General features: G+C 40.8%; 9 protein-coding genes across 10 annotated transcripts in view; all 9 read right to left on the bottom strand.

Annotated features, from left to right (window-relative positions):
• ncapd3 (non-SMC condensin II complex, subunit D3) overlaps window positions 1-14,073 on the bottom strand; it is a 24,975-nt gene extending 10,902 nt beyond the window's left edge. The window contains exons 1-19 of the mRNA XM_022204432.2: window positions 13,966-14,073; window positions 12,452-12,624; window positions 11,326-11,488; window positions 10,131-10,297; window positions 8,845-9,015; window positions 8,692-8,753; window positions 8,520-8,607; window positions 7,348-7,481; window positions 5,886-5,958; window positions 5,539-5,664; window positions 3,512-3,761; window positions 3,202-3,240; window positions 2,469-2,561; window positions 2,253-2,326; window positions 1,947-2,081; window positions 1,538-1,758; window positions 1,115-1,306; window positions 896-993; window positions 702-811 (exon numbers count right to left, since the gene is read on the bottom strand). Coding sequence (XP_022060124.2) covers window positions 702-811; window positions 896-993; window positions 1,115-1,306; window positions 1,538-1,758; window positions 1,947-2,081; window positions 2,253-2,326; window positions 2,469-2,561; window positions 3,202-3,240; window positions 3,512-3,761; window positions 5,539-5,664; window positions 5,886-5,958; window positions 7,348-7,481; window positions 8,520-8,607; window positions 8,692-8,753; window positions 8,845-9,015; window positions 10,131-10,297; window positions 11,326-11,488; window positions 12,452-12,624; window positions 13,966-14,065 — 2,469 coding nt within the window. The 5' untranslated portion in view covers window positions 14,066-14,073. The remainder of the gene's footprint in view (window positions 1-701; window positions 812-895; window positions 994-1,114; window positions 1,307-1,537; window positions 1,759-1,946; window positions 2,082-2,252; window positions 2,327-2,468; window positions 2,562-3,201; window positions 3,241-3,511; window positions 3,762-5,538; window positions 5,665-5,885; window positions 5,959-7,347; window positions 7,482-8,519; window positions 8,608-8,691; window positions 8,754-8,844; window positions 9,016-10,130; window positions 10,298-11,325; window positions 11,489-12,451; window positions 12,625-13,965) is intronic.
• Window positions 14,074-18,279: 4,206 nt separating this feature from the next.
• On the bottom strand, window positions 18,280-21,451 carry LOC110958108 (calcium homeostasis modulator protein 2). The gene is made up of 2 exons (XM_051960123.1): window positions 20,900-21,451; window positions 18,280-20,228 (listed from the first exon to the last, which is right to left on the bottom strand). Exons 1-2 carry the CDS (start codon window positions 21,449-21,451, stop codon window positions 19,812-19,814), a joined length of 969 nt encoding a protein of 322 aa, XP_051816083.1. The 3' UTR covers window positions 18,280-19,811.
• A 12,775-nt stretch (window positions 21,452-34,226) lies between these two features.
• On the bottom strand, window positions 34,227-38,108 carry calhm3 (calcium homeostasis modulator 3). The gene is made up of 4 exons (XM_022207716.2): window positions 37,822-38,108; window positions 36,247-36,374; window positions 36,009-36,136; window positions 34,227-34,716 (listed from the first exon to the last, which is right to left on the bottom strand). The coding sequence occupies exons 1-4, from the start codon at window positions 38,106-38,108 to the stop codon at window positions 34,267-34,269; spliced, it is 993 nt and encodes a 330-aa protein (XP_022063408.1). The 3' UTR covers window positions 34,227-34,266.
• A 2,212-nt stretch (window positions 38,109-40,320) lies between these two features.
• Window positions 40,321-57,639, bottom strand: hells (helicase, lymphoid specific). The gene is given in 30 exon segments (XM_051959730.1): window positions 40,321-41,000; window positions 42,276-42,352; window positions 42,471-42,567; window positions 42,746-42,905; window positions 42,997-43,113; window positions 43,262-43,323; window positions 43,326-43,380; window positions 44,492-44,575; window positions 44,787-44,931; window positions 45,669-45,811; window positions 46,058-46,233; window positions 47,285-47,379; window positions 48,374-48,570; window positions 49,192-49,335; window positions 49,577-49,632; window positions 49,635-49,688; window positions 49,691-49,757; window positions 49,999-50,015; window positions 50,018-50,225; window positions 51,754-51,795; window positions 51,884-51,942; window positions 52,060-52,093; window positions 52,173-52,205; window positions 52,295-52,320; window positions 52,323-52,412; window positions 53,312-53,356; window positions 53,359-53,383; window positions 53,385-53,431; window positions 55,201-55,295; window positions 57,317-57,639. Coding segments are annotated over 30 exon segments (2,547 nt in total). The 5' UTR covers window positions 57,325-57,639; the 3' UTR covers window positions 40,321-40,911.
• Window positions 57,640-59,531: 1,892 nt separating this feature from the next.
• Window positions 59,532-72,371, bottom strand: LOC110960467 (ras-related protein ORAB-1-like). The gene is made up of 6 exons (XM_022207712.2): window positions 71,934-72,371; window positions 68,209-68,281; window positions 67,812-67,907; window positions 66,340-66,435; window positions 65,168-65,299; window positions 59,532-60,740 (listed from the first exon to the last, which is right to left on the bottom strand). Exons 1-6 carry the CDS (start codon window positions 71,945-71,947, stop codon window positions 60,540-60,542), a joined length of 612 nt encoding a protein of 203 aa, XP_022063404.1. The 5' UTR covers window positions 71,948-72,371; the 3' UTR covers window positions 59,532-60,539.
• A 2,093-nt stretch (window positions 72,372-74,464) lies between these two features.
• Window positions 74,465-87,221, bottom strand: cep68 (centrosomal protein 68). 2 transcript variants are annotated; one of them, XM_022207710.2, is made up of 9 exons: window positions 86,357-87,221; window positions 83,538-83,620; window positions 83,151-83,448; window positions 81,230-82,282; window positions 79,969-80,164; window positions 79,511-79,707; window positions 78,043-78,165; window positions 77,039-77,135; window positions 74,465-76,931 (listed from the first exon to the last, which is right to left on the bottom strand). In XM_022207710.2, exons 3-9 carry the CDS (start codon window positions 83,415-83,417, stop codon window positions 76,777-76,779), a joined length of 2,088 nt encoding a protein of 695 aa, XP_022063402.2. In that variant the 5' UTR covers window positions 83,418-83,448; window positions 83,538-83,620; window positions 86,357-87,221; the 3' UTR covers window positions 74,465-76,776. The 2 variants fall into 2 exon arrangements, with proteins under 2 accessions (XP_022063402.2, XP_051815685.1); XM_051959725.1 differs by having other exon boundaries at window positions 83,151-83,410.
• Window positions 87,222-87,369: 148 nt separating this feature from the next.
• sdhaf4 (succinate dehydrogenase complex assembly factor 4) lies at window positions 87,370-90,287 on the bottom strand. The gene is made up of 3 exons (XM_022207711.2): window positions 90,107-90,287; window positions 89,056-89,169; window positions 87,370-88,003 (listed from the first exon to the last, which is right to left on the bottom strand). The coding sequence occupies exons 1-3, from the start codon at window positions 90,183-90,185 to the stop codon at window positions 87,894-87,896; spliced, it is 303 nt and encodes a 100-aa protein (XP_022063403.1). The 5' UTR covers window positions 90,186-90,287; the 3' UTR covers window positions 87,370-87,893.
• A 7,335-nt stretch (window positions 90,288-97,622) lies between these two features.
• On the bottom strand, window positions 97,623-103,041 carry tlx1 (T cell leukemia homeobox 1). Its single transcript, XM_051959728.1, is given in 4 exon segments — window positions 97,623-98,928; window positions 100,123-100,324; window positions 102,538-102,747; window positions 102,750-103,041. Coding segments are annotated over 4 exon segments (861 nt in total). The 5' UTR covers window positions 102,988-103,041; the 3' UTR covers window positions 97,623-98,717.
• Window positions 103,042-142,391: 39,350 nt separating this feature from the next.
• The window catches only part of lbx1a (ladybird homeobox 1a), a 3,609-nt gene continuing 1,821 nt past the window's right edge, over window positions 142,392-144,179 (bottom strand). Inside the window, exon 2 of the mRNA XM_022207719.2 lies at window positions 142,392-144,179. This exon is cut by the window's right edge and continues 140 nt beyond it. Within this exon, the coding sequence (XP_022063411.2) occupies window positions 143,793-144,179 (387 nt within the window). The 3' untranslated portion in view covers window positions 142,392-143,792.

The following is a 144,179-nucleotide window of genomic DNA, read 5'->3' as shown; positions in this document are numbered from 1 at the left end:
CATATTTTGATGCTGCTGTAAAAAATCTGAACTTCAAAGATTAAGTCAATTAAACGTTGAATGGGAGCATGGGAAAGATTTGTGTGGGGTTCACATAATAGACATTTATCACCTGTGATAAAAATGAGGCACATACCCACTGTTTGACAGTCATGCGGTCAAAAGTCTGAATGTCTAATGAAAAATCAGTAGCAATCGTGAGTAGACTTATTTATTGTATCCCTTGTTTTAGTGCTGTCTTAATGAATCAAATTAAAACAACTTATGTCAAGATAATAGGCAGGTAATGAAAATATCAGGCAAAAAGTAACTGAATGATTCATGTTTCTGCTGACTTCACTTGTCCATATCAGACAGTGTGCCTCCTGACTTCTTTAACATCAGTTATAACAAGGTCTGCTCCAGGTCAAAAAAGGAGTCTCCTGCACCACAATCCAATATCACATCAGTCTCATTTTTATTTTACTCATGCGTCTAAAGCCTTCCAACTGCCCACAATCACATAGAAAAAACAACTGGGCTATTGTTGCTGTTGTAAAAACTATTTAAAAAAAAAAGATTTTTAATAATTTAGCACATTTTACGTTCTTTTGTAAGTAAATTGAACGCCTTCAAAAAAATCTGAAATCTGCAGATACTCCGATGAAAACCATTCATGTTTAAATCAAACATTTTAAAAAATGTAAATGCAAATTCTCAACCTGAGTCTGTTTGATGTCTTCATTTTTGCCAAGTTGATAAAGAGTCTCCACAGCAGCACTAATCACCTCCAGGGACAAAGTGAACGTCTTGAGCCAAGACATGAGATCAGCTACAATGAAAGATGGAGGGACAAATGGAGAGATTACAGTTCCAGATTCGTCCTGTGAATTTATCCCGTTCCACACCCACTTACCAACTATCCTGTCTTTGGTATCTTCATTCAGATGTGCGGCAATGTCTCCTATCACACACAGGATGTGACAGCAGGTTGTCACATTTACATCCTTTGAGCTAAGACAATAGGAAAGAAAGAAATTCAGTAAAATCACGTAGACAATATTTGGATTCTCAAAAAAATAAAATAAAATTAACTCAGTGTAAATGTTGCAAATTAATGTGGTGTCCCACTCACCTGACCATGGTGTCCCAGGTATCCAGGATCTTGCCATAGGGCACTTTGTGGGATGAAGTGACAACCTTGGAGAGCAGCAGCCACGCCCCGGCAGCGTGATCAGCCTCAGTGTGCGATACCAGGTTGGTGACGAACGCTGAAGTGAACTTGTTCTGTTTGGACCACATGGTGAAGGCCCGACTGAAGTACTGGCTGGAAACCCAGAGCAAAATACAACAGCAAGAGCAGTGGTGACATATTTGATATTTTAAAGGAAACTGTACAAATCTTGTTTAATACTCAATTCTGTGCCAAATTCAGTTTCCATTATGTTCCCACTACTTTCAGTCCAAATACAAAAAATAAAGCCTTCTGTCTTTCACACAATTTCTGCTATTTCATTTGTCTTTATCTTGTATGAAACAAAAACTTGCTTGGCCCAACCTCAGGTTCTGGCACTCGTTACACAGCAGGTCCAGCAGGTCCCAGGTCAGCCTCTGACTAACACTCATGTGGGAGCTGGCAGAGTACGGTTTGATCTGACTGAGCAGCACCTGGTCCAGAGCCTCCAGGGCCTTGTCTTGGACAGAGTTCTCAGAGTCCACCACAGCTGGAACCACACCCTGCAGCCACACCTTCTGCACCTCTCTGCACTCTGGTTTAGCCTGGTGGTGAGTGGGAAATGTGTCACACTTTGCCAGTATCCAGATTTTGACTGTAGGCACCAGGAATAAAATGTACTAATAGAATTTTACTTTTATTCTACACAGTCACTGAACAGAAAGTCTTATTAGTGTTTTCTATGTTCTGCTGTCAGTTCTTGTGTTGCTCCAAGCTGCTGGATCAGACTCACAGCGAGTAGCTCTCCCACACACTGCAGGGCCTTCTTCTTTACAGATACAGCTGGGTCTCTGCAGCGCTCTGACAGAGTTCCCAGGTTCTCACAGCTCATGGGGATCACACCATGTTTCAGGAGGCCCAGCAAAGCCTGTAGAGGGTTGATCAAGCACAGAAGGCAAAGGTCATATGGGCATATCTCTGTTCTATCACAAAAAAAACGGCATTGAAAGTGACTACAGGGTGAAACACACATACTGATGAGTTATTGTATTCACTACTATTTCAATTTAAAATAGAAGACTGTTTAAATTCCATGTACCTGCAGTGCCGATTTCCTCACGTTGGTCTTTGAGTTTTTTGCACGTCGCAGAAGAAGAGCCAGGTTCTCCTTTGCTGCTTTCAAAATATATATGCAGTGTAATAATAACATCTCTAAAAAGTACGAACATGCAACCAGTTCCTGTACATGTGTGCAAAATGCTGCCCAACATCTATGACAGAAATCCTTTAAATGACATTCTGACGTTTCTCTTACCGTCACAGCTGGAGCTCTCAGCACTGCTGATCTCCACAGTCCTAAATGGCAGGGTGCGGTAAGTTTTCTGAGTGTGCTGGGAACCCAGAGTTCCTGAAACAGTCATACCAACACTTTAATGAAACTGCGCTACTGTGAACCTGGTCTGGGTAATACAATGCAAAAAAGCTAAGATAAAATTGAGCACAGAAGAATAGACATTCTTTTGGAAAGCCAAAGCAAGCAGAGAAGCTACATCAAAAGCGTAAAATGCAGACAAGTAGAAAGAGCAAAAACAGATTATTCATCAGGTGTAATCAGGCTCAGCAAATTCATATAATACAATCTGTTTGAGATATACTGAAGCAGTCTTTTACGAACATCTCAAGATATTCTTTAAAGTTATCGACCCCTTTAAAGTGGAAAGGAATAGTTAAAAGACCCATGAGCACTAACAGTGTAGTTCAGAAGTGATTACAGCAGTATCACTTAATTGTCAAATGACTGAAAATTGAAGTTATTGCATAACTTTAAATAGAGCAGGAGGGTATTTGCTCTGATGCAAAATTAAAAATAACTGTTTAGCATCACTATATCACAAGAGATGTTCTTCCATTCTTCAGAGACGACTGTTTTCAGCTGCTCTTTGCTCCAAACGGTTTTACATTCTGAGAAACACTTGGTTTGTTTTGTCACCTAAAGCCTCCATGGGCAGGCAAACAACAAATTCTGTACTAAAGACAAAAGACTGTACCTTCTGTGATTTCACCATCCAAGACTGTCTGGGTTCCAGCTGAACAGAGAGGGTGGACATGTTACTTCAGCAAACGTGTTCACAAATACGATTTAAGTTCCAAATACAGCATTTTTAAAATAAATTAAAAAACATTTTAATTCAAAGGTTTATGTGATTTACGCTCACATTTGTTTCTATATTGCAGATCTACAAAGTGCATTGTGCACTAAAACTGGCCCTCATTTCAGACAAAACTTTTCAGTACATGAACCTCATAGTAAAACGGTCTGTTTTCACACGCTGTTTTAGTGTCTGCATGTTTTCTCACTGGCAGAGAAGAGGGTGTGAACAGCCCGTGTGATGTTCAGTGAAGGCAGCTCCAGACACTGGGCCAGGCAAGCAAGAGCGTGGCCTTGGACGGTGGGGGATTCATCCACCCGCCGAGCAAATAGCAGATTCTGGATCAGGAACTTGTGTGGCAGGAAGCAGGAAAGCTCTGGATCTTGGCATTCCTCCGTCCTTTCTTGCTGCTCGAGCAAAACCATCACCACGTCGATGGAGAACAATCGGTGGACCATCTGTAGAAGCAAACAACAGACTGAACACACTGGGATCCGACTTAGACAGGAGATAATGAAGCCTGGCTGATGTGTAGACTGATGCTGCTAATGGCTTATATTCAATGGGAGATGTACACTGGCCAGTCAGAAAAAAAAGTCACACACTCTAATATTTTGTTGGACTGCCTTTAGCTTTGAGTATGGCCCCATGAATCCTGGCATCATCTCAAAACATGTCCGTGCCATCAAGGAAGAAAAACTCCACTGATGTAAAGACCTGGTCATTCAGTATATTCAGGTAGTCAGCTGACCTTTGTTGAACCTGAGCAACCCCAGATCATAACCCTAACCCCCACAGGCTTGTAGGTACTAAACATGATGGCTGCATCACTTCATCCACATCTCTTCTTACCCTAATGCCCCATCACTTTGGAACAGGGTAAATCTGGACTCATCAGACCACATTTGTTCCTCAAAGATGATGGTTCACCACTATCTTCAGATGGTTCTTAACCTGATTTTAGTAGTTCTAACAATCTCCTTAGTTGTTTTCTCTGCTTGATGCAGGCCAATAATTTAACCCTTCTGAGACAGATTAACATCCTTCCTATGACCACAATATGTGTCTTCCAACACGGTTGTTTAAGAAATGAGAAGCTCCTCACTGCATCAGCTAGGGTTAAATAAGTTGCTGCAGCTGAAACAAATTCATCACTGCAGCAATTATCCAATGGAAGGCTCTTAACTGTTTGTTTCTTTAAATCCAAGTGGTGACATTTTTTGGCCAGGCAGTATATTTAGTCCTTCTACAGGCTTTAAATTGTTAAATGTTATTTTTTTAAAACCTGCAATGAGGAGGAAAAAGGACACTGCCTGTTAGTATTCATGTTATTTTTTACCTGCTTCATTTCTTATTTACTATTTTAATGGCTTAAATATGCATGATTTGTTTACAGCAATAACCTTTTGAAACACAGCACTATGCTTGTGGTCATGAACTACACCACCACAACAATGTGTGTGTTTTTGTGTTCCTGTCAGCCACAGGACACCAGGATTTAATCAAGATCGTCCAGTTGTGTTATTGTTTCTGCATACTCTGCTTAGCTCTGAGTACTGGAGCCCTGATATAATGTAACCTCCCTGCAGACAGCTCACACATAATGAAAGCCCTCATGATGAAATAAACATAAAAGAAGCTGTCTCTCATATGAATACTCACGTCATTTTGACTTGATACTTTTTCGCTTTAGGAATGACGTGAAATGAGCCACTTCATGATTATTAGATACTCACAGTCTGATGCTGTGTGTCAGCAAGGAGGAAACATTAGTTTGTCTGACAGAGGCAGGTGAACTGAAACGCTGATAACATTGGGATGTTTAACTGTCATTTCCTCACATTATGCCATCCTGTTTCAAAAACAGTTTACAACTGCAGCTCCAGAAGTATCTTATTTTCCACTGCATTCCAACAAAATGTGTCTTCAACAGCCAAGAATTAGATACGAGCAGGAAATGAAATGACTCGTGCTCATTTATTTAAGGACAACTGATAAAAAAGCAACATGCTGTGATATCCAAACGAGTATCTTAAAACAAGAGACAGATGTAATTTACTCTTGATTGAGCTATAAAGGTTGCATTCTGCTGCTAATCAATTTGAACTTATACAAGCTTGTCATATGCTAGCTTTTGAGTCATGACACAAATATAAAACAAAGAATGCCACAAGCCAACATGTAGCGTTGGAAACATACATTGCTCACACAGACAAACACTACCATGTTTGTTACCTTTGAGTTTCTGGAGAATTTAAACAGCCACTTGATGAAGCAGGCGTAGTCTGTATTTGCCATCCGAGATGTCAGCATACCCACAGCCTGGGCTCCATGGGTTCGATACTCGTTTTTCTCCACCATCTACACATTAACACAACAGAAATATTACATCACAGCTACTATTGCTTTGTAATGTAACAGCAGATCTCTTCCATCAATACAATCATCACCTTGGATGTGACACCCTGCATAACCTTTAGACATAAACAGGTCACACTGGCTGTCTCAACTTTACACAAACTGTAGTTAGTTTAATCCTTATAGGATGTGCATCACAGCTCTGTGTTAGCTGGGGGATTCACCTGGAAGCAGATGTGCTGCAGGAGGATTTGTAGGACAGGGAGTGCTAGCTCCTTCAGCTCACCCACAAGATAACTGTAATGACATACACAGAAATAATGTGCAGAGTATGGTTGAAAACATGTCTGCAGTTAAAGATCAGGAAATATCCCCAAGTGATCAACAACCAAGAGAGCCTGATGTGAAACATTAGACAGAAGTAATGAAATGATTACAAGTTGATGTCACCATTTTACACTATTTAGACAATTGTACTGTATGACGTATTATCCTAATTACAAAGTACTGCAATTAAGTAAAGCTGTGGTGGTTTTTACAATGTAAGCAATAACACATTTCAAGAAAAGAGATATTTTTAGGACGCATGCAAAATCTAACTGCACTTCTCTTCAAGGCCAGCAGATGTCAGTCTCCAGCCAGTGCAACCAAAACATTTTGTGCTAAACAGGGGTCCGACAAACATTTTAGTCAACTATGACAAACATAGTTGGCAAAGATCAAAGCCCACATTAAGTGGCAACAAATTTAAATTTTTGTCCGTTAATTTGTTGCATCATCATGTATGTGATAAGATAAGCCTTTCTTAATCTCACACTGGGGAAATATGCAGTGTTAGAGGACAGTGCAAACATTGAAGGAATACAGTACAAAACTAAAAAAAATAACCAAAATGCACATAGGTACTAGTTCTAGAAATAACAGTCCTGCACATATCAGTGGTACTGTACAGATTCTGCTCCTGGTCTTATTGGCTACCAGGTGTGTGTGTGTGTGTGTGTGTGTGTGTGTCTGGTGCTGTACAAGATTGTTAAATTGCCTTTATCGTTTTTCTTTAAAACCAGCTTTAAGTTGACTTTAGTTTGGCTTTGATTGTAAATAAATATTTGTTCCGTAATCAGTCTCTCCCACCACCAACCTGGTTTAATAACATCACTTGTTACTCCCCTCATCCCGTCATTTCATGGGTTCGTAACATCATCCTACTGTAATATAAAAATAAATGACTTATTAATAACTGTTCTGAATTGTAATGAACTGCTGACCATTTTTCCTCATTTTGATCATATCTGTTTTTGAGACTGTGTGATTTTGCTGCGACCATTGTCCCAATGTCGTCTCTTTAACCACTGATCCCAAGTCATCAGATATCAGGTTGCGGGGGAAATAAATCTCTTGTAAATATAAATAATAGATACATAGGTGTAGAAATCCTGGTTCGATATATTAAAAAAAGGATGATTTTTTTTCTACCTGCCAAGACAGAGATTTTTTTGTTCATTCCTGTCTTTCAGCAAAATTAATTAAAAAACAGCAAGTCAGATGGTAATCACATGTTAAGTATCACGCTTAAATTTGCATGCCCAAGAGAGAAGCTTTCATCATCGTAGCATACACACATTTCAAAAACTGTTAACTTTTTGACAAGTAATTCTACACTTTGAATTAAAAAACACAGTTGTTTACCAAACAAACTGGATAGCCTGGTCACGTGTGGCGAGGTTAGCCTGGTTGGGTACGAGGAGGGAAGGCTTTCCGCTGTTGCCTTTGTTCATCATCAGGATTACGTAGAGAAGCCGGTGGAACAAAGCCTGGAGAGACTAGAAAACAGACACGCATCAGTTAAATTATCATTAAATGATAAATTGCATCCTCGGTAGGGATCGACCGATTTGGGATTTTTAGGGCCCATTATTGTTATTATTAAATAACTGAATGATTGTTGTTAATTGAGAAAAGCCGACATCCGATATTTGGAACCAATACACAATAATTCTAATTTACTAATGGCATGTGATAGCAAAAAACCTGACTTTCACAGCTTGGTTTGTTCATTAATGAGGATTACTGTTACAGAATACACACATAGATTACATGTTATATATACTAACAGCAAGTGAGAGCAGAGAACCTGCCATTTATAGCTGGGTTTCTTCATTTTTAAGGATTACTATTACCGGTACTAAATATGTACAGTAGAAATAGGAGCTATCACATTTGAGCATCAAATGAAGCTTCAACATTCTTCTGCTCACTGTGACATCAATAACAGTTTGTCTCCTGTTGTTCTTTATCTGCTGTTCTTCTCTGTTTTGTTAACCTTTTTCTATTCCATCACTTGCTGCTCCAGATAGCGATAGCCACAGGCTAAGTGGCACAGGTAACCTCTTTGTTATAGTTGTAGCCTAGTGCCGTCTGCAGAATGCATTCCAGCTGCACCACTTTTTTACCACCTAAACGAGAATTAATGGAGTCTCTCTGAGCAGGATTAGGAATGCTTGTGGAAAATCATGGTCTTTAATACACCTTCCAAACACAGTTTAACTAAATCACAGAGGCAAATACGCTCAGATGCACTCTTGCTCTCTTTCGCTGTGTAGACAATAGTTGTGACTGTCTGTTACTCGTGACAGGTAACAGCCAATCAGATTGGATAGGATATTGCTGAGACCACAGAATAACTGTAGAGAAGCAAAGGAGCACATTTCTATATTTTGCAATAATCATCCACTAAAAATAGCGATACATATTATCTAAAAAAATGTATCGGTGTCACTAATCGGCCACTAATCGATCCCTAATCCCCAGATTAACTGTGAGAAACAGAGGTAATCCCAGCCATGATTGTTGGATCTTACTTCTTTCTGGTCTCCATGTTTTGGTGAGCAAAGCAGCTGTAGGCCATAGAAAGCCATCTCAGGAACAGTCCTCAGCTTGGCGACATCTCTGTGCAGGAATGACACAAACTTTCAGCTTTCATGTCTTGGACACATTCTTCAAGATGACAGAGAGAACAGGAAGAAAACTCACCGTTCGGCAGCAAAAGTTAGCTCGCCAATGACGGGTTCAAAGTAAAGCAGCTTACTGAAGATCTGCAGAGGAAAAAGGAAAAGTTTACCTGCTCATATACTACGACACCACAGTGTGAGATGAGGTGGGTATGAAGATGAATTCTTAAGTTACCCGAATGCAGTTGCTGGCGCTATGTGGTCTGTCTTTAAGTGGAAATGTCTGCAGGAGTCTGAGGAGGCTTTGGACCAGGAAAGTCACAGCATCTCTCATCTTCATCAAGTCCTGGCCAGAGAAATGATACTCCTCTTCCTCCTCTTCTTCCTCTGCATCATCCATTTTCATCTAAGGGCAACACAGACAAGCACTAACATCTCTAGACATTGTCTGCACTGCACTTCCACAAAACATCACTGGTATTTTTATTTTTTTTTAACTTCAATTGGTCGCCCTGGTGCATCTTTTTCCCTTTAAGTTGCTTTAGAACCACAAAATTTAGGTACACCCTAATTTTTCACCTCAAATGACACTTTTTAACTGCTACCTTTTTGCGAGTTCCCATATGCATTGGTCTTTTTTTTTAAACATAATGCAAATTATTGTAAATAATAAAACTGAAGATAAACATTTTGGACATTAGATTTTTGTTATTTCAAATAAGGAAGACCTGAGACTCACAGTTAGCCAGAGGTAGCTGCCTTTTTGGCTGTTTGTAGTAAATTTTACGATCATTTCTCACTCCTTACTGCTTTGGTTTGTCACTGAAGCACTGCAGGGAGGAGGACTGCTCTGCCAGCCACACATCTGCATCAGTAGCTACTAACATTTACAGCCACCTGACAGTCTTCCCTGTCTCATGGTCAGTGGTACACACTGTTAGATGGACACTGAGAAGCCTCTAGTCTTCACACGGCTACTGCAGTGCAGCCATTCAGGGTGTGAACAAACATTAGTTTGAAAACAGTGAAATAAAGTGCTCTGATGTAAAACCGACCAGTTAAAACCAAGTGATTTTGTCGACAAGAGCAGACTGCTGAGAGACATACACAGGAAATATCAGACGCACCAGGATAAGCAATAAAAATGTTCAGTAATACTTGATGGATGTTTGGTTTTATATGCAATCAAAATGGTTGCACCCTAGAGAGCTGAAGGCCATTTTAACGTGGCTTTGTACAGCTTTGTCTAGGTTAGATACACTGTAATTAAGGTAACTAGAAGTAGAGTGAAACATTTCAGTATTCATTGAAACTATAGTTGCAGACAAACCTTCAAAAACATGCATTATCTATCAAAGTGGAAATTTTATGGTCTCTTAGCTCTTGTTTTATGGCAATCTATCTAGAAAGTTTTCAATCAACATATATTACAATCCCCCCTCCCAAAACAATAAATAAACAAACAAAACATACATCACAGGTGGCACTAGATGTAAAATCTCCTACAGATTTGTCATGTACCTCTCGAGCGTCTTTCCGCTGTGGTTTGGAGCGTTTGCCGTCTGCCTGAGAACTCTTCAGGCTGTCTTTCTTGCGCTTCTTTCCAGAGTCTTGAGGCCAGCAGTGAGAGGTCAAGTCTGAACATGTGTCCAATAAAACTTCATGGAAAACCTTGTTGGCGATGCTTCCTGGAAGCAACAGAGTCATCTCAAGAAACTGTACACACAAGCATAGAACACTACTGGAGACACACAACACTATCACAGCATAATAAAAACAATCAGACTGTGCTACAGCATCCAGCAAGTAACTCACACTTTAGATACCACAAACAAAAGAGCCAAAGATGACAGACAAAATGTGCTTAGACACAACTCAACTCATTTGGATATAGCTGTTTAGATTGCTGGAAAATGGAAAAGAGCCTGTATGTATGTTCTCTGTTCTATCAGGTATGCGTGAATGCGTGATGGGATGGGCTAAAAATGCTGAAAGCAACTGAAATAATTCTGTTTTTTTGCAACCTGTTCTGTCTTGCTAGCAATGTCCATCATTCCAGCTAATGGTAACACTTGCCGTAGTAATCTTGTTATTTCATAGGTTAAAAAGAGGCGAGCAGTAAAATGATCACCCAAACTGGCTATTTCAAATCACTATTGTTTGAAAAGTCAATTCAAACTTCAATTTTGACGACTTTTGGGGAACATCACAGGCACTAACGATAAACGAGATACTCCTTAAAAACACGTTTAAATGAAAGATTTTTCATTAATGGTGGCACCTGTGACTCTGGAGAATTACTGTTCATATTTATCAAGTTAGCATATTTAGATACTTTTTGCCCTTACCTCCCCTTCAACTCCCTTCCCACATCCTAATACACACCGTGCAGCCACTCTGATGTTTCTTCAGGGCGCGCACAGAATGAACATTTAGCTAAATGTGTTGTTGAGATATTAATTGAATTTGTCAAAAACTGTATTTGATTTGCCGGCTCCATCTTTAATCAACTATAAATATCCACTACAGTGGAAAATGATTTACACACAGGCAGCTGAATGATTATACAAGCTATACAGTTTCTACTCATGGTTCAGTAGTTTAAAGAACCATAAAATGTGAAATGTTTATGCCAAAGTTTTAACAATATTAATTTGTGGTTGAACATAAACTATATGAAGATGTTCTTAAGTGTATTTTTCTCAGATTTCCACACCTGGGATTCCCAGCAGTAGTAGGTAGAGTGAAGCAGCGTACAGGCCGTTCACCCTTTGTTGGACGTTGGCCCCTTTGGCTTTCCCCGCCTGGACAAAGACAGACAGCACAGCCACCAGAGACCTGATCGACACCCCGTTGTCTCCCAGAATTGTCCAGATACTCTGCAATGCAACACAGGAGACAGTCAGTGCTTACTACTACAACCACACAGCTAAAAACATACTCAACAAACTGATGTTTTGCTTCAGCATGAGGGCTGCAACAAACCATTATTTCTATTTTTGGTTACTTTATTAATTAATGGATTAGTTGCATGGTCTATGGAATGACATAAATTGGTGTAAAACTGCGATCAGTGTTTCCCAAACGCATGGATGTCAAACTTAGAATGCTTTGTTTTGCCCATACCCCAAAGATATCCCACAGGGGAGGCAAGAAATCAGAATTCTTTCAAATTGAAAAAGCCGTAATCATAGAATTTAGACTTTTTTTGGTTAAAATTTCTTAAGTGATTAAAAAAAAAAAAAGTTCAGGATCCTTTAAATAGTTGAAACTGACTAATCATTGTACCTCTAAGCAGCATGCAAACCAAACAGGCAGCTTTTAGACTGACTGTTTCCTTTTCACTAGATCCAGTAAATATAATTATTCTGTAAAAATATTTCTTTCATTTTATTTGTTTCCAACTACTATGAATTATGTAAAGAAAAAAAGTTTACAGACACTCTTAGGCAGAGCCAGAACAGGAATTCTATGAATCTGTCCCGTCACTCACTCCATCCCCACCACCAAGTTATCAGCTTCGCCTTTCTCTCGGATTTTCTTCATGCTGAAAGGGGGGGACCTGGTGCCTGAGCAACAATTTCTGCCCCAAAAATACTGGCCAGGCCTCAGCAGTGTGTCATGACCATCGCCAGTGGTTTATCTGCCTCACTGGGTGACTGGGGCAATACAATCTATCTATCATATCTGTAGGCATCGTTAGGTGGACTGTTTGTTAAAAGGGCTTAAGATCCATGTCCACATTCAAACATGAATATATTAGGAAATCATATCTCTGTGGTGGATCGTTCCTTTTAAAGAGACTGGTGTGATCAAAAACAAATGAAACAAATCAGCTGTACCTGTGAAGCTTCATTGCTGCTTGTAGACTGTTGCTGGTCGGGAACATGGGTCAGGAAACAGTGGTACAGAGTTCTGAAGGCTTTGTCTCCACTGGCTGCAAGTTCTTCCTCTATGGTGTCATCCAGTGGTTTCCCTTCTGTGAACTCTAAGTCCCACACTGCCTCCACCCATGCTGGAAAACAAAACAGGAATAACATTGCCTTAAGACATGCAACACCAAAGACAGTACTTTGAAACTCTCGTACACCGTTTTCTACTGGAAATCAAAAGTTCGTGAATGTTTAAGGGAGAAATTTGGATTCCTAATTGCTTGGAAATTGCAAAGGGTATGCCTACTAACACTTAAAAACAAAAATGCTGCGCAGTCTGCTGATGTTGTTTGTGGAAGTTTTTCAATACATTTAGCAATTTTCTCCTGGGATGGGCTCATTATTCTTCACTGATGATGTAACACATGGTGGCAGCAGAAAAATGAATTATGAAACATTTTGTCTACCAATTTAAAGAAAGATACAACCAAACTGATTGGGAGATATTCATCCTGTAGCAACACAATGATCCAAAACAACAAAGGAGTTCATCATGGGGAAGAAGCGGAAGGTTTTAGAAGAGCCAAATCAATCTCAAGACTAAAACCCTATAGAGCTGCATTTTACCTGCTAAAGAGGAGACTGAAGGGAGTAACCAACCAAAACAAACAACTGAAAGAGGTTGCAATGAAAGCCTGAAAAGCATCATGAAAGAAGAATGCAAAAGTTTGATAATGTCAGTGGGTCACAGGCGTGATGCAGTTATTGAAACTAAACATTAAGTCTTACTCATTTTCATCTTTTTTTTAAGTACATCTGTTCCAATAATTTTGCTCACCTAAAAATTTGGTGTTCATTTATAAATAATGCTATGTGCTAAGTTGTGTAGATCGAGATCCAGATGTAAATACTTGGAAATAAAAGCTGAAATGTTGATCTCGTCTCATATTCATCATTTGATGTCAAACCCAAATGTTTTTAGTCTACAGCAAAAATAAAGGAACTGGCCTCACTGTTCCAGTACGTTTGAAGGGGAGTGTATCTGTGAACAGCTGTAGTAAATCAGGACCAAAGCCAAAACATATTTGTGCAATGTCTCCATCATAAGCTGAATACATGATCCCGTGGCAATCAGACACATACTGCTGATGCGAAACTGTAGTTGCACACCTTCATTTACGTCTCATGATGTCTGTAGATAAAACAGCCAATTTAAAATCGAAACTCTTAACAAAACCTGCTGGTTCAATGTAGGTTAAAAGAGAGAAACCTTTGTGACACTGAAAACTCCGACTGTAGGCTCGAAATACATCGCTAAACCACTAATGTCGCATCGTAGCGCAGCAATCAGGACGGATAACCCGGGAAACGTTAGCAGATGCTACAAACAGACAGGGCAGCGGAGAATGTCTGACTTTTTTCTGTCCCTGGTTTTCAATATATTAGAAGACGGTGGTGTAAAACATAAAAGTATTCGGTCTTACCTTCTGGAATTTCGTCTAACCTAAGAAACTGTAGCGCAGATATCAAATCCATTTCCACTGTTTTGAATCTGCCCGCCCGAAACTTAAGATTTTGACGCATGCGCAATGTACATTTCTTCTTCGCTATTTTCTTGTTCCGTTTAAGTATTCAAGGGCTCATTAGCGCCATCTATATTCTGGATGTATGACCTGTTAGGTAGGAAGGCAGTTCGAATCTATATGATTGATTGATTGATTTACATAAATGAATAAATAAATAAACAAGATTAGCATTGATAGCATTTTTCAAAGATTCGAAAAGAAAGCGAGTTTGATATTAAATATTTCAAAAAAGAAGAGGAGATTTTCTCAAAAATCTAGACTTATGTAAATAATTTAAAATATATTAATAGCATATTAATTTGCTTACAAATGTCTGTGTTATGATTTTTTGTATTTAGATATGAATCTTTTTTCTCTTTTTTCTCTTTTTTTCTTTTTCTTTTTTCTTTTCTCTTTTTCTTCTTTTTTCCTTTTTTTCCTTTTTTCTTCTTGTTTTCTTTTTTTTCTCTTTTTTTTCTTTTCTTTGAATCTTAAAAAACATAGGAACATTACATAGTATATTTAACAGTTTTAAAATGAACTTTGGCTTTTGGAGAAAACATAATGATTTCCATCTGATTTTTCTTTTTCATTCTGAGAACTCGGTGACTCATAACCTGTCACTTCCCAAAACTTGTAGGAGAACTTGTGGGGCAGTAAGATGGTCAAGTCTGCTATGCTTTTGAACTGTATCTTACAAATAGTAGACTGGACCCGAAACAACAGCTACAGTTCATTAGGTTTACTTGATGAGTTCAAATAGTGACACAAACGTCTGTTCGGGTGCTCCTGTGATAGATTTTTTTCTTTTTGCTCATGGGGAAACTCAGGGAGGACGCTCTAATTCCTAATTATCACATATGGATACATGGAAGTGTCAAGAGAGTCGCCATCAAGAGGGTACAACTGCAGAATTGGGCTCTGGGAAGCCTATTCTGTACTAAATATTATCTTTTTTTATACATACCACAAATAACTACAAGAAAAAGAAAAGAAAAATAGAGTACACCAATAAAAAAAAAACTGCTCCTTTCCAACTAACAGATAGCAATTCCAGTCCATTGTTGGTTTGTGAGCCTTTGTCCAAAACAAGGCTTTTACCTTCTTAGCAGTTAGAATACTGAGGTCCATCAATATTTGTTTGTTTTTCTGGTAATGATGTCCTTTTGGATACACATCAAGTAGAAGTAGTTTAGGATTCATTGGAATTCTTTTTGAAACAATCCTTTCACAGGTAGCTCTTACCTCTTCCCAAAATGTTTTCGCATTTCTGCGCTGCCTCTGATCATAGTGCATATGTTTGGTGTGTTTTTATTGAACTGATTTAGCTTTCCAGAAGTATCATATGTTCACATGAGCGAGTTATAATGAATTAGTCTGATTCATGAGTTTAATATCTGAGTATGAGATGGAGCACAGGTTGATTTCAGTTCCCCTGCTGAAATTTCAGTTTCCAGATCCTCATTCCAAGCACGCAACTTATGCTGTGAGCTCTCAAATGAGCAAGATGTGAGCATGTTATAGAATTCAGATATGATGCTCTTTTTAAATCTTTCCTTTGTTATCAATGTTTCAGTGAGTGATTGTTGGGGTTTAATAAATATATTGTTCTGATTTACTTCTACAAAGCTTCTAAGTTGTAGGAATTTTAAAAAGTGCGTAGATTAATCTTATTCTTTTTTTAGTTTTTCAAATGACATCATAATATCAGAATTTGCTTGTCGAGTTCTTTGGAGGCCCAGGTTTTAAATGTAGCATCAGCTCTCCCTGGCATGAAGAACTGGTTATCCCATATTGGGCTGTATTGTGACAGGGAATGTGGTTCTTTTAGCTATTTTCTTAGCTCACACCAGATTTGAATCATATGTCTAACTACTGGGTTGCTGGTCTGTCTTTGTAGATATTTCAGAGTGCGGGTAGATAAGAAGAGGGAGTCTTGGACTCAGAGCTTCCATTTCTGTCAAATAAGGAGCATCCTTGGTTGTAGCAGGGTTTTCTGCTTTATCACCTCTTAAAATGGTTGTTTGAGTCTTAACCCTCGTGTCGTCCTGCGGGCCAATTTGACCCGTTTTAAAGTTTGAAAATGTGGAAAAAAATAAATTTTCACAGTGAAAAATTATGAAAATAATCAACCAAAATCCTGCAAATTTCGCTGGATTTTGGTTGATTTTTTTCTGAATGTTCTTAAAGAAAATATTAGAACTTTTACTAATATATGTAATCACTTTACATATTTTTAGGATTTTTTTGGAAGATTTTTATTCATTTTTTGAATATAATTACAATTTTTTCTTCAATTGTTATTTCTCTCCAAATTTAGGGATTTTTTTAAAATAAAACTTTTAAGGAATTTTTGGAATTTTCTTCCTGAAGATTTTGCAAATTTTTATAAATTTCAGGATTTTTTTTTGGCTGACTTTTCGGATTGTTTTTTAGACAAGAGAACAATATTTTTTGGTTCCATAAATGAGGACAACAGGAGGGTTAAGAGACTTGCGGCTGCTCTGGAGGCTGTTAGCTTGTCGTACTGCACTCTCAAAACTAATAGTTCTTTTCCTGTTCTTGGGTCAAGTTTCTGATCAACTTTTTCTTGCAGGATTCTACTTTTATCTTCCAAATGTTGCCTTTTCTGTTGTGCTTTTTTAGAGATAGTGTAGTTTATTATATGTCCCCTAAGAAAAGCCTTAAATGCTTCCCACCTTGTACTGGTAGAGGCTTGTATTGTATTAATTTTAAAAAGAAACTAATCTATGTGTTGTCCCGAACACTCTATAATGTCCTGTTTCTGTAGCCACTTGTGCTGAAAGTGCCATCTAGCCGGGTCTTTCACCACCTTCATGTCCTCATACACTACACATGGTGCATGGTCTGAAATCACAAGCCTGTCATAGAAACACTTTTGTATACTGGAGTGCAATCCCGCAGAAATGAAGAAGTAATCGATAATCAAGTATGCATTTTATGTACTTGGACAGCATGAATAAGCCTTGTCATCTGCTTTCAGTTCCTTACGTATGTTCATCAGATCCAGTTCTTTACTAAAACACTGGAGAGTTGCTCTGTATTGGTGACTGATCATAGCCTGTAGACCTGTCATCCAGCATGCATTTCAATCTCCTGCTACTGTATGTGGCCCTGGATGTGTTAGGAGAATAAGAAACAGTTTTGTAAAAAAGCCTGGATCATTTATTTTAGGGCCAAATACATTTATAAAGTTCAGATTTTCTGACAGGAGTGAACCTTGGATAATGAGGTATCTGCCCATCGCATTCTTGACTACATTTTCTACCTGAAATTGAACTATGAGATTTATGAATAAATATCATAACCCCTCTGGCCTGATGTAAAAGAAACTGTGAATACATTCCCCTGCCTACTCCTCCTAATCATAACGCTTTCCTCTTTCAGATTGTGTGTTTCTTGTAGCAATTCGACTCTAGAATCCAAATCTTAAAGTATATTCATAACTTTCTTAATTTTCTAAACTTTTTGTAACCCTCTGCAGTTCCATAACATTAAATTAAGCTTTGCTCTTTGAGACATCACTAATAAAGTACTTTAGATCACCATCTGACAGAATGTTCACTCTTTTACTGTTCCTGTTATTTTCGTTTCTCAGGAACAGCAATGATGTTCATGTTTAGTCATCCAAAAGTGTCAGAAACCAAAATATCCCCAAAAACATTGTTTATATCTCATGATCAACTCCATTACCAACCATTTCAATTAATATTAAATGCAATGTGCTGCTTAGCACTCAGGGATCATGCATGTAAAACTTTTTTTAATATATATGGAAAGGCCTTCATATTAAATACAATAGTCTTATATGACACTGACTTTTTAAAAAAATCTTATTTCAAAAGTTTATGGAGTTGATAAGGCTGCGCAGTGGCTTGGTGGTTAGAGCTTTCCTTGCAGCTAGAAGATCCCTGGTTTGCGTTCTTTCTGTATGAAGCTTGCATGTTCTCCCTGTGTATGTGTGGGTTTTCTCCTGGTACTTCAGCTTCCTCCCTCAGTCCAAAAACAGACCTTAAGTCATCTGGGATAGACCCTCCGCGACCCTACTGAGGATTAAGCGGTCTAGATAGTGGATGGACGGATGGAGTTGACAGATTACCACCATCACCTCATCTGTTCAGGGTCAAATTTAAGTGCTGACTTAAAATCAAGACAAATGAGTTATGAGGATTTGTATTGAAAGTGAACTTTATTTAAGCACTGTTTCTGAACCAGAAATGAACAAAACAACAAAACAACAAAATAAGACATGAGCAATTTGTGCGTAAGTATGTGTGTATCTGTGAGTCTCCACAGCACACTAGTGACATGTCATAATAAACACTGTGCGATGGTTGCATTTCTTTTTTTTAGAATTTTTTACTTTAAAATGGGTCAGTTTGACCTGCAGCATAACAGGAGGGAGCCTAACAAAACTGGATGCAACAACTCACATCCACCAAACTGAACTTGTGTGAAAACAATCCCATTTTTTCCCCACTTAAATAAGATTACCCCCATACAAATTGTACTTCCAGTTACGATTGACTGCTCTACACACTCTGTGAGGATCCGTCTATCAACCATCCTATAAAATAAACACAACAAAAAATGCACTGTTGTGTTTCATATTTCAAAAAGAAACACTTCAATGTCAAAGACATGATAATATGATTAGTTTAACAATTCTTAAATCTAAAGGAAAGAATTCTGGGTTCAAGTTGTTCCAGGTTTTATAACAGTCAGTATCCATAGTTGGTATTTTCTTCTTGGCTATTTTACATGTAACTGTCTATTAAATACACTTACCCTTTCACCTTTATGTTTCATATTAAAGTCCCTCTTTTTACCCATACCTGCTGTAGTTTACTAGTCATCTCCTGCTATTCATCTTTAGTTATCTCCTGCCGTTGCCTTATTAATGAAGTCTTGTGCTTCCGTCAGAGTGCTGAAGGTGCTGGTTCACTCTTTATATTTCACAAGGAGTCTCAATAGCTGAATTAGTCCATAACGGCTCTGAAATCCCCGCAGCTCCCCAAGCACTGGGTCGTATTTTTCCTGTTGTTTGTGAATCCACACTGTCAGATCAGACTAGCATCTCGTTTGCTGGTTCTTGTATTCAATATTGCTTGTTGCCCGGGCAGCAAAGATTACCTCCAGTTTGTTCCCGTGGTTGAGAGAGTGATTCTTTTTCTTCACCCACATCCTCCATGCCCCAGCTGGACCAAAGTTCTCTGTTGTCTGACTTCCCCTCAGTGCTAAACAGTTGATAATGATGATTAAGGTGGGGGTAGGCAAAATTATTTTGGTATTGTAGACCATAAACATCATACTAATCTTTCAGTATATTGCTAATCAGGTCCTTAATCTTGGCTTCATTTTCATGTTTTAGAAAATCTAGCCCATAACAGGATGTTTTAGTCAATCACTAATCACATGGCAGAGTATAAACTGCAGCAAAGTCCACAAGAGAGCAGGATGGATCAAGGGGGGGCGCAAATTAATGTCAACGCTTACCTTGGCTGTCATGTTCATGTTGTGGGAAGGTCTTAGAACAGGGAAGGAGCGATAGAGGTTTCGCGGTATAATTTCATATTTTGACAGGTTTTTTGCTTTTTCTTGCCTTTTCTAGATTTCTGCCTTCTGGCTCTGAAAGAGAAAGCCTCACGCAGATGAGTTTTTATAGGGCATTGTTCAGTAACTTCCAAAGACAATGTGCTCATCATTATCAGTTTTACAATCCAATCAACATTATTAAACAAAGTTTAATAAGTGAGTACGTCCATCTCTTTTTCCATGTCCTCCATGTTATTCTCCAGGGTGTATGTGGCCCATTTGTTGAGCCTGCTGTACAGAGGAAGCCCATTCTTCTCCCTGTAGAGGTAGACCCCTGTAACTCTGTTCCAGTTGGTGCTGCAGATTGGACTAGCAGTCTGGTAGTCCACCAGCTGCTCCTTGTCTTCCTTCTCCAGTGCCACAAAACCAAAGAAGCTCTTAACGTTCTCTGCAGCCAGGAGGCGGGCGTGGACTGAAGCAGTGCGTTCAAACAGCGACTTCTCATTAGAGCGGTACTGGGACCAGTAGTCCTCCTGCCGGTAGCCAAGTGGAGAGGAGCAGCCTTTCATACAGAGCATTAGGAACACAGTCAGAGACAGCCCTGCCACCAGCAGCCAGCCTATAATCTGAAAACAAAAGACAGTCATGTTAACAAGTTGTGCCAGTGGAAAGACACAGGATCAATCACACTTGGGTTTGGTGTTAACAAATTAATATCTTTGTCTGTTCCACCTGATATTTATGGCAATAAATAGTCTTTCAGCCATTACTAGTGATGCGTGATTGGTTACCACTTATTTCCTTCTTGGTCCATTACCAAACAAATTCAGGTCAGTATTCCTAGTACCAGAAACAATACTTACACTTGTGTGAAAAAAAGCTCAATGTGTTGAGAAAAGGGAAACAAAACTTAGGCTAAACCAGTTTAATTTTTTTCATATTTTTGGACTGGGGACAGAAGCTGGAGTACCCGGAGAAAACCCACGCATGCACAGAGAGAACATGCAACTCCATGCAGAAAGATCCCAGGCCTGGACACAAACCGGGGATCATTTAGCTCCAAGGCAAAAATGCTGACCACCAGGTCACTGTACAGCCCTGTAACCAGCTGTGTACTTCAAAAACATATGTAAAACAGAAATGAAGCTTGTTTAGTCTCATATAAATCATTCAGTTAAACAAACAAACCCAGTGTGATTTATCCAGTTAAGTCCTGACCTCAGGGATTTCAAAGAAGCCAGTGACGGGAGAAAAACAACAAAATAAAAAGTAAAATAAAAAAAAAATTAAGTATTACCTGAGATTCATATTTCAACCGTCGCTCAATTTCAGGCCAGAAGCGTTGCAGCTCTGGTGGAACACTTCCGTCACATGGGAGTTTTGCCATGACCTCTGACCCCTGACCTGAGGGGAAACCCTGCAGGGAACTGGCATTAACAAACTCACTGAGAGCACAAGTGTATGCTTGACCCTGCAGAAAAGAGATAACCACCCACGTTAGAGGAGCCACCACAGCTCGACCAATGATGGTTCCCACCAGCGCAAAGCCGGCAGCTGTAGACAACTTCCGGCACCTTCTAAGCCGACACTCGGACACCAGGTCCCAGGTGCTCTTGTTCATCATTATCCCTACAAGGAAAAATGCCAGTGCTGGAACACCAATGGCAGCCAGGCCGTAGAAATAGTTCCTACCAGAGGAACATGGACAGTGAAAGGCAAAAACGTTGTATGCAGTCTGGCCGGCCACAGTGCCCAGAGCAATCAGACCATTGAAGATCATAACATCTTTACTCTTGAAGAAGAGGGACACAAACTTGAAGTTTTCTGTGACGAGTGCAGCAGCAGCCATGTTCAGATAATGGGTCTTTATTGAGATTACACTGAAGAGCTGTGAGTTTTCAAGTGATGTCAGGCTGCAGAGAGACAGAGAGAGAGAGAGAGAGAGAGAGATGTAATCAGTCTGTTCGGTATGTTAGGTTTCACGCTTAAGGCAAGTTCATGGTGTCAAACAAAGACAAAGAATCCAGACACAAAAAGAGGTCCAAAGCACTGAAATTAACACTTAAAAACAAGCTAAAAAAAACAAAACAAACAGTCATATCGAATACAGTCATGAAAACTCACGCTTTGGCAGGATCCTGAGGCAGAGCATGTGACTTAGCTTCTATAATCCAATAAAAGCATCCAGTGCAGAGACATCTCAGAAAAACATAAAGTTAACTTCTTCACAAACTTGGTAAAATCTCAACATGTAAGATTGAAAATTGAAGATCGTCTTTTTTGCGTGCAGCGTTGAGTCTGTGCTCGCAGTCAGAGTGCCAGCGATGACTCACAGTCAGGAAGTGCCCTCAGCAGTGGAAAAAAAATCTCTGAGGTCTCTAAGAGAAACCATGTGTTGCTCACAAAAAACCATGGGGACAAAACAGAGGAAGCCCAGAGACTGAGAGCATGAATCATTGTTAAAGACAACACCTACAACCCTTAGCGGGCCTAAGATTGAGGACAGTGACTGATTGAGATAACTTTTCATGCAGAATTCAGGTGAAAGTTTTGGAAATGTTGCAAGATGTATGAAGATGGATGAAATGAGTGCAGAAACACTAAGAAATGACAGAGTAACGGACTAGGCATGCTATTTTTAACCATGTCTGACGTACATCAGCGGGGTTACTGCATTCACTTCGGTATCTGGCTGTCTGGCTGGCTGGGTAAGTACCGGGCTTTGCAAAAGTTCTGTTACACGGTTTCATGATCTTTAAAGACGTTTACATGTCGGAGTGAAAAATTCCATTAAATAAACTGAAAGTTCTACCTTATAGGCAGGTGTCCTTAATACAATTTTTTTCTCCGGTGAAGTTGTATCAAGATGGAAGTCAAAAGAGTTGAGATATCTGCTCTCCTTCATGCTGGCCACAACAAGTCTGACAGAGCCAAGCAGCTGAACATCAGCCGGGTGACCGGCCACAGAGTCACGGAGAGGCTGAAGAATGGTGAAGATCTTTCAGTGATCTTTCAAGAATGGTGAAGACCTGAAAGATCTTCACCATTCTTTAGCCTCTCCGCAACTCTGTGGACGGTCATCCGGCTGATGTTCAGCATGAAGGAGAGCAGATATCTCAACTCTTTTGACTTCCATCTTGATACAACTTCACCGGAGAAAAAAAATTGTATTAAGGACACCTGCCTATAAGGTAGAACTTTCAGTTTATTCAATGGAATTTTTCACTCCGACATGTAAACATCTCTAAAGATCATGAAATCGATTGTAACAGAACTTTTGCAAAGCCCGGTATGTGTGTGTGTGGGTATGTCCGATCAGATATCTCTGCAAGTGCTGAAGTCAGGATAATCAAACTTGGCACTGAAGATCAGTCTAAGTTCCCCTGCTCAGTTGTGGAGTTACAGGTCAGCAGATCAAGTAGGAAGGTATATACGTAGGATGATCAAAATTGATACAGAGTATCATGCATGGGCATGGTTCTGCCATCTACTGAGGGCTCGTCTAGTTTACATTTACTATTAATAGGATTTCAAAACACTAAATAAGTGAATATGCTTTGGAATAAAGCATGTTGTCGACAGACTGGTGACCTGTTCAGGGTGTTCCCTGCCTTCGCCGAGTCAGCTGGGATAGGCTCCAGCACCCCCCGCGACCCTAGTGAGGATAAAGCGGTGTATAGAGAATGGATGGATGGATAAAGCATGTTGTCTCTCAGCAGTTCCCCACTAGTGGAGAATTTGTGAAAAGGAGAACTGAAGCTGTTCTGGTTCATGTTCCAGCTTGGCCGAGTACCGTGCTCTCTGAGTGCTTTTCTTGTTCCATATGTGGTTTTTCATAATTTTGATGTCTTCAGTATTAATCTACAATGTAGAAAATAATTCAAATAAATAAATATATACCATTGAATGAGAAGGTGTTCCCAAACTTTGGACTGGCAGTGTACTGGCAATGATTGAGCTCTTTCTATGTTGAGCAGCTCCACCACCAAGATGGTGTATCCTTAGCAATGGACATTCATGTCTGTCCAGCTTCACCCATGTGCCTCATGACACCATTAATTTTTATTATTATTGCAGCAAGAAGATCCCTCGTTCGCGTCCCGGCTTTCCGGGGATCTTTCTGCATGGAGTTTGCATGTTCTCCCTGTGCATGCATGGGTTTTCTCCGGGTACTCCGGCTTCCTCCCACAGTCCAAAAATATGCTGAGGTTAATTGGTTACTCTAAATTGACCGTAGGTGTGAATGTGAGTGTGATTATTTGTCTGTATATGTAAGCCCTGCGACAGACTGGCGACCTGTCCAGGGTGTCCCCTGCCTTCGTCCGAGTCAGCTGAGATAGGCTCCAGCACTCCCTGCGACCCTAGTGAGGATAAAGCGGTGTATAGAGAATGGATGGATGGAACTTTGCTTAATGCAATAGGTCTATTTGCATGTTTTCCTCAGTTTGAGCTCCATGCCAGAAACCTCCATGCAAAACTAGCCAGTCCACACCCTAACACATTCAAATGACTGTCACAACATGCTCTGATTCTCTGTTTTGGTTCTCATGTTTTTCCCTCTTCTCTAACTCTCATCACTTCTACAATGTACATCACCTGCTTTGGAAACACATATATTTAATATAAGCTTGTTGTCTTGAACAAAAACACACATTTATGTAGATTTAGTGGTACAAAACAAGCCATATTGTCTGTTCTTATTCCAGTTTGATGTCTCTTAGGCTTTCAGTAAAAATAAAAGCTAGTAGAGTCCACAGCTATGAATGTACCAGAATGCTGCTGTCCACTGACTTTCTCAGTGCCTTCAGACCCTAAGTTCTGCTTTTCATAGACAGCACTCTGAGCTTAAAGCTGCAAAGAAGGAAAAAATCAGGCTCCATCCACACTATTACATTTTGACTTTTCCCTGTGTTTTAGGAAATGTAAAACAGAAACTTTCTCAGGAGAAACTAGAAAGCTTGTGTGAAAATTCGGGGTTTTATTTTAGTCCAGACAGGCAGAAATGACAATTCAAACAACAACGTTTGCTTTCTGACTGGTCTTAACTGTCATTACCTGTCTTTCCCTGAATTGTCCTGTTGCATGAAGAAGCAAAGACATCCCCCTTTATTAACAGGGATAGTAAATTACATGCATTGCTAAATTGCTGTCTATGGTAGCAGTCTCTGGTCATATTGTTTGCCCTGGTTGTCTCTTCTTTATCGTGTTTACCAAAAGTAAGTGTGGAGAAGCGATGGCCTGAATGAAATTATGGTGGAGCGTTTCTGCTACATAAGCAACAAAAACCCTGCTTCATGTCTAGGCCAGCACCTGATCAATGGACGATCATGTGATTTGTGTTGTCAAGCATGTCAGGATGCACAGAGATTATCTCTGAAACGAAGACACGGTGAAAACATGTTAGTGTGAATGCAGCCTCAAAAAGGAATTTGTTCAGATCCATCATCATTATACATCTATAGTGCAAAATTTGGTGTAAATAGTTTTTTTCTGCTCTCTAGAGTTCACACACATAACACCCTCCTGTTTGTACATCTACACAGATTAAAATGAATCTTGGTAGAAGCCTTGAGACGATGATGGACCTAACATTTAAGCACAAGCATCAGAAGTGTCCCAGACTGATGATGAACCTTCAGATCTCTGATTCTCCCTTGAGTGAAAGGCTCGAGTAGCATATGGCATACAGCAGCTGAGTGGAACTTGTTCAATACCTGTTGATAGTGGATGATATTACGCCCAGTTCTAGCATTTAGCTCCAATGTAGAAAAGTGTGTGTAAGTAAGGGTGAGCAGGTTATGATGGTGAATCAATCAATCAATCCAAGTTTATTTCTATAGCACTTTTCATACAAAAAGTAACACAAAGTGCTTAACAAGTCAAAAACAAACAATAAAAAACAACAAAAAGACAATGCCCCACATCATACTTCCTATGAACACACAGACATACACACACAGACAGTCACATAGCCACGCACACACACACACACACACACACACACACACACACACACACAGAGTTGATCTGACAGCAGAGGAAAACATAACCACATTCTCAATGTATTTTAAATGTTAATTATAAAATTGTTTCATTACTTGATGACTTTAACCTGTCTTTAGTGTGTTAATGTGTTTTTTGTGTGTTTTAATGTGCTTATAGTGTGTGCTAATGTGTTTATAGTGTGTGTTAATGTGTTTTAATGTGTTTATTATTATAATTCATCATTTGTTTGAAGGAGAACGGATGAACAGCGGCCATCTTTGCTTTCTTCTTGTGCTTCTCTTGTTGCATCGGCTGTTGTTCTAGAAGAAGCTCTGCAGCTCCTCAGTTTACAGGAGAATCAGCTATATTTTTGCACAATTTCATTTTTATTTCATATGGAGAATGCTCACATTTATGTGTTAAAAACAACAGTGGCATCAACGTCTAACTAATAGAAATCCTAAGATTAAATGAACATTTAGTTGTTAGGATCAGAACTTTTCAATTCAATTCAGTTTTATTTACTTCTCATAGCTTCACAAAGACAGAAAGGACAAAAAGTGAGAAAATATCACAAGTGGAGCGATAAAAGTACGGAAAAAGAAAGTAAAAGTAAAAGAAAGTAAAAGAAAAGAGAAAGTAAAAGAAAAAAGAAAGTAAAACCCAAGGGAGCTTTGAATCCTTCGGCACGAGGATTGCGTCCATTCATTATGTCAAACAGCCTGTCAATCATCTATAAAGAAATATCGGCATCTAAATCACTATCATTACAGAGTTTCATTAGGTATCAGATAGTTGAAATCAACACTCATCTATTCAAAATATACAGAGAACAGAGCACTTACACACGTGGACAAAATTGTTGGTACCCCTCAGTTAAAGAAGGAAAAACCCACAATTCTCACTGAAATCACTTGAAACTCACAAAAGTAACAATAAATAAAAATTTATTGAAAATTAAATAATCAAAATCAGCCATTACTTTTGAATTGTTGATTAACATAATTATTTAAAAAAAACAAACTAATGAAATAGGGCTGGACAAAAATGATGGTACCCATAACTTAATATTTTGTTGCACAACCTTTTGAGGCAATCACTGCAATTGAACGATTTCTGTATTTGTCAATGAGCGTTCTGCAGCTGTCAACAGGTATTTTGGCCCACTCCTCATGAGCAAACAGCTCCAGTTGTCTCAGGTTTGATGGGTGTCTTCTCCAAATGGCATGTTTCAGCTCCTTCCACATATGTTCAATGGGATTCAGATCTGGGCTCATAGAAGGCCACTTTAGAATAGTCCAACGCTTTTCTCTCAGCCATTCTTGGGTGTTTTTGGCTGTGTGTTTTGGATGGTTGTCCTGTTGGAAGACCCATGACCTGCGACTGAGACCAAGCTTTCTGACACTAGGCAGCACATTTCTCTCCAGAATGCCTTGATAGTCTTCAGATTTCATCGTACCTTGCACACTTTCAAGACACCCTGTGCCAGATGCAGCAAAGCAGCCCCAAAACATTACTGAGCCTCCTCCATGTTTCACCGTAGGGACGGTGTTCTTTTCTTCGTATGCTTGGTTTTTGAGTCTATGAACATAGAGTTGATGTGCCTTACCAAAAAGCTCCAGTTTGGTCTCATCTGTCCAAAGGACATTCTCCCAGAAGCTTTGTGGCTTGTCAACATGCATTTTTGCAAATTCCAGTCTCGCTTTTTTATGAGTTTTTTTCAGCAGTGGTGTCCTCCTTGGTCGTCTCCCATGAAGTCCACTTTGGCTCAAACAACGACGAATGGTGCGATCTGACACTGATGTACCTTGGCCTTGGAGTTCACCTTTAATTTCTTTGGAGGTTGCTCTGGGCTCTTTGGATACAATTCCAACGATCCGTCTCTTCAATTTGTCATCAATTTTCCTCTTGCGGCCACGTCCAGGGAGGTTGGCTACTGTCCCGTGGGTCTTGAACTTCTGAATAATATGAGCCACTGTTGTCACAGGAACTTCAAGCTGTTTAGAGATGGTCTTATAGCCTTTACCTTTAAGATGTTTGTCTATAATTTTTTTTCGGATGTCCTGGGACAATTCTCTCCTTCGCTTTCTGTTGTCCATGTTCAGTGTGGTACACACCTTTTCACCAAACAGCAGGGTGACTACTTGTCTCCCTTTAAATAGGCAGACTGACTGATTATGAGTTTGGAAACACCTGTGATGTCAATTAAATGACACACCTGAGTTAATCATGTCACTCTGGTCAAATAGTTTTCAATCTTTTATAGAGGTACCATCATTTTTGTCCAGGCCTGTTTCATTAGTTTGTTTTTTTAAATAATTATGTTAATCAACAATTCAAAAGTAATGGCTGTTTTTGATTATTTAATTTTCAATAAATTTTTATTTATTGTTACTTTTGTGAGTTTCAAGTGATTTCAGTGAGAATTGTGGGTTTTTCCTTCTTTAACTGAGGGGTACCAACAATTTTGTCCACGTGTGTATTTCTAAACTGTATGTACAATGAGTTAATATGCAAGTATTAGTATTTGCTTGACTTCCTGATTTCCATAGGTCTGCTTTGTACTACAGTAAATTTCAGAGCTTTACCACTCAAACATCTGTGAAGGTATGTGTAAGGTTATGTACAACCTTTTGTGTTTATGATGAACATGCAATATCATTGTCATGATTCCTCCCTCTCCTACTCGGCAATCAGCCTAATCACCAGCGGCTGTGACAGAGCGCGGCTGCTCTCCATCAGTAATCAGGGCAGCATAAAAGCCTGACTCACTTCACCACTCACCGCTGGATTATTGCACTCTGTACGCTGCACACTGGACTCTACAAACCGCATGTCGCCACATACACTTCGCTGTTTGGACTCTGTTTCATGCTTCTCACCATATGCTCGCCACTACCTGGACTCCACTTCACTCAGTTAAATTACCTTGCCGACTCCGCTTTCTCCCCTCCGTCTGCGCCTGGACAATCTGCTCCTCAGCCATCGTTGCGCCCCTCATCTCCGGCTCCCTCTGCTCCGTTCCCCCTGTTTTCCAGATTCTCCAGTCAGTTCCCTTCCTTGGTTAGTTTAGATTTGTGTTTAGTTTTTACCTCGGCCTTCGGGTCCGCCCTTACTTCAATTCAGTTAGTTCTCCATTCTGTTATTTCCCCTTGCTTCCCAGATTAAGAGTTTTCTGTTATACATACATACATATACATATATATATATACATATATATATTGCTTTATTAAATCATCATTAATTCACCCATCTGTCTGATTGCCTGCTGCATGGGTTCACAACCGCCTAGATCATAACAATCATGGTTTATGACAACATTTGGATGTTGAATTTAGAATCAGTCAGAATTGTCAACAAATTGTTCCTGATGCTCAAATCAAATTTTATTTTTTTGTTTTTTTAAAACATGTACTTGGTTCTATAATCATTAATAGTATTACCTCAATGAATTCTGCCGTTGCCTCACAGTCTTTAAACTGAGAGTACCCAAGATCCCTCATTGTGCGGAGAGCCACTGACACAGAGCGACTCAGTGTCTGCGCAGCCAGGGACACCCTCATCTTGTGTTTCTCAAAGTAGACATGTTTGTCTGTAATTTTATTGGCAGCGTGCAGTCCATCCTTTTTTTGCGCATCATTGAGATGATTAACCCTCAAGCGACCAAGCTATTTTAGCGACTAAAATGACCGACTGGCGTCATTTATGACCCCACTATATTTGACACAGGAATATGTCTACTTTATTGCCTCTTTTTGTGCTTTCTTACCTATTCCACGCCACTGCATTTTAAGATGGATATTCTAAAATAACCTTCTTTTATTATTCATGGATTTTAATCATTTTTGACTCAGAGCTAAAGTAAAACCATAAGAACAATATGATGCATTGTAAGAACGCAATAACATTTATTTAGACACGCTTTGTCTGCCGCCACTTCTTTTAAAACTTTATTCCTTTTGTTTCCTCAATAGTAAATCAAAAGTACATAAAAACAAAATCTACACAAACATCTTGTCTGTATGTGTGCAATGTAACATGCAGAGAGGTATTTAGATTAGGGGCGGCTACGGCTCAGGTGGCAGAGCCCTTCGTCCAATGCAAGACACTTTACCCACCTTACCTCCAGTGCTGCCACTTACACTGGTGTATGAATGTGTATGCTGTGTAATGTTGGTGGTGGTCAGAGGGGTTGTAGGAGTGGATTGGCAGCCAGTCAGTCTGGCCCAGGGCAGCTGTGGCTAAAAATGTAGGTCTACCAGCTATAGTGCACTGCAAAACACTGAAATATAGCGATTAGAGGTAAAAATAAATAAATAAAACTAAGGCCTACAATAGTGAAAAACCTATACACGAAACCATAGATTAATTTACGTGACAGTTTCACCAATCCTTGTGAGACCGGGTTGTATATGAATATTTTAGGTAGCTGAAAAGCGGACCGACGTGGCGGATGTGGTAAAAAAATCATTTCGAAGCCTTGTCTGGATTAAAAAAAGAAAAGTGGAAGATCAAATCAATAATAAAAACTGAGGTTTCACATCAGTATTTCACTTGTGCTGTTTTATTTGTATGGTTGTTTGAATATGTTAGAATATTAACATGACTTATCTTCTATAATTTCTGTTTTTTGGACAATACAAAGTGTTTTATTTTTGAAGTAGAAAAAAATTTAAAACATGTTAAAAAGAAGGTGTATTCAGACCATCTGTATTTTTTTATTTTTCTGAAGATTTATTCTTGATTTTTATTCTTTGATATCTTAAAATCGAGAGGTTAATATTTCTAGAATTGCAACAGGTTGGGAGCGGAAGCTCAGTGTGGTTCTCCAGCTGCACTAAGGCTGACCAACAGGCTCTCCAGCGGGTGGTCAATGCTGCGGAGAGAATCATTGGAACTACTCTCCCTGAGATCAACACCATCTTCTCCGCCCGCTGCTTGAGGAGATAGCGCAACATCATGCGAGACCAGCACCATCCTGCTCACCACCTTTTCCACCTGCTGCCTTCAGGGAGGAGGTACAGGTCCATACAGGCCAAAACTGTAAGACTGGCCAACAGTCTGTATCCACAGGCTGTGAGGCTACTCAATTCTGCCCCTTTCCCCTCTCTGCTCCCCCATTCTCACGGTCAATAACCACACCCACCAATTATAAATCTGATCTGGTTTGCATAGTTGCAGAATGTCACTATTCACCACCCCCCTCTCTCGTGATCCTTCTTCCCCAATGGTTATGTCTTTGTTGCACTGGGTGATTTACGGTATTCAGTATTTATTATTGTGAGTACTGGACTATTTATGATATTTATTACTGTGAGGTCTTTTTTTGCACTTATCAACTCTGTTGTATGGATGCTCCGAGCGTAATTTCGTTGTCCTTGTGACAATGACAATAAATATTCTGATTCTGATTCTGATTCTGATTCTGAAGCCTTGTGGTGACACTATATATTGCTCCATGATAAAAAATTATTAGCTCATTCTTACAGCTATTTAAAAAAATACTGAAAACATTGTATTCGATTAAAATGTAATTAAAAAAACTGTTAAATGTCATCAGGGTTTTCAGAATCGCTCTTTGTCTGGTCCCTCACCTAGAGACAATTTACCAGTGGCTATTGCCCCGGAGAACATAGCTCCCAGGATCACAGGGACACTCAAACCCCTCCACCGCGATAAGGTGGCGATTCTTTAGAGGGGAACACAGAACACACAGGACGCAGGACATGACGCAGGACAGGACACAAGACAGGACACAAGAGAGGACACAAGACAGGACACAAGACGTGACACAAGACAGGAGAGCAAAGGAAAGGAAAGGAGGAATAGAAAGAATAAAAAGAATAAAAAGAAAGAGTAGTAGGGAAAGGAAAGGTTGTTCAAAGCCAACACCACAGCTTCATCAAAAGATGGATATTGTACATTCATGGCTGCCTCCAGCAGCTTTTCTGCAGAGCCAAACATATTTTGAAGGTCCTTGAACATGGCCTTCGACATTTTGTCCATCTTCTGGGTCATTTGAATTATTTGTTTCAGTGGTGGTGTTGACACTAAAAAAATTTACACAAATTAAAGGGTGATTTTGGAGAATGCCGACACCAGTGTGCTCATTGCATCAGGAACCTTAGGACTTGATAGCTGGACATTTGTGGTCAGCTGGTGGCCAGTCTGGGGGCCACTACGACTACCTTGGTTGCTGCTGACTCTGTTGTCTCTTGGCTGGAGCAAATTTCCACTGGAACTTAAATGGTTCTGTGGGCGTCTCTGGTGTACATTGTTGAACTTGCCCCTGCGGTTCTGCTGTGGTCTGAACCGTTGCTGGTTGTCCCTTTTTACTTGGCCTTTGCAGTGACGGAATTTGCCACTGTGCTGTCTCTGTGCAAAGCCTGCACGAGAAGCGTTTCTGTAAAAGGGTCTGTGATGATAATCAGCTTGGTACGCTGGTCTGTTGTACCAAGTGGGCCTTGGATTGGTCAGCCTTTGGTAGCTGGGATACCTCTGCCAAGCCCATGCACGACCAGTGTTCCACTGCCTGCGTGCAACTCGATTCCTAGTGTTGCGGCTGGCATGGGGTTGTTGTCTTGCAACGCTCACCCCTTGAGGCCCACATCGTTGCACAGCTGCAGGAGGGCGCTGCCTTCTTTGAAACTGGGCGCGCTGTTCATGTCTGTGATTTGCCTTCCTATCAGAGGAATTTCTGTTGGGTGCCGAGTCAGAGTTTCTACCATGGCTGAGATGTGACAGTTGGTCAGCCATTCTTCTGTTAAACGGAACGGCGCGGTATGGTTTTTTACTTTTAGTCGAACCATTGTCGATGGCTCTTCTGTTGGTTCCGCTCATGTCTTGGTCTCCGGAGGTGCAGCTACCTGGGTTGCTGCTCCGAGTTGTTCCAATGGCAGGTTTTGCCTTGGAAACATCGTCTTCCTCATCCGGTGAGCCTGTGATTTTTCGGAGGCTGGCAAGCAGTTCATGTCTGCGATATTTACGCAGTGCCTGCAAATCCATGGAGGCGATGGCTCTTCTGTTGGTTCCTCTCATGTCTTGGTCTCCGGAGGTGCAGCTACCTGGGTTGCTGCTCCGAGTTGTTCCAATGGTAGGTTTTGCCTTGGAAACATTGTCTTCCTCGTCCAGTGAGCCTGTGATTTTTCGGCGGCTGGCAAGCAGTTCATATCTGCGATGTTTACGCAGTGCCAACAAATCCATGGATGCAATAGCTCTCCTGTGTGACCCATGTGCCGTAGGTTTAACACCCTCATCAATCACTGACTCTGAGATTCTGCGGTAGCGAGCCAACAGCTGGTATCTCTGTTGCGTGCGCAGGACCCACAAATCAGAAGAATTCCTCTTTGGTTCCTTGGTTGTGGTGGCATCTCTTGGTGCCTTGGAAATAGAAAGATTTCCAAGGCACAGGTTGTTGTAGCGGTGCATTTTGTGTAGTGCACACAAACTCCGGTTCTTCTCTGCTAAAGTCCGGCGAGTGTTAAAAATCGCAGCTAATCACGAGAAATCGTGGGTTGAACTGACTCTGTTACTGAGTTACTGAGTTACACTTGTGGACTTTCTGTCAGTTGTGATGACATCACAAAGATCAAAGACATTCAAAAAATGCACATTGAATGTGTATCAATGCACATTCAATGTGCATTTTTTGATGATGATGAATACACACACACACACAGGCACACACACACACACACACACACACACACACACACACACACACACACACACACACACACACACACACACACACACACACACACACACACTTTTATAACAGAAATAATAGTGTTAGTTGGCTGAGAGCAGATGCACCAGATAGAGGAAACACCATCATTTAGAGCCGCCCGCACCCGGGGCAGCAGCACGCCTCAGCAGGCCCAACAGGCCAGCTAGCTCCAGGGCCATTAGGTCTAGGCCCTGCCAAAGCCCCAGATGCAGCCGACTCCCCACTGAGGAAACACTGGAATCTAAAATAGACGTGTTGAAAATAACAGGTAAAACTAAAAATTAAAGAATAAAATAGCCACTAAAAGATAAAGAATAGTAAAATAGTAAATAAATAGTAAAATAAATGGTAAAATAGATCGTAAAATAAATACTAAAATAGTGAAATAATAATATAGTATACAAAATAATAAAATAAATATATAAATAAAAGCAGAACCAGGGAAAAAACAGTATAAATCAAGGCATTAAGATAAAATAAATGAGTCTGAGTCGCCTCTGGTCACAGCTGACACTCCAGACACACTTTTTCTGAACCTAACCATACCACAGATACCATGTGAATATTGCAGAAAGTGAGATTTTTTATTGCTTTAAAAAAAAAAAAATTTTTTAGAATTAAAGCACTTTACTTGAAAAATGACAACATTAGCTGTCCAATTCCACTCCCAGCACACACTGTACGAGGTCAAAGATCACTGAGTTGAAGTCAGTGGATGGTCACAGAAACATCCAGAATGACATTTATATCTGACACCAGAAATCACGATGGAGTGGACGTTATCATCTCCAACTATATTTAACCATCAGTTCACACATAACATCATTACCAAGTGAATGTTTGAAATGATATCCCGCTGACTTGAGCTAAGCTCTATGCTAACCCACATCTAACCCACACATGTTAAAGATTAATGATTCATGGTGCAGTTACACACTGTCGAGGGTGTTTCAGACATCCGAGTATAAAGTGTTCCCCTCACGGTCCTCCCAGGTAACACAAGTCTTGGGTCTGTGGGAAATCCTGGTCACGTCCAGTTCAGGTTTGCTGTAGTACCACTTGTTAAGCAGCTGGTCCACCTGCTCCTGCTTCGTTATTCCATGAAGTCTCTCCTCTTCTTCCTCCTCCCAATCCTCTCTGAAGTTTGTGATGAAGGGTGGGTGGGGCAGATAGAGTACAGTGTCCTCCCTCATGTCCTCAAAGAACTGCACTACGCATTTCCGGGCAAAGTCCCGAGCATGCAGGACGCAGGTTTCATCAAAGAGCTTCTGCTCCACATCGAGGTAGTTGCTCCAGTAGCGAGTCTGCAGGAAGGTCGCGTGGTCGTCGAAGCAGGGCTTGATAAGGCGTCCCATCGCCCCCAGCACAATCAGGAACAGGAGGATGGACCAGCCAACTGCCTACAGGGCAAGAAAAGTGAGCCAACAAAAGCTATCAGTCAGTAGCACTGTCTGTTCTCCTACAGGTGAATGCAGTGTGTGCAAACACATCACAATGGCCTGAGCAGCTGACAACAATTCTGACATGAAACTAACAATAGAGCTGTGGTGTAGCTTGAGAGCCGAGGGCAAGCACTACGAACAGTTTATCGTGTGTGTTTTCTCTTACTTTTATGGTTTTGAAAACAACTTTGAGATTTAAGACCTTCCAGGATAATTATAGGATAATTTTGATGCTTTTGAATGTATTTTCTTTTCATTGCTTTCATTTATATGCCCACATATTGTCCAGAAGAATTGTCCTTAATAACTATGCAGAGATTCCTTCCTAAAGCTATGCCATTGTGAGTGATGGGTGCTAAAATGCAGCCATTGTTTTATGCAAAAACAGTATTCAAACTGTTAAGCTTTATGAGTCTGAATGAACAAAATCAAATGACTATCATCTAAGCCTATCAGAACAGACTTCTCTCTGAGTTTCTACAATGTTGTTGAGTCATGGCAGAGAGATGAAACACAAGGGGGGAATTTTCGTCTTACAAGACTCTAAAATTTTAAATTCTGAAATTACTGTTACACTTCTGCTCAAAGAACGGTGTGTTCCAACAGTACTTTTGTGCAGACAGAGGGGGTTGTAAGTAATCAAACAAAAGTTGGGACACCTGTAGGATTTGGTAGCACCAACTTTCAAGGCTTGATCAGCCTCCATTGTTGCAGAACAGCTTTAAGTTGTTAATCCATTTCTTGTTCCCTGAAAAAGGGCTTTTTGTATAATTCTGAAATGTGCATTATTTTTCAGTTTTGGGGAATCTTACCTTTTTTTAACCTCTGGTCGTTCACCACTTACCTTTGTGCCATTTCAATCCATTTATTGGACTTGAATTACCTGAATTTCAATTAAAAAAATTGAAAAATTCTAAAACTTTGGACCAGTAGCTCCTATGCAGTGCAAGGATATAGGGCCTTGTCACTATAGGTTTTAGGAACTTATTTAAGCTATGGTCTGTGAACACAGTAACATCACTCCAAGAAAGTCTAAAAGGTCAAGAAGTGCAATCAGTTGGAAACAAACCATCAGAAAATCTAAACTACTTCATGTGGAGATGACTGAAACTAAGTTTACCAAAAGTGTGGTACTATATAAAGAAATACATTAATGTGAAGATGTGTTTTACCTCTGCATCAGTGAGTGAAGGCCTTCATGAAATGTACAAAGATGTGTTTGCATGTATGAAGAAATTGAGGTAGCTTACCTGTGAATAGCAGCGAACATACCGAGATACTGCTTTGCGGAAAGAGCTGTTCTTGAAGATAACATCCTCCCTGCAAGGCACTTTGGCCATGATTTTGATCACATCCAGACCTGTGTTGTTGGGCAAGCCTGAGGGAACATACTGTATGATATATTACAGAAGCCAGTCATGCGCCAAAATGTAGATTTTACTAAGAAAACTATGTATTTGTTTAGGTAGTGTGTGTGTTTACACATACCTTGGAAGAGTGCAGGGTCTACACTGACACTGAAGGCACAGATGAAGATCTTTCCGTCCAATAAAGTCACAAGGATCCAAACCATTGGTGCCAGTAATGCCCTCTGGATCATGGCAGAGAACAGGTACCTGCATGAATAACACAGGATCAGCTTTCAGAATCTTGTTTTCTGCAGTCTGAACCTCTCAAATTTCACTCTTATCTGATCATAGTTTCCTGCTACAAGAAAAATGCTGGAGACACTGCAGCATTATGTCAACATTTATAGTGCATTAGAAAGTATTCAGACTCCTTAGCATGTCAATATGTTACGGCCTGACTTTGTTTAATCAGCCTACTGTCATACCAAACAATGACAGAGAAAAAAAAGCTTGGGAAAATTTTTGCCAGTTTATTCAAAGGTAATAACTGAAATATCACAGTATTCTGACCCTTTGCTGTCATTTAGCCATCTTTGAGACATTTTTACACTATGATTGGAGTCCACCTTTGGTAAATTCAAAACCAAGAAACCAGTGGTCACTTTGGTTGAGCTCCAGAGATCTTATGCTGAGAAACTTTTCAAAGGCAGCACTCCACTGATCTGGATTTATGACAGAATACACAGGTTCTCCTGAATGAATGACACATGAAAGCCTAAAAAAACAACAGGATAATGATCAGTGTTCTCTTTGAATGCTGCATTCCTGAGGGACAACTGTGTGAATGTTCTTGAGTCATTCAGAGTGCTAACAAGAACCCGAAACCTCTGGAGATACCTGAAAATGGCTGTTCCCTGCTGGCCATCTCCAATCTGATGAGTTTTTAGAAACACTCTTTCCCTAAAATCACGTGTGCAAAGCTTGTTGTCTCATATTCCAGTGAATTTGCACAATTTTTACATAAAACAAAATGTAAAAAAAGTGAAGGGGTCTGAATATTTTCTGAATGCAGTGCAATAGGCACTTATTAAAGTCATTTTGCTGAATTTTACATTATATAGTGCATAATGAGGAGGGCTTCGATGTCTGAGTATTACAGAGGTGACTTAGCTTAGCTTAGCATCAAGATCAAACACAGGTGGAAACAGCTAACTTGTTTCCATCCAAACTTTAACTGAAACCTCTAAAGGTTATTGATTGACATGTTTGTTTAATCCTACTTTGTTGATTCTTCAGCTGCTGTCACATAAAACTGATGGTGCAGAACTTTGGCTTGACTTTTTAATGTTGTAAATGACTACTTTTACATCTTTATTTTGGTTGTTTCAAGTCAGTAAATTGTTGGACTCCACAGGGTCCCTCTCTTACTTCCTCTTTAACATGATTGAACTAGAAAAAGGAATATCAATACTTTCAATTCCAGATATTTATACAAAGCCAGTTCACAACTAAAGTCACCCCAAGGATCAGACCTTACTATGTTATATTACAGAGAAGAATCAACCAATTCCAAACAATTCCCTTTGAGCTAGGGCTTAGGTGACAATAGAATGACAACAACCTTCCTTTTTATAGTCAGTGTGCACTCAGATATCAAAGCAGGACCTGTCTGTTTGACTTTGTGCTTTTGTTCTACAGTAAATGTTTGACTTACTTAACCACCGCAGGATTTTTGGATCTATTCCCAATGGGCCTCATCCACTCGTCCATCATGACGCCTGTATGTCGGTTGACAAGGACCCCCAGAAAGAACAGTATAATAGGAGGGACAGTCATCACTCCTAGAGAGTACAGTTTGTTGTACTGAGGAAGACACGGGCAGTTAAAGTCGAAGCTGGTGTAGAGTTTGACGCTGACCAGGGCCAGAATGATGCAGATTCCATTGGAGATGGACTCGGAGTTGGACTGGAAGTACTGCAGGACTAACTTGAGACGCTCCATAATTTAAATAAATTGTAGACAATGGTCAGGGTGTAAGATCAAACAGTAAGGTGATCCAGTGGCTCCTGGGTATTTCAGAATCAGAAAATGTTATTGATATTTGTAAGGATTTTTTAAATCAATTAAGGATGCAAACAGAAATAAGTCCAGTATTAATTCATAGTATTACAATGTGTTATAGAGTCTGTAAAATATGCTAAACCTACCTCACAATATGAGCAAATCCTTTGTGAATTAAAGTTAGAAATCCACAATTAACAGTTTGAGTAAACCACTCGCTCTTTGGTGGAGAGATAATCCTTACAGAGTAAGTGAAGCAGCGATCCACTGACAGTCGGAGAGCCTGAATCCACCTGAACAGGTGACAAAGCTGTGTGGACACACCCTGCCTCACTGTTAAAGCAGCACTCACAACAATCAAAAGTTCCCAGACAGAAAATCAGCCACTGCACAGTCCATGAAGCACCAATGCTGTGGTCACCAGGAAAGTTGATATTAAAGCATAATCCACTTTTATTATGAAGTATTATCAGATCAGTTGTAATCAAGCCAGCACTTTGATGGTCAGTGTTCCCAGCTCATGCAGTTATTTTAAGTTGTCTTAGTTTGTGTGTGCTGTGCTCTCAGGTCATGGATATTAACAGTAGAATTAGCACACAGTAATTATTACACATAGCAAATCTGACCAACAGTAAAAATAAATAAATAAAATGATCCTTTAATTATGTCAGTGCCAGGAGTTGACAGTGCCTCGCTCTAGAGTTGTGTTTCTCAGCCAGGTCCCTTCTACTACATTTGTCCATATTCCTGGATAACAGAGGTACACAATCCAAAGTGGGATATACGTCGTCGTTCCTATTAGCTACCAGCATGGTTGTTCTGTGTGCAAATGTGCATAATGACCACTTTTTGGAGACAAATACATAAACAAACTCAGAGACAATAGTTCCAAACAGCTGGAAGAAACAAACTTCAGCTTCTCTTAACATTTTGTGCAGAAAACCCCCTGGCTCACATTAGTTATTAGTAAGTAGCAGTACTGTTTAATGTTCACGTTCCCATAATGTGCTGAGCCCTCTCCTCTCTACATAGACTTGTCAGCCACTACTGAACGTTACTAACTTTACATCTTCTTTTTCCAATATTTTATGTTTCGTCCTTTTAGCAGGTATCTGGCTGTGGAGCTACGTTTGTGTGCTACAGTCTCTGACCTTGTTTGTGTGTTCTCTCTCTCTTCCTTCGAGGCATGGAGTTTGCATGTTCTCCCTGTGCATGTGTGGGTTTTCTCTGGGTACTCCAGCTTCCTCACACAGTCTAAAAACACACTGAGGTTAATTGATTACTCAAACTGTCTGTAGGTGTGAATACAAGTGTGATTGTTTGTCTCTATATGTAGCTCTGTTATAGACTGTTGACCTGTCCAGGGTGTCCACCGCCTTCACCCTTAGTCAGGTGGGATAGGTGTCAGCCCCCCGCAACCCTAATGAGGATTAAGTGGTGTATAGAGGATGGATGGATGGATGTAGTTAGATTTGAATTCTCCTGTGAGTCAGTAATCATCAGTGTGCAACTGGGCATAACTTGGCAGCTCTTACTTGACTGCTGCACTTGTCCTTCTCAAACTACAGGCATTCAGTTTCATTCAACATATGAATCTGATTGTAACATTATAACAGAACTTCCTTAAATTACAGTATAAAATGACAACTGCAACTTCTTTTGTTATATTTTCCACGATACAAGAACACGACTAAGTGCTGTTTAGGATGGAGGCTGTTAGTTTAACTACACCTCAGTGCAACAAGAGGACAACTTTGATTTACACTGACTGGTGATACAACTATAAAACCAGCTGAGTAACACTGTGTACGGCCACCAAAACTGGTCAGACACATTAGGGAATGGACGGGAGGTTTGGAGGTCTTCTGTGGTCCCGTAGGTTGTAGGGCAGACCTTGAATACCCACACATGCTCAATCAGATTTGGTAACTGGAAGATTTAGAGGCTAGGTCAAAGTCTTATGTTCTTTTAAGGCATGCTGATGTCTGGGAGTGTGGTTGCCATTTCATTGTAATATGATAAAGGTTGTAAAGCTAAACTGTATAAAATGAATACAATATGGACACAGTGTGCACAAAGCCTCAAAGTAACTTGTCAGAGTTTTAGTAACTTAGCACAGGTTTAAAAATGAAGCTCAGTTACATGCAGGTTCAAAACAAGAGACATGTGAAATGGCTTTATTTATATAAAAACAGAACTATGCTTCAGATGCACAAAGGAGCTTTGACTACAGCGTCGGCAAAACAATTCCTCTGCTTTAAATGAGCAAATGAAAAACAATTAAGCACACTAACCAGGCTTAATCACATCGCTGCAGCTTCTACATGTTAAAGTGTTCCAGGCAGAGAAGAATTCAGTCTTCAAAATAATATACAGTATGTAAGTGGCCCTCTCAAAGTAAAAGAACCAGGGTGATATGACAGTTGTAATGCCACTGCTAGGAGTATCTTGGCTGTTTGCACTATTTTCTTTCTCTATCTTTTGCCAAGAAACTCAGCAGTCAAAAATTCCACAGTCAGTTTGGTCTTGAAAAGGACACAGTGGTTAAGCTCTATAGACTACATTTAGCAACAAAACAGTACAAAACACTTACACAGAATACTATCAAGGCAGCTAAGAACGGAAAAGACAGAGTACAGTATTCAAAGTCTACCATCAGCAGTTTGAAGATGTTCTCTTAAAGTGACGGCTATCGCGAACCCTCTGGATGGAAGTTTAGTTTGTTGAATTGTTCCAGGTGTCTTCAGGCCAGAGTGATATCTGACAACTCTTTGGCATCAACCACTCTGAAGACTCCCACCTTCTCCTTCTTCTTGCTCCCTTTCCCTTTGTCTAAAAAAATACAAAGAATGTTTTACTTCAGCTACGAAGTTAGCAGTAAAAAGACTACAGCAGATCAGTGGTCAGTACAGATAAATCAGTACAGATCACTGGATTGGTCACATTTATTTTATGGTGATTCCGTTGGACTAAAGCTTCAGACATTAAATGTGGATCTTTCTCTTTTGCCATGGTGTAAACTAAATGCCCCGTTTGACTAGATACATTTAGAGAGAAATGGGAAAAAATGAGCATTCCCATTGAAGATAAAAGAAAATGAGAGGAGACAAGAAAGGTACTGAATATTTTTTCCTTTCAGTGTAGCTTTGCACTTAAAAGAAAACAAAATGTCTTTTACTGTAACCTGTCTCTTTAAGGGCACACGATCCAAATGAATAAACAAACTAAACAAACATGATATTCTGAAGTCACATCCAGTGGTATCACACTTATTGAAGATTTGGGGCCAAACTAGAAAATACTTTATCTGGCAACATCCTTTCTTCTGAGCCCACTGGCTTCTCATCATGTGTTAAACACATATTGTTAGGAGTGAGATACACAACTGTCCACTGCAGTGGATACTGAGCCTCAAATGTAAAACATCACTGTGACACGTCCCCAGCTGTTTAATATTGAGACAATATTTTACTAAGACAATATTTTTTGTATTACAACTTCTCAGAAATGTTCTGATTAAACATGGAAATTAAATATTATGAGTTAAAAGCAAATTTGCATAAATTTCTAGAACAGCAATCTGAACATTGGATGAAATCACCTTTAAATGCCAGGTTTCATTATGCTGACATGTTGGAGTCAAAGCTTTTTACAGAGTAGATTTTGATTTGGTCTCTCCATAAATATGGACAATAGAGTCAACAGCCAGGAAAAAACGACCTATTTTTCCCACTAAATATTCTGTAAATCGGGCTGTCAATAATTTAATGGACTAGTCCCCTCATAGCAACCTTAAAAATATAGACAGAAAAAACAAACAAAAAGTTTGATACAGAAGTGGAAATGTCAAAGCCACTGGAAAAAGAAAAAAACCCTTTAACTAACTAAAAAAACCGCAATTACAAATAAAATTAATTAATAACATTCAAGCCTTTGGGGAGTCACTAAAAGGACATCAGAACACAATGTACTTCTGCAGTAAAACCAAAAGCATGATCAACTTTTGATAATTCAGACTCTGCTTTGAATGTAATAGTGGAGGAGTTTAAGTAACCAGGAAGACAGATGACCTGTGACACAAAGCAAGATTCGATTTCATCTCCTCACCCAGTAAGTCACTACGATCCAGCAGAATCTCCAGGTCCTGGTCACTGATCACCTTCCCCCTTGAAGCTTTCACCTCCCTGAGTTGGACAAAAGTTACAGTCAGATGTGACAATTGATCAACAGGTTAAAGATCCATTAATGTTATTCTTTCCATTCTCCAAACATTTTAACTTTGAGCAGAGAATCATTCCTTACTTCTCAGTGCTTCCAGCTTTAAGCAGCTCCCTCAGCTCATCCAGATCAATGCAGCTTTTGCTTTGGTTCAGCTCTGATTTCCCACCTTTGAACTTATCTATGGAGGAAAGCAACGGAAGATTTAGAACAATCACAAAACGTGGCATTTGGTAAATGTTTCCGAGCCCCTTTGGATCAGTGTTTGCAATTCAAAACAAGTTGTTAAGGTTAAGCCACTGCTGTGGGGAGTGGCAACCTTGTATTTCTCTTTATTCCATTAGGGTGAAACCACTCACTCTTGTGGATGACCATCTGCTCCAGTTTCCTCTTGGCGGAGGCCCTCTCCAGGATCTTCTGGTCAATGGTGTTGGCTGTGACCAGGCGGTACACCACCACTGGTTTGGTTTGCCCGATACGGTGGCAGCGGTCCTGAGCCTGCAGGTCTGCCTGAGGGTTCTGAGACGGCAAGGAAGCAACATTGAACACCAAGTTTACACTCACAATATACAGAAACATGCATTACTAATTATTTTGAATCTGCACCCACCCAGTCACTGTCAAAGATGATGACAGTGTCAGCAGCTGTCAGGTTGATCCCAAGTCCACCTGCTCTGGTGCTCAGCAGGAAGATGAACACCTCTGGATCTTTGGAAAATTTGGTCATCTGGAGGGACAGAAGAACCAGATCAAACCAGAACACAAACATTAAGAGCAGCAGTGTTGATGCCTGGCATTTACAGATCCAAATAAGAACCTCACAGTGTCACACCAAGTTAAGCATTTCTGCACCGGCTTCTCTGTTTAAAACTCACATTTTCATCTCTGTCGGCGTAAGACATGCTGCCATCCAGTCGACTGTACTGAAATTTCCGAGATAGCAGTAATCCATCAGAACATCCAAGATGGACGTCATCTGACTGAAGATCAGCACCTGGAACACAACGAACAACACACACATCAGAACTACATAAAAAACAAACATGGCAGAGGACACATCAGGACCAATACCAGACAGATATACAGACTGGAGCTTTCACAAGTACAGTTAAAACAAGGAAAGCACTCAGTGAGAACAGTACTCCGTCAATCCTGCTCAGCTGTTGTAGGATTTCCGACACATGAAATTTTTAAAAAAAATGTATGGCCCGCAGCAGTCGATTTGTAGTAGAATTGCAATCATGTGATCGTCAACAGGCAGCTGACGAAGTGTTCACAGGTTGTCATGGTTACAGCAACCCCATGCCGCTATCTCGCAATGACAAATCTCTAACAAATCTGTGGATCCAGACTATAAGCTGCCATCAACTGTCAAGATCTAATCACTTGGTCCTTGTGTCATTTCTGACCTTTCCCTGAAAATCTCATCCAAATCTGTTTGGCCCGTTTTTGAGTAATGTTGCGGACGGCACGGACAGACAGAGATTCGTCACATAACTCCAATGCGATCCTTGGTGGAGAAATTATGGGAAATTAGGAAGATCTGAAGATTATAATTTTCTTAAATGAATTTCCAAAACATAAATTAAAAAAAAAAAATGTCAGAAGTGTCCTCAGCTGTACTGAAAACATCCTGAATTGTGTATTTTTTGTACCATTACACCAACATAAATAACTGTACAACTGACTCATGAAACAGACAAACTGAGTCGATCTGTTCTAGATGAAGCTTATGCTTTTATAGATGGATTTTGATTAATACTAGAAATCAGCCTTTTCGCTTATCTGGAGTTTTAAGCTTTGTGTACCTGCAGGATCTAGTAGTGTGTGCCTGTGTTGTCCCCACACTTCACTACCACCGAGTAGAAAAGATACCATTAACTGAATCAAGGAATAAAAATCAGATTCAATGCAGAATCTGTGTCTTTGAGTTCACTGATACTTCAATGGAACTTATTTTCATGTCTCAATAATTAGGTTCTGAGCAGGTTTTCATCGTAGGTGTTCATGAAGCATAACATTTGTTTCCATGACGTCTGAAACTTTTAGAAAACAGCACTATGTGACATGAGGTCGTACTTTTGGCCACTGAGGTCCTGTTTTACCTTATGTCCCCTTTCCTTCAGTGCCGGCAGCAGCCTGTCCAGAATGAGAAACTTTCCAGAGCTCTGCACCAGCTGCTCATCAATCTGTAAGGAGCACAGGATGTAAAGAGCTCTGCTTTTCTACCAGCACTAAGAAGAAACATCATGCTGATCTGCTTAGCTCCTGCTTTTCAACAACTTCATTCTGTTCGAGTATAACTACAAATATTTTCATTTCTGCTTCAAATCACAAAAACTGGAACTATTCCAAAACAGTAACTGTAGTATCAGACAGTACAGGAAAATGGTGAGTTACCTTGAACTCCTGTGTGGTGGGATCAAGGGGGTACTCCACCAGGTAAGGGTGGTTACAGCATCTCTTTAGCAACATGAGAATGTTCTGCAGCTTCAGGTTGATCTGAGCATCCAGCGGGCTCTGGACATCCACGACTGGATGAGAGCTGAAGGACATGAGAGGGAATTAAATGTGAGCAGAGCTGTGACAGAGACTCACAGGGTCAGGAGAAGATCAAACAAGATCACAGGAAATGCTGCAGACTAAAAACTCCACCTACAACCTGGTTCAGAGGCTGTGTCCAAACTGACACGACATTTTCATTTCAAAAGGGCATTTAAAAAAAAAAGCTAGCTATGTAGTCAACTCTCATTCAGCAGTTGTGTGTGCATGGCCCACATTAAATAAGATAATAAATTAAAGGTAGATCATTCTCCAGTGTTGTTAAAAAGTAATTCACTGATATCTTCTATTTTTGCATATTTCTCACCCTTATATGTTCCAGATTCAAACTAATATTCACATTTATTTAATGTTAGACAGAGATAACTCACAAAACACAGTTTTCAAAAAATGATTTATTGAAAACCTAAATCACCCCTGTGTAAAAGTAACTGCCCCCTAAACCTGATAACAGATTGGTTTCTTGGCAGCAACAACTGCATTTAAATGTTTAGAGTTAGTTAAGGCCTGACAAGGTTAATGACACCAGTCTCAACAATCAGAAGGGGTTCTTTGCACAAACCACAGCTTTGGTTTACCCTTTAAAAAGGTTAAGAACCACAGAGTTAGATGAATTCACATTCTCCAATGCAATCAGGGAGACTGATTCCAAAACATGGCAAGGATTGTTAGCGACCTGCACTTTTAAGCGTAGCTGAGATGTGTGTAAGCAGCGCTGACCTTTGCTCCACCTCGTTGCGGACTCTCTCCAAATATTTCTCCAGGTCGTATGGCGTGTCTGCATCCATTTCACTGTAGTTCACCACCTTCTGACTACGACGCTTTGGTCTTCCACTTGATGTTAACAGCACAGGAGCCTCGGTCTAAAAGAATTAGGAGAACAGACCATTTTTAAACACTTGGCTGTCACTGGCACTTTCTAGATAGGGATTAATAAAGTATTTCTATTCGGCTTTAAACTGCCAAACCTTGAACATCTGTGGACCAAGCACATTAACAGTAAAATAGACTACTGAAAAACAGAGGAACAGTCTGGCTCCTGACATATTTTCTGGTGAGGCTGAAAACATTTAGAAGTACTCTTGCATATGCACGCTACACTGTGTTACCTTTTCCTGACCCAGCATCTTGGAGATGGTCTTGTTGACGACAGCGGTGTAAAAGGTCTCCTGTTTGGCAGTCAGAGGAGCATAAACTACAATCTCTTTCTTCGGAGGAATCTCCAGCGTGACGTCTGACTTCAGTCTTCTCAGCAGAAATGGAGTCAGAATCTGAAAAAGAAAACCTGGAATAAATACATGTCTTGCTGTATGCCCAGAAAGAAAATTAATCATACATCTATGGCAATTAAGTCCACAACAAAAGTGAGTTTACCCTGTGTAATATCACTTAAATGTCAAATGATTCAACACTGCATCACATTAAAGTAATCTGATTATTTTCTAAATTCTTATTTACTAAGTACAGGCCAGGTCTAAGTTCTGACTGTATTTTACTTCAAAAGCTCCTGTGTGGTCCTGACAGTGTGCTTTGGGTCAGTATCAGTCACTATTTTGGGTTTATCCACAGGCATTCATGATGCCTTCTATAAATGTGAAGTCCAAAAACATTTTACAAATAATGCACTCCCATATTCTCTCCCACCTCTGAGCTGTACTGTCTGGACTATGTATTCACTGATGTAGTCACAGCTAAGAGGACAAGACACATGCTGGACTTTAGATGAGCCAAAGAATTTTATCTTGGTCTCATGTGGACAAAAATGTGCTTTCAGTGTTCATCTGGCTTCTTTTTATTACTCCGTCAAGGAATGTGGTGGAGTTATGTGATGTCCTACTATTTCCATGTTGCTGAAGTCACACAAATTAGATTTTCAGTTCTTTTTTCTGTGGAACAATGGTGCTGACAAAGTCCAGAGGTCCAAAACTGAGAAGGTTCTGGTGTTCAAAAGCCTTTCAATTAATTTGTTCAGTCAGGCTAATAGGAAATCTAAGGTGTCCTACATTACACATGCATTCACTTTTATGGCACTAAGTGTCTATTTTCAGACATGAATTTTCAATGTAGTCTGAAAGAATTGTTTGAACACTTCATAAAGGAAACACTCTAAACTAGTAATCATACAATTATTGTGGACGGATGCAGTCTGGAATCATTTCTTGTTCAAATCACTGTGCACAGCAGCATATTCACTAATGTTCACTGAACTTAAGAAGCCTCGGTCCTGATAAAAAGGAATCAGAAAGGGTTTGAAATCATGAATGTCACTGACGCTGTAAGAATAATTAAGTATGTCAGAGTGCATCGTAATTGCACGGTGCATTTTAAGGACTGACCTGTGTGCAACATACTCAGGATGTTCTGCTCACGTTCAGCAACCACCACATTCTCAGCCTCACCAAGGGAGTTGATGTCAAACCATGACTCAAAGCTGTGCAGAGAACACATCAACAAGTGGTTAAAGGTGAGCTACTTAAAGGAAGCAGAAATGTCATATCTGACTGCAGGTTTCAGGCACTTTGGATGTTGAGTTTCTTTTTGGTCATTATCAACATCACACCATCAGGGGGCTGTCTGATCATCCTAAATGCACTGTGCAGCAGGACAACAAAACATTCCACAAACAGATGGACTGAACCCACAGTGACCTGATCTCACCATCATGGAGCCTATTTCAAAAAGTACTCACAGCAGGTGCTGTTAGGAGTATCTTTGGCTGATTATTTCATCCAGAAATGAATTAATATCATAGAAAATACTGCAAGTGAAGCATTTCACCAAATGAAACTGTTCTGACAGCCCAAATGTGGCTAAGCTGTTAGAGCACTAACTGCACATGTTTAAGTGTTCCTAGGCGACACACTGAACCCAAAGCTGCTCCGGATGGCAGGAAAGCACCTTATAATGGGAAACACTGTCAAGTGCTTTTAGTACCACTAAGGTACAGAGGCCCCATGTAAGTACAGACCATTCCACTGTATGAACTCCAGGCTATTTTCAAGGTAATTTGACAACCTTGACTTGTAAGTTGTTATCTTGGGCATCATAAGAGCTAAACATACATACTGTATCTTGTTTTGTTTTTTCAGAACAGTCTAGATCAGGGGTACCAAACTCATTATTAGTTCAGGGGCCACATTCAGCTCAATTTGATCTCAAGTGTGCTGGACCAGTAAAATCAGAGCATAATATCCTATAAATAACAATTCCAATTTTTCCCCTTTGTTTTAGTGCAACTGTGTTAGTTTGATGTAAATTTCAATTTTATTTTTTTTTCACACCAACATTCCAACTTTGCACAGACTAGTAACTGGCATTATAGCAAAAAGTAGCTCTCTGTAGTGAATACTTCATGAATGAGAGGAAGGGATGTGAATTTGGACGCAAAAGTGTGTTGATCCGTTATCAGTAACACCAGAAATCACCTCTTGAGATCATCAAAGACCTCTGGCAGGAGAAAGTTGAGAAGGGACCAGAGCTCAGCCAGGTTGTTCTGCAGCGGTGTTCCTGTCAGCAGCAGCTTGTTGTCAGTGGGCAGTATCTTCAGCTCCCGAACCAGCCGGCAGTTGAGGTTTTTGATCCTGTGGCCTTCATCCACTATTAGGTACTTCCATTGGAAGTGCTAGGGCAGAAAACAAAAACATATTCTGGCTTCTTATACAATGCCCTTGAGAACAGCCAAATAGGAAGAAAACAATTAATAATTTAAATATCAATTAATCTATTATTTCATAAATACAGCCATGTAGTCGTGATTATAAAATGTGGAAAAACAATGAAATGTATGCTAAAGGTCTCAAAGTCCAACATGTGGAATTTAAATTGCTTGTTTTATTTGAGCCACATTCCAAAACCAAAAATCATTCAGTCCATAAACAGATCAGCTCATTGTTAACTGTGACAAGCTTAAGTCTGGCTTGGTCAGATGATCCTGTAGTAGATGATGGTTCGGCTGCACTTTATTTTCTGTTTGTTTTTGGGCCATGTTTGTATTTCTTTAAACCAATCTCAGCCGTCTTGGGCAAAATTATATGAAGGATGCAGCCTCTGTTAACTCAAAATAATGACAGGTGGAAATGTTTTGGTGAATCACTTGGATGCTTGTTTTCCGTAACATGCAGATGGTAGAAAAGAAGACTATGCAGCCTCTGTTTGAACCGATCACTTTTGTCTTATCTTTTGACATGAATAAGCTCCAATAATAACCATTTTGTTGTATAGTAAATGATAAAAAGGGATCTACCTGGAGGAATTTTCTGTCAATCATGGAGATCTCAAAGGAGGTGATGACCACAGGACACATGCTGAGGGGTCCCTGAGGCCTGCGGACCTGCTTCAGCAGCTTAGCCCTCTCTGGTTTAGAACCATGGTAGAGCAGCACAGACACCTGGGACAAACTCAGTGTTAGTGAACCAGTGGTAGAACAGAACACTGCTGCTTGACGATAGTACAGTCTTCATTTATATCTCAGAAGTCTTATTCCAAAGTGGTGTGAGAATATTTCACTTCATAAAATCTGCAGAAAAGCTTAGCTGAAAATTTGCCTGAAGTGACTTGAAGACAACAAAGTCATTCAGAGCTCCACACACTTTATGAAACAAGGATAATCTCAGCCATACTTCTCTTACCTCAGGGGTAAAGCGCTTGAACTCGTTGACCCAGTTGGGCAGAGTGGACAGAGGGCCACCACCAGGAAGGGGCCCATCACTTTTTTTTCTATCATCATGGCGATGTGAGCATGCACTGGATGGTCTTTCCCAGTCCCATCTCATCAGCCAGGATCCCGTTGATGCCATTCTCCCACAACATCTGGCAGCAGAGAGGGGACAATATCGGCTGCATGTTTACACTCAGCAGCAACATAAACACTCAAAACCATCAGGGACATCAGGGGATTGCCGTATCCTGTGTGAAAGGCTCTTAAGTTGACAACTAACAAAAATCTCCACTCGTGACTAAAACGGTTTCCATGGACTTTAAAGTTCAGAAAGACTTCATTAATTCTGTTAAAGTCCTGACAGATGTTAAATAAGTCACTGCTGATACTCACCCTCAACCACTCGATGCTTCTATCTGGTACCACCTCATAACTCCTCCAGTGAAGAGCTGTGGCTGCTGGGTGGGGACTGGCTGTCCGTTCACCTTCCTGTGAGGGTGCAGGAGATGCTTGGCGTTGTCTCGCACCGTCTCCGACAACCGGTTCTTGATATCTTGGTTGGAATCGCTCATCTTTTCGATATCCTCAGCTTCTAGTTTCTTCTGGGCCGATCCCGCATCCTAACATGAGATGAGTGATTATGTCACACCGGCATATGACTGGAAATAAGCTGTTTAATCCAGTTTGCACCCATTTCAAACAGAACTTAATTCTGTAGAGGAGGTGATTTAACATTAACTCAACTGGTTAGCGATTTTAGTCCAGTCTAGAGGGAGTCAAACTGTTTTCAGTAGTAATTACAGTACAACGGAGCCTCTGGTTTTAGCAAACTCACTGCTTCTTCTGTTATTTAAATCCAATCTGAAGTCTTGTTTTTCAAAGCAACCTCATTTTTTTCTCCTGCATATTATCAACCATAGTGTAAAATCCAAGATTTTGTGTGAACATGGAGGAAGCAGAAATGTTTTTCCGGTGTCACAGAAACATGTTAGGATACAAGGCAGGGGTGGGAATCAATTTCAAAACAGAAAAAAACATTCTGTCAAACTGAGCCCATAAAAGCAGCTGAATTAGTGATCAGCAGCTCTTGTTTGTAACGTGCCAATTGAGGAGCATCTTCTTTTTTCTGTGGTTTCAGAGTAAATTAATGGACATTTAGTCTGCTTTTTGTTCTGCTTTGTCCGGGTGAATGCCCATACTAGTTACAAAGCTGATCCTGTTATTTGTAGAGTTTAAAATCCAGTCTGAAATGAGCCAAAGTATATATTTTCATCTCATCCTCCCCTCATAATATCAGTCCTGAATGAGGCTGTACAGTCTACAACCACCTCAATTCACACTCCTGGATTATTGACATATTGACACGCATGCCTTCACATCTATCCAGTCGGCTTGGGCAGTACAAAAGCATTGCGGTATAACTGAATATATAGAGTCCTGAGAGTATGACTATCAGTACGGTTAAAAACATGTCATTTGTGTTGGAACTATAAAGTCAAAATGTCTGTAGATTCTCAGTCATCCAGGTCATGGTAATCATAGAAGCTTCAGTAGAAATCAACTGGACTTCTCTTTTTGGTTTTTGAAAACGTTTCACATTCATTGAAAAGGTTTCTTCAGTGCTAACTGACTAGTGATTCCCCATTAGCCAGTTAGAAGTGAAGAAGCCTCTTGGACGAGAGACGAAACATCTTCAAGAATCTGTAAAAGAAGTCCAGTTGATTTCTACTGAAGCTCTACGTTATGAAGTCACAGTGCTGGAGAACCAAAGAATTGCCATGTGGGGTGTCGTTCAGATGAGTGCTCCTCATACTGGCTTGCTGTTTGTGTTCTGTAACACCGTCACACTTTCACAGCAGTGTGTTTCACATGACATCAGGTGGCCTTTGTCACTGGGGCCATTCAAAGTGTGTTCAGACCAGCTCACTGTAAACTCAAATTGTATGCAAACTTATTAGCACACAGTGTGACGTTGTTTTGGGCACTGTTTTGAGTAACTATCCTCTGTCCCACAATCTACTTTATCACCATGGTTACGTCAAAGCACGAAACTCACAAAATTTGAGTATTCATTGGACAATTTAACAATCGCTGGCTAATGGTAACAAGCAGTCCACATACACGGTCAAAAAAGAAAAGAACCTTTACCGCTTCGTCCACTTTTGTTTTCTTAGCTTGTGACATGATTTCCTAGAAGACAAAATCAAACCGGACCAAAGTCAACAGACGAGTAAATGACAATTTCCAAAAAACAGACTAAAACTGAAATGAGGCTCACCTCTTTTGACATGACATCTGCTATTTTGTAGTCTTCATCCCTCTTCCGCTTTTTTTTCTCTGGATAATCACAAACACCATAAGCATAGCATGATCACTTCATCTACGAGTTTGTAAATATCAGTATTTACATTTACTAAGACTTTTCATGCTGTATTTAGTAAAATATCTGCTCACCTTTCTCAGGCTCTGCATTTTTAGTGGTTTGAGCCTAAAACACAAATACACTTTGTGAATATAGTTAAACAAAGTACTTTCATGCTAAGTGATGTTTTTCCAACATTCCTCACCTTCTTTTGAAGTTTCTCCTTCTTGAGTTTTTCCTGAAATCGTGGACAGAAAAGCAGAATGTTAGTAATCATTCAGTGTGTAGCAGCAGGTACAGTAAGAGCCTGTAGAACACACACACTACCTCATTCTGTTGCTGCTCCATTTTAGCAGCAGGAATTTAGAGTAGATGTTGCTCTTCTGAAGCAAATGCTGCAGTCTCTTGAACCGCATGTCATGGGAGTCCCTCTCCCCGACTCCGGCTTGGGGTGAGCATTGAAAATAGTCAAACAATGACAGAGATCGCATTTCCAGAGAGGGCTGGATTCATTTAAGATGTATTACTAGTGCCACTTCATGATTTTTAAATCCATACCAATGTGAGGATATGGTTTTCTTTAACTGACATGCCTTCCGTATTAACAAATCTAGCCATGGTGTCAAGTGTTAAATTTGTGAGCACAAGCAGCGTGAAGAAATGTAATAAACTACTAACCTATACAGTCAGATATTTTATTAATCAAACACAAAGTTACACAGGATACTATCTAATCACACATTACAATCAGGGGTGTCAAACTCATCTTAGTTCAGGGGCCACATACAGCCCAATGAGCAGTAAAATCACAGCATTATAACCTAGAATAATAACTACAACTCCAAATGTTTCCTTTGTTTTAGTGCAAAAATTGCATTCTGAAAAAGTTCACATTTAAGTAACTGTCTTTACAAACATTACGAACAACCTGAATTTCTTAAGAAAATTAGGTTTAATTTGAGAAATATTATGCTTCAGTTTATCATTCATGCATTGCAACTTACAGATCACAGTTTAACTACAAAAGACACAAAACACTTTATGATCAAAACAACTTGTCTAGGTGTAGAATTAAGTAAAATATACAGTTTTAACAAATGTACAATTTGCAGTTAAGTCTTCTCTTCATTTTTACACTTTGCAAAGCCATTCTGTGACTGGATTGGACCGCCTTGGGCAGCCACGGCCTTATGCTTGACCTCCCTGTCTTAGATGAAAGCGTTGGACTCGTACAGTTTTGATACTTTGTACTAAGACTATTCACTACCCAGGCCAGCTTAACACAGCTTCATGAATACATTGTGGGTGACAGACAGGCACACATCTGAGCAATGAAGAAGCCACATACCTTTTCCATCATCTCCTTCTCTTTCCTCTCCCCTTCCTCATTAGCTTCTTCTCTTCTTCCTCCATTTCCTAGTGATGACCCTTCAGACATCACATTCTCAGATTTTACACTCACATCTTTAAAGAAACAACAATGACAGTCACACTGACGGGTTACAGTCTGAATAAGTTTCCCACACAACCTCAGTATCTTTTCATCTCTGCTCTTTCAGACATGTGATTGTATGTGCTGTGTCATCAATCGATTAAAGTAATGGCATTCTGTGATTCAGATGTAGTCACTTTTACGTTAATGTTTCTCAGTTTTTTCAGACACAACCACCCACAGTGCCGGAGTGTTCATTTAATATGTAAAGATAGTCTCAACACTCCTTTACAAGAGCAAAAATAAAAACATCCCATCAGCTGTGATGAGATCAGGACTCAACCAGAGGACAGCTGCGACGGAACAAATGATTAAACTGCAGCTGATAAACTATTAATCTTGTGTTTGAAAAGTACAGTAGTGGGCTGCTGTTAAAACCCTAACCAATCCTATCTCCAGAGATAATACACTGATCAGCTACAGCATTATGACCACTGACAGGTGACATGAATACCACTGATCAAATTGGTACTACGTGGTGTTCTGCTGGGAAAATCTTTGATTTTGGTTGATGAGACTTAGACACCCAAATAAACATTGTCCCAGAACAAGCTCACTCCTTCATATCACTGGCCTACCCTTGCAGTAAAATGCACCCCCACCACATCACAAAAAACATCAAACAATCAGAATATCTTGGGGAACATGACAAACCGCCCAAGATGTTGATTTGACTCCAAACTTCTGAGATCCTTTTCTGATCAAGCATCAACAGGATGTAACATCTGGTGCCAGACCCATAGGACCCCTGAGAGATCCTCTGGTCCAGGCCCAGTGGTTCAGAGCATTTTAACCACATAGGGGGACCAACACAATATTATCCAGTGGTCATGATGTTACGCCTGATTGGTATATAGAATTATTACCAATTATTGGAAGCTACTGTTGTTGCTCCATGTGTAAATGTGCACAACTCTGGATCCTAAAGCTACAGGTATTTTAAGTCAGCTGGAAGCAACATACACAACGTAAATTCTGTGTGTGAGAGCTCATCTTCATAACGTGAAGAAAAGTACACAGTTATGTCTTGTCGTTGGATCGTAACCTGGAATGATGGGTGTCCTTGTAGGTGATAATTTAGAATTATGTGTATTTAAGTCTCTCACACTCCAGAGATGCACATATAGATATGCTGTCTGATGATGCAGGTATTAAACAAATTCAGAAGAATTCCTTTTATTAGTTTCTGCCCTCTTCAACTCTTGTTGAGAAATTAAATAAAGATTCTTACTAATCAATTATGAGTATCAATAATGTAAGTGATTGGTGTCAGTTTTTATTTGCAGGACAGTTCCTATTTTTATGGACCTGCCAAGTGAGAGGGGTGATTGTAATTTTTGGCACACAAACTGTGTCTTACGCACAGATAAGGGGAAAAAAAAGCCTCTCTAAAGCGCAACCTGCAGTACAGCTGCTTGTGCTTGTTGATCTGTTAATGTGACAGTTCAGACTTCTGCTGTGGCAAAAGTGAAACAAAAATGTTACCAAGTTCAAACTATTAACATTGTTTACTGAGTAATGTCGTACCAAGTCACTAACTTGTTAATATCACAAGTTACCGTTTCTTTTTACATTGATTCTGCTTCAAATGTGTAGGATAGGAATCTTGTACTTTTGCCACAAGCCATATTGGTCATGCCTCATTTTCACCAGGCTGCCAGAATAAATGGCACCGCTGTCTTCCAGGAAGGACCGAGAAAAACTTATCGAAAAGAGACACAATATAAGACCTTTAACTGACCATTGGCTACAGTCTCCATGGTTGTTCCCAGTGGCTCCTCAGATTCATCAGGTTTGGGGCAGTGAGGGGACACACTTCGGTTGTCTTCTTTCACGCTGTCGGCAACAGAAAAAACACAAAGAAAAATCAACGGTGTGGACAACCTCCACTCATTTTTTGTGGAGTTCTCCAAAACTAGAATGAAGGCATCCACAGTGCTTGGTGTTTTTATTGTGATAAAGAGGTTTCTTTCCAGGGCTCCAGACTATGCAACCGTTTTTTGAGAGTGTTTAAGTCAAAATTTCGAGTGAAGATGATCATTTAGCTGAGGTCATTTTCTTGCAATATCTTTGTAATGAAAAGTTTTTCATGTGGAGCTATTCTTCAAAAAAACATATTTATGATATCATTCCATTTAAATTTCAATTTAACGTCTATAATTTTAAAGAAATTGTAATATTTGGATTACTACCCCACTCTATTTATCATTGATAATCATGCAAAAGCTGCTGAAGTGCACAAACTTGGAGGGACAGAGAGCTGCAACAGACAGAGAAAAAGAAAACGGATGTTGACATTCTTCTATTGCTGTTCTGAGTAGTGTTCTTCTTTTTCAGTCATCAAAATGTTCAAAATCTGCTCACATTCGCATAAAGTGAAAATTAAACATATTTCAAACATGAAATCACTTTTGTGTGGCTAAAAATATAACACAAACAATAATACAAATTATTATTCTTAACCAAAATGACCACAATGACATAAAACACTTTGATTCTTACACAGGTCTTTTTTGACCCACGTATATGGAAGAGTGTAGGGTCCAATTAAACGTACATCTAAAGGGTTAACCAGTACAAGCAGCCATAGTGGTAGAAAGACGAACTTTTATTCTTCCGTGTCTGTGTCAGTCTGTTCCTGTCTGATGCTTAAAACAAGATATTTAGCTGTTATGCCTTCCTCTAACAGAACTGAGGAAAGAGGAGGCAAGTTAGAATGGCTAGCTCAGCAGTAGGATTGCAAAGTTAAATCATTATTAATCACAATCATGATTTTAGCTTCTAATCACTACACGAAAACGACCGTCTTTTTTGTGTTTATATGCGCTTCTTCTGTTCATATAACAGCACATGTGGATGAGATCATTCAGTCTAATTTGAAAAAAACTGAGATTAGAACAGTTTATCAAACTATTTTCCTCATACAACTATCCGAGCACACCGCGGCCACATTATCAGCACCTACCATTACCTGCACAGTGAGGCGTTCAGGGAGCATCAGTAAATGTTTTTCTGTCGATTAGCAAATGTTCAGCTAGTGAGGGGTTTCTCCTGTGACCAGGTGGGAGGTGCGACCCACTGACTGTGCAGCTAGAGAAAAGTTAGTCTTGAGAACTGACCTGAGGGCATTTGGGAAATATTGTACAGTTTTTTTGTTTTGTTGCAATTTTTGTAAAGTAAATAGTAAAAGAAATTCTATTTCTGGGGATTTTTCCAGAACTTTCCTGGAATTTTCCTGCAATTGTCCTTCTTTTTTCACCGTTTCCAACAAATCTCTGGTTACACACACCCCACAGGTGATAAACTGCAACCACCTGGCAGAATCGACCGGAACCTGCATGTGAGGCGTTTAGGGAACATCGGTACAATGTAGGATTTACCGATAAAGCAGATGTTCAGTGTTAGCATGTGCCCAACTCATGAATGACAACACAAGACGACTGGTGACAAAATGCATATTTTCAGATTAAAAACCTTTACACATTAAGTCAACAATACAACATAACTTGGTTATGCAAAAACATCTGCTTTCAGCATGCATGGTGGATTAATAGCAGTGGCAATGATGAAACTGAATAAGGAGGTTGGGCGAAGAAATTATTTGCTGGTGTGACCAGCCATAAAAGTTGGCAGCACCATTTCTACCAGGAGAAAAGTTAGTCAGGAGTCCTGCTTTCAATGATTCCATCCCAGAAAAGTATGAGTTATAGGAGTCATTGGAAATTCAAGACTGCCACAGTATGGATGCTCTTTGTAAGTAGGTAGTTGGTAAACTTTTCTTCGAAACATAAACAGCTAAACTAACAAGTACGTCGTTTAGTGTGACGTAAAATATAAACAACAAACATTTCACTTACCAACTCATGGTTGAAAACACCGAAGCTGATACGAGGGGACTTCAAGGTTTTTCAATAACGTTTAGGAAAAAAAGTCTTTGCACAACACAGAGGCAGTTACACAGGAGGCTATCTAACAGTGCTGTAGCTAATTTTGCTGGCTAAACACTAACTGGCTAGTGGTTATGAGAAAGTTCACCCGTATGCAGGAGTGCAGATATAGCACTATATTGCAAAACTGTATCTAAAACTGTGCAAACATGTAAAATTAGCCTCGTTTAAACTACACGTAACTACTCTGCAGAGGACACAGCATGCGTCTCCGTCAGACTGTGGTTCCAGCGACAAACTTCACGAGTACGTCCGGTCAGCACCCTTCAAAATAAAAGCAAGTCTGCTATCATTACGTCGACAAGTCCCTGGAGGGGTCTCCATAATCTTTTATTATGAAAGTAAAAATAACGTCGCTGCCGCCAATTTGTATACACACTCTACGACTTGACGCAGCTGAGGGGCGGGGCTACTTTATTTCGCGCCAGTTAGGACGAACCCAATGCTTGTAATAGGGAGACGTGTGATTTATAACAGTATATATTGCATTATTTTGGACGTTAATACCACCGTGGGAATACACACAGCATGTAAAATGCTTAAACAGTTAAGTGAAAAATTATTTCATCGCTTACACACCATTTCACTACCCCCCCCCAAAAAACAGTTAAACAACTAAAGTACCCCTCCAGATGGAAATGTGTGCCGCACCTTATCTAAGATGAGATTTCCCGCGAACATACCGGAAACGGATAAGCCATAGGCCTTTTTTTTTTTTTTTTTTAAAGTGGGTGTCTGCCACTCTTCTTCCGTACAAAATGAAACAATTTGTGTAACTGCTTCAGTCAACAATGAGAAATATAAAATGTATGACGGTAAAAAAATAAATAATAATAATGCAAGACCGGTTGAACGTAATATATTTATCTCGACCGATCAATGCAGCCGTATATTCTAAAGGACAGCTGCACATTACAACTGTTAAACTTTAAACTTCTATTTAAATACGATATTATATTGAAGTGCATTTGGATCTGACACTGTCTCATAATGCAAGATATCATCTTAATTTTCTGGCAAATCAAAGTGAAATTAATGCTTTTCATTGAATAATCTCAGTAATAAATACCACAAGAATGATCAGTTGTCGAAAATCCGTTTTATCAGCTGCAGTATCAGCAGAGTATATGGGTTTAACAGCCAATCAGGACCAAACATTAAAACATATTTATGCGATTTCTGCCTCACCAGCTGTAGCGGTCGCAGAGGATATGCTTCTTTGCAGAGATTTTGATGTTATTACAGAGAAAAATTTTGTTTTGAAATGTATGTGAATTCTCTGGCGTATTACTGACATCTAGTAGTCAAAATATATATTGCGCTCAGTGAACAGCATGCGGTGTTACATGAGCAATTACAGGAAATTGTATGCTGCCAGGAGCTACTGACTCTATCCACACACTGTGAAGCAGTTGTCTTCATTGAAAAAAAATATTTCAAAAATAAGTACATTTCCCCAAACATTTGGACGGTAGTGTATCTGATGTTTAATTCATGTAGCTTAATAATTTTATGGCTGAATGTTGATTACCTCCACCAAGGAGGTTATGTGACACCCGGCGTTTGTGTGTCCGTCTGTCTGTCTGTTAGCAAGATAACTCAAAAACGCCTGGTCAGATTCAGATTTAATTTTCAGGGGATGTAGACTATGGTAAGAGGAAGACCTGATTTAATTTTGGTGGCAATCCAGAAAGGATCCTGGATTCTGGATCACTTTGAATTTTCTAGTATGTGGTTTAGTATGTGGTCCAAAATATGACAAAAAAAACATAGGTTAGTATGTCATCCAACAAATTGGAACAAGGTGTCCAGATAGCTCAACTGGTTAAGAAGGTGATTCATAAACAGAACTGTGTTAGAGACGCAGGTTTGATTCCAGCTCATGATCCTTTACTGCATGGGTTTCCTGTTTTCCTCTCTATCCTTGGCGGAGGTCTGCACTCTCTGAGTGCTTTTCTAGTTTCTAATGTTACTGTTGTGCTGATGCTGTTGTAGTTTCAGATGGGTGCCAGTAGAGGTGGCACTGACCCTCAAAATTCTCTGTCATACACTGTCTTGTGATGAGACCTTCATGCAGATGCATTTAAGTACAATTCTACCACACAGCAAACACTGGTCTCAGAGCTACTTTCAGAATGATTTCAGTTGTCTTTATTATGAAAACAAGAGAACATTGTATTTTATATATGCAAATCTGCACTGAGATTACACACGACAGTTTGTAGACCCTATATATCTAGCAGGAGATATGCCAAATGGCTGTAGAATAAATAAATCAAACGGGTTTTCTACATCTTACCATAAAATGCAGACACGCCCTTCCATTTCATAGAGTCTGGTAGTACAATATTTATTTTCAGTTTAAGTGTTACACATTGAGCAACAAACTTACAGTTGTCTTCAGCCACAAATTTAATGCAAAGATAAAGAGTCAAGACCGTTTCAATAAAGTATTGAACACAACCGAACTGGCAAATCAGATTTTACATATATATATATACATAATGTTTATGTACATATACTGTTGCACTGGAATTTGGATGCTGGACAGTTGAGACACTTGTGCAGAGGGTGGTGAGAAAAATGAAAAACATCTTCAAATGGGGACAGAGACTGACACACACTGAGAAAGACAGAAAAATCATCACTGAAGAAAAAAAATAAACAGAAAAGGTCCAATCAAACAGAAACCTAAATGGAACCGATTCATTTTCCAACCCTGCTGTAGGAACGCAGAGAAACCGACATTCACTTACTCTACACACACACAGTTCTCATGAACCTGCATTCAGAGGACCGAATAAAGGAGTCATCTCTGACATGTCAGAAAAGGGGTATGATGGGGACTCGGGCCAGTCAAATGATTACCTATCTGTAGAATTTGTCATCAATACCAGGACAGTATGACAGAAGGATGCTTTAATCGTATTTTTGGTAGTGCGGCTACATTATGTACAGTACAAATACAGGCAACTTCATCTTATTCTCACATATACGTGAATCATGTCTTCCCAATCCTGTCTGGTTGTTGTGGGCCTTTGCTGGGACACAGAGGAGTTTAGAGGGGGATGGCAGCAGGGCCGGCAGGCCTGCAGAGTAAAAGGGCAGGGCCAAAGTGGAAGGGGCTTCTCTCTCAGCAGCACCCTCCTGATGAAGTCTTGACAGTAGTACCTGGAGTCAGCTTCACGTTGGGCTTCTCCCCTCCTCCAGCTGTGGCTCCGGGGCCCATCCTCTTCTTGATTTCAGCAGCCATGGTCATGAAGGCCTGCTCCACATTGGTGGCATTCTTGGCGCTGGTTTCCAAAAAGGGGATTCCCAGAGAATCTGCAAACTCCTGAACACAGCAAAGAGACAGATGACAGGGGTTTAGGTGTCTATTTTTTGCAGTTTTTAGATTCTTTACTTTTTTGTGTGTAAGTGCAAAGCCAAACAACATGATGCGACAAACTATAAACATATCAGGAGAAAAACATGGGACGAGTACTAGGGCTGAAACGATTCCTCGAGTTATTCGAGTCATTCCATTACTAAAATTCTTCAAACCAAAATTCTCTGAATGGAGGTTTCGTTTAATCCACTGCACACCAGACCTGAGGCCACTAACTGAGTCTGGACCCAAACTTCATCCTATATGAACTCACAACTATAATCAATAAATTATAAGGGGATTTTAAATTTGACGGGATGCTTCTATTTTAACCAGCACAGCTTTGTGTTTACAGCATTTAGCAGATCAGAGGCTGAACTACGAAGACAGTTTGACATAGTCAGGATTTCTTCGTGTGAGTCGGCTCAACAAAAACCAAAACCTCAGTCAGAGTTAACGGGTATGAAGGTGGTTTTCAACTTTGTTAACGCAGACTTTCTGCTTCAAAATAAACGCGATCACAGACAGGTTATTTTAATGGAGAAAAATGAGGAACATAAAAATTTATGATGGCAAAAAGCTGCTACTGTAAAATATCTAACATAAGAATGCTGGTAGAAAACTGCGAAATGTTGCATAATGTATTATTTTACTGATCAATGCAGTTGATTATTTTTAACAGACAGCAGCACAATAAAGCTATCAGACTTCATACTGTATATTCAAACATGATATTGTATTGAAGTGCATGTAGGTATGACACCGTCTCATAATGAAGGAAATCACTTTAATTTGGCCAAAAATGATAGTGATTTCCTTCATTATGAGACAGTGTCATACCTGACAAAGCCACTGCTGTGTGCTGTGTGGGGTGAAGTAGAGGGGCTACAGATGAGAAAGACCAGGTACACAAAAGAACACTGTCAACAGTAACAGAATATTAAGGCTTTGGAGGTGGTTCAGCGGTGTGTGTGTGATGAGTATACAGAGCAGGCAGGGATGCAGATTTGGGGATGGGCATTGTTAAGACTTTACAGCCCTAGTAAAATCTAGTCTTCCTGATACAGTTTATCAATCTGGTACTGAATTTATCGGTTCAGAAAAATAGGAACAGAAATGACATTACTTTTGTTATCTTTCTTTTCTGACCAGTTCAGACTGAATTTATATCCATAGCTAAACAAAAAGCTGGCTCCTGGTTGATTTTAATTAACCCGATTTTCAGATAAATGAGTGAACTCTGGATGAGGACTCTAGGCTGTGAGCACACAGTCACGGAACAAGGAGTAAAAAAAAAACAAAACTGTACATTTCTCATTTAAAGTTTAGTTTACCAGGAGTTGAGCATGCTGACACAGAGGTCGCAGCCCTAAAATCAGTAACTGCAATGATCTGTCCAATACTGTGGACTACTCAAGCAGCTCTGAGCCATCAGGACACTGACACAGGATGTCTAGGGGGTGTTTCTGTAGTTTTTGGCACTGGAATGCTGGCAGTGGATCACAGGCTGGATAGGGTTTGCTCTGGCAAGTCCCTTGGGTGCTTAATCACATTTTGGAAAGTTTGAAAGCCACGGCAGTGGCTTGGGCTCTTTCTGTGCTCCTTGGGTCATTACAAAGCAATTTCGGCTGCGTGGCGGGGCAGAACGTCTTGCTGAAGAGGGCAGCTGCTGTCAAGGAGTGCTATTGTAATGGAGGGACATACTTGGTCTGGGACACAGTTTAGGTGGGTAGTACAAGTCAAAGGATCACCCACTTGAAAGTCAGGATTCAAGATTTTCTGAGCACAATGTCACATTGTTAAACGCTTCTTAACCTTTAAGAGCTTTTAAAGATGTCATTGATGGGTGTGTAACAATGTGAAGAAGACACATGAAGCCCTGGGAGCCACGGAGAGTGAATGCACTCTTAAGATAATTCTCTGCTTTAAATTATTTGAATCCTGTAGCTTTTTCAAAAAATGTTCAGTGTTACAAGAACTCTGGGGAAGATGTTAAAATATGACAAGTTTAAATGACAAAAGCGAGTACGTATGATAACATAAGAATATGCTGTCTCAATGTGTTACACGTACAAATGTGAGCTAGTAGATGTCTGTCTGGGGGCGTCCATGGATGACAATCGATAGTTCAATATTTTTTGTAGCTCAAACACCACGTCTCAACACAACAGTGAAAAGCCTGCAGTCACAATGAGGGAAGACTTGATACCGTTTAAATTTACAGAAATCAAAATTTTCAGACAACCTCTTGGCTCCACAAGCCAGTTAACATGTAAAGTGCCACAAACAGTGTAAATGAAGAAAAAAAAGAGACCTGAAAGACAGTTTCAAACTCTGTTTACTTTCTCACCTCTGCACAGCTAAACAATCACGACATGAAGGAGGGGGAGAATGTTGGATTCTTGGTTGCAGACAGACAGACACACAACCCTCAAATTTGACATCAGAAAGTGCTGGATAGTCAGATAATTAAGACTGTTCCTCTTCCAAAAAGCACTATGGGCAGAATCGACAGGCCCCTTAATGGCCAAATTCATGCTTTCCATGTCCATCTTCTCAGACCTGAGAGCTTTATCACCAAGACAGCTTGACATAGCCAGGCTTTCTTTGTGCAAGTCGGCTCGACAAAAACTAAAGCATCAGCCAGAATTACCAGGTATCACGAGGGTGGTTATCAACTTTCTTTGTGAACTCAGGCTTTCTGCTTCAAATTCTGTGCATGTCACACAAAAGAGGGCATTTAATGTGCCATGTGACTCTTCCTCTGCACAAAATGTAACAATCATGTGCAGCTGCTTGCTACTGCAAATAATGCAAGACAGGAATGCTGGTAGAAAACTGATGAACACGCACAACGAATTTATTAGACTGATCAATGCTGCTGATTATTTGTGACTGCTGCAAATTAAAGCTGTTCAACTTTAAACATAATGTTGTATTGAAGTGCATTTCTGTCTGACACGGTCCCATAATGCAGGATCGGATTTAAAGTTTTAGCCAAATCAAAGTGTAATAAATGTTATTCATTGAATAATCTCTGTAACAGATACCAGCAGAAAAATCAGTTCAACATTCAATTTCAATATTTATGCGATTTCTGCACCTTCAACTAAAGAGATGAAAACAGTGCGTGATACTGTACCTGCACGACTTCATCGAGTGGTTTTAGTAACATGAAGTTCAACAGGTTTACAGATAAAACATTTTCCCTCAGCCCTGAATCTGTGTCGCTCATATAGATTTGTCAGAAGATGATTTGGTTCAAAGGAAGACGCTTCTTACAACTGAGTTAAATCTGAAAATGTGAACATAACCTGCTCCCGACCAGGTTAGCTGCACACCACAGTTACTATGGAGATCTAGCTAGTTCCTGACACTAAAAACTCTGACTTTAAGCTCAACATACCTCGCTAACCCACTAATGTCGCTTCATAGTACCGCCCTCTGGCCTGGTTTCTACTACAACCGGTGTGCTTCATGGTGGTTACATTTCCTGTCATATCGAATACCGTATCGGTTATTATTCCTGACGTGCACCAAACACAGTGTGTGAACATAGCACAGGACTTCTGGAGGAATGAGGACTTACTGTGTTTGGGGTCTGTCAAGGGAAATCATGTCCAAATTAAAGCTAATCCAAAATACAGCAGCAACTACTTTAATTCCAACTCTGTTTATGATAAAAATAAAGGTCATCTTCTCACACCAAACATTTGTTTTAAGCGCTACTTGTTTTCCAGGCACATGCACAGTAACTGCGCTTTCAGTACGGACAATCTGCACAGTTAGAAATTTTGGGCTGCATGCAGACTTGGGTTGATTACAAAATTCATGCCATGCGTACCACTGTGAACGTCTACGAGGACGCAGGCACAAATCGGCCTTAAATCAGACTGCTATAAACAAAGTGCTTGTTGCATTTGGCAGTATTTGCAAAATGACATTCATCCCAACCTCATACAGTGATTAGTCAGATGTATGGAGGTGAGGCGGTTGGCAGGGTGTCATTTTCACTCTCAAGTTGTCTTTTAGTCTATTACTAACAAAACCACTTCTCACCTCTTCACTGTGTGCACCTTAAATGTCTGGATAATTGATGAATTAAGGGTATGACCACACCTATGCTTGAGTGAGGCCATTCAAAACAGGATGACTGGTTCATTTGAGGTCAGCCGAGGCAATACTTAGGAAAATGGCATTTTGTTTCTGCTGCTAAAAGCACTCAAACTACCTGGTTCTGACTTCCTCTAGGAGCCTTTTACAAAGGCTAACCTGAGTTTCTCATAGTGAAAGCAAGATTGCAAAACAGAAAATTATAAAAAAAACTGTTGTAACATGAAAAAGATTAAATGTAACAGCTATTTTGTGTGGGAATAAATAACTATCTGCCTTACCTTTGCTGTTGTGTAATCCACCACTTTCTTTGTTGTCAGGTCACACTTGTTCCCAACCAATAGCTTGTTGACGTTTTCACTGGCGTAGCGGTCAATCTCCTGTAACCACTGTTTGACATTGTTGAAGGACTCCTGAGACAAGAAAAGGATACAGCATAGCACTGAGTCAGATACGCTGCTATAGTACCACAGCATCCCTCAGCAAGCCATATTTAAGACTATGTACAGCAGTAAAGTGCACTTTCTATTTCAGCGGACAGTTTTGAAAATACAGGACATAAAACAAGAGCAAATCCCAAAATACTGTGGAAAGATGTTACAGCTTTTGAACGCTGACTATTCCACAGAAACATTGGATCTATTCAAAGGTAAAGAGCAACAATAGAGAAGATTCAATTTCTGCACTTTGGGGAAACATCCACCTTGGAATATGTAATAAATAGTAGCAGAGCAAACTGTTATTTCTCTGCTGTACAAATGTTCAGCTGACAGAGTGGCTGCACTGTAACTGAAGTAAAGTTCTACAGCAGGTTTTTACACGCAGAAAATCATTTCTACTTTTTCCAGGTGTAAACAGTTAGCTAAAAGATCACATGTTCTAATTGTCATGTACCACTCAACAATCCCAGTTAGAAGGGCCTGAGCACTATTACATGGAATTATATGTAGTTTTACTCAAACAGAAACCTAAAACTTAACATCATGCGTTACAGGTCTTGTAAAGTTATTTACGGTATAACATTTGCTACCAAACAATGTCCAGCAGCTGAAAGGAACTAAAAAAATCATTCTGGTGAAAATAAAATAAGGGGCTTAGACCACTGCTTTAAAAACAGATGTTTTTCTGGCCTAACTTCATCAATGTCAAAGACCAGTTTTGGATTTTTGCTTTCATGTGCTTCATTCATCTGAGGTTTTTCAAATATTCGTGTCATCTTATAGGGCTTCAGCAAGCCCCCAGCAGCATGAGAGATGGTTTATGTCTCTGTACCTCAGTTTATTAGACAGAAGCCATCAAATTCTGGGTATCGATTGTCAAACACCAATTTAGATTATAGGATGTTCAATAATTACGAAGCAAATTAAAAACATCTGCTCAAGGTGAAATGACATCTGCTGGTGCATAAATGGATTAAACTAACAGATATAAAATGGGATGGCGTTTAACTGACCTGGTCTGTGACATCGTACACTACAATGATCCCATGGGCACCTCTGTAGTAGCTGGACGTAATTGTACGAAACCTCTCCTGCCCTGCTGTATCCCACTGTCAAAGGAGAAAGATAATTCAGTTAATATCTGGATATGAACCAACAACGTAAAGGACAATAGCTCCACATTCATTACAGCGGGGAAATACAAATATTATCGGAACAAAAACCATAAGCAATGTTAAGCATCTTCAAATTTGACCATTCACTGGACAACACTCAAGCAGTAACACGTGAATGTATTTAGCGCTTCCTTTAAGTATCTACAAATCTCGTGGGACATTTAAGGCACTTTATGGTTCTGCATCCTTGTGCACTGACCATTGCAGAAACCAGAAAAACGCACAGGGCTCCCTTTAAGGGCTTTTTAAAGGGATTTATCAGGTAGTTACAGGTTGGGCTACAGCACTGTGTCTGTGGTCACAGTAGGTGGACACAGCACAGGACTTTTGAAGAATTTTGGACTTTCCCCCTGAGTTTGGCCACAGCTGATGGAAAGCATGTGGAAACTAAAACACCTCTGAAATCTGGCGGCCACTACTTCAATTACAACTCTTTCATGATGAATGTCCTCACAATAAGCACTCGTTTGCCTGACATGCTAGATATGTGCACAATCTAAGTTACAAATTATGGGATGCACATGGACATCTGCAGAGGGGTCTGTAGCGTTTTAGGCAGGTGATGAAATTTACTGGCATGCAGACATTTAAAGCACGAACTGGCCTTTAGACGTCTTCACTAAAAGTCATTAAAAAGCCAATTTCACAGCACCTTTAGTTCAGCGAGATCAATTCCTCACTTTTTTCATAGTTAATTACATTTAATGAAAAGGCTGCTATTGTATTTTTTTTGTCTTGTTATCAAATCCTACATGTATCCTCAAAACATCAATGTTTTTGTACAAGTACTGTGTGTGTATCTAAGCACTTTTATATTTTATTATTTGGTCCGTGCCTGACTTTGACTGAGTTCTACATATGCCTTCCTGTTGCCCCAAACACTTACATGAGCACCAAATGAGGCTTAAAGTGCTTGCAATAGACGTCGTTATCAGGTAAAGAGCTGCTCAAGGTGTTGACCAGATATGGTAGTGAATGAATCAAACATAACTAAAAAAGCTAACTCATTGCTAAATATCAAACGTGTTTTCTGGTGAAATGAAAGTACTTCTGAGTATAGCTGTAATTGAGTGTTGCTAGCTTTCTTTCACAAATATGGGATGGATAATAGATGAAAATAATGTGGAGAAAAATGCCAAAGAACCTCTAAAATGATCTTGACCGCATGGACTTGGAGATGCAAACCACATGGTCAGTAAGACAAAAGACAGCCGAGCTTATTTTTGGTCAGAGTCATTATATGGAATTTGACAGTACAAAAATACATATATGCACAATATAAAAACATTCTGCATGCAAATGTTACTTACAATTTGAAGTTTAATGGTCTTTCCATCTAGTTCTATGGTTCGTATTTTGAAGTCCACACCAATAGTGCTAATGTAACTTTCTGTGTATGTGTCATCCTGCAGAGAGAAATGGAGTCAGTGAATGGCTCACACATCCTGTTCACTTCCTGTTCCTCATGACCTATGTACACACAGACACACACACAGACACACACACAGACATACACACAGACACACACACTCCAACAGTACCATCAGTGACTACTACCCCTAGTGGGAAGTAGTCAAGGTGTTGGCAGGGAAAAATGTCAACAGCATACAAATTGAAATATGTCATACTGTGAGTGAATGAGTTACACACAAGTTAACTGAATGGCAAAGTTAACAGCACTTCATGTACAACTGTAGGGTAACTTACTGCAAATCGCAGAAGAAGGCAAGACTTTCCAACACCAGAGTCACCAATCAGGAGCAGCTTGAATAAATAGTCACTGTGAGAGGAGGGCAAAAAAACTATAGTTAGACTATATTCAGAAATTGCAAACCCATTAAGTGAGTTGCAGATCAACTACATAAGTAGCTGTGATAGAAAGAAAACTCAAGAGGGCTCTAAAATGTCACATTTGTTTTTCAAAGACTTGATGTGCCTTTCTACTTTATTGTCATTTCCTGTTAAATACAAATATACTATAGGTATTAGTGTCCTAGCATCTTTTGGCAGAGTAGCTGAAAGATCAGTATTTTACAAGGAAAAGAACCATTCAGGACAATGAACCCTGCTGGACTCAGACATATTTCTAGAATAAAATGCGAATACGCTATCATCATGTGACTGGATATATGAAGTCAACAGTAAGAACCAAAGAAAACAGATTAAAAAAGTACTCTTGGCCATATATTGTACATGTTAAGCCCAGTTCTTAGTTTAGTCTGATTCATGCATACAGGGTTGACAAAACAGCAGTTCCTGCAGTTCAGGTGGTTTATTCCTGGGCCAGTAGTACTGTAGGGTACTTTCCAGAGACTGACACACAACATCATCAAGGTAAAATTATTAACATTGAACAACACACTTGTGTACAACATTCATTAAGACAGCAAGGGGTATATAGTTACTGCTGCTATAATTATTGGGATCTGGAGCCACAAGTTCCCATAATACGATTGCACTTCTAAGGAACATTACAGAGCTGACTTGCTGACCAGCTTTAAAAAATGTGAGTCAGCAAGAGAAACAGGAAAGCTTGGTCCGTTGATTGTTTTGAAATGGTTACTTACTAAAGCCCTCCAACAATGATCGAAACAGAAAGACGTCTGGTGTGATTTTGTAAAAAAGAACTGTGACTAGCTCAAACAAAGCAGATTATTTTTGAGTTGTGTCCCATCTGATATTGTCTTTACATTTCAAGACTGGAAGGAAAGGAATTTTTAATTTTTAAGTTCCTGATATTGGAGTCTGTCTTTGCTGTCTACTCTGGGGTGTGTTCGCTCACTTTTCATTCACAAAGAGCACCATTAAGTACAAACTACATACTAATGGTAGATTAATGAAGATTGTCCAACCTACTATTACACTATCATGCATCAGCCAGGTCTAACCACCCTGCTGCTAACATACAGGTCCAAACTACGTTCCTCTATCACTTCAGTTTACTACCCCAGAATACACGTGGCAACTTCTGTGGTTCTGCAGCTATGTAAACTGCACTACTACTACTACTCAGTATTTGGTTTGTCAAAAATCCTGCTAGTGTTCAGCGTTTTTCTGTTTCCCCCTATTATTGCTGATCCTCCCCAGTGCCTTCGCAAAGTAACAAATATTACACTTTATACTATCAAGAACTTCTCTTGTTTGTTATCTATCGGGCCCTGTACAAGGACGGGGACTTCCTGAGAACCAAGAAAGAAAAATGCTGTGCAAAACCCCACCCTACCAGTCAAAGTATTGCAGTGAAATATATATCGCTAATTTACCACCATAAACTGTACATAACACAACACACACAGGTTTCCTGAACAGTGGTTTTGAAGCTCAGTGTAGTGGCTCTGGCCGACGCCATCTTAACAGTGTCTGCCGCCTCTTAACTCCCAGCTTATCCAAAAATTAGCAAAAATGTGAAGCAGGAATGGAGCTGAGGTGGTTAATCAAATGTCTCTGGTGCCAATGCCTGCCCTACAACTACACCCAGCAGTCACTCAAAGCAGACACACCCTTGATTGAGTAGATCTTAATCCACCCCTCTGACAGTTGGCATACACACAGAAATTAGCTACAAAGACCCAAACCCTTTTTGTCAGGCTATTAACATGCTTATTTCTGCTGTAAAGTTGTTTGTTTTATCTTGGGGGACTATGGACACTGACTCACTTTGGAGTCAGCCTCAAGTGATGATTTGTGGAACTGTTTTTGGCACTTCTGCATTGACTTCATTTTTCTGCATCTTAGGTTATGGCTTGTTTATCACCAGCATCAGGAGAGGGACAGCATGAATGTATAACTTTAGTCTTATGCCTCAAATGAGGCTGCTCATCTTAATACTATCTTCAAGGGCTGTCTCTGTTCCTCTCCATGTCATTGTTTAAAAAAATAAAATCCAGTCATACGCTTTTCATTAAGTCTGTGACTGCGGACAATGGCTGTTCCTGTGCAAAGATGATTACTGGCTTGACAACAATACCAAGTTAACTGAAAGAAGAGCCCGTACAAATCTGGCATTCAGACTAGGTAAAGAATTCACTGCAACATGTTTTCTCTTACTTCAAAGGGACAAATTCCATCACTCTCCTGACTCTAGTTAATTCTCTGTATTATTCACTACAACAGAAAAATCCAAAATGCACCACTGACAATAGTCAAGCTGTGTAATTTACAAATTTCTGCAGTCCCATAATAATAATAATAATAATAATAATAATAATAATAAGCAGCCTTAAGAAAAGCGATCACAAGGTGCTTTGACAGTAAAAAAAAATGCAACACAGACAATCAAGCAAAACATAAGGAGACACGGCAGAAGAGTCAATTAAAAAATAGTACAAATGATAATAAGTTAAGTGAATAATTAGAAATATCTATTAGTAGAAATATCTAGCCGGTACCAAGAAGGTGAATCACTAAAACACAATACTTCATCACTCTATTAAGCAGTAGGTAGATCAAATATCACTATTTGGAGTCATGACAACTTCAGATTGGACAAAGCAGTTTTAACATTTAGGAGCAGCTCTGAGTAACAGTTTATCAAACAAGGAGTAACTACTTTACATTCCTGTGAACATTTAGGAATGGAAAACCAAAGGCAGAAAGAAAGCTGAAGTAACATATTACTCAACATTGCTGTGGGGAAATCGACGGCCTGCCCTGTAGCATGTGACCCAACACATGACTGAGAGGCTGTGGAGGGGCTGCTTCAGCACGACTAGACCACGAAAGTAAGAACTGATGCATCCACTGTGTCAAGTAAAGCGTAAAAACAAAATACCCTGTGGTAAAGAATGGATGCCTGCTGCCACAGTATTGTTTCTTAATAGGAGTAAGGAAAGTAGAGCGATGACGCACACAGACTGGAGTCGACAATACATTAACAATCGACAACAAGTTCAGTGTCATGTCTCAAAAATCTAATTAAGGGAACCCTCGTACTAGCATTATAAATTTATGAATTCAGATACATAATAAGTAACTGTAGGCGATGTCGCCGACAACAGTACCTTTTAGCTAAATGAAACCACCTGTTAGGCACAAACACATCAAGCAACAATAGGTAGTTAATATTAAAAAAGGAACGTTTGACCTGTATTTACATCTCAGGGTGAAAGATAGGCAACCTAAACCAGTCACACAAGCCTCAACTCTTAGCCCAACAGCTGGCTAGCAGTGTTGGTAATAATATAAGGAGCACTTTGTTAGTACGTTTATGGACTATTAAGTGCTTATCACCAACAGATCACAGACATCCCTTAAACATGTTGGTAGCATCTCAGGGGGACACAGGTGGACAGTAAGGCTACAGTCATGTGACGCTAACTTAGCTTAACTGCTTACGTTAAGTTATTTGCCAACAGTAGCTTGCTTGTTAGCACACTGCTAATCCTAGCTAGCTGCCCAAAACGTTACACATTGTTCTTAATTGTGATACTTACTATTCGGGATTCATTGTTGACTCGTAGGATAGCGTATACCCTCTCGCAAAATGTCTTCTTTTCTCTGTCCGCAGATAAACAGCCCCGGTGAACAAAGAAAACGAGAGCGATAGCTAGCTAACACTGCTCCTGAAGCCACGGCCAGCTAGCTGTTTCTCAGTAAAAATCCAAAATGGCTGCAACTTCAACCAGGAAACAGCTAACATTAGCCAGCTTGTTAGCCAAGTCAGGAAAAAACACACAAAATGTGGCTTGTTTTTAACGTATACTTTTAAAACAGACTTAAAACACGTTTTTTTCAGCCGTAACGCTAAAGCGACTAAACAGGTTATGTGGGTCGACGTCTTGCTAACGGAGCTTCTGTCTTTTCCTCGCTGACTGTGAGTCGTTACTGCAACAGAGCTGTCAAGCCCTGTAGGAGGGATTACGTCATTTAGTGAAACGTGGCAGAGAGGAGGCTGTTAGTGTCACATCACACACATTACACAACGTCCGGACAAAGACTTCAACGTAAACCCCGATAACCTCCATATTTTACTATTTGCTTGTGGTCAACAATGGGGCTTTTATTTACAAGGACTGAGTGTAACCTCCGTTAAGACTCCACTTAGATCCCACGAACTTCACAGGAGCAGTCAATAGGCTAGTTTACCACCAGTTCCCACTGCACACCTTGGAGTAGGTCCCAGCTGACATTTGCCGGTATTCTTACTGTATATTAAACACCGAAACAGAAATGATCAGTATAATGCATCGCACCCAAGTCTTCCTATAATCCAAATCCTGAGTCATGGCTGTGTCATCACTTAGGCCTTTAGGAACAGATAATAAGATCACTGTTCATGTCAGGACCTGTACACGTGTAGTGTACAAATGAGTCAGTGGAAGTTACCTCAATTCTTTCCAAAGATATGTGTGTTTGATTTATTCACTTAAATTTTGTATTTTCAGTTGTAATAAACAAGTTTTTTAGCCTTACATACTGAGACATTAGCGTCTTCAAGGAAACATCTGTTCAAGGCATCATCTGTTACCTGTCTCCTCATTTGCACAGGCAGTTCTACAATTCCACAATTTCATTTAGCAGATGCCAAAGCGATGTACGTCTGAGAGTAAATACAACGCAAGCAAAGATCTAGTCAGGAGATAACAACCTGGATAAGAGCCATAAAACAAGTTCAAGTGTGATAATATGACCGTGGTAGTATGTCAAGTGCAAAGGTGTTTAATAAAGAGCTGGGTTTGTAGTCTTTTCTTAACCCTCCTGTGGTTCTCATTTACAGGCACCAAAAAAATATTATTTCCTTGTTTGAAAAAAATCCAAAAATTCACCCAAAAAATTCCCCAAATTTCAGAAAATCCACAAAACCTTCAGGAAGAAAATTCCAATAATTCCTTAAACGTTTCCTATAAAAGTTTTATGTTAAAAAATTCCCCAAATTTGGCAAGAAAATTCTTGTAAATATTTTCAAAAAATGAGTAAAAATCTTCCAAAAAAAAAAACACTAAAAATATCTAAAATGATTACATATACACCCGCTGTCAAAAGTTTTAGGACACTGTCTCATTCAAATAAAGTAGAACCTGTCCTAAAACCTTTGACAGGGGGTGTATTTCATCATATGGATGTGATCAGGACAGGACTCTGATCATACATGTAAAGTTTCAGGCAGATTGGAGCATGTTCAGGGCATTTAAACAGCATTTGAAATTTCATGGCGAAGGATCAAAATTCCAGAGGCCGCCATGGACATGCCCTTTGACTTTGGAAAAAGATTTTAATAACTTTGGATCATGAAGGCCTCCTGTATGTACTGTTCGAATTTGAGGTGAATTGGAGTTTCCCCCTAGGAGGAGTTCGTTCTAGAAAAATGAAAAATGGGCAAAATCTGACATTCAACGCAAAATAACTCACTTCCTGTTGGGTTTGGAATGTGGCTGTCACTGACTTTTTTGTTCAGCCTGATGTGCTGCATTTGTGTACCAAATTTGGTAGATACACCCCCCTGCCAAAAGTTGTAGGACAGGTTCTACTTTATTTGAATGAGAAAGTGTCCTAAAACTTTTGACAGGGGTTGTATATCAGTAAAACGTCTAATATTTTCTTTAAGAACATTCACATAAAAATCAACCAAAACCAGCAAATTTTACTGGTTTTTGGTTATCATGTGAATGTTCTTAAGAAACATTTTTAAACATTTCTTTCCACCAAAAAATGTTCAAAGATTTTCCAAAAAATGTTGAAAATGTGGACATGAGAAGTTTCACTGTGAAATTTTTTTTCCCATATTTTCAAACTTTTAACTGCGTCAATTTTGAGCCGCAGGACGACAACGACATGAAGGTTAAAGAATGAGAGAGACTGCAGACCAAACAGAGGCAAACCCACTTTCCGCGTTGAATGGACACACAAACCTTTATAAAGTATTATGTAGAGCTGTGTGACCTAGACATTTGGCTGAGGGCGAGGTACACATGGATGAATAATATTGTATCAAACACACTTAAAGCAAAGCGAGGATGCTTCCAAATAAACTGGAATAGCAGGTTTTATTTATTAGTTCATTTCATACAAAGTACAATAAAGAGAGAGAAAAAAATCAAGTTACTATGAGCAGGGCAGGTTCTTCTTTATGGACTGAGCAGAGACGGCATTTCAGTCCATAGCTGCTGGCTGCTGATAGTACTGTAGCAGGCACTGACCTTTGTTACTACATATTCACAGTTTTTCAGTTTGGAAGGCACACTTTCCCAGAAAGACACCCAAGCACACACCTTTTCACAGCCAGCCTTTGAATCATAGAAACATAACTTCATTTAGAAACATTAGCAGGTGTTTTCCCTCCAAACAGGCCACTATCGCAAAATACAGTATGACCTCGCTGATGTATCAGTGCACCAACTTCTGCAGTTTCCTCGAACTAGATAAGGCAAACAAACAACCGAAACCCACAATTTTTAACAACTATCTGTAATCTAGGACTTTAAATAGAAAACAGTGCAGTGAAAAATCTGAGCTTTCGTGGTTACAAAAACTTTCTCAGATGACTAGAAGTTCACCAAACAACAAAAACCATATTCTGGTGGTGAGATCCAGCATGCCCATGTCCTGTCTCTAGGAGGGACAGTATATTTGAGAAAGAAAGCATTTCAAATTAAAACTACTGACAGCAGATTTTCCAGAGTAACAGTGTGCAGAATGTGGTAGGAGATGGTTATGGTGGATTTTCTGTAATGTCATTTATCGATGCTGCAGCTGCAAGCACCACTAACTAAATTATATTCCTCTCTATTTTACTGTTGTTCAGACAAAAATCCCAGCGACCTACATCTCCTTGCTTGGACATTAAAAACCAAAACCATCTGGAAGGAGAGAAAAAAAAGAGAATATATGCTTTGGGTGAACTGATCCTTTCATATGCTTGTCTGCATTAAAGCATCATTAAAGCATCATCAAATTAGTGTGTTATGCTGACAATGTAAAGGAGCTGATAAGAAAAGTCACTGATCCCTGTGAAAAAAATTGCTTTAAAAATGCAAGACGGCATAATGTACAGTTCAGTGAAGTGTATGACCGTTACTGTGAAGCAACTGGTAAGAGATCACACTCAGAGAAACAGATGTAAACAAATGGAGAGCGTAGAGGCCGGACACAGCTGTCCATGTCCTCAAATGCTCAGTCAACTGTTTGAAATCACAGAAGTGTGTCAACGCGTAATTATGTCTTGAGAACTGGTTCATTCAATTTGGTGCATGAATACATTTGAAATCAAGAAGAAAACAAATGTAACTTTACTATTACCACAACTGGGTTATTATTTATTTCACCTTGTTTTGTCCAAAGTACAGTGAAAACATCTCTGAAGTGATCATTTAGTTTCCTCTGTTGAAAAAAGTGACACACAAACTGAGGTGAAATGTGAATAGCGGTTATATTGAAAGGCCTGTTGAACATTCAGCTTGTCACTACTTTAGGGAGACAATGAAATACTATTAATTTGCCTATTTATTGAAATGTATATTGTCAATCTGTGCATTGAGTTCTAAATGTAAATTTAACTTTTTTTTAAATTGAAGGCAATTTCGAGGATTTGGCATTAACAGATTAGCGTTTAGTTGTTACAGCAGTAAACCTTGTTTATTCATAATGTCTTATTTGTCAGAGCAATGGCAGACCATTGTTCTGCCCTACAAAACCAAAATTCAGGAACTTCCTGTTTATTCAAAGCTGAATTTTGACCATAAATGGACTTTTTGACATGTTTTGTTTTCATAAAACGTGTTGGACCACCTATCATGTGTCATCTGGAGGCACATTTGGCACATTGTAATGACTGCACTATGACTAGTTCAGGCTAGCTGTTAGCCTTAGCTATAGCTACTTTAGCCAAATGTTACAATATGTTTTTCTCGGCTTTGCTTGATATGAAGGCTCAGCAATTAAGCTTGACGATGTCTCAGTTTTTCAGCATTGAAGTATCCAATCTGTGTCAATTTTTTATTTACTACATTTTACGTATCTTTTAGGATCTTTGTTTTAATGCAGATGTATAATTTCCAAAATGAACTGAGGGCTTGTACTAAACCACAATAGTGACAATAAGAATGAGTCGAAAAAGACAACAATATTAAGACAGAATAGAGCATTCACATAATCCTTTACACAGTGTTGTGGAAGCACTTTGAGGCCCTGTACTAGTCCTGAATATTAGTGTAAAAAGTCACTGGTGCTTTTTGTGAATCATAAATAAGAGCCTTCTATTAAGAACATAGTTGTTGGAAATAAGTTTAAAAAAAGAAATGAGTAAAATAAATCATATCACAGACATGCCCTGCAGTTTGTTCACAAACTGGAGCCTTGACCCTCTACAGGGCCGTCTTCTCTGCTCTGCTGAGTCAGGCTGTCCATTGTAGACAGGATGCTGGAGAAAAAATGTTCAGTGTGAGTCTGCAGAGCTCCAGACTGTCTCTCAATCAGCATCAGGCTGTCTCTTAACACTGCAAATGAGGAGACAGAACACAAAGTAGATTCAGATTCAGCGGGGAAGCAAAAATGAATCTAAAGTTTTCATTTCAGTTATTAAGGTTTCATGTGGCAGACTGACGTGGGGAGGTAGTGTTGATGCAGCTGAGGAGAAGCTGTCCGGTGTGCAGAACGCAGGAGGTCAGGGGCTGATGGCTGCTCACTTCTTTCTGAAAGCTCTAACAACAAGACAGTCAGATTGTACTGTTGATAGAATACAATGTGCACAAAGTGAATAAATGAAGTGAAGGACACTTTTTATGCCTGGTTGTGCTGCTGAATTCACCTTGTCGTTTTTCCTGTTTATCTTTAAGCCCTGGTGAATGAGTTTAACTGCCTAAAAATCCAGTACATCCAATAGAACAATTAGTCTAATAATTGCTTGTCCATGCCGATAGTCGATTATTCAGCTTCTTCACTAAGAAAACTTTCACTACAGATACTCAGAGCCTAGACTCTGTGACAGACTAAATAGGACTTCATCTCAACAAAGCAGTCCCAGATCTGTGCATTATCATGACATTTCATTGTTTAAATCCATCTGCATAATAGAAAAAAGAGAAACAGATCAATATGTGGGTTTTCACTCTTTCTGTAGACATCTAAAATGAAAAATGACTGCATGTTTTACTGTTTTTAATTGTATACGTAATATAAAGAACTCTCATATTTTGCTTAGCGTGACTTTTCTCCACTGTGCAGGAACGTGCACAAACCCAACAGAGGCGGTGTGAAAGACAACAACTGAAACTAAAAATAACAGATGCTGAAGAGATGCTTCACTGTCAGGTTTATCCCTGCTATGCACCTGCAGAAAGAGTAACTAAGTTCTGGGATCCAACAGGAAAAGCCTTCCAAGTTGAGAAACAGAAATTGGTGAATTTTGTTTCACTAAACCCACAGAGAAACTCTCCATGCTAACAAATGTGTGAACATGTCCACAGCCAGTGACTGCATCATGCACTTAACCATCTGAATAATGTCACTTCATCTCTTACCATATACAAAATATAAATTCAGCCCTGTAAGATAGTGAATTGTAAGCAACTGATTATAAAGTACAGGGCCTTGAAGCTCAATCCTCACCTCATACTCAGCCAGGGTTGACTTCCCACTATCAGGGCTCACAGAGGCTGCAGCCAACAGCTCCATCTTCTCTGAGACTGCATACAGCCGCTGGATGAGCAGCTCCAGGTGTGAACAAAACACCTGCAACACACACAACATTCATGGGTGCTTTTACTAAATCAAGATCAGTGTGAGGGGAAATGTATCCCTGCAAGTCTAGTTTTCAAACTGTAAAATTCTGTATGCTACTACGAAGATAGTACACAGGGTGTTCAAAACATTCACGATCGTGGCTTGCAGCAAGAGTGAGTGACTGAAGGGATTTACTGCAGTAGGAATGGGGTCTGTCAGAAAACAGACAAGTTGATTTGGGCTGCCAACAGTTGCTGCAATGATTCCACAACACTCGTTCTAGATAGAAATCCACATAAATACCAATCTAGATTGATACACACAAAGGCAAACAATCTTAGGAATTGAAAAGTTTAAACTCATTTAAAGTGCTGGCACTCAATCCCAAACCAGATGGTGTAGACTATCTGGGTATGGTGTTCAAGCAGCCTGGGTTAGATTCCCCATTCTTCTCCCTACTTTCCTGTATGCTTCTCCTACTAACCTATGCAACAAAGCCAGCAAAAAGGTAAAAAAATAATAATATCAGGTTAATGTGAGTGTAGGTAGTACATCGACGCTTGCATTTCAGTCGGATCTATGTTGTTTATCATGCCTAGTTTATCCAAACACTGTTAAGTAGCATTGCGATTCAGTTTCTCCAGCTAGGATGCCTTTTCTTTCTTTTTTCCCTTCTCCATCAGATTTGACCAATTTAAACGGTAACAAATACAAGCAGGTAAATAACAGAATGTGCCTCTTCCAGGATGCACTCCTGTCTCAACATGCAACACATCAACTTTCCATTCTCTATAACAAACAAAACACAGCCAAAGTGAGGCTGAGGAGCACAGCTAACACAAACACATGCACTCAAAAGTACTCTTTTGAAAAGACGACTGAATGAAGCAGTATGTGAGCCTGAAGAGCAAAGCCAATGCTGAAAACAGTCAAACAGAAACCTGACTTTTATCTGTCGCTTTGGCATAAGCTGAAAGTTAGTAAAGAAACAACTTCTCATAGGGTGGTGATAAGTTTGTGCACAGTTTGAGTCAGAATGAGCTGCAGCAGGTCATCTCTTGGGGATATGCTGTTACTTCTCCTGATGACGTCGACAAGCTGACATCACTGAAAACATACCACTGTAAAAGTGTTAGAGAAATGAACATGATATACAAAGACAACACGCTCAAATGGCTTCATTCTCGACATGTCACCTCCTCATGTGCCCAGCAATACAGTCATCAAGTAAATTAGATGAACGGCCATCAAAAAGCACAAAGTGGACACACAGACTCCTTCATTTATTAGTGAGAAATATGGCTCTTTGGCTTACGGTTAACCTCTTGTAAAGCAGGTCAGATTGAGTCTCTACCTGTATGTGTTGCATCAGAGACTTGCTCTGCTCCTGGTCCTCCTGGTTCATCCTCTGTCTGTCAGGCAGGGTGAGGCCAGACAGCCGCTCCACCAAAGCTTCTACCTCCTTGAGACTGGAGCGACTCAGTTCACCTACAGCAGGCTCCACCCTGGTTCCAAAACGGCTCCTTATGGTCTCAGAGCCACTATGGTCAGCTGTTAAAGGATGAGAGATGGAGGTTTTCAGTGCAGTGAAGGGCACAAACTAAGTTTAATTCATCTCCATGATACTGCTGTGGAGGCAGGGACCTTCAAACCTGGACATATGAAACCACATCTGTTTGCATAAAGAGAAACCACTAAACTAGGGAAAGATGAAAAATATTTCTTGTAAACTGGGTGATTTGACCCTTTAAGAATGTACAGGCACACGATCTGAACATCCATCTAAACCTCCCAACATTTTTCAGTAAATACCTGTCTGAGCAGCACTCGTCTGCTCCCTGCCCCTCCTGTTTCCTTCATCTTTGTCCTCTTTGACTTCCTCTTCCTTGTTTTCAGCCCCATGTTTCTCAGGCAGGTCAGTGGAGGAGAGAATGGAGGTGGCGCCTGGCTCCAGAGACTCCCAGCTAGTGGTCACAGGCTGGTTCAGCAGGGATGTCACCTCCCTCACCTGCACACAGGAAACAAATAATGATCCGAACTGCTGATTTTTAAAACCCCACTGTGCCTGTCTAAAATTTCATGATAGAAAATAATACAAATTCAATGTAGATATGCTTTTGTCACCCAGACAATTTCATGTTTTCCATGAAAACTCACACTTTTATTCATGTGCTAACATAACTGCACAAGGGTTTTCTAATCATCGGTTAGCCTTTCAACACCATTAGCTAACACAATGTAGCATTAGAACACAGGAGTGATGGTTGCTGGAAATGTTCCTCTGTACCTCTATGGAGATATTCCATTAAAAATCAACTGTTTCCAGCTAGAATAGTCATTCACCACATTAATAATGTCTAGACTGTATTTCTAAATCATTTGATGTCATCTTCATTGAAAAAACAGCTCTTCCTTCAAAAATAAGAACATTTCTAAGTGCCCCCAAACTTAACTGTAGTGTACATTTCACCAACATTGAGGCTGACATATTTGGTATCTTTGCTAACTCTGAGAGGGCACACAGATTTAAACTCGTCTCCTGTGTCAGATAATTCCATGAATTACAATTTTTCTTAAGCCTGACAGGAAGGATATTAAAAAACCAGAATGACCAGATAAAAGTAGGCTTAAGAGGTTAAGGAAACACAACATACCAGCAATGCAGCATGTTTTAGCCTTTTTACAACTAATTCCCTTGTTTGAAGAATTGTATGTTATTGCATGCAAGGGACTGTTGTTAAAGAGTAAACATGCAGAGTGTTATACTGCTACACAAATACACATATTCTGTATGTGCTATATTCATGTCGCAAATGTGACCACTCAATAAACACGTTCATGTGAACATTTTTTACAGCTCTTCACAGTTTTTGATATTATAAATCATAATTATGAGGATTTTGGCTAGCTGACTATTTCAAGAGGTGGAGATGACTCTGAATGTGCAGAGTGCTGAAAAACAAAGCCTTCTCATAACTGTGGTTTAATTCAATGATTTGTAGTAAATTGTTTAACATGCAAAAGCACCAGTGTGGTCATTGGGTCGAAGTCCTTGAGTGTCCACAGCACTGACCTGTTTGGACAACAGCTGAAACTCCTCCAGCTGCTCTGGAAGACGCCAAAACTCCTCATCCACCTCCCGACACAAGCACCGAGACTGAGAAAGAACACTGGTGGAGTGAAAAGCAGTGGAGATGGAGTGGGACGAGGACGGCACATGACGCTGATGATGGGGACCATCATTTTTGCTACAGTTTGTTGTACTTCTGTCCAAACTGTCCAAGGACGTAGTCATGGGATCCATATTATGAGAGGCATGGGAACTGGAGGGCGGAACATCTGAGGATCCGGTGAACTCCTGCAGGTCAGGTGACCTATGACCTGCACTATGATTGCTTCTTCTTCTGGTGTACCTTGCTCCACTGCTAGAAAAGTCCAACCCTGATAGGCTAGTAGAGCTACAAAGCTGGTTCAGTTCAATTCCAGAGTCCTGCAGGTTGGGGTCTGTCTGGAGTAAAGACTCTGCCTGGAGTTCAAAGCTGTCCCACTCACTCACCACATGTCCTGGTCTTAGAGGGTAGGTGTAGTCCAGCAGGGTCTGGTATTCCATATTTGGATCCCATCCTGCAGAGCGTCTGTCTGGGGATGGAGGTAAAGCTTCAGGGATGGCACAGGCCCAGTAGTTCTTTTGATAGGGAGACTCAGGGCTTCCTTTTGAATGTGCTTTAGGAGAACAGAATTTGGTCTCCCACTCATCTAGCCTGAGCTGAGTCTGGCCTGGTCTGGACAACTTTGAGTGAGGGCTGTAGGTAGGATTCAAGACTGTGGAGGTCAGCTGTGGCCTCAGAGGAGGTTTAATTCTCTGGACTTGCAGGATGGAACTTGAGAAGCTCTGTTCAGAAATTCTGCTGTCAGAGAAAGACGACTGAAAAGTAGGTTCCTCACAGCTAAGCCGGGTCTGGAGCTCTGAGACACCCAAAGGTGAGTCAAGGTCTTTTCCAGAGGCTGAGGGAGGTGAGCTGTCACTGTCACTGAGGTTGAAGCTTTCTGGGATCAGTGCTTTCCTTTGTCTGGTTAAGAATTTCATGTCAGTGTATTCTCCTCTGTTAACACCCAGTTGTTTCATCTACAAGGCAGGGAACAGACAAAAACAAGACATGATAACGACGGGGTTTCAACTACATATGTAAAACACAAAGAAACTTTTGTATATATAGTACTCACTGTCATCAATATTATCATTTGTGAAATTCCAAGTAAGTTGTTGTAGGAAAGTGTTCTATATGTAGAATATTTAGGTAGCAAACAAGAAAATGTTTGAGAAAAATAGGCATTGTAATAATGAGGCAAAGTTTTTTCTAATACTTCATTGTAGTGGACAGGAGAAAGTGGCTTAGTCTGTTTAACAGTTATTATACACAGCATCATGTGTTTCCTCATAATTCCGACTTTGCTTTTCTAGCACAGTATTTTTCTAGCACAACTATATCGTATGACTTTTTTGTTAAGTAAAAAGCATGATTTTACTTTTATCATGTTAGGACCTATTATTGAAATTTCAATTTTCCTTTAGAACTTGATTTTCAGTATTATATTTAATTAGTGGCCCTAACATTAAACAGTACATGCATTATATGTCATCGACTAAAGCTGGTTGAACATGATTTGCATTTAGTATATTTGTGTGATTTTTACACTTGCACATGCAGCTGCAGCTTTTTATTTTAATGTGATGGGATTCAGACCCGACACATGCTGGAAGTGCTGTGAATTTTTTTTAGGTCCGACTAAATCAAATTGCTGTGTGACTTTCAAAGAACAATGACTTCTTCACACATGACACTTTATCAGACTAATACGTAAAACTGACATTGGATTTGCTTAATGTCTGAAAGGGGTGTGTCAATGCTACAACTGAAAACATGCAGTTTAGTTTACACGAGGAAAAACAAAACTTTTACTGTGACAAGTCCCCTCATCTCTGTTCTCCTCACCTGCTCTGTGGGGTTCTGTGGATGTGTCTTCTTTAAGATGGATGTGTGCTCTTCGGCAGAGAACAGAGGTTTTCTCATCACATAATGCTTGTCTGTCAGATACCTGGAGGTGGCTGCCATTGAAACACTTTTGTGCAGCCCTTTTCTGGTTTCTCTCTCCGTCTTGCCTCTTTCATTGTCTTCTGTAGTCGAACTCGAGCCTCTCTTGCTGTGCTTGAACTCTGGGAGATGCAACTTCCATCGCTGGCTCAATCCCTGGGCTGCCATTGGACAAAAAAATGCAGGAGTTCCTTTTCAACTGAAACAAATATAAGATTTTTAGTGTTATACAATTGTAAACATTATTTTACTATGGTTGTTATTTATGTCTAGGGTTCATCCATGCACCTTGCAAGGTGGCGGCAGAGTTTTCTGTCCAGTGTTAACTTAACGGCAAACATTATGCTGCTGAGCTGAAGCACACAAGAGCCCTAGAATGACACAAGAAACAGATAGAGCACATTAATACAAAGAGTAGCAGTACAGATTGACAAAAAACATGTTTCAAAAACCACTGCTATTATGTTGATGCCAAAACACTCTACAGCATCAAGTCTGACAACCACTCCTTCACCCCCATCATCATAAAGTGCTTCGAGATGCTGGTCCTTGCTCACCTCAAAACCTATCTGCATCTCACACTGGACCAACTACAATTCACCTACCGCCAGAACACAAACACAAAGGACTCCACGTCCACAGCGTTTCACTTTAGGCTCTCCCACTGGACAACAACAAGTACATCAGAATGCTGTTCATCAATTTCAGCTCAGCATTCAACAGGTACAAAACAGACTCCCACACACTGTCTAACTTGCAACAACAGATTTATAAGTGCAAAGTCTTGGTGCTAAACTTTCATCTAAGAAAGATTAATATTATTATAGCATTTCCCTGATGAAGGTCTAGTACCAAAACATTGCACTAATAATGGTAAACAGCATGTGGTGGAGCTTGCTGGCGCTCCTGAAGACAATCACCAATTCCTTTGCTTTGTCGACATTGAGGCACAGATTACGTTTTAGCTTGTATGTTATTCTTGATTAATTTCTGACTTCTCAGAGAATTCCAATGAGCTGGCTCAAATTTGGGTTCGAAAACATGAATTTAGTTTAAAATTCTTACTCCTGTTCAAAATGGTGAAGCGTAGGGAATTCACTGAGAAAGACAGAGCCGGAATTAAAGCACTTCATGATGCTGGATGGTCTTTGAGACAAACAGGGCAAGACATAAAATGTTCTCACAGTGTGGTCAAGAATGCCTTGGATTCGATTACAGAGACTGGTACTTACAAAATGGGCCAAGGAGGAGTCAGAAAATGAAAGTTAACTGACGCAGATGCCAGGCAACTCAAGATTTGAAGTACTAGAGACAGAAGGAAGACCACTACTGATTAATGCTTCTAGATCAGAATCTGAGAAAGTTTACAGAATGATCATAAGCAGATGACTGAAAGAACAATGGGAAGGGAAGAATAGCAGCTAAAAAGTCATTATTGGGGCCTACAAAACCTCCAAAAAGGCCTAAAATTTGCCAGGAAGCACAAACACTGGACTGTAGATGACTGGAAATAACTCTGGATGAATGAGTCCAAATTTGAACTCTTTGGTCAGCAAGTTCACAGAAAAGCTGGAGAATGTTTTGATGCCAGGTGGACTGCACCTACAGTGAAACATTGGGGGATTCCATCATGGTATGGGGCTCCATTTGTGGAAACGGCATGGGCAAGTGAGTTCAAATGGATGCTATCATGAACAAGAAGGTCAACCACAACATCTTTGGTGCATCATGGAATCCCTACTGGATTGAACCTGATTGGTCGTGGGTTCATATACCAAGAAGACAATGACCCCAAGCATCCTTCAAAGCTGTGCCGAGACTACTGGACCAAACAAAAAAAAACGAATCAGGAGTACTGGAAGTGATGGACTGGCCAATTCAAAGTCCATACTTGAATCCAACTGAACAGATCTGGGATTGATTGAATTGAAAAATAGGTTGCACAAAAGTCTCATCCTAAGCAAGTCTCTGGGAACAGCTAGAAACTATTTGGAACTCAATAACAAAAGAAATTTCCGTAAAAACAATGGCAGCAGGCCTGGGATCTTTCTGCATGGAGTTTGCATGTTCTCCCTGAGCATGCGTGGGTTTTCTCCGGGCACTCCGGCTTCCTCCCACAGTCCAAAAATATGCTGAGGTTAATTGACTACTCTAAATTGCCCGTAGGTGTGAATGTGAGTGTGATTGTTCGTCTATGTATGTAGCCCTGCGACGGGCTGGCGACCTGTCCGGGGTGTCCCCTGCCTTCGCCCGAGTCGGCTGGGATGGGCTCCGGCGCCCCCCGCGACCCTGGTGAGGATAGAGCGGTGTATAGAGAATGGATGGATGGACAATGGCAGCAATAATTCAAGTTGTTATCAGGGCCAAAGGAGGTCATACAAAATATCAAGATTTTTGGTTAATATATGTGGATAAAGTTTGTTTAGTTGTTCCAGTTTGTATCGGGCAGCTCTACTAGCTTTACTTTAGTTCAAACCATAGACTGAATATGAAAAAAATATTTCCAAGGATGCCAAACACAGAGGACAGAGAAGGTTGTCAGGGAAACCATGGCAACAAACGGTGACACAAAACGTAAGTGACCAGACACACAGACAGGAGCCATTGTTGGCCACTGTAGAGAGCTGCTAATGTGTCCTGCGTTTATACCTGTCTGTTCAACAGTTGCCCAGACAAGTATACGATGGAAGTATAAGATGACAGACATGTAAGAGGCTGAATGAAGCCTCAGTCAACCTCTGGAGTTCTCGAAAGTGTAGAAACAATGCAGCATCCACAGTGATGGCTTCAATGGGAAAACTGTACACTCATTTTAACAGTTTTGCTACTAAATGTGTCCATATCGCTCGTAAAACCAATCTTTGCCCGTTTCACAGTTCTGTGATATCTTTCTGTGAATTCGGAATCGTATTAATCCACCAAGCTATATTCCATTTCACAAAACCTCTCATTTTAAGTATCTTCCGCCCACCGCTGACTGTGTTCGGCGGAAGTCAGACCAACAGTCACTTAACTAAAATTTATCAAAGTAGTCTGACTGCTAACCCTTGTCGCAGCTGTCCCAGCCCTGTATGCGAGGGAAAACAACACTACCGACACATATTTACCACATTTATCAGAGTCGTTGCGCTCCCAGCTTCATTAGCATCTCTTCGTTAGCTTTTTAGCTCTTCCAGCCGTGCTGCCTTCAGAGCCAGCACCTCAAATACGATTTTTCATTACACCTGGAATAAACAAACACCACAATATTCGTCTTTCTAAAAGATGACGTATTATAGCACATGTGTGACATGGAGTGTTTGGAGTACAGTTCAAGGATACAAAAGCAGTAATTCACCAGAACGCCTGACGCTAACAGAACAAATACCCTTCTTTCTTGTATTTCTTTGTGGGAGGAAATCGTTGTTATTACGATATTGCTGGGGACATTGAAGGCAACATAACATGCAAAGAAAACGAGTTGAATTTGAAACAGAAGCAGATGTGGAACTTTACTCTTCCTCTGAGAGACCATTAAACCTCCTGTTAGGTTCGTTTTCAGGAACAGCTCTGATGTTCTGAGTCAATCTGATGTTTAATGTTGGAAACCAGACAATCCCAATAAACATTCTTTGTATCTCATTATTGACTCCATTACTGGCCATTTCAATCAATATTTAGTGCAATGGTGTTCTTCACGTGGTTCTCTTTAAAACATGTATGTTAAAATTTTACTTTTAATGTACACTAGAAAAACCGACATATAAAATACAATACTTTTACATGAGAATGATTTTTTTTATTTTATTTTAAATTTTGAATTTTTTTTAATGTAGTTGATAACACAGGACACCTCTTCTGTTCAGGGTGGGTTTGCAAATATGAGAAATGAATCATTTTCCTTTTATATGTTGATTACACTTGGAAGAAGTTGCATACCGAAAGGGAAAAGTGATCAAAAATGTAAAATACAATGTTATGGACTACAATATGTGTCTCACCTGCAATAAACACCAGCATTTGTTTACATTCCTGAACTCATTATAATCTAAACTTGCAATATCAGCTGGCACAAAATTTGACAATCATCTTGTATAATTAGGTCCAGGTAAAAAGTCGCAAATAAAAACAATGCGACAACTGGGTGAAGTGATTTTATCATTTTGCAGATCAAGTCACCATAACAGACATCTCTGTTCAGCTGTAGCGTCAGTCAGTGAAAACTGCACAGTGTGTATTTTGTCATTTGCAATTTGGAAAATTGCAGGTACTCCACAGTCTTACATACAAAGCAAAATACAATGAAAGTTGCGTCAATATATGTCACATGACACACGTCTTTGTGTTCCTGAAACTCTACAGTTCAGCAATGGAGAACAAAGTCAGCATGACCCATAAAGAAATGCTTATGAAACAAAATTTCTGCAAAAACTTCGGCTTTTTTTTCCTGTGAGTACAGTTACAGTTCCCAGCTCAGCCTCATTCTTACCTTAAATAATAAACCTTTGAACAGCACAACCAAAACAGTCTTAAAAAGTGCCTCTGTCCACACATTACATTTCCATATTATAAATGTATATATATATATATATATATATATATATATATATATATATATATATATATATATGATATATATGACATGTCACATTTACAGGGAATGAACTAGAAGTCAACACAGCGGCCCTTCCTCTCCCAGTCTCCGTAGCGGGTGGGCTCTGGACCCCGAGGACCTCCTTTCTCTTTGGTTACAGGGTTCACATCATCAGGAAACTCTGAAGGACAAGAAGAGAATAATTCAGAATGAAAGAAGCTGCTTTAGTTAAGATATTTTCCATGAATGACTGCTTTTTCCTCAGTTTATACTGCATACAGTGATAGACTCAGCTCATTAAACTAAACTCTAACTCACCCCTGAATTAAGGGTTGAATGTGACGTACAATCTTTACCTAGGAAAAAATTACTTGCAGTTTCCTGAGCTTTCAACCACATTGCACACCCTTTCCTAGCAGATGGAGTTTAACACTGTCACATCCTGACAACTGAGAAAACTCAGCCTTGTGAGGAGTAGGAGAACGTTCTAGGAAAAGTAAGTACGCGAACCTTGAATGAAGTGTTTGTTTTGTTTTTACACTTGCGTTCAACAGGTGCTGATTAACCTTCGTGATCATTTCAGATGCTGTAGTCTGTGCTGTTTATAAATGATTTAGTATAATCCTACAAGGTGAGTCTGTACATACTGTATAAATGGGGTTGATAAAATATTAAAAATGCATCCTAGCTTAAAGCATTGCAGCTCATAAGAAATGAAACATAAGATTAACGTAGGCAGGATTTATTGTTGGGTTGCACAGCCTAAACTGGCTTCTCTAAATGAACTGGTCACTGACTGTACTTACTTAGCATCAGAAAGATTGACAAATGTCATTTTCCTGTTGTCAAAACAAATGGGCTTGTGTGGTTCTTATGAAGTGCTAACAGGTAGCATTGAAATCAATATAAATTAATTTAATGCAGAGACATGATTGCACTTATTTCTTCAATCAAATGCAGCTACTTCCCAATATCATGACTGAAGCTCAGTTTTTGAAACATTAAAAATAACTATATATTCTTTTGGACATGTTATAGTGTAGATACTCTTATTTTTTTAATCATACATGTCTTTTTTTTGATCACCTGAAAGCTGTTTCAATGGTTTGCCAGTTTGATGAGTTATAATTCTATGGCAGACCTTTATTCTAATTCATCTTAGAATTCATTTTTGTTGGTGGGTGTTATGGTGACAAGCAGAAATCTTAAGCAAGTAAAAGTAAGGACTCTTACTTTCCAGAACATCTTTGCTCTTGTCCTCAGTGCTGTCAAACTGTCCTTGTGGGGTTTTAGCTTTCTTCAGCGGCTCCCTGTCCTTGACCGCTCCACTGGCCGACCGTGAACATCCTGAAACAAAAACAAGGATTTCAGAACAAAAAAGTACTGTGTACAGTAAACGACAAAAGTGAGTACACTCTTGCGCAATATTGTTTAAATGTCAAGTGAATCAAAACTGTATCACCTCTTAGTAACTGTATTACTTCTAGGCTGAACACTACAGCATTTATTAACAACAGGTTAGATTTGCTATACTAAAAATTCAGGCCGACCAGTAAAACCTAAATGCCACTTAAGTCTGTGTAGCTTTCATTACTGAGATTCTAGTTTTTCACTATTATCTTATCTTAGAAGGATAACCACTGAATCTCAGATTTGTGGCACTAAAGCTTGTCCTTTCCTTGGTCAGAGAAAAAGCCCTTAATAACAGCTGGTCAGATCAAGAAGACTCTCCAGGAGGCAGCTGTGTCAAAGTTAACAATTAAGAAAAGACTTAGACTGAACCATTGGTGAGTCCCAAAAACAGGAAGGCCAGATTAGAGTTTGCAAAAAAAAAAAAAACAACAACATAAAAGAGCCTGTGCAGTTCTGGAACAACATCCTATGTACAGATGAGACAAAGATCAACTTGTACCAGAATGATAGGAAGAGAAGAGTCTGCAGAAAGGAAGGAACTGCTCCACATCCACAGCATACCACCTCATCAGTGAAGCGTGGTAGTAGTATCACGACGTGGGCATGTATGGCTGCCAATGGAAATGGTTCTCTCATATTTATTGATGATGTGACTTATTAATTAATTCTGAAGTTTTCTGGGCAATATTATCTGCTCATATTCAGCCAAATGCTTCAGAACTCATTGGTCAGTGCTTCACGGTGCAGATGGACCTGAAGCATACTGCACTGTGCTGGGGAAGTATGGCTTTTGCTGGTTGTCTTAAAACCAGCAGGTGGTGGACAGCAAGTGAGAAAAAGTGAGGGACACCCTGAACAAAGACACACTGACCTGTAAACACTGACTCCACGGAGAGACCTTTCAAGACAACATGTCTGCTGGTTGAAGCACATAAACGCAGAAGATACATGTCTGGAGGTGGAAACAAACGACAGCGACGTTTCTTCTCCCGTGCTCGGACACTTACACAATGTTGTTGTTTGTCGCCTGTCGCTACGTCACTTACGTCATCATGCAGCGACAGCAAGTATGATTACAGCATCTGTGGATTACAGTGCACTGTTGAAGCCACGTCAGTAGGAGGAGACAAACCACCGAATATCCCATTTGATCCCTAATATACCTCTGTATTTTCACGCTCACTGTTCGTTCAGTATTTTATTATTACAGAAGGCCTATACATATTTCAGTTACTCATAATTTAACCTCCTTAGACCTGTTTTTTTTCTGCTGAGCAAAGCATGTTTTATTCCAGTTGATTTTTACTCCTCTTAAATATGAAAATACATGGAACAAAGACATTTCTGCCAAGTCAGTTTTTTTGTTTTTATTATTTTTACATGTCCATTGTAATGGACTGAAGCACTGTGAAATGTCATTCAAACTTAAGAAAAACAAATTTTGTTTTTAATATTTGAAAGTGAATGTCTCTGTGTATGTCTGTGTGCAGGTCTGAACATTAACAACTTTACATGTGTATGATTTTGGGTAATATAAAATCAAGACAACAATTTGATATATTTGGCAGTAAAATAGCAATAATGTACTGCTGTACTTTATAACACAGTAGGCTACAGAACTGATCACACAAACACAACAAATAAAACAGACATCAGCTTGTGGATACTTTTATCGAGTCACTGATTTTTGATGGATAAGCAGATGTTCAGCTTGTAAGAAAGAAAACCCCATAAAATTACCTGGAGGTGATGTAGAAACTGGGACTTGGTGTCTGTCAAGAATAAAATTGCTATAATTTTTTTCATGCCATTTGCAATCCTGCAACTTTTGTCTTTGAAATACTGTAAGACCTGACTTGCAGCAGTCACTATGTATGACTACAGTATATGAATAGTTTGTGTTTGAGCACAAGACATAGGGGGAAAAAATGCAAATTATTGGCATTTTTGCAAATACACGGCACTTTTAAATCATGTCATATCATCTATGTCCATGCACATCAATTAGGCATAACATTTTGACCACCTGCCTATATTCTGTTGGTCCGGTTTTTTGCTTCCAAACCAGTCCTGATCCATTGAGTCGTGGACTCCACTAAACTCCTGAAGGTGTCCCATGGTACCTGGCACCAAGATGTTTGCAGCAAATCCTTTCAGTCCTGGAAGTTTTGAGGTGTGGTCTCCATGGATTGGATTTGTTTGTCCAGCACATCCCATAGATACTGGCTTGGATTGAGATCTGGGGAATTTGGCAGCCAAGTTAACATTTCAAACTCGTTGTTGTACTCCTCAAAGCATTCCTGGCCTTGAGGCAGTTTCTGTGGCAGAAAGCGCAGGTGGATGTTGCATTTGTCACAACAGACGTGTGTTTTTCCTGTGCAGTACAGCCTCTTACATCTGGTGGTCTCTTTCTTATCATCATAATTTGGTATGTGGTCAACCATGTCAAACTGCACTTCAAAAAAATAAACAAATATTAAGATGAAAAAAAAACTATCAAAGTATAGGTATGAAGTGCTCACAGATATTCCATGACTTTGCACAGTGACACCAAATAATGAAGTTTTGGTTATTATCACCCAAACCCTGATGTCCATTGGATAACTTAAAATATCATCACTTTGAATTGTTGAGTGCAAACTGATTAGGCTACAATCAACATATATCAACATTTACAAGGAAAAAGGTGTCTACTCCTGTCAAGCATCTTGTCTTGTCTCTGATGTGTGAAGTTACTGGTCATGACTTTAACTGTGATTGGATTATCAGGAACCAATCAGTAACAAAGCATTATTCAAATAACAAAATCACAGTTATTAATTGTTCTAGAACCAAAAATACGTCATGTTTATTCCAGTGGACACAGGGTCTGAAAGGGTTTAAAGACAAATTTACTTGTTTATTTCGATCGGTGTGAGTGTTTTTGTTTTCACACCTAAATTCTTGCTTATCCTGCTTATTCTGTAGTACTGATGATCATGTTTTTCACACAGCTTTCTTTACCAGTCACTGAAAATTGCAATTTGCGGTTAAGCAGAGTCCACTTTGGAAGATGTGCTCTTCCATTTATTTTTATTAGTCACATGTACATATTAACAGAGGTGGAGAAAGTGTTCACTAGCTATCAGTAGGCAACAGTTGCTAATAAACATCTCGTATTGAAAACGTTATTTAAATTAAAGTAAGTATTGTTTCAAAAAAATACTTAAAGTATTAAAAATGAAAGTGTTCAAAACAGAAAAATGCCCCGGGGACTTCCAGCAAACATTCCCCAAATGTTCCCTGAAGGTCCCCTAAAGCTTCTACAAAGTAATCTTTAGTAAACATTCCCTGAAGGTTCTCTCAAGGTTTGACAAAGTAACCCTCAGGGTACCTTCCCTGAAGGCTGCTGTTAGCTGGACTGTTGTTAATAAAATACTCATTCCTTAAAGTAAAAGTAGGCTTTATCTGCTGTAGCTGGCTGAGGTAGAACTCATTCTTCTACTTCAACTTATGATTATTTTTATTAGGGAGTGACCTTCTGATTATTTTCTCTATCAATGAATGTTTGTAAAAATTCTGAAAATTGCGAGAAATGCTGTCTAAACTGACGTAATAGTTTTCAATTTTCTGTCAGTTGACCAACTGATCGACTAACTGATCAACTGTACTTTAAATAAACTGTTGAGTAATTTACTTAAAAACAAAATATTACATTTTAGAATACATTGTGTCTGAAAATATCAAAGGTAGTAAAGTAAAAAGTACAATATTTGCCTCTGATATGCAGTAGAGAAGAAACAGAAATGAGCATTAAAGGTACCTCAAATCTGTACTAAAGTCCAGTCCTTGATGTAATGCACTTATTTTCATTTCACCATCAACCTCACAGAATGTCTATGTACACAGGATGTGATCAGTCTAAATTATAGATTTAAGACTGAGGGCAAGGGAAGCAGTCAGTCAGGTCACACTTGGTTTAGTCTGGACCAAAACAAAAATGTAAAAATGACAAGTTACTTTCAGTCTGATGAAATGAATTCCTCAGAGAGCATGTATAAACACAGCATGCTGGTTTACTGAAAATGAATGAAAAATCAACTTTACTAATACATACCTTGGTCACATATATATGTTTTTGCCTGTTAAATGAATTAGATATGAGTGAGATACTTCAGTGTCACACACAACCTGCTATGCAACATTTTTTTAGGGAGGCTGTCAAAAATAATACCTTTATCAAAAGCGTGGTAAAGAATGAAAACCTAAATCTTGTCAAGGTTTGGTGCGAGTGCCCTTCGGCTTTTAAACGGCATCTGTTCACCTTGGTACGCTCGCATACAGTTTTTCAAGTGACTTTGAAGGTTGTTGAGCAACTTGGAGAACCTGCCACAGTTTATCTGTGGATTCAGTCGGTCTCGGTGTCTCATGTTGCTTCATGTAAATCCCAGTCCGACTCCATGATGTTAAGAACAGGGCCACACCATCTGCTGCAAGACCCGTTGTTTTTCATGTGGTTTATGGCTCTTTTTTGACTCTGGCTGTGTGTGTGTGTGTGTGTGTGTGTGTGTGTGTGTGTGTGTGTGTGTGTGTGTGTGTGTGTGTGTGTGTGTGTGTGAGAGAGAGAGAGAGAGAGAGAGAGAGAGAGATGTGACATTCTCCAGGACTGCTTTTAAAAAGGTTGAAGAGGAATGTAAAGGAGAATTTCACCATCCACTCTGAAATATCAGCACTAAGCTGCTGCCCTGGAATTCTTCACACACTCACACACACACACACACACACACACACACACACACACACACACACACACACACACACACACACACACACACACACACACACACACACACACACACACACACACACACACACACTACCAACAGCTGGCTCAGCGTGGGTTGCAGCCCAATATAGCCAAGACATAAAAAAACAAACAAAAAAAAAAACAATAACACATTAAAACATACTTTTTTCAACAGAAAAGGTTCATGGATATGCATCAAAATGTGCACGTAGGTTTATGAGAAGTGAGATCAAGCGTAACAAGCCAAAAAGCAAAACACGAGAGCCTGACATTTCAAAAAATATGTGTAGGTATCTAATAAATTGCTCTTTTTGTCCTCCAGTGTCTGTGCACCACTTCATCGCTTTATATGTTGGACTACTATGAGAACTGGTTCTGAAAAATAGTTTGTAATAGACAGGATGCTGACTTGAAATGTATTCTTGTTTTTTGCATGATTTAATGCCAATATTGACCAGCCTATAAAAGGAAACCCTACATGCTAGAATTTTACAACACAAGAGAATCCAAACATTTAAGCATGACAATAGGTCAAAAAATTAGTTCGATATAAGCTGATGTCATCTGCCTCTATTGGGACACACTCTCCAAAAAAAAGCCTCCCATTCGGATAATTTACTTTCTGCTTTATTTGCTATTATTAATATTTTCCTTGCTGAATTGTTTCAGGAGCATTAAATAACTGCAGCTCATTCAGAACGCTGTTGACCAGAACAAAAAGATCAGAACACATCAGACCTGGCTCCCAGTCAGCCATAGAATAGATTTTAAAATCCTGCCACTGGTGTATAAGTCACTGAATGATTTAAGTCCAGAATACATTAATATGGAATATAAACCCAGTAGGACTCTGAGATCTACACACTCAGGTCAGATAGCAGACCCCAGAGTTCAAACCAAACACGGTGAAACAGCATTCATGGTGAAACTCTGCAAACTTCAAGTTCACCAGTCAGTTCTAACAGCTTTCTACAAATGTTTCATTGAATCAGTCTTTACCTTCAACATCTCAGCCTGGTTTGGGTCCCTATCCACCATCCATCGCATTCCCCTAAACAAAATCATAATAATGAGCAGTAAAATAAATGGACTGGAGCAAGAACCACTCATCAGCATCTACAACAGAAGGATAAAACTTAAAGGAACACAGATAGCCTCAGACACCACTCACACACTGCACAGCTCCTGCAGTCTGCTCCATTCAGGCCAGAGATAGAGGTCACTCATTTTTAAGACCAAGAGAGCCATGTCAAGTTTCGCGCCCACAATCATCAGACTTCTGAATGGCTGAGCCTTTTTAATTATTTTACTACAGCCTCGTTTATCTTAAATTTTGTCCTTTTTTCATGCTCATGGGTGAGCTCTTTTAAATGAAGTGTTAAGAAGCTTAGCTGCAGGAATTGAAGAGAGGAGAAAGCAGGTGAATTCTGGAGGTTCTAGAAAGGAGAGGGTAGTTCAGAAATTAGCTCAAGAGAGGGAGAAGTGTAGGGGCCTTAAGTCAGGAAGGAGGCAGGGATGTGGCCTCTTGGTCGGGAAATGCAGGTAGATTTAGGAGGAAAGCCTGTTGTTACCCAAAAAAATAGTGTGTACTAATCTGAGGCTAGACGTTGTTTTGTAGTCTGTCAATGAAAATACAGTGTTTTTCATTGAAGCAGTCCAGTTGGAAAATGCAGTAGAGGCAGCTTATGAGAGGAAGAAGGCTAGATATGCAGATTTAAAGATAGAAGCTGAGCAGAGGGGATGGAGGACCAGAGTTCACCCAGTTGAAGTGGGGTGTAGTGATTTGTTTCACTTTTGAGGGAGCTGGGAGTGCACTGGCAGAGTCTGAGGAAGACAGTGAGGGACATGTCAGATGTGGCTACTGGATCTAGTCATTGGAGATGGATTAGGAGAAATAAAAATAGTTGGGGAGTGAAATAGAGGGAGTAGGGAGAGGCAGAGGACAAACCCCCTCCTTCACTCTGCTTTCCCCGCCCTCTTTTCCCTCTCCCAATGGGCAGAGATCCAGGAAGAGGAAGTGTAGATAAGGTGGGGGCGTGGCCTGTTAGAGCCTCTTTGGGACCATGCAGCCATCTCAGGTAAGTCTGTGTTGTAAGGTAGAGGCTGTGTCGTTGTCTTTTGTTCTTTTTAGATAGCATTAGCAATTAGCAGTTAGCAACTGGTACTTGCATCTTAGATGAAGTCTGCTTGTATAGTCTGTGCCTGTGGTGAGCTTGGCTGAAGTAGTGAGGTATTTTAGCAATTAGTAGTTAGCATTAGCAAGTTTGGTGAGCTGGCTTGTATAGTTTCTTTGGCAGTGATAAGTTTGCTTTTGACATGGAGAGTTTATATGTAGCCTATAGTTTCTTTGTCACTTTTTAGCAGCTGGCACTAGGTATTCAGCATCTTGCACTAGCTAACTGGTAGCATCAGCACTGGTCACTACCTGGAGCATCTCCTAAACAGGCCTGGGTCACTTGAACGTGGCAGTGCTGTTTGGATTGTGTAGCAGCAGTGTGAACTGGCACTAGAGGGGTGAATCTGCGATGCCAGAGTTCACCACCTAGCCTCCTGGAGGTGTTGTGGGACTAAATAGGTGAAGCACACTTGAAGGGAGATAAACACTTGATGACCCCCAGATGTGCCAGGAATCACTGCTCACTGGTGTGTATAGTGATGGGTCAGGGATCCTAGGTCCATCACTGAGTGTGCATCTTTCTTGTTTGGAGCACAAATGACTTGTGTTTAAATTAACTGTAATTTTCATCTTTTCTCTGCACTGTTATTGCTCATTCATATTTTTAATGTTTTTAGTTTTTATTGTATTCATAATCAGGTTTTATTTTAAGCTGTAAGTTTTAATTCTTGGGATATTTTTGTTTCTATGTGAAACACACTGAGTTACTCCTGTGTTTGAAATGCACTATACAAATAAATATTGCCTTGCGTATTGTCATCGTGCACACTACCGTTCGAAAGCTTGGGGTCACCCAGGAAATTTCATGTTTTCCAAGAAAACCCACACTTTTATTCTTGTGCTAACAGAACTGCACAAGGGTTTTCTAATCATCAGTTAGCCTTTCAGCACCATTAGCTACCACAATAGAACACAGGAGTGATGGTTGCTGGAAATGTTCCTCTGTACCTCTATGTAGATATTCCATTAAAAATCAGAAATTTCCAGCTAGAATAGTCATTTAGCACATTAACAATGTCTAGACTGTATTTGTGATTCATTTAATGTTATCTTCATTGAAAAAAAAGTTGTTCTTTCAAAAATAAGGACACTTCTAAGTGACCCCACTTTTGAATAGTATAAAATGTGGGTTTGGTGGTTAGACTGATGCCCCACAGCTAGAAGATCCCTGGTTCTCGTCCCAGCCTGTACCTGTGATCTTTCTGTGTGGAGTTTGCATGTTCTCCAGCTTCCTCACAGAGGATAATGTAGATGTATAGATAATGGATGTATATAATGTCATGTCTATGGCCATGGTTTGTGTCCGATCAACTAATTAAAAAGTTGGACAGCATCAGTAATTCAAAAGACATGTGAATTCCATTGAGACTGCATAATTCCCCCAGTGATTAATCAATAGGAATCAAGTTTATTTTCATCTTATCTTAAGACATGGTGGCACCTAGAACATCTGGAAATGTCTGTCAAATTTACTGTAAATGATAAAATACATATGTGGCATACAAATGTACATCAGGTAAAAATGTAATCCCACAGGAAGAAAAATCATGTTGAATATGTTTTGGATTTTATCCATGTTTTCATACACACAGGCACACGCACACACACACGAACCCATGCGTGGCAGCTCAGTCGCCATGGTGTGTATCTGTCGCCACTGTCGAGCGCTTTGAGCACCATTAAGGTAGAAGAGCCTGCAAGTCCAGATCATTCCACAAACACACACTGCAAAGGTGAACAATGAGAAAAAGATGATAAATGCCATGACTGCTCTTTGTTTCTCATTCATCAGCTTGTTGATCTCAGTGGTGAGAGTGAAATAGAAGAAGTGCAGTGTGTAAAATATTTATACAAAAGTAAGAGTCCAAGAAAATGTAACTTAACTGCGATCAAAAGTGTGGTTATTGCCAGCTGTGATGTTAGACTTTTCTTTCTTCTTTTAATCAGATGCCTCTGACAGTTTAATGCATCCCTAAAGTATGTCTTATTCATCTTAAGGACTCCTGTTCCTTCTGTCAGATTATTTATTTGAATTCATACAAAGGTGTAAAAACAAGTGCTCTGTATTTTTGCAGTCAGGTCTATTAAACATAGCAGATAAATACCCACAACTGATGGCAGAGACATATTGTGAGACATCAAATATGAAAATATGCTGTTTTTGAAATATCAAGTCCCTTATAGGTAAATTATAATACAACAACACACGGATGCATGTCTGTGCTGAGTCTCTGAAGCACAGTGTTCGTCATGATGCCTCCAAATGACTTCCAGTAGGCCTGCAGCTTGCTGTCTGTGGGGCTGAAGCAGGGATTCACTCCACAGCAGGATCCTCCTCAGACTGTGGTCCTCGTTAGGTGTAGCAGCCCAGCTGAAGTGTCTGTCAGGCAGAAGGTGGGTAATAAGCAGAACAACAGGGACGTGACCTGACATTTATGAAGCAGCGTCCTGCACCGAGGCCCGCTCTGAACGAAGAGTCTCTGCCGCCGAGCAGTCACCACCAGGCCGTGTGTGTCGGCTCTACTCGCAGGCTGAAACGCTGCTGATTTTTGCGGTGTTCTCGGTCCAGGGCTGCAGGTTCTGCAGGGCAAACAGAGAGCTGTTCTGCAGGCACAGCGGGTCCGGGGTCACCGGCTGGTTGATGGTCTTCTGGAAGGCCTCCTGCTGCAGCTGCATGAGGATCCGGTTGGCCTGCTGCCGCTCCGCCTCCCGCTCCTCCGCCGTCTGCCGCCTGCAGCAGCGACAAGCAGACACCGCAGAGGCTCACATCCAGACAGAAACAGACTCACAGACTGAATAACAACCACCGATGTAGTGATTGGAACGGTGGCAGAGTACAGAGTAGAAATGGAACACGACTGCATTACATATTACAATTTAGTTTTAGTTTCTTGGCACTCCGATGGCGAGTTTTTGCGACGAAATTTCAGTCAAATGTGCACCAGCTAGTGGATGTTCTGTTTGACAATAAAAGTGGCTTTTCTAATCTGTTGTAAACGAAATTATAAAAGAGTTTCCACTCTGCAAAATTGAAATATAATTAGTGTATTACAATGAACCAACTATTAACCCTGTAAAACCCAAATATAGAAAAAATAATTTACATAATAAAAACATCATTAACAAACAATAATAAAAATAAAAATGATATAAGTGGCTTTGTTAATCGAAAACGTAATTATTGCTAACGAAAAACATTGAAGTACTAAACACAAATCGGTATTTACGAGTTCTATTTGGACAAAGATTTAATGTGTTTTTGGGCTCTTTTAAAAAAAATGTCTATTTAATTGCACTTGCTGACTGCTTTTACTGTCACATAAACGAGCAAAAGCAAATTGCAGAAATGATTTCTATAAAATGACTTTTAAATATAAATGTTGCACAGTATTTTAAACATTGCATTCCCACTTAGTGTCCACCAGTTGAGTTCCGCCCTGGTGTGTTAAGATTGGTTTAAAAATATATTGTTGTCCTATTAACGCCACATGAGCTTTTATAGATGAAAACTTAATCTGCATTGTAAGCGAATGCACCAAGATTTGATATTTTATTTATGGAATAGGCTGAACCCAGTGTAGTTTCAATGTATTTGTATGAAACCTCCATGAAATGCAATATATTTCTTTACTGAAAAATGTGTTTAGAATAAATGTACAATGGAAAATAACATAAGCTACCTCAGAAAATTAAAACACTGCTTATCTCATATTAAAAGATGCTCAGGGAGGTTGTGCTTCTATATGTAATCACAGATGGATGTGTTTTGGTCCACAGAGACCGATAAAAACCATTAGAGGATACATTACAGCCTTTAAAATCGAATAGGTTAGTGGCTCTAAAATATTCAAATAATCACACATGCCTGAATAGATACAACACTGCTTGCAAAATCCGAAACAAATAATGATTTGGTTGAGTTTACCTCCATTTGGTGCGTCTGTTTTGGAACCAGGTTTTGACCTGAGCGTCGGTCATCTTCAGGGCTTTGGCCAGCGCGGCCCTCTCCGCTGAGGCCAGGTACTTCTGCCGGTGGAAACGCTTCTCCAGCTCGCAGATCTGCAGCCTGGTGAACGACGTACGAGGCTTCTTCTTCTTAGGAGGCGTCCGGTTCTGATAGGGGTGACCTACACGGCGTGTCACAGTCAGGGGTGAGATGGACACTGGACAGGACGGAGGGACAGGAGGACAGGAAAGGAGGAAGGACAAACAGACAGGAAATAAGCGGGAGTGCAGACAGAGCAGCAGCGGCAGCGCCATGAGATATGACACTAGACCTCATTTTATCTTCATTTACAGGCACCAAAAAATATTGTTTACTTCTCTAAAAAAAATCCCCAAATTTCAGAAAATTTGCAAAACCTTTCGGAAGAAAATTCCAATAATTCCTTAAAAGTTCCCCTTAAAATGTATTTAAAATATAAAAAATATTCCCCGAATTTGGGAAGAAATGTCTTGTAAACATTTTCAAAAAATTAACAAAATATCTGAAGTGATTTTATATATATATGTAAAATTTCTAATATTTTCTTTAAGAACATTCACAAAAAAATCAACCAAAATCCATCAATTCGCTGGATTTTGGTTGATTTTTGTGTGAATGTTCTTAAGGATAATTTTTAACATTTCTTTTTTCCACCAAAAATGTTCAAAAAATTTCCCCAAAATGTTGCAAATGTGGACATCAGAAATTTCACTGTGAAAATGTATTATTTTTCCACATTTTCAAACTTTAAAACGGGTCAATTTGACCTGTAGGACAACACGAGGGTTAAATGATCCGAGTAAATTGTGCATAGAGTTTTCAAAAAAAAAATAAAAAATAGGACAATGATGGTGCTCTAATATAAGGACACTCTTCTAATGTAGCCAATTCATTTATCCATTTAAATACAAGAACAATTTGGTTACTATGTATGCCACAGAATCTGTTATTAAACCATTCATGTACCTGTGTATTTCTGTCTAACCCATGGCACATTCAGAGAGCAGAGCCTGACTGAAATTATGATAAAAAAAATATTATCGCTTGTTCTCTAACAGTAAATCAGTTACACCCTTAGTTATAAACAGACTTGCATTTATTTATTTGTATTAGCACGGTGTAGGAGGTTTATGCAAGCAGTTTCCAGTGCAGTGGGAGAAACAGAGAGGAGGTAAGAGTGCCGGATAGATAGCTTCAGAGGAGACACACACATCACGCTGTCCAGCACAGTAATGACATACAGCAGATAGGACGACATTATAAGATGTCAAACAACCTTATTACTGTCAGTCTGGATCTTACAGTCTATTACAGCTCAGAGAGAAGAGGGGGAATCCTTTAGTAGTGAAGTTGCCTTAAACAAACTATAAATACAGAACCGTTCAAAAGTTTGGGGTCCTTATGTTTGAAAGAAAATCATTTTTTTCAATGAAGATAACATCGGATGAATCAGAAATACAGTTTAGACATTGTTAATGTGGTAAATGATTAGTCTAGCTGATTTTTAATGGAATATCTACATAGGGGTACAGAGGAACATTTCCAGCAACCATCACTCCTGTTCTAATGTGTTAGCTAATGGTGCTGAAAGGCTAACTGATGATTAGAAAACCCTTGTGCAGTTATGTTAGGGCATGAATAAAAGTGAGTTTTCATGGAAGACATGAAACTGTCTGGGTGACCCCAACAAATAACAATAATAATAATTGCAGGGAATTTGTTTATTGTGAAAACTAAAGCAATTCATTTTTGCATATACTCTCAAATTTTGTGTTGTTCGTATCCTCGTGTGTACTTTTCTTATTTAAATTGTACAAGTAGTGTATATATCTTGGGTCTGTAATTTTTTTTATACATGTGTTCTCTTGATTTTTCTTACTGTCACTTTGCTGCTGTGACATTGCAATTTTCCCCCTGTGGGACTATTCTGAGGCTGATTCTAGTTGGTAGTCCTGTAGAGACTATTGTCAGTTTAAATCAAATGTAAATTGTGCTTCTGATTAGTTTTACCTTTCCCTTTCTAGTACATATTTTTGTCATTTGATTCAGAGATTTACAACAACATGGAAATAACAATCAAGGCAAAAATGATCAAAAATAAGAAAATCACCAGGACAGACTCCTGAGATAGAGGCTATAATTCCTGATACTGTGTGGGTGGTTTATCTCTATTTATGTGCAGGCAGCGCACGGTCAGATAATGAGACACACACAGGCACTTTAGAAGCCAGTTTTGAGTTTCATTCTAAATAACTGCTAAATGAACAGTAGAAATAAATATTTAGTGTTGACCTTATGTCCTATATTACACAGTCTATCACTGTATTATAATAATGTGTTCTTTGTGTTGTCTACCTGTGAACCTGTCTTTGGTGTACCGCCGGTTGCTCTCCATCCAGGGGAACGTGAGCGCGGTCAGGTTGTTGATGCTGCCGCTCACGGGCGGCAGAGACGAGCTCCCGGCGCTCAGAGGCCGGTGCGCGGGGACCCGGATGACCCCGGCAGGATTCATGTTTGTGCCGTTCATGTTCACGGCCATGTTCATGTGATAAGCTCCGCCGAGGGGGTCATCCCGCACGAGCTGCTGGTTCCGCTGTATCCACCGTTAGTGCACGCGAAGCCGCCATTCACGCCGCCGCTCGCGCCGCCGTTGTAAGCCAGGTGTCCGTAGTCCGGCTCGTGCATCCTGGAGCCCAGCATGCAGCTCTGCTCCACGGAGCTGAGGATCTGATCGATGCCGAAGCTGATCGGCTCCACGTGCGCGTGCTGCTGCAGATGCGGCCCCAGCAGTCCTCCGTGCTCCATGGCCTCTCCGAGCCCCCTGCTCCCGCGCGAGGAACAGAGGATGCTCCACGCGCCGCTCCCGGCACCCTTTTCGTCTGGGCTTTTCTGCTCGCGTTCCGGTCGTTATCTAGTGAGCGCGGGTGCACGTATGCGCGTCTATCTGTGAGCAGGAGAGCGAGGCTGGACTCCCCCTCCTCCCCGCTCCTCCACGAGGACATCAATCAAAGGGCCAAATAGACAGCGCGAGATTAAGACTCAGATTCGGGCATACAGACTGAACGGGCCGGAGAGCGGAGCTTATAGGAGGATACAGAACACTTCATTAAACAGCTGCTGAGACACTGAGCTGCTTTCTACGGCCCACACACACTGAGGAAGCTGTTCTTTGCACTTTGAATAAACCTTTATTTATTTTTTCTTCTTTCGACTTCTTCGTCCATCCCCACGCTCTCGGCTCTGTTTTGACAGAAGTTCACAACAAACCAAATGATTTTTATCGATTCTCCTGGGCTTTCAGTGCTTGTTGTCCCACTGAAGGTCTCTGTTTAGAACGAAATTTGCGACATTTTCCTTTTGCTGTCATAAATCCTAAATTAGCAGACAGTCTGTTCACACAGCTCCATCTCAAAGGGCTGCAATTACAGTTTGCAGTTAACGATTGCAACAAAACACAGCAATTACGCGAGTTAATTCTATTAGACAATTAATTTATTACTCACCATTAAACGCTCAGGCCTGACAGCCTCAGCTGGATTTACAGACATGGAATCAGTCAAGCAGAGAAAAAACAAAACTCCTGATCATTTAGTAATGAGTAGCTGATCTGCCTTTAATTTTAATCCTACTCTCGGTCTTTTGCACACAGCTATCCAAACACAGGCAGACTGATTTAGATTTGAAGCTGCAGGAAAATATTTACAGCAGCCGAAGAAATAATAATCAACATCGTTCCCATGTTCCCATTCATAGTTTCGTGTTGTACACAATAATGTTTTATATCTATAGAAGTATCAGTGTGGGTGATAAGGCAGAGAGGTCTGGAAAAAGTAGAGAAATAACAAGAGAACTTTAGAAATAAGGCAAAACTGCACAATAATCCCGAAAATGGCCAAATGAGCCAGAACTATGAATCTACCATGTATGTAGCTCACTGTAAAATTCAAACAAAAATGGATTAAATCTCCCATAAATAAACCTGCAGCAAATAAATATCCATCCTGTAACAACATCGACCCTTATACTGAAATCTGAACCTTAATAAATGAGCCTAATGGGCTCAAATTCTTCATTATGAATGGGTGAAAAATTTGAACGCATGCTGCTCATTTGTTGCGGAGCTGGCGCCATTATTAATTCATGTCCAGAGTGATGACATGGCTGCAAACACTGATGCGTCTTCATTTGTTACTGCCGGAACACAAGCCGAGAATTTGTTGCTGCACTGAGAGAAAAAAAAACAAAAACTACCGAAACCTCGGAGTTCAAGTGACTTTTTTTTTTTAACAAAGCAAATGATAAGTCATTATTTGGCATTGCTGTACACTCATTAAAAATATAATGAATCTAGAAATGATCAATGGCTTCTACAGCAGGTATAAATTAGAGGCATATGCATCGTACCATAACAAATGAGTGCAACTTTATTCAATCATAGATCATAAATAACGAGCAGCATTTTATAGACCATCTTTCCTATTACTGTGTTCTGCCGGTGCTGTTCCAAGACACAATCATAGCGACCCCACAACAATTAAATGAAAAATTAAACCGTGTGGCTCATTGATTTCCTCTTCTCCTAAAAGCCACTGGGACTTAATTACTGAACGCGGGGCATTAAAGTATTAATATTTGATATGCTTTGAACGGCTCTCATTGGCAAGTGACCGACATCAAATTTTTAATGCACACAGTAGCCTATCCACACACTGAGGTGCAGCTCTGCGTGTTAACGGTGGACCAATAATGAACAGGAGGCTAAATTACTGGCATGAAATGCAATAACTGATGCAGCAAACATAAAGAGGTGTTTATTCAGCTGCTGCTTACCAGGCTATCCATCCAAAAAGTTGTTTGTATTGTTGTTTGTATTATTATTACTATTGTTATTATTATTATTATTATTATTATTATTGTTATAGCTGTAATTATAGGTGTTATTGTTAATATTATTACTAATTAAGTAGTATTATTATGGGGATGTCCAATACTGTTTGTGTCACAGTTCCGCTCCTCTGTCCTGTCTCTGTCTGTCTGGTTGTTTCCCATCCTCTCCTCTGTCCTGTCTCTGTCTGTCTGGTTGTTTCCCATCCTCTCTTCTGTCCTGTCTCTGGTTGTCTCCCATCCGCTCCTCTGCCCTGTCTCTCCCTCTACAGCTCAGTGCCTGAGTGGAGTCAAGCTTCTCAGCTGACTCCACTCAGGTAATCAACTACCTGCACGGCTCCCGGACAGCTGACAACCATTCCACTAATCACCTACCTCTGCAATAAAGACCGGCTCAACCTTCCACTCCCTGCCAGAGTATTGAACCTGAAATCATGCAGTTCGGTTTGCTCTCTAGCCCTTCGACATTTTCTGTTTGAGTTTCTGCCTTATTTTGACTTTGCTTTCTCCTGCCTTCACGCAGCCAGCTGTCCGGGAACCCTCACTCTTGCCTGGAACCCTCACCCCTGCCTGGAACCCCTACTCCTGCCTGGATTCTCCACTCCTGCCTGGATTCCCCACTCCTGCCTGGATTCCCCACTCCTGCCTGGATTCCCCACTCCTGCCTGGACCCCCCACTCCTGCCTGGACCCCCCACTCCTGCTGGACCCCCCACTCCTGCCTGGACCCCCCACTCCTGCCCGGAACCCCCTCTCCTACACCTGTCTTTCTCCATCCGCCAGCATTCATCTCCTCCAATAAATCATTCTCCATCCCCTCCAGTCTTGGATGAGTGGTTCTCTGCTCGGGTCCACCAAACTCAGGTCCGTGACAGAATACTCTGGCCAAAGACATGGCCCGGGAGAACTCACCGCCAAGACCGCACCCGCCCACGCATTCGACATCAGGCAACTTCACCAAACCTTCCGTCTGATCTCAACTAATTACCAGAAGCTGTGCTCCCAACTCGCCATCTTAGCTAGTCAAATCTCCCAGGAAGCCCCCGACCCGACCCGGATTCTTCAATACAGCCAAGCCCTACAGGATGTTGCCGCCGCAAAGCACAATTAAACCAATTTGTCACCCTGCTCAACCAAGTTTGCGCGTCCCCAGCCCAGCCCGAACCATTTTCCCTTCCACCTGTGCCACCAGCCCCGGACCCTGCCGACACCCAGCCCCAAACCCAAGACACGCCCATAGACTTCTTTCTCCTCCTGCGATGAGCACAGCATTTCTTCAACGTGATATATGAGTTGTGGGAAAAGTGGAGGGAAGACCCCCAAGACGCAAGCATAACCCTGGGCCGTAAGCTAGCAGCCAGCGACCCGGATTAGTTGGCTACTTACCTGCTTACCTCCGTGACTTCGTGAGTGCTCCTCTGAGTGACCCGCCTGCTGGCTCCCCTGGCAGCCAGCCGGGCCCTGTCTCCCTGCCGCCCATGGAACCACCTGCCAAGCGGCAGCCTGGCCGTCGAAGACGCAAGGCCAGGAGGCACCCATGACCCCCGGCTTCCGCTCCAGTCCCCGCGGAGGTCGACGACGCTCCGCCTCCAGTCCCCGCGGAGGTCGACCGACGCTCCGCCTCCAGTCCCCGGCGGAGGTCGACGACGCTCCGCCTCCAGTCCCGCGGAGGTCGACGACGCTCCGCCTCCAGTCCCCGCGGTGGTCCGACGACGCTCCGCTCCAGTCCCCGCGGTGGTCCGACGACGCTCCGCCTCCAGTCCCCGCGGTGGTCGACGACGCTCCGCCTCCAGTCCCCGCGGTGGCCGACGACGCTCCGCCTCCAGTCCCCGCGGTGGTCGACGACGCTCCGCCTCCAGTCCCCGCGGTGGTCGACGACGCTCCGCCTCCAGTCCCCGCGGAGGTCGACGACGCCCCCGCCTCCAGTCCCCGGCGAGGTCGACGACGCCCCGCCTCCAGTCCCGCGGAGGTCGACGACGCCCGCCTTCAAGTCCCCGCGGAGGTCGACGACGCCCCGCCTTCAGTCCCCGCGGGAGTCGACGACGCCCCGCCTTCAGTCCCCGCGGAGGTCGACGACACCCGCCTTCAGTCCCGCGACCTCAAGCGGCCTTAGAAGGCCATAAAGCCTTCCCTGAGCCCCTTAGAGAGGCTCTGCGCCTTCCCTCCTGCGCCGCCCCGGAGGGCCCCTGGTCCTGCGCCGCCCCCCGGAGGGCCCCTGGATCCTGCGCCCGCCCCCGGAGGGCCCCTGGACCTGCGCCGCCTCCCGGAGGGGCCCCCTGGATCCTGCGCCGCCCCCGGAGGGGCCCTGGATCCTGCGCCGCCCCGGAGGGGCCCCTGGATCCTGCGCCGCCCCCGGAGGGGCCCCTGATCCTGCGCCGCCCCCGAGGGCCCCTGGATCCTGCGCGCCTCCGCCTCCCTGAGGAGGCCGTCGACGCCCCGCCTCCGCTCCCTGAGGAGGGCCGTCGACCGCCCGCCCTCCGCTCCCTGAGGAGGCCGTCGACGCCCGCCTCCGCTCCCTGAGGAGGCCGTCGACGCCCCGCCTCCGCTTCCTGGAGCCTCGGCGGTTTTGGAGGGGCCTGGGGTCTTCCCGAAGTCCGGAGAGGCCTTGCGCTTACCCATCGCTGCTTCCCGCCCCCGGAGGACCCATCCGGACCCGGCCTCCGCCCCCGAGGACCACCGGACCCGTCCGCCCCCGGAGGACCCACCGGACCCGGCCGCCCCCGGAGGACCCACCGGACCCGGCTCCGCCCCCGGAGGACCCACCGACCCGGCTCCGCCCCGGAGGACCACCGGACCCGGCTCCGCCCCGGAGGACCCACCGGACCCGGCTCCGCCCCCGGGACCCACCGGACCGGCTCCGCCCCCGGAGGACCCACCGGACCCGGCTCCGCCCCCAGTCCAGTCTCCAGCCCGGCCCCTCTGCCCTGTCCGGCCCCCGGGCCGTCCCCCTGGGCGGTCCCGCCTGTCTGTCCGGCCCCCGGGCCGTCCTGGGCGGTCCGCTGTCTGTCCGGCCCCGGGCCCGTCCGCCGGAGCGGCCCTCTGCCCTGTCCGCCTCGGAGCGTCCGCCGGAGCGGCCCCTCTGCCCTGTCCCGGCTCGGAGCCGTGCGCCGGAGCGGTCCTCTGCCTGTCCGGCCTCGGAGCCGTCCGCCGGAGCGCCCCTCTGCCCTGTCGGCCCGGGCCGTCCCCCCTGGGCGGTCCGCCTGTCTGTCGGCCCCCGGGCCGCCGCCGGAGCGGCCCTCTGCCCTGTCCGCCCTCGAGCCGTCCGCCGGAGCGGCCCTCTGCCCTGTCCGGTCCTCGGAGCCGTCCGCCGGAGCGGCCCCTCTGCCCTGTCCGGCCTCGGAGCCGTCCGCCGGAAGCGGCCCCTCTGCCCTGTCCGGCCCCCGGGCCGTCCCCCTGACGATCCACCCTGTCTGTCAAGTCCCTGGCCCGTCCAGCCGCCAGGCCACCCTCTGAGCGGGCCCTCCGCCCGGTCCGGTCTCGGCCTGTCCCGCCTTCGGGCCGTCCCCGAAACGGACCCCTCCGGCTTGCCCAGCCTCGCCGGGCCGCCCACCGGAACGGACCTCTCTGCCCTGCTCATCCACGTCCCGTCCGATCCCCCAGGCCGCCCACCGGAACGGACTCTCTGCCCTGCTCATCCACGTCCAGTCCGACCCCCAGGCCGCCCACCGGAACGGACTCTCTGCCCTGCTCATCCACGTCCAGTCCGACCCCCAGGCCGCCCACCGGAACGGACTCTCCGTCTGCCATTCCCTGGCCAGTCCGGCCCACGGTCCGTCCACGGAACGGATCCTCGCCCACCGGAACGGACCCCTCCGGCCCACTCATCCCCAGTTAGTCCGACCTACGGTCCGCCTCCGGGAGCGGACCCTCCGCCCTGTCCATCCCCCGGACAGTTCTGCCTTCGGGCCGACCCCCGGAGCTACTGCTGGCCAGCCTAGTCCCCGTCCTGCCCAGTTCTCAGTTCAGTCCGATCCAGTCCCCGTCCTGCTCAGTTCTCAGTTCAGTCCGATCCAAGTCCCCGTCCTGCCTGCTCTCAGTTCAGTTCAGTCCTGTCCGTCCTGCTCCAGTTCAGTCCTGTCCAGTCCAGTCCTGCCCAGCTTCTCAGTTCAGTCCTGTCCCAGTCCAGTCCAGTCCTGCTCTCAGTTTCTGTCTGCCCGTCGCTGCCCTCCGTGCAGTTTCTGTTCCCGTCCTGCCCTCAGTTCAGTTCCTGTCCCGTCCTGCTCCTCAGTTCAGTTCTGGTCCCGTCCTGCCCTCAGTTCAGTTCTGTCCCGTCCTGCCCTCAGTTCAGTGCTGCTCCAGTCCCTGTCCCTAGCTCCGCCCAGTCGCAGCCCGTGCCCAGTCCTGTCCCTAGCTCCCGCCAGATCCCAGCCCGGCCCAGTCCTGTCCCTAGCTCCGCCCAGTCCACCCGGCCCTTTCCTTCAGTCCAGCCATCCTTTCCTTCAGTCCAGCCCAGTCCTTTCCTTCAGTCCAGCCAGTCCTTTCCTTCAGTCCAGCCCAGTCCTTTCTTCAGTCCAGCCCAGTCCTTCCTTCACTCCAGCCCTGTCCTTTCCTTCACTCCAGCCCTGTCCTTTCCTTCACTCCAGCCCTGTCCTTTCCTTCACTCTCACCGCTGTCCTTTCCTTCACTCCAGCCCTGCCCTTTCCTTCACTCCAGCCCTGTCTTTCCTTCACTCCAGCCTGTCCTTTCCCTTCACTCCAGCCCTGTCCTTTCCTTCACTCCAGTCCTGTCCTTTCCTTCACTCCAGTCCCTGTCTTCCTTCGCTCCAGTCCAGTCCCTAGTCCTGTCCCTTTTGGTTCCTTCCGCTCTGTCTGGTCCCTGTGTTTGTCTGTGTGTCTGTCTGCTCCCTGTTGCCCCAGTGGGCCCCTCGTTGGTTCGGTCCATGGGGCCGCCGGGAGCGCCCGTTGAGGGGGGGGTACCTGTCACAGTTCCGCTCCTCTGTCCTGTCTCTGTCTGTCTGGTTGTTTTCCCATCCTCTCCTCTGTCCTGTCTCTGTCTGTCTGGTTGTTTCCCATCCTCTTTCTGTCCTGTCTCTGGTTGTCTCCCATCCGCCTCCTCTGCCTGTCTCTCCTCTACAGCTCAGTGCTGAGTGGAGTCAAGCTTCTCAGCTGACTCCACTCAGGTAATCAACTACCTGCACGGCTCCGGACAGCTGACAACATTCCACTATCACCTACCTCTGCATAAAGACCGGCTCAACTTCCACTCCTGCCAGAGTATTGAACCTGAAATCATGCAGTTCGGTTTGCTCTCTAGCCTTCGACATTTTCTGTTTTGAGTTTCTGCCTTAATTTTGACTTTGCTTTCTCCTGCTTCACGCAGCCAGCCTGTCGGGAACCCTCACTCTTGCCTGGAACCCTCACCCTGCCTGGAACCCCTACTCCTGCCTGGATTCTCCCACTCCTGGGCCTGGATTCCCCACTCTGCCTGGATTCCCCACTCCTGCCTGGATTCCACTCCTGCCTGGACCCCCCACTGCCTGCCTGGACCCCCCACTCCTGCCTTGGACCCCCCACTCCTGCCTGGACCCCCCACTCCTGCCCGGAACCCCCTCTCCTACACCCTGTCTTTCTCCATCCGCCAGCATCATCTCCTCCAATAAATCATTCTCCATCCCCTCCAGTCTTGGATGAGTGGTTCTCTGCTCGGGTCCACCAACTCAGGTCCGTGACAGTTTGTTTTTTTTGGCCATTGACAATATGCTGATATTGTCCGACTTTCAATTTCCGATTCCGATATCAGCCGAGACCGATATATATGTGGACTATTTAATTAATTTTAGGTAACATCACATATCTCCTGTAGTGGAATTAACACATTGTGCTAATTTTATTGTGATGCCCACTGGATGCAACAAGGCTTCCAAAATGTAAACATTGTCTGTGCAAATTAAGAAAACTACTTCAACTCAGTTATGAAAATGCCATCTTTTATTATTATTATTTTTCATTGTCTCAAACAAGAGGTCATGCTCTCCCTCTATGAGTAAATGCCTGGTGAAATCCAGGCATTATTTTATCAGTTTCATGATAGCAGAGAAAAAAAAAGATAACGGTATTGACCGATTTAACATTTTTATGCTAATATGGCAAATAATGTCGGTGGGCCAAAATGATTGGACATCCCTAGTTATTATTGTTGTTGCTATTTTTATTATTATTATTGTTAACTAACTAGTAATGGTAGTCTGTAGTAATAGTGGGCAGTCGTAGTATGTAGTAGCATTACTTCCTGTAGTGTTATTATAATAATAATGTATTTATTATTTTTGTCAGTGGTATTAGTGTTTTTGTTCTTGGTTGATTATAATATTTGAGCAGGGGACTCACCAGAACACCGATTGCCTCATATGCCTGACATGTACACTGGCAGTGGTGCATCTTTTCAAAGCCCAAATTAACCGAGCCAGCCTGTTTTCATTTAAACAGGCTCAGAATGTCCTTATGGGGTTTGAAAAAAAGCTTAACTCCTCACTTCAAATGGAGACAGGTATTGATTTCTTTCCCCGTTATGCATGAGCTCCACAGCAGAATAATCCCTGTTGCTGAGGCTGCCATAGTGCATCAGAAACTCTGCTAGACTTTGGTGCCACAAAACGATTGAAGTCCCTTCAGACATGCTGCCTTTTTAATGAATCGGATATTAATTTAACTCATAGGCCCTATCTGTACAAGTACTTTTTAAACTTCTCCTGTCACATGAGGAATTCTTCAGGGCTCCATCTTAGAGGCCCTTCTCTTTTAGGACAATGTATTTCCATTATCAGTCGTCAGTATTTCAGATCTTGTAATGGTGACGATTCACAGATTCCACAGAAACCATGTTTTCAACCTTCTACCAAGATCAGAATGACTTTGACAAGGACTGAACTATGATTAACAGAGAACAGCAGTCAGGATGGCAAGAAGGAAATAGGAAAAAAAATCCCTTTAATGGGAGGGAAAAAAAAACTTAGAACCAGCTTCAGGGAAGGCGTCGTCTACCTTGACCAGTTGGGGTTAGAGTGGAGATGGGGGGGATGGGGGATAGCAAGAGGGTGGGGGTGAGAATGGCAAATGGAGAACAGACAAACTATACAAACAGAACAGTGAACAATTTGGAGGTCAATGAGGCCAGCGGCTACACATCAGAGACTTGTTGCTCCAGATCCAGAAACACCTGCAGCAGAGAACAAACACAGGACCTCAGAGGAAACACAGAGTATGTAATGTTGATATATAACTTTATGGAAAAACAGAGAGGGGAGGAACTCAGTGCATCATGGGGTCCCCCGGTGGTCCTAAACCTGTGGTAGCATAAGGGACCACTCAGTTGATCCTGAGCAGCCCTAACTGTAAGTTTTATCAAAGAGGAAAGTTAGTAGAGAGGGTGTTTACTTTCCAATACCAAACTAGGAGCTGATTTTACAACAGAAGAGCTGATAACTTCCCATTCTACTTCTGGAAACTCTGTGAAACACAAGTAAACCTGCAGTCTGAGAGCAAAGGGCCCTGTTAGGATGATATGGTACAATAAGATTTTAAGAGAAGATGGAGCTTGATCATTTAGAGTTTTACGTGTGAGAAGCAGAATTTTAAATTCAACATTTTTAAAGCTAATACATGACAACTATGACCTCTATTACTGGTCCCTGTCAGAACTCAGACTGCAACATTTTGTATGAGCTGGAGGTTTTTAAGAGAATTATTGGGGCATCCTGATACTAAGGAATTACAATACTCCAGCCTAGAAGTTAAAATGCATGGACGAGTTTTCAGCATCACTCTGACATCACTTTTACTGCTTTGCCCCTGTAAAGTGGTAATAAACCACACCCCTAGTTGGGACCTGCCACCTGCCCCAGTATTCGTCTCCAATCGTTGACAATGCGAATCCATCACAGTAATTATTTAAACTCCGCCCAAAACTGCAACAGGCCCCACCCCTTTGCAATTTTGTGAGGCCCAGCAGCCAACAGTATTCTTTCAAAAATGTATCAAACATTAGGAAGACTGCTTTCGTAATTTGGCTGCCAGAGACAGCAATTTAGGAAAACCTGGTGAAATATTTCCACTCCAGTGGTGGCTGTTGAAATGCCCTACTTCTCAGCACGTTTCATGACCTGATCCCTACATCATCTGAACACCTGATGTGTTGCACTGCAATTTATTACTGACCAAAATTATTAATCACCAGAGGAAAGTGTATTGTGGGATATTTCCCAAACAAAGAGCTGCCATTGTCATACATACAAGGATGACTATAAAGCTTAAATGAGGTCTTTGAATGTTTTGGTGGTAAACAGTTTGAATATGCTGTTGATGAACAATTTTACTTATACATTTAATGTGAACAGTTTTGTGATTTGCCAAATACATAAAGAAAATGTCTTCATTATGATCAAAGGATAACCAATCTAGATACCATTCCTTAAATATACATTTGCTGCTGCAAATCTGCTGTATATGCAGTTTCAAGGGGATGGATATGCTGCCTTAAATGTGTGGGGGGGGGGGGGAAACCACCAATAAATTGTATGTGATATATACAATAGGCTACTATCATATGATCTCATTGCTTTAAAAGCATCTGACTGAGTTGGCTAAGCATCTGATTAGGATATCTCTTGGACAGCTTCCTGTAGAGGCTTTCCAGGCCCATCCTACTTGGAGGAGACCCAGAACTTGTTGGTGGGGTTACATATCTTATCTGGCCTGGAAACACCTCAAGATCCCCCGAATGAACTGGAAACATTGCAGATGAGAGGGATATCAGCTTTACCTGATGCCACTGTGACCCTATTTAGAATTAGCATCAGAAAATGGATGGATAGATGGACCTCAAGATTATAGCAATGGAAGATGAAATAGTTACTATTATTATTCCAACAAAACTTCCCAGATCACCTTCTATTCTCTAACTGATACACAGCACACACTTTAACTTTAATTTATATACATATCTGCTCTTTGATTTATTTATTTGTCATTATCATATTTCCAGTACATTTCTTCTTGTGTTGTGTTGTGAAAATACCTCAAGCTTTCCTAGTATTGTAGAAGCTTTTGCCCAATTGCTGCTTTTTGCTCAGGGACCAAATATGAACTCAGTAGCTACAGATGTGCTGTGGTTCAGATCATTGTTGGAGTTGAAGAAGTTGAGCTTCTTTAGACTGATAAAAGTTCTAATGACCTCATGTTATATGTCAACACATCGAGAAGTACTTTTGTCTTGCTGCGGATTCTTCATTTCCGATAAACGTGAATTGTTGAGCTGCCTTCTTTGTCTTGACGTTTTTGTCCACCATCTCATGTGGAAATCACCAGTATTGTGGTTGTCTTTGTATTTTCTGGGCTTCGTTCAGGCAGAGGGCTGCTGCTTTCCTTCCTGCAGGGTGATTGACAGTTCCCTATCAGTGCACTTATCATTTGAATGTCAAGGACTTCTAGAAAACCCCATTTTCAGATGATTGATGAAGACCAGTCAGCAAATGAAGAGATGGAGAGAGTGAAAGACAGAGAGTGGGTCAAAGATGAAACAAGACCAAGTAAACGTCATTATTAGTTAAGCCAAGCACAGTAAATATGGACTGGTGAAACTGATTTTAAGTTGGAAAAATAAATTGATCAAAATTATATTTAAGCTGAACTTAATACTGTTATTCTTGGTGGTCAAATCTTTTTAACCATTAGAAATGAATCTACAAATATTTAAGATGTCCATCGAATAGCAGTTCAAGCATTTCTTGAGAAAGAAAAAAGATTCCTTTTATAAAGTAATTGTTGTTTATGATTTAGGCTGCAAAGAAAGGTGTTAGGACAAAAGCAATCAAAGGCTTAAAGAGACCTAGACATTTTTTTTAGTCTCTTTTATTTGGCATTTTTATTTTTGTAAGGAAGTGAACAATACAAAGCCAGACAGAACACAAGCAAAAGTGGCATGACATGGAAGAAGCATGTATGACACGCCTTAACCATACAACTGTCAAGACCGTCCTTTTAGGGAAGTTTTCCCTTAATTAGACCGTGGAGAGCTGACAGGAATTGAGGTGACAAGGAAGGGCCTGAGACATCAACATCCTGAACTCCCTTTTTTGAGATATGAAGTTGCCTGTCATAGTAACACTCTCCAAGTTTCTCCAGAGTGCAGTAAAAGACAACCTTAACCAAGATTTACAGCAATAGAATTCCCACAACTGACCTATGACTTGTCATAGCTTCCCATATAAGGCCTACTGTTAGTCAGGTCCAGGGATGTTGACCTCTTGAGGAGAATAGATTGAGTAGCTGATGGGAGGAATTGTTGGCTGTGGAGAAACAGAAAGGAAGCTGGGAATGGTTGATGCTTGGCCCAAGCTCTTAGAGCGGAAGATGGAACTTTTAGGGGCTGATGAAGAAAATTTTTTCTCACTGTGATCTCTGATGTGGGATTGCAGATAGTTGCTGTGTGAATTTCCAAAGAGGAAGATGTATGTTGGCAGCAGTCAATTAAACTGACTGGATTCTGAATGAGGATTCTCCAACATATGTTCTGAGAGAGCTCTTAGAGTCCTTACAGAGGAGACACAGTGCTCTTCCGGTATCAGTTATTTTTATTTCATGAGCAAATTTTTAAAAACATCCATCCATTATCCAAACACAGCTTAATCCTCATTAGGGTTGCAGGAGTTTATGTCAGCTGACTTAGAGTGAAGGCAGAGGACACCTGGACAGGTCACCAATCTATCACAGGAATACATATAGAGACAAACAATCACACTCACATTCACACCATCAGTTAACCTCAGCATGTTTTTGAACTGGCCTGGCCTTGGTGGTTAGCATCTTTGCCTTCCAGCTAGAAGATCCCTAATTCGCGTCCCCATCTTCCTGGGATCTTTCTGCATGGAGTTTGCATGTTCTCCCTGTGCATGCATGGGTTTTCTCTGTGTATTCTGGCTTCCTCCCACAATCCATGAATGTGTTCCGTTTAATTGTTAAATTGTTAATAGGTGTGAATGTGAGCGTGATTGTTTATCTATATATGTAGTCCTGTGATAGACTGGTGACCTGTCCAGGGTGTCCCCTGCCTTCATCCCAAGTCAGCTGGGATAGACTACAGCGACCCTAATGAGGATAAAGCGGTATAAAGACAAAGGATGGATGGATGTTTTTTGGACAGGGATAACACGTGAACTCCATGCAGAAAGATCCCAGGCAGGGATGTGAACCAGAGATCTTCTAGCTGTAAGGCAACAATGCTAACCACCTACTCACTGTGCAGCCCTTCAAAACAAAACAAAAAACAAATTAAAAAAACAACTAATATCTTCTTCATCTATCCCAGCTACAGAGAATCAGGCCTTTATTTTGAAAAGATTTATATTAAAGACATGCATTGTTTTCATGTTCCTAAATTCTCTGTAATGGTGATACAATTCCATTCCAGTAATTCCATCAGTACAAAATCAGTGTTATGCTATCATGCTTTCTCTTGCCTGTCAGAAAAGTTGTTTTCATTTACCAATTAAGTCCACTCCTATTGTTGCCGAAACCTCAACACAGAATGGACCCAAGACTCTAGAATCATACAAAATCCTGAACTTCGATTTCCACTGTCGTCTCCAGCCACCTTACTGCTACTGTGGTTTTGATTTATATGGTTCATATTGTATGTGTCTTTTCATACCAGAAGTATAGGAAATCATTTGAAAAATAGGACAACACTTTTATGAATTTTGCAGTGTGCTAATACTATAATTTGCTTAATTTAGGATCAAATTAGACTTGATCACTATTATTTTTCACTCTCCTTAAGAGGAAGCATTTCAGTATAATTTGATTGCATGTTGTTATCTGTATATATTTTCCATGTTACAGATGTTTATCTAAAGTGTGTAATGCTTCATATTTCCAGGACAACAATCCCTTGTGTGAAATGCATTTGAGCTGATCAGGTACCCCAAACTCCAAATAATTTCAATTAGTTTAGGTTCCAGCAGAGGTGCTAAAATATATTTTAAAAAATACAACAACAATTTTCAATATTGAACAGTTAACTGTTGCAATGACACAAGATCAGCAGCAGTCACTCTGTCAGCCCTGTTGGCTGTGTGGTAACAAATGAGGGGAACATGTGTCATTAGTGCCTGAAGTCAGAGACACAACAACAGATCTGTGATACTACAGTCCATCACTGGAGCCAGTGTGAAATGTCTCTTATTAGACAAAACACAATTTATCGCAGGCCCCATCAGTGAAACCATTAATCTAATGTGACAGAGTGCAAATGCCTTTTTGCCTTTATGCTGGACTGAGAGAGGTAGCTTTTTGTGTTTTTATATACACAGTTATGTATAATAAATATATATATATATATATATATATATATATATATATGGTTAGTTATATATGCAGATAATTAACCATGTACTTACAGTGTGAATATTTTATACCCTATATATATATATATATATATATATATATATATATATATATATATATATATGGTATAAAATATTCGCACTGTAAGTACATGGTTAATTATCTGCATCTCCGTAGGTTCCTGTTGGGATTGTCAGCAGACAAATAGCAGTAAATGTTTGGTGTTTAGCTGTTTGTTGCTCATTGCATTATCCTTTTGTTTAGCCATTTAGCACTTATTAGAAGATTATAAAATGTGTTTGAGAGATGATTGTTCTGATTACATGTTATCAGAGGGTTCCTTTGTGCCTCAGTTTCATATCAGTTTATATTGATGAAGATAATGGTGAGGTTTCCTACACTACATTCCTGACTTCTATACCCTATCTGTGAGTTTGGACCTGTCTAGGTGAATTCATCTGGCCAGTTTTAAAAGACTAACTTCAGTCACAAGAAGAACAGTGAGTCCTGCAGCAGATGGTCTAAACCCTACGTAGCCCTGATCTCAACATGAGGGAGTCAGTCTGGCATTACATGAAGAGAAGAAAGACAGTGAGACGGAATCCACAAAAGTACTATGGCCAATTCTCCAAAAAATCTCTAAGAATCTCTATCTAAAACTGTGTACAAGGGTAGAGTGGAAAACTATTGCCGTTTGAAAGGAAAAGAGTGCATACCAAATTAAAATTTTTTGTTTATCCTATGAAATTTTTTAGATACTTCAGCAAGAGTTTGAGTATTAAAAACAACAACAATTTAAGTGTCAGCAGGTAGACTGCAACTTATGCTCGATCTTTTACATAAAGACAATGATCACCGATGCACAGACTCTACATACGTTAGTATTTTGCAATATGGGATCATACATCTGACTTTATCAGAAGACAGCACAAAGTGCATCCTTCTAGGTTTCAGGAAAGTAAAAGATAAAAAACAAACAAACCAAAAAAGAGAAAAAAACAATCCATCTTGATACCTTCTCGACACACATACACACAAACCAGCAGGTGGAATATGTCTGGTGGAACAGTAAACCCTGTCAGCACCCTGAGGCCTCAACAGCCCCCACATCCTCCAAGTGCATCAAGGGTGCTTCCATCCGAGTCGTTTGAGTGCGTGCTTCCTGCTGTCTGTGTACGACTTGGTGGGAGGAGTGGTGACTATTTTGGTTTCCACTTCTTATCCATCTGTCCAGTGTGGGCAGCTTGGAGATGTTGTCTTCTACAGGACAGATAGGATCATCCTCATGGAAAGTTACTGCATTGATATTCTTCTGCATTCAGGTCTTACTGACAAGCTAACCTGTTCATAACTAGTAATAGTCTTCATGCAAGAGCATTATGATAGACAGAATTTCTGGATGAGTCTTGTGTTATCCTCAGTGACTTCAGAGATGTATTCTTCTCAAGGTAAAGGTTAGCTAAAACAACATTAAGACTGTTATAAAAGACAAAGAAATCAAGCAGAATCCTTCAGTCCTGCTGTTAATGTAAACAAATAAGAGACATTGTGGTGTATTTGTGGTGTTTTATTGTGTAAAAAGTTAGAGCTCTAGATCATATCAATATTGATACCAGTCTCCGTCCGTCCATCCATCCATCCATCCATCCATCCATCCATCCATCCATCCATCCATCCATCCATCCATCCATCCATCCATCCTTCCTATCTAATCTATCCTATCTAATCTATCCTATCTAATCTATCTAATCATAATCCCCACAACTGCCCCTTGTCTGTTTTTAAATAGATTTTAAAGCACATACAGGGGTGGCCCCACTCTATATTTCTGACCTGTTCACTCCATATTGGCCACCTTCCACTGTGAAATGATTTGGCAAAGCACTTTGTAACTTTATTGTTGATTTGACTTAACAAACTCAATGGTCTGAAAAATCCAAGTATTTATCCTTAAGAGCTGAAAAGAAAGAAGACTGCCTGGTAGAAATAATGCCATGGTACTAATTTTCCAATCAAAGATTACAGTCTTTAAATATAATGTATCTGCAAAATATTCGAATAACTTCTTATATGCTCACCATCCAATCCAACCACTTTCCCCAAAAAAGTTTGCCCTTTATGGACTGGTATAAATGCTGCTGCTGAACAAAATAAAGACAGCAATTACACTGTAAAGCAAATGTGATAATGACAATTTATGGGATATATTATATTTTTGGGAAAGAGTGTTGACCCAACCTGTGCTTACCTGACTGTCTTTTCCCATCAGTATCGCTGTGCCTGAGATTTGCAGTCTGCAGTGTTTGTCTGTATCTTGAGGTTATCTGAACCTTGTGCGGCAGCTGTTCTACGTTCACATCATCAGCCATCAAATACAATAATGGTCGTAATTAAACAAGGGTTTTAACATTTGTAACTGACAAGCAACATCTGTACACTGGGTTGCAAAATGAATGAACTATGACAAATACACTACCATTCAAAAGTTTAGGGTCACCCAGGCTATTCCATGTTTTCTATGAAAACTCACACGTCATGTGCTAACACAACTGCACAAGAGATTTCTAACAGTCAGTTAGTCTTTCAGCACCATTAGCTAACACAATGTAGCATCAGAACACAGGAGTGATGGTTGCTGGAAATGTTCCTCTGTACCCCTATGGAGATATTCCATTAAAAATCAGACATTTCCAACTTTTAAATTGTAGTGTAGATTAATAAAACGGTAAAAGATTTAAAACAATGATCATCAAATACTCAAACTATTTTCAATGATGACTACTCCAATAAGCATGGAAATCAGTAAAACTGGAGTTAAAACGTCTTGAAATGACAACAACACATCAGATACCACCCACTTCAGAAATAGACAGACTGGTGCCTGTTTAGCCCCAGGGGTGTGTGCCGCAGCCTTAATGACATGCTCAGATCCAGCATCTTGCTCAGGGAGAAGAAAAAAGCAACTGATCCAGGTCCTCAACCTCCTCTGCTCCCCCTCTTTTCCTTTTCCTCCCTCCCCTCTCACATTTGTACCATTCATGTTGCACTGTCATCTAACTAATCCCCTTTTTCCAGCATATTCTTTCTCAATGCCTCAGTCCTCGCCTCTCCAAACAATTTCGGCAGAATTCAGCCAAAACCCACTCTGTCATGTTGTTCACTTGCAATGACACTGACAAAGTCAAGGTCAGCAGTTACTTTTGGTTTTCCATTTTCCTGTGTGTGGAAATTTGTGGGGGTTTTTTTTAGGTTTTACATTTAGGTACATTATTCTTCCATGAATGTTGCACCACTATTTTGTCATCCTTGGAAAACTGGCAATTGTTGCAGCCACCAAACTCAGAGAGTACGTATCGCTATGATTTAGACAGCAAAACAATGCCTCACAAGAAGTGGAGTCAGTCAGGAGAAACAAGTAAACACATTAGAAAGTGAGAATGGAAAGACTCTGTGTGTCTTTCTCACTCTCTCATCTTCCAGAGGTCAAAGGCCACACTCTAATTGCCTTAATGGACTGTCCTGACTGAAAACAAGCAAAAGTCAGGAGTCAGGTCAGCGCTTAGATCAGAGGCCAGTGAGGACCTGATAGAAGCAACAATCCTATAAACAGCCAAACCTTAGACACAACACCACCGTCCAGCAGCCAGACAGAGTTACTAAGCAGCTCTCACTTTGGACTTTTCACTTTGAAAAATACAGATGGACTCACTGCTGCAACCGTGTCTCCCAAAAATTATATTTCTACACAACTTACCTCAATTATATTGCAGGGATGTATGTTTTTTTCTGTTACATTTGTTTGTGACGTATCACAACATTAGCTTTAAATGCATTTTATTGCTTTACTGTCACTCTTTTTATGCCACACAATCATTTATTTGTTGGGGTGTGAGTCATCATCATGGAAGAGCTCCAAATTTAACATTTAGATAGACAGATACACAGACTTTGCAGCCACCACATTATACGACATCACTGACAGCGGCAGCATAGTTCATATTTGCTCAAGTAGATCATACAACCGTTTAGACAAAAATATGCCTAATTTCACACGGCCAATAGGTACAATTAATTTAAAAAAACAGATGTTATTGACTATTGTGAAATAACAAAAAGACAGTTTCAAGTAGTTAATAAAAGAATTAGTTAAACGAGAGATTCTGTAAAATACAAGGTAATAAAAATACACAGAAAAAATAGGTAATTCAAACATACAATTAATACTAATAAATGCTTAAGGCGCAGTGTATGGAAGCCAATAAAATCATATAGTGTTTTTACTTATACCAAGCAGTTGTGGTGACTCAACTCAACCCAAACAAACAGGGAGTGAAAATGACACTTAAGTCAATGCAGAAAACTTCCACAGGGGATGCAGGCTCCTGGGTCAAAGTCTTGTTGTTGATTTAAGTCTTGATTTTACACCCCTGTGGCTGTACACACGAACAGCTGTGGACATCACAGATGTTTAGTTACTACATTGTAGCCTGTTTCATACATACACTACACAGTGGACATTACCATGAGACTCCTCGATGGCCTTTGAAGATTTGCACAACTTGTCTCAGTGCAGGAACTACGCTACATGGTTAGTAGTGTTAATGCTCAGCGATAGTGTGTGTAAGTAGAATATGTAGATGCTGATCTACTGTGCATGTATGGAGTCTCTAAAGCAGTATAATAGCAATACGTGTCTATGGTGTCTGCAGCTGTTTTTATGTAAGTTTGAAAAGAAGTATAACCATGCCTCCACCTTCTAACTAAAAATGTTTCCTACAACATAATATTTTTACCTTTTGGGGAGAAAATATGTTTCATTCAAAAAGTAAATGAGAACGCAGTTTGGTAGTAAAGGAATGTAGTTTATGTGAGATGGGGATGGGATGTGCAAGAATCAAAGACAGACCAGTAATGCTATTTATCTTTAACTGAAGTGTTTTCCAACAGAAAGTATGTAAGTATATTTGTTTACACTACAATCTAATTGATTAACTGGTCTGTTGTCAAGGTTCGCATTGTCTACATATCAGTCAAATTAACAACTAAAAAAGCACTCAGAGAGCAGAGTAGTCCGCCAGGGCTGCTCAGGTACTACTGGCACTGAAAATACTGGACCAAACCAGATGTAGAGGTACTGACTACTGGTTCTCACTTTGTCTCCTGACATGAACTTAGTCCAGGCGAATCCTGCTGCTTGGGTCTTATGCAGCAGAGTTAGGAGCTACATCGCATTTTGTTCTACTATGTATTTATGGACCAGCATTGACAGAGTGTGTGAACTCTGGGCTTTCCAGCTCATAAATATCCCTGAGTGTGACAGGCCTGAGGGGCATGTAGTCAAGAGCTTCCGAGCAGCCTCAGGAAGCAGGAGAAACACACTAACCCAGGAGTTATGATGGGTTGTAACCTCTGACATCAGCTTAGAATGTATGTTCCATAGCCACCAATAGCAGTGATCAGAAACTACCAGGACTTTTTGAAATGAGTACCGGGGTTTTCACAGGACATGAACATTAGTTCCTTGTGGAACAGACACTACCTGATGACCATGACTCCTTATGAGCAGAATCAGAATCAGAATCACTTTATTCATCCCCGAAGGGAAATTCAGTTGTCAGGGTTCTTATCTGTTTAATTTTGAATTGAATAGCCTGACTGCTGATGGCAAGAAAGATTTCCTAAATCTTTCGGTCTTGCAGCGCAGGGATAGGAGTCGTCCACTGAGGTTTCGTTGTTCATTGAGGCAGATGTGAAGTGGATGATCCATGTTTGTCAGAATGGCCTCCATCTTGCTCAGTGCCCGTCTCTTCACCTCATCCTCCAATGTGTTCAGTCTGATTCCAACCACAGAGCCAGCTTTTTTAATCAGTTTGTTCAGATGCTTGCATCCTTGTTTTTTATACTGCCTCCCCAGCAGACTGTAGCATAAAACAGGACACTTGCTACCACAGACTGATAAAACATCTACAGCATCTTACTGCAGATGTCTAGTGATCGAAGTCTTCTGAGGCAATAAAGTCGGCTCTGGCCCTTTTTGTAGATGAAGTCTACGTTTGTAGACCAGTCCAACTTATTATCAAGGTGGACACCTAAATATTTATATGATGTCACCATCTCGATGTCCACGCCACAAGTGTTCACTGGCTGAAGAGGGGGTTTGGATCTGCGGAAATCTATGATAATTTCCTTTGTCTTTGAGGCGTTGAGTAGCAGGCAGTTTTTGTGACTCCAGTCACTGAAGGCACTTATCAGATCTCTGTGTTCAGCTTCATCTCCATTTCTGATAGATGCCACGATAGCAGTGTCATCAGAGTATTTCTGAATGTGGCAGGACTCAGTGCTGTATTTGAAGTCAGATGTATACAGAGTGAACAGGAATGGAGCCAGGACCGTTCCTTGTGGAGCCCCAGTACTACTCATTAATGTCCCAGAAACACAGTTCCCCAGCCTGACAAACTACGGCCTTCCTGTCAGGTAATCTGTAATTACCTGAGCAGGAGAGACTTCTAGCCTAGCGTGGTCCAGGCATTAGGATATGTAACCCTTCTGCCTCTGTCCATGCTGCCTCCACATCACACTACTGAGTCATTGCTGTCTTATTGCATCTGGGTATCCATACTGTTGATCTTACCTCCTCACAAATGCATCCTGTAGCCTGGTTTCCATTAGCTCCACATTTTGACCTGGTGGTGACCTTCAGTTCTTTGGAGAGAAATAAATAGTATTATAATTCCCGTGATGCCGAGAAACCAACCATCCAAACAATTAGATAGTGTGTTCAGATTTAGATTTATAATGCAGTACTGATGCATAGAGATACTGTCACAATGCAGTAACAAGAAAACTGACAAACTGCCTGCCAACATGCCCTTCCAAAAATTGCCATCTTAAATTAGTAGAAAGACTTTGGATACCCCTAAGTCCTTAGTACCTGGAATGTTGTGGATAAGAGGGTCTGGTTGGGCCCTTTTGACCAAGACAAAGGGTTTGATTGGATGTCAGTTAATTAGGGTATATGACAATGCCAGATGTAAAAACTGTTTGTAAAAGATCAAAAAATGTTGCGTTCAAAATAAGAAAGAGAGTGGAGTGTAGGTGTCATATTGTTTGACTATGCAGATAAAAGTTTACCCATGCGCACCTCAACTTGCAAGGCTTGGCAGAAACGGCCAATGCCAGCAGCTGAAAGAAGAGATCTTGAACCTGGCTGGAGCAAAGTGTAAGAACAGTGCACAATACGTATTGACGGTATCTGTGTATAATATAAAGTTGAGGCACAGAGCATTTGACATTACTTTATAATTACTGTGTCACATGGCTTATGGTTAGGAAAGTATTACACAATTTTTATTAACCTTTTGATTAATGTGAGGGATAGATTTCCAACTGTCTTCCAACACAGTTGTGTGTGTGTGTAAGAGAGATAGAATTGTATGTTTGAGTCAGTAATGAGTGGAGGCAGCACAGTATCACTCAACAACATAAACAGTGTCAGAGTTTAAAGTAGAACAGACCGCCTCAGGCCATACTGTTCCATCTCTCTCTCTCGACATCACACACTCTCACACATACGTACACGTATACACACGCTTCTTATTCCCTGTCTCGTCCACTACAGCAGCCTGATAGTGTCCTTTCATTCCCCCCTCCCCCCAGGAGCAGTCCAGCAAAACACTACCAACCCAGAGTGTGTTTGTTTCATGAAAGTAGAGCATACACACAAATGGGTAGGAGTTTGTTGTGTACTCGTATTGCTCATGTTTGGGGACCTAAATCTGTGTATGCAGCCACATTGTGTCACATTGTCTTCCTACTGGGTTCTTAAGATGAACATTACGATTTTGTACTTTGTTTGAATTTAGGTTTAGGGTTTGGCAAGTGACAGATCTGGTTATGATTTTAAGTGTGTGTGTGTGTGTGTGTGTGTGTGTGTGTGTGTGTGTGTGTGTGTGTGTGTGTGTGTGTGTGTGTGTGTGTGTGTGTGTGTGTGTGTGTGTGTGTGTGTGTGTGTGTGTGTGTGTGTAAATGGGGTGAAACTGAACAACCTTTAATTGACCAAACTTTTGTTCAACATTCGAGGGAAACATGGCTACATCAATTCAGCACCAATTACAAGTGGCTACATGCCGACCAGGCCCCCAGTCGCCATGACAGCACGGATGATTGATCACCAACGGCAACAATTCTCTAACCTGATCAGGCAAATTACTGTGGCAACCACCGAGGCCATCTGAGTCCCGCACCGCTAAATTAAATCCACTGAGCTCATCACCTCATCTTGGTGACACTTTTACAAAAACACTCATGTCAACACACCCTCAAACACATTGGGGACACACACACACACACACACACACACACACACACACACACACACACACACACACACACACACACACACACAATACACACCAACAGCGCCTCACCTATTCACACACAGAGGCATAGCAAAAGAGAGAGAATCTCTACCAGGGCCTCTAGGGGCCCCAAGCACCAGGTGATAGGAACGATGGGAGGACATGAAGACGTATTAATGTACTAAAGACTTAATGAACCTCCATCTAGAGCAGAGACGCAGAGCAGCAAAAAGAGCGAGGACGAAGAGGAGGGGTGGTGGAGGAGGGAATGGTGTTTACTTTATTAGTTTACAGCAGATTAATGGGGATAATCATTTAAGTGATGGAGATGGATTACCCTCTCAAAGCTGGCCACGGCTATGCACAGCCGCCCCCCTACACACACACACACACACAACCTGAGGTGGAGGAGAAGAGGTAAGGCAGTATACAGAAAGTCAGACATGGTCTAGTCAGTGCTATACACTTGTGACATGATGCAGTTTGGATTGATTACATATTTATCATTGAATTGATCTGTTCTACAAAGGTTTTCTATGAGATGGTCAGTCCCTGTAGAGACTGTAAGTTGGCATTTAGGTGTCATCAATACATTGTCATAATGTGGTATCATTTTTATAACCAAGTTTTTCCTCATTATAAACATGAATGCGCAGTGAAGATTTAAAAACATGCTGGAATAACTCATCAGTTGACATTTTTAGCATTTTGAAATTTCCTTAATTATCATCGATCATCAACTGTCTGAAAAATCAAAAAAAATTCTTGAATAGGTGAAATTGTACTGGACGCTGGTTCTTGTGTTTACCCAAATTCTTGAGCCTGTTTTGGACAGCTTGGTAATTTAACACCAGACTGGATTTTAAACTTTCATTCATTCCGTTTTCCATGATAACATATGTCCAGTACTGTCTGCTAGATGAGCTATTGCAATGACCTTAATTTTTACTGTCATAACTCAAAAGTGATCTTCTCTTAACTAAATCGGAAAGATATTGTGTGGAAATCTGGATTTTTTTTTTGCTGTTTAACTGGTGCTGACCCTCCTAACTTTCTCCATGTGAAGCTAGGTTTCTGAGCTTTACAGGGTGAAATAGAAATGTTACCTGCCATGACTTCTCTTTAGATTTTACAGACCAGACAGTGACAGATTCCATCCATCCATCCATCCATCCATCCATCCATCCATCCATCCATCCATCCATCCATCCATCCATCCATCCATCCATCCATCAGAGGTTGGCTTACTGTAGCAGCAGCAGCTGAAAGCAAAGCAGGTGTCCCTTTCCTCAGTAACATTTGCAAGTTCCTCCAGTTCCTCTACTCCCTCTAGTGATTTCAGGGTTGACTCTGAGGTTTCCTTCCAGTTCAGTGCAGTCCACTTCAGAAACTCTTTTTGACCTTAAGAACAATTCCGAGCTTCATCCAAATGTACAAATTCCTCAGCCTTTCTCTTGGGCTAAGATGGAGGATACTCATTTTAGCTGCATTTTTCTAAGATCTCCTGCTTTTGGTTGCTACTCAGAGGTCAAGACTATAGGTGAGAGTTGGAACATGAATGAAAACTAAAAGTTAATTAATACTAGCGTAGCCCTAACTTTAAACTATGTCTCCATTGGAAACAGAATGATTGATGTTATAGGACTATCTATATAAACCTTTTCCTCCATTGTGACTGGGTAAACAGACATTTTGATCTCCACAGTGTAAGTAATAGACAGACATTCACACTCTAGCATTTTCTCTTCCTTCAGGAAAATTTGCCTTACAGCTCAACACTCGACTTGTTACATACATTTGTTTTTGGTCTCCACTGCATTCTTGATCCTCCATGTGGAGCGTGAAGTAACTCATCTTAATTCTTAATGAAATTCCAACACTCCAGTTCATGACATGGCTTACAGCAAAAACACTGTCCTACTCCTCAACTTAAACCACTCTTGACTTCATTACAGTCATGCTGTCTAAAATAGGATCTGTGAGCAATAACGTAAAGGCTGCTCAGGGTTTGCAGTTGTAAATAAACATTAGGCTAATGGAAATGTGTAGCGTGGCCAGGGCCTGCCGCTCAGCCTGCTGGGTGATTGAGTTTAGTGTTGATGTGGAGCTGATGGAGAGTCACCGCACCCTGAAGGAAATTAAGACACCATTTTGTCACTTGCGTCTGGCTTCTGGTTGACAAGATATTGCCTCCATTCACTTGCAATAAAAGTGTCACACACAGACACACACAGTGCACAAATACACACACAGTGGGACGTTAATTCTGACACCGATAGACATGCGTGCACATGTGGGCTAATGCATGTGGGGATGCTTGAATGCATCACGTTACACACGGAGACCGTTCCAAATGCACACAAAAACACATGGATATACACACAGGATGCAAAGTGTAGCAACTGCATAGACAAACATAGGCCTGAGTAGACTTGCACACACATACAAAAAGATACATACAACACATGGTGACCACATTCATATACATTTATACAGACACAAAAACACACTAGCACACGCACCATCCACAAAGAGGTTTAATTACTGTCCTCTCTTTGGTTTCCCTGTCTCCTGCCCACTGCTGTAAGATAGATCTCAGTGTCAGAGCAGCTGACAGATTGAGACAGAGTACAGGTACCACTGCATATGCACGAACACGCACACACACACACGCACACACACACGCACATACACACACCAGACATGCATATACACGTGCAAGTAAAAGAACGTCTCCCTATTTCTGTTCTTCTGTTTTCAGCATCCATTGCTTTCTCCCCCTCCTTCTTGCCTTACCTTTCCTGTCTCCCATGTCTCCCATATTTCCATGGCAACGGAGAACACAGTGTCAATAAATACTCCCCCTGACTCGGACTGGATGGTTTGGATTAAACCAAAGTGAATCAGGCTACGACCTGAGTTCGGTTTATAGCAGAACAACCACACACAAGTGCGCCTTATAAACACCGCTTGAAGTGTAAGAGCAGTACATACGTTTTTATAGCTGCTGGAAAGGCTGACGGTAAAAGAACATGAGGCAGAGTCTCTCCATTTCTTTAACAGAGTGGAAAAAGAAACTAAATATCAGAAATTTTTTAAAAGCTATCATTTTGTTTACCAATGTGATGCACTAAACACAACCTTTCTGTTGCCTTTTGTTTCTTTATTTCTGAGACTGTTGATGGACTTCTCTTGGATGCACATCAGGAAATCATTTTACTGGTAGCAAAAAGGAGTAGTCATTCAAATGATCAAATTAAATGCAAATATTGCAGAGCAAGTTGTGAAAGCTTGGCAGGAGTTTCTGCTAAACTTTGTGACAATGACACCATTTATTACGTGATACTGCAGCAGATTTCTGCACAGATTACTATGTTGTTAGGAGCTAAACACAGATATTAATGTAATCATTCTCTAAGGATATTACTCTGCTCAAAACAATTCTGAATGTGATTTGGATTCATCAGTATTGTTTTACAAGAATACGGATGGATGATAAAAACGGTTAATAATCTTCGTATGAAGAAGGATGAAATATTAGACAATCTTAAGTGTCAACTTTACATCTAATGCTAATGTTGAGAACACATGTAGTAAACAGTGTGCTCTTTTTGGGGCAAAAAAGATGTGGAGGTTTGTTGCGGTGGATGGTTAGAGCATCAAATTTTCACTTGGAATTTACATTCTTCACTACGTAAACATTTACCTAATGAATAATTAGAACCAGAGTCTTTTTCTAGCTTCAAACAGCAGTGATATTCAACTTGTGAGCAGAATCAGGTCTGTAACTGGGTGACAGTATGGATGATTTTCTAATTCACTGATTCACTTTGGTTTGGTTGTTTTTAGTATCAGTGTTTAGTAACGTGCCTTTGTTTTTATTGAGCTAATTCGAAAACTAATAATTTCAGAGAAAGATGAGTCATGTTTTTCTTTTTTGTTCATTTTATGTGATGAATATTATTGTTCATTAATTAGACCTTGGCCTCCTGTCAATGTCCCACAGGCAAAGTAAGTCTAGTAGGGACAGCTTTTGACCATTAGTGCTACATGTAGTTGTTAATGGATATTATGTGTGGATCCTTGTTTTGTTTGTCTCGTGCCAACATGTGTTTCCCTGCAGCCAAGTGAACTAAATGCAGGTCCAGTAAGCACTCACAACAGCATCCAAATTAGAAAGACTTCACTGGTTCTCTTTTACTGCCTTGGAGCAGTGGCCTGCAGCCCAACAGGATCCCTGCTCCTTAAACAAACACACAAAAAGGAAATTTTTGGGGCATTTTATACAAGTTATAATCACTTGTTTAATTTCTCCTTGGTGTCAGAATGACAGCGCAAAAATGCCACAAGCTCTGCTGCTATGACAAGCATCCCATTGATACCAAGGCAGCAGTAGCTCTCCTGCTCACAATGTTTCAGCTTCACATGTTTCAGGCTTTTACCCATTTGAGATGCCAAGAGAGGAAATACTCCTCCTGGCTCTACAAGACCAAATCCCTGACAGGGAAAAGTATTACCGTCATCATAGTTGGTGATGAAATTCACCTGTATGTTCTGTTAGCATATAAAAAATGCAACTGTCATATTGGTCATTTTGTATCAGCAGTTCTTGATTACTTGCAACCCTCTCCGTCTGCATAAAAGTAGAGTTGAAACACACCGTGGCACTAAACCCTCCGGAGCATTATTTGAACAGTACTGTACTGCAGAAAGTAGTGTGTTGCTATAAAAATGTTGAGGAAAAGGCAATTATCAGTAGAAGAGAGACAGACCATCATGACACTTAAAAAAGTAGATCTTTCCTACAGAGAAAATGAGAAGAAAGTCAAGGTGTCACCATCAAAAGACACTCATAAACTGACAGGAAGGAAGTCAGGAAAACCTCTAGAATACATTTCAGTTTCTAAATTGATCTTTTTTAACTTCATTTGTTTGTTTTTTCTATGCTTTCATTTAAAAGTTCAATGGGACATTAACATGCATAATTTCCAATAAAAAAACTGGAATAACTGGGGTGCTCTAAAACGTTTGACTAGTAGTGTAAATATACTTGAAACTGTTAAAAATGATTAACTCTCTGAAAAACCTCCAGCTAATCCAACATGCGGCAGACAAGAACCAGAAAGAGAGATATTTGTTTCTCTTTATATTATAGTGATCAGCCATTATTACAGTCATACCCAACATAGTCTATACTGCCACCTTCTGACACAACCACGCAGCCTAGTTTTTGCTCCCTAAAGCAGTTAATAGAGCAATAAACATTTAGTTTGTCTCTGATATGATTGAATAATAGCAGAACATCAGCTGCCAGAAAGTACCACCATGGAAAAGTCAGAGCACAAAAATATGTATTGCTTTAATCAGGACTCTATTATTATTATTTTTTAATTTATTTTTATTAAAAATGAGGAGGATGCCCTTTAGCAGCAAGGACTAATAAGCAATGTCCTTTTGAAAACAGGCTCAGCTCAAACCCATAGCTCTGCAAGTGAATGAACTCAATTCATAGGAATCACACCAATAACATTAAACACAAAAAGAGTATCACTGGACTAGATAAAAGTCACTTCACTCATAGTCTGGTGGCCAGACAGAGGTCTAAACATAAAGAATGTGGATGTGAAGCATCGGTGTTCTACCAAAATCGAATTGCAGTCTGCAAACTTCATTATTTTACCAGTTCTTTGTTCTACATTGATAGGTCCAGTCCCTCTTAAAAGTTGAAATTCTTTTAAAGGAGAAGCTCAACCAATGTAATGCAGATTTTTCTGCCAGAATGTAACTGTAGCTCATACACTGTAACTGAAAAATGAGTAATACACCAAACTGACTTGATTTTATACATTAATGTGATATTTTAAAGATTGCAACTTGCTGTATAAGACAAGGAATATTTTTCACACTTCAAAAAACAGAAACAATTCTCTAATATTTCCTATGAAAATAAGGATTGCTCTCACTGGTGATTAATTTCTTGATTATTTTCTGGATAAGTTGAATCAAAATGTGCCTCAACTTAGCAAACTGCCTTTATTACTACTGCTGGTTGTAGTATTATTGGATGCTGCTGTTCTCGTTGTGGTTTGTCCAGGTGGTGTTTTGCATCCAATTGGGGTTACTATGCATGTATCTCTGGTTGTTTTGTCATTTTGTAGTTTTTCTGCATCTTTTTGTGGCGGTTTTGTGCCTGTCTATGATGGTTTTGTGCCTGTATATGGTGGTTTTGCATCTCTTTATGACAAATTTTGCATCTAATTGTGCAAGTTTTGCATCTATTTGTGTCCGTTTGTGATAGTTTTGTGCCTATTAGTGATGCTTTTGTATTTCAGGATAACAATTTTGCATCCAATTGTGTGCGTTTTGCATCTTTTTGTGGTTAATTTGTAGCTAACTGTTGTTGTTTTGTGTCATTTTGTGGTGGTTTTATGTCTTTTTATGACAAATTTCTCATGTAATTGTGATCATTTTAAATCTCTTTCTGTTTTCATCTGTTAGTGGTTATTATACAAAAAGCTGCAAATTTGATATTAAACAATACAAAATTGCTAAAGAGTGACAGAAAATCACTACAGAAAGATGCAAAATCCCAAGAAAAGCACCCAAAATTACTACAACACAAGCTGAAATTAAGACAATAAGTTGAAAAATCATCATAAAAAGACAGAAAACTTCCATAAAAGAACTGTGACCATCACTGTTATGGGATATGCCATAGTTCTCCTTGTAGTACATGGAGATGGTACAGATTTATCTCTTTTTAATGGACTTTTTCCATAAATTCTGAGCCTTAGAACTTCATTAGTACAGCAGTTAGACACATGACATTTTAGAAGGAAAAACACATTTGATTGTGTTGGAAATTGACACCAGATCAGTTTTACATCAATTCAGGTGTCACAGTCTAAAGAAAAAATCCGGTTTCTGTTCTGTTTCTCTAACTTTGAGCATCATTATTATGGGATGTTTCACAGTTACATGTTAAACTAGAAAATCACTCAGAGAGTGCAGACCTCCGCCAACGATAGAGAGGAAAACAGGAAACCCATGCAGCAAAGGATCATGAGCTGGAATCAAACCGGTGTCTCTGATACAGTTCTGTTTACGAATCACCTTCTTAACCAGTTGAGCTATCTGGACACCTTACTCCATTTTGTTGGACGACATGATGATTTTGTCATATTTTGGACCACATACTAAAACAGGCTAAAAAAATCAAAGTGATCCAGAATCCAGGATCCTTTCCGGATTGCCACCAAAATTAAATCAGCTCTTCCTCTTACCATAGTCTACATCCCCTCAAAATTCCATGTGAATCTGCCCATGCGTTTTTGAGTTATCTTGCTAACAGACAGACAGACACACAAACACTGGGTGTCACATAACCTCCTTGGCGGAGGTAATGATAATACAATACACAGTGAGGACATGCCACCTTGTGGTTTAAAAGGGCACATGAACTTCTACTTGTTGAGTAAACAGCACAGGTTTCAGGGGAGGGGAATGAGAGAGTAATTATGAAGGGAAGAAATCACATCAACCATGGCACAGATACTAAAATACTCAAAGTAAAGCTGTAGAGTATTTAGCACTATTTAGCACTTACAGTAAGAGGCAGAACAGCTGCATGAGTGATCAAGATCAGAGAAACACATGAACTAAACACAAACTAAGTGACTACAACCCAGCCACTGAGATGGATTAAGCATGGCACACACACCACTGTGCACACAACAAGAGCAACACTTTCTGAGAAGCCACAAAACTCAAATAATATCTTAACACACAGTCAAAATAAACTCTTAATTCTTATCTGGAAAAGGCTGACATTGCCAAGAAGCACCAAAATATGTCAGACCACATGCAGGAAAACATTGAATTATACTGAGCAAAGAGCTGCTTGATTTGTTTTTTATATCTTGGTAGTTTAACATTTGTCTCTTAATTTACTGTGTGTTTTTTTGTTGTTTTTATATCATCCAAAACAGCTGAAATAAACACTTATCATTCCATACCTTTTTTGTATGGAAATTGACTACACTATGCTTAAAACTAATAGCCTTAATATTAATAACATTCCATGTTGTTTGCTTAAAGCCAATCAGAAACTTGACTCAAATGTGTCCATTATGTTGCTAAATGTACACAGACTCAGCAGTGTCACCCCCACCACAAGGTGTCAGTACAGGAGCAACAAACAGGTCAACATCACAGCACGCTCCTCGGTTCTTTGAGAGCATGAAAATGAACATTAAAGTGAGGCACTACCAATTATCAGTGGCATCAGGCATCAGACAGCCATTTTTGTTGCCTTATGTATTAACTCATACGCACAACTCAAAATTGTTTGCACTTTAACTGCAGTTAAGATCATGCATCCATTATCTATACACCACTTAATCCTCATTAGGGTCGTGGCGGGCTGAAGTCACCAGTCTATGGCAGGGCTACACATAGACAATTTAGAGTTACCAATAAACCTCAGCATGTTTTTGGACTGTGGGAGGAAGCCATAGTGCCTGGAGCAAACCAGTGCATGCACAGGCAGAACATGCAAACTCCATGCAGAAACGGGGAACTTCTAGCTCCAAGGCAAAAGTGCTAACCAGCAAGCCGCTGTGCAGGCCGCAGTTAAGATCAGCCGACACTCAGTTTTTGGACATGAATGAATCTATCAAATGCAGCAGTGTGGAAAGTTTTAAGCAAAAAAAAAAAGAAGCACTGGTGAAGAGGTCATTCACAGAAAACAACAGTAGCTGAAGACAGAAGAAATCCTGCGACCTGTGCACTGCAGTATTAAACATCAGCTTCTCTTTACTAACAGGATACATACTACAGGCTTCTTTTAAAGTGGCCATAAATCCACTTCTCAAAAATTCTACTCCAGATCCAGGTGTTTTATAGCCTAGCCGCACGAGACAACCCACGGCAACGAATTTAATTCTCTGCCAGGGTGGGTCTAGTTACCCTCCATAAGGCTCGAGGCTGGATTCTCCTAAAACTGGCCGGACCAATCACCATGAAGTGTAGAGTCAGAAGGCGGGCGTAACTAAGTGACGACAGAGGCGCGACGATTCTGACAGAAACAACCAGCGCACAATAAACAGTTATCTTTCGACTCGGCTTTGGCCACAGCCCTTAAAGATTTGAAGCTAAAATTCATCTTGAAAGATAAACAAAGGACGGCACTGAAGTGTTTCATTGAGAAGAAAGACGTATTTGGACTTATGCCGACGGGATATGGCAAATCCTTAATATACCAGTTGGCTCCGCTGGTTGGGAAGCTAATGGGACTTAGCCACAATCCGCCGGCGCTCTAGAAACTACGCCTATTCATTTCGCTGATTGGTTGTATACCTACAATTGCTGCAGAGTGATTTGAAAGACAACCTTTTAGCCCGCCTCCCTCCCTGTCGAGCTTCCCTAGACCCTTGTGCCTTCAGAATTCAGAACATGGGTCTAGTGCGGCTAGGCTAGGTGTTTTAGGCAATTACAGACCCATGTCCAACCTCCCTTTTATTTCTATGAATGTTAAAAAAAGTTGTTGCAAACCAATTATGTGACCATCTGCATGGAAACAGTTTGTTCAAAGAGTTTCCGTAAGGATTTAGAATGCATCATGGGACAGAGACAGTATTGGTGAAGGTCACCAATGATCTTCTAATAGCTTCAGACAGTCGACTAGTTTCTATACTTGTTCTGCTAGATCTCAGTGCTGCATTTGATGGATAAGCCCTTCAACACAAATATAAAGCAAGTCTGTGGGACTTTCTTCTTCTGTCTTAGAGTGATGCTGAGAAAAAAGTCTGTGCATTTAAAACTTGTTGGCTTGACTATTGTAATTCCTTATTATCAGGATGTCCCATAAATCTCTGTAAAACCTCCAGCTGATACAAAATGGTGCTGTTAGAGCTCTGACAGGAACCAGTAACAAAGATCGTATTTCTCCCAGATCGGCGTCTCTTCATTGTAAAATCCAGGATAAAATTTAAAATCCTGCTTCTAACATATAAAACCCTTAACGACAAAGCTCCATTTAATCTTAAAGACCTTACTGTACCATATCATCCTAACGGAGCCCTTATTCTCTTAGGTTTATTTGTGGCTACCAGAATTTCCAGCAGTAGAATGAGAGGCGGAGTCTTAAGTTATCAGCTCCCCTGTTGTGGAATCAGCTCCTAGTTTGTGTTTGGGAGGCAGGCACCCTCTCTACCTTCAAAATTTCCTGTTTGCTAAAGCTCATAGGTAAGGCTGCTGGGGATCAGCTGTCCCTAAGTTATGCTGCTTTAGGTTTAGATTGCCAGGGCATTCCCATGTTGCACTGGTCTCCTCTCTCTTTCTTCCATACAGTTATATATCACTACTACATTCACTAGCTCTGTGTTTCCCCTGAATCCTGTGTTTGTTCTCTCTGCTGGTGTCGCTTGATCTGGAGCTACACATCTCAGATCTGCAGTCGCTGCCTCATTGTGTTCAGCACTGTGAGATAAAATATGTTGTGAATTGGCGCGATACAAAAAAAAAATTAAAAACACTGAATGGAAAAATGTAATTTCAGTTTTCCTTTTTAACAAATTTGCCCAAAAATTCTGTTTTTCTTTTACCATTGGTTGTTAAGTGCACATTGATGAGTGAAAAAAAAAAAATTGACACGATTTATACATAAAGCTGCAATGTAAAAAAAATTGAAATGTGAAGGTGCCTAAACATGTTTAAATGCACCACACATTTGGGAGGCATTGCGTGTTTTCTTAATAAAGGATGTGACTTTCAATGTAGCTTAAAAAAGCGCTTAAGTGAAAGTAAAATTATTTATTTTTTAAAAACACTTGAAAGAATACAAAAATTAAATATAACTGGCTATCTTCCCCCCGATTGTATTTAAACATAATTTGCAGGAGACAATGCTGCCTGTCTCGTAATAATCTAAATTAGAAAATATGTCCTGAAAGAAATGTAGTGCTACAAATTATATTTGTTATCATTAATACAAGGGGACTTTACTGAAAAGGAAAATACTTATACTGAATGTATCATCATAAGGGTTATTAATGCTTTCATTGTTCTGTGTTGGACAGAGAAAGTTAGCTGACCAACCCTAGTGCAGAGAACTGGTTTTGGAAAATATATATATATATTTACAATTTAGATTAAGTCTTGTCATCTCTCTTGCAATGCCTTTTTTTCTTTTATAATAAAATGAATCACTTTTTTAATATGAATCGCTTCAAATAACAACAACAATAATACGTTTCATAAAATAATGTGTTTGTTGAGGGGATTGTTGCGTCACATTTAATTTCATATTTGTGCAGCGACATTTAAAGTGCATAATAATATGTATGTTCCCCTTGCAAACTTAGAACAGAGCTCTGATCTGTTGGGCCATGAGCAGAGGACCTCTGGAGGTGTCCTGTAGTGTCTGGTGTCAGGATGTTGGCAGCAGATCCTCTGGATCCAGTGGGCTGTGGGGGGTTCCTCCGTGGATTAAGCTTCTGACACGTCTAGTAGCTGCTTGATCAAATTGCAGTCTGGGGAGTTTGGCGGTTGGGTCAACATTGTGCTCCTGGAGCCATCCCTAATGAGTTTTTGCCATGTGACGGGGTGCATTGTCCTTCTAGGAGAGACTGAGCTGAAGGCAACACTGTTGCCATTTGGAGTGTTTAGTCTGTAACAAGTTTTAGGTAGATGGTATGTGCTAAAGAAACATCTGCATGAATGTCAAGAGCCAAGGTTTCCAGGAGAACTTTACATTGTCATGACGTGATCAATGTTCACTTCCCCTGTGGATTTGTTGTGGCTGATAAATATATATAATGTGCTTAATGTGCTCCCTCGGGATAGGTCATGTCTTGAAGTGAGAGTCTTTAGAACAAAATCAGTCATAATGTGTCATGATTTTTCTGAGTGGGCAGTTGACCCACGTTGTCTATTTTTCCTTTATTGTGGCTGGTGGAAGGTCTAGAGAAATGGAAGGTGGAGGGTTGATGCAGGTGTAGGTACTGAACCCTAGTTCCTCCAGAAGAAGGTCTGGGGTTTGTTGTGAGGAGGAGCTAGCTGCCGGGTGGAGGTCATGATGCAAGATTACTGACTAAGATTACTGGCCAGTGGCAGGTTTATACCTTCAGCCTACATCCGTTACCAACTCTGTTAATATCATTTCATTCACCATTACTGAAGATGACATGAATTCACCTTCTGAGAATGGCCCGATGTGTGTCCGATCTGTCATGTTGCTGGTTTCAGTGATCCTATGCTCACTTTTGACCTGGTTCCCAAAGGACCCACAGCACCTCTCCTGCTCTGTTGGATTGTAGTAGTTGTAGAATGTGAATATGCTTTCAGTAGAACCCTTGAATGGATTTTCATTCACAACCTTAGAAGGTAGAAGGGTTCTGAATATCACCTTAGGGGGGATTCTAGGTGGAACCTCTCACAAATGTTCAAGTTACAGCTCTTTATGTGGGTTCTTGGTACAAACCAGTAAAAGGGTTCCATGTAAAACCTTAAAAAACAGTTTAACTGGAACCAAAAGGACCCTGTGATAGACTGGTGACTTGTCTAGAGTGTCTCCTGCCTTCACCTTGAGTCAGCTGGGATAGACTCCAGCCCCCCTGCGACCCTAATGAGGATTAAGCGGTGAATAGATAATTGATGGATGGAACCAAAAGGGACTGAAAACCTGTTATTTTGAAAGAGACAATGGAGAAGGACAGGTGATATGTGGGAGAAAACAGCAGAATGACTCACAGCAAAGCGTCCCCTGGATGAGAACCATCATAAGGCAATTAAACAAAAAAAAATCACATGACTTGTGGAAAGAATGTATTGACTTAACTGATGTATTGACTTTTAATGATAGTTTTTTTTAGAAATTGGAGCCTTTGGTAGCCAGAACTTTGTGGAGCCAGCACCTAGTGGCATGCATGGTATTGCACTTTTTTGCACTTCCATGCTGACTTTTCCTGGAGCCAAATGTGATGTTCATCTTTTTTAGACAATCTATGGCACAGAAACATGACAGCTCATTTCATACAGCAGACTGTAACATATTTATTATTATTAAGTATGTCCCAACTGTGTGCATATTGAATGCAACAAAGCGTACTTTGTAAGGGCAGCTGTAGTACAAACTGAAAGTAAAAGAGAGCGTATGTGATGTGAAATGAAAGGCATGTTTGAAGCTGCTGCTGGGTGGTCAGTATACTGTCAAAACTGTGGAGCCACAAGCTTTTTAAAACACAAATTTAAAGACACCCGATGGAACTGGGAGAGGCGGCAAAGCTAAGAGTAATGCTAATGTTGCTAATAAGTAATAAGAAAAGCGATGGAATGACTTTTATGATGACTAACCTGTACATCTCAGCACAGCCATCAGTTATCTCTTCACAAAGCACAGGAAACTAAAGTGTTCTAAATGTGTTTATGCACACTATTAGATTAACACAGTGTGAGGAAAAAGTGAACGCTGGGTTTCAGTGGGTTTATCAGCACATGCAACATGAGAAGCTTTGTGCTGACTCGTCGCATGGTTCAACACCTCCTGCTTCTAACTCTGTTCACTCTTGTTCCTTTACAACATTTTTCTGTTTATCAGTGCACTTCGATTTGCACACAGGTGATCCCCACAAGACCACTCTGTACACACACAGGCCTGATCAACACACACAAATGCATGTGCACATAGTACTGCTCCCTCCCTGGCCTTTGTAAATCCCACTCCACTCTGACAGACCGCATTAAGAACAGCCTGCTCAGCATGAACACATCATAAAAGTGGACAGGCAATTTCTGTTTTCACCAAATAGCCAGCCGAGCTCGTTCTGCATCTCTGATTTTAATACACTCGACAAGCAGCTTAGCAGCCAGGGAGCGAGAGAGCTCAGCCCCGGGGAGACAGCACGAGAGACAGTGTGCAGTGGGAAGAGTGAGGGAGAGTTATGCCTTCTAGCACCGCTAAATCCACTTCTCCGTCTGAATTATCAACTAGAATTTGATTAATATGCAAATTCAGTGGGGGAAGGGACAAAGTCTGGAATAATTCTCTTTGTGGTCAGTAATTAATCACTGGTAAAAGTAAATTAATACATATATCAATTTTGTCAGGGACACACTTAGTTCAATAGCCCGTAAAATTGAAGTCTAAAGTGTTAAGAGGTTCTACAGGAACGTTATAACTAAAACTTTCAAATCCGCCCTATTTAGTGATCAATCAAGCCGTGCCCTGCAGCAGAGCCAGCTCATTTCTTCAGCTCCATCCTGACACACTGAAACACAGAGCACACACGCCTGCTAAAAACTCACCGCTCCTGCAGCACGCTCTCAAAGCACAGCACAACAACACAACACAACACAGCACAACAACACAACACAGCACAGCACAACAACACAGTAAACAACAGTCCAGGACAGAAGCTTGTTTTAAATACAGAAGGCTGGTGAATGGATGGCATGTGTTCATTGATAACTGGATTAAATATACCCGGTCAACGTGTACGCACAATAATAGCAGTATAATGTTAATACTTATACTTGTTATGACCTCCTAAGACAAACAATAATACAGTTGTTGTTGTCATACTTATTGACGAACTACTAATACCATATGAACAGCAACCATCTCCATGTGGAAGAGTGATAGATTCTAAAACTACAAAGCAAACAAAAGAGAAAACAAAATAGTAATCTTAAACAGAAAACTCCATCACATAGATATAGATGTATTCAGTACTGCTCAAACGTTTGGTGTCACCCAGACAATTTCATGTTTTCAATGAAAATTCACACTTTTATTCATGTGCTAAGATAACTGCATGAGAATTTTCTAATCATCAGTTAGCCTTTAAACACCATTAGCTAACACGATGTAGCATCAGAACACAGGAGTGATGGTTGCTGGAAATGTTCCTCTGTACCCCTATGGAGATATTCCATTAAAAATCAGCTGTTTATAGCTAGAATAGTCATTTACCACATTAACACTATCTAGTCTGTATTTATGATTAGTTTAATGTTATCTTCATTGAAAAAAAAGCTGTGCTTCTTTCAAAAATAAGGACACTTGTAAGTGACTCTAAACTTCTGAACACTAACGTATATATATGTATATCAGATCAGAATTGTAGCTACATAAAAAATAGTCCACTATAGCATTATTACCATTATTATTAACAATGGTTCAACAACAATAATAATGATGATGATAATTAAAATAATAATAATAATAATTCAATTGGCAATTGGTGTAATATGACAAACATTTAACTTCTAAATATAAATAAATAAATGTGCCTTTGTGGTCTCAGGTCCTACATAGCAGCCAGATGTTGCAAAGGTCCAACAGAAAGAAGAAGAGGGGTGGGAGTGTCAGGTCCACTTGTTTAAGCAGGAGGCCATGCATCAAACTTCAATTTTTCGCCCGATTGAATAAATGATCCCTCTCTCGCTCTCTCTTTGTGTGTGTGTTTAAGAAGCCCATATTTTCCCGCAGCGTGCTCATGTTCGCTAAACAAAACACGATCCGTGTGTGTGTGCGTGTGTGTGTGTGTGTGTGTGTGTGTGTGTGTATATATATATATATATATATATATATATATCTTCAGCATCTTTCTCATGTTTCTGAACAATCATTAGATGATTTTATACAACAAAAGACAAATATCTGGTGCCCCATGCTATATGGGAAACCATTACTATTCTGAGGTGTTTTCTTTTCTTTTTTTTGTATTGATGACCTAATAGATTACAAGTGACACATTCAATTAGATCTGCAATAAATAATGTATCTCCAATCTGCCACAAATGTATTTTTAGGATGTGTACAAGCTTATCATTGTCATTTATAGCATCACCTCTGTGCATCATTTCACTGAAATAATAAGTACAAAGAGAACATCCAAAACAATTATTAATTCGTTTACACAAATATTCATTTCTCTGTAAACAGACCAATGGAAATTAAGCTATAATCTGAAAATATCCTTTGATAATTGAAAAGCTATCATTGATAAAAATGTGACACTGTTCATTTGGTGTTTTCTTAAAAAAAAAAACAGACTTTGTGCAATTGTTTAATTTCTAGTCTAAAGGACTACATCATCACCAATGCTGCAGACAGGCCTCACTGATGAAGTGCTGTTAAAATGTGAGAGCTCTCTCACCAATAACTCAATTATTTCAAGACCCCCGCGCAACAACAAAGCTCGGAGCAGCCCTCTGAGCCCCATCCACATTCATGGCCGTGATTTAAAGCAGCGTGTCTGAATCATGGGCGACAAAAAGGAGGCTACGCTGTTGAAAAGACGGGTCAAGTCAATCGATCAAAGTGACTCGTAATTGAGAGGAGAATCCCGAAACCATATGGTCTCTGCAAAACTGTCCTCTGGCCGTTGTTTTGTGCGCAAAGACCGGTGCGTCACGGAGACACGCTCCTCGGGCCCCCGGGGCAAACACTGCCTCTGCGGGGCTTCCTCTGCTCCAGATTGTTTCTCACACAAAAATGGAAATCCACACAGGAGGTCAAAAGGCAAGTTGTGAATGGGTTTATCAAACAAGAAGCCCTCCAACACATGGAGCCCAGAAGGATTTCATTAGAGCGCCTCAGAAATAACATGCAATAAAAAAAAAGTGATCATTTGAAAAGGTTTTATTTACATTACAATTTGTACAGGTTTATGCTTTCTGTGGGCTATGTGATAAAGGCACTTAAAGGGTGTAGCAAAGCGTTAGAAATATATTAAATCGTGGATTATTACAAGCTGCTGCACGTTTATCTGTGCGTGATTATCAATTCAGAGCGATATCAAAAGGCTGGAAACAAGTGGAGCGAGCTTATAAAATGATTCTAGAGGCCTTTCAGCTGTGGAGAGGAAAAGGACATGAATAAATCATGCTGTGAAATATTTCTGATCACATAAACTGGTGTGTGTGTGTTGCACCTGCATTTACACAACCAATCACAAGTCTGGACACACCTTCTCATTCAATGCTTTTTATTATTTGTATTGTTTTGTTTTACTGAGGATGGACACTTTTTTTGTTTACAACGTAATTCGATATGTATTTTTTAAATAGTTTTGATGTCTGCAGTATTAACTTCAGGACCTCACAGACAGTGGCTCCTTCCTTTTTAAAGATTCTGTGAACTTTAAGGACTCGTTTTAAAATTTCAATTTTAAGTGTTTGTACTGTTTCTTTTTACTGTGTGTTTGTGGCACTTTGAGATTTCTTTAAATGAAAAGTGCTAGATAAAGAAAATGTATTGTCCGATAGTTTTTTTTTTGTTTGTTTGTTTTTGCCAATAACCCATATTGTCCAACTCGCAATTTCCAATTCCGATATCAACCGATATATGTGGGCTATTTAACTCATTTCAGATAACATCACATATCTCCTGTTGTGGAATTAACACATTATGACTAATTTTATTGTGATTCCCCACTGCATGCATTCTCAAATGAAACAAAACTTTCCAAATTTAAACGTTGTCTGTGCAAAATAAGAAAACTATTTCAACTGAAGTTAAGGAAAAATGCCCTATTTATTTTTAATTGTCTCAGACAACAGTTCACAGTCTCCCTTCTCCCTCTATGAGTAAATGCCAATGAAATCCAGGCATTATTTTATCGGTTTTCATGATAGGAAAATAAACTATAAGGACATTGACCCATATTAGTTTTTTATGCCAATATCGGCGATAATATCGGTGGGCCGATATTACTGGACATCCCTAATTATTATTATTATTATTATTATTATTATTATTATTATTATTATTATTATTATACAATGTATAAAATATTTTAATAAAAAGCCTTGACTGAGAAGGTGTGTCCAAGCTTTTGATTGGTAGTGTAGATCATTCTGCATGTCTCTGTTGATCTGTTTGCACGTGAACCCATCACACGTGTTCTGAGGGTAAAAGTCCCACAGGATGGCTTCTCTCTCATCACCACTGACTTCTGAAAAAAATCCAGAATTGCTGTCAGCTAAAACTGGTCACTGTCCTTGTGTGCCACTGACAGCCCGTTATTTCAGTCATCCACGTCTATCTCCTCATCTTCATCCTCAGAGAAACGCTTGCTGCTCAGTCGGTCTGTGCACATGGATGGGGCCGGGGATGGAGCGGACATGCGCGGCCTGCTCGGGCCGAGGCTGGTGTCGTGCTGCGACCCCGAGGAGAGCACGTCTCGCTCGGTGTCTGCCGGTGGAGGAACCATCCTCCCTCCCAGACCTCCAGCCGCGCACTTCTCCAGCTCGGCCAGCTTGGAGAGCTTCTCGAAAGCCACAGCGCCCGCGGCCTTGGCGGACTCCACGTCGGCTTTCATTTCCTCCAGGTCCCGCTTGAGCTTCGCCCGCCGGTTCTGAAACCAGGTGATGACCTGAGCGTTGGTCAGACCCAGATGCTGAGCGATCTGGTC

This window comes from Acanthochromis polyacanthus, chromosome 15, assembly GCF_021347895.1.
Source record: "Acanthochromis polyacanthus isolate Apoly-LR-REF ecotype Palm Island chromosome 15, KAUST_Apoly_ChrSc, whole genome shotgun sequence".
NCBI lineage: Eukaryota > Metazoa > Chordata > Actinopteri > Pomacentridae > Acanthochromis > Acanthochromis polyacanthus.
This window is presented reverse-complemented; position numbering and strand designations above follow the sequence as displayed.

Bases quoted from the DNA above. Each gene is read 5' to 3' on its own strand.
- LOC110960467 (XM_022207712.2), bottom strand. The intron at 67,908-68,208 runs GTAAGTTACCCT...TTCTCTCTGCAG, and splicing joins GCCTTCTTCTGCGATTTGCA to GATGACACATACACAGAAAG. The intron at 65,300-66,339 runs GTCAGTTAAACG...TTCTTGTCTCAG, and splicing joins TGTACGATGTCACAGACCAG to GAGTCCTTCAACAATGTCAA.
- LOC110958108 (XM_051960123.1), bottom strand. From the start codon at position 21,451: ATGGCTGCTGCTGCACTCGTCACAGAAAACTTCAAGTTTGTGTCCCTC. The intron at 20,229-20,899 runs GTAATACTTAAT...TTTTGTTTTCAG, and splicing joins GGTTGAAATATGAATCTCAG to ATTATAGGCTGGCTGCTGGT.
- sdhaf4 (XM_022207711.2), bottom strand. From the start codon at position 90,185: ATGTATCTTCTGCGTTTATGTGCTTCAACCAGCAGACATGTTGTCTTG. The intron at 89,170-90,106 runs GTCAGTGTGTCT...TTTTTGTTTCAG, and splicing joins CGTGGAGTCAGTGTTTACAG to GATGTTCACGGTCGGCCAGT. The intron at 88,004-89,055 runs GTAAGAGTCCTT...CTTGTCCTTCAG, and splicing joins GAGCAAAGATGTTCTGGAAA to AGTTTCCTGATGATGTGAAC.
- cep68 (XM_022207710.2), bottom strand. From the start codon at position 83,417: ATGGCAGCCCAGGGATTGAGCCAGCGATGGAAGTTGCATCTCCCAGAG. The intron at 80,165-81,229 runs GTCAGTGCTGTG...TCCTGTGTGCAG, and splicing joins TTCAGCTGTTGTCCAAACAG to GTGAGGGAGGTGACATCCCT. The intron at 76,932-77,038 runs GTCAGTCTGCCA...CCTCATTTGCAG, and splicing joins CATCAACACTACCTCCCCAC to TGTTAAGAGACAGCCTGATG.
- calhm3 (XM_022207716.2), bottom strand. From the start codon at position 38,108: ATGGAGCGTCTCAAGTTAGTCCTGCAGTACTTCCAGTCCAACTCCGAG. The intron at 36,375-37,821 runs GTAAGTCAAACA...TTATTCATGCAG, and splicing joins AAAAATCCTGCGGTGGTTAA to GTACCTGTTCTCTGCCATGA. The intron at 36,137-36,246 runs GTATGTGTAAAC...ATGTTCCCTCAG, and splicing joins AGACCCTGCACTCTTCCAAG to GCTTGCCCAACAACACAGGT.